The following is a 144,179-nucleotide window of genomic DNA, read 5'->3' as shown; positions in this document are numbered from 1 at the left end:
AATTATTTAATGTTCCTTAGGTAGGTTGCAAGTTATGACTCGCTCTGATTTGCCAACAATTGGGGGGATTATGACGTTCAAGGTTCGGCGGACCACCATTCCTATGACTGCTTTTAAATAAAACTTTTGAAAAAGCAACCCAATTTACTTAAAGGTAACAGGACTGCTTTTAAAAATTGTTTTCAGTTTTTTAAAAGTGTAGGTGATAGTTGGCAGAGGTTCCCTGGGTCACTGCCTACTTGCCCTAATTCTCTTTCTCGGATTCACATAGGGAAGGTGTACAAAAGAGACCCTATTCATTTTGTTGATCAGTTATGATCCCAACCTGGGAATCTGTAACGTTTCAATAATTTGCAACCACTCTTACAGTCAAAAATCCTTGATACATCTAGATAGGAACTCCTAAAATGGGTTTGGTTCACACTACTAAATATTTTGCTTTTGCAAACCCACAAATGTACCGCATCAGAGGGTTTAGTACAACTGGCCCTTAAGTTTCTTGGAGAATGTTAAATATTTCTTAGGGGCATATCAACAACAACAGGCGATAATTATCGCTAAGCGCACTTAGCGCTAGGATAATTATCGCCGGCTAGCGTGGATTTTATCGCTGAGATAGCGTGCTATTAGCAACGCTTATCTCAATAGCGATAAAAATCCTCACACTAAGTGGCTAACGTGAGATTATCGCTGGAAACCCAGCGATAATCTCACGTTAGATTGTTGATAGGGACAGACAAATTTAGCCATGATATCCACCTTCCATAGGATATCATGGCTAAGTCAGAAAAATACCAGACGTAAAAAAGCAGTGTTAACCGAGGTTAGCGCTGCTTTCTTTGTCTCTAACAGGGTTAGCGATATTCTTGATAATAGGAGAAATGTCGCTTAGCGACATTTCTCCTATTATTTTACTCTGGAACGCCTCCTTTGCATCTCATTAGAGATGCAAGCGGAAGCGTAGAGTAAAAGGGTGCTAACATGCCAATTTGCATGTTAGCACCCTGTTGTTGATAGGGTGCTAGTATTATCTCTGCTTTTTTGGCTTTAAAAGCCAAAAAAGCAGAGATAAAGCCCTTGTTGATATGCCCCTTAGGGGCATATCAACAACAACCGGCGATAATTATCGCTGAGCGCACTTAGCGCTCGGATAATTATCGCCGGCTAGCGCCGATTTGTATCGCTGAGATAGCGTGCTATTAGCAACGCTTATCTCAATAGCGATAAAAATCCTGGTGCTAAGTGGCTAACGTGAGATTATCACTGGAAACCCAGCGATAATCTCACGTTAGCTTGTTGATAGGGACAGACAAACTTAGCCATCATATCCTCCTTCCATAGGATATCATGGCTAAGTCAGAAAAATACCAGACGTAAAAAAGCAGCGTTAACCGTGGTTAGCGCTGCTTTTTTTGTCTTTAACAGGGTTAGCGATATTCTTGATAATAGGAGAAATGTCGCTTAGCGACATTTCTCCTATTATTTTACTCTGGAACGCCCCCTTTGCATCTCATTAGAGATGCAAGGGTAAGCGTAGAGTAAAAGGGTGCTAACATGCGAATTTGCATTTTAGCACCCTGTTGTTGATAGGGTGCTAGTTTTATCTCTGCTTTTTTTGGCTTTTAAAGCCAAAAAAGCAGAGATAAAGCCCTTGTTGATATGCCCCTTAGTCTCTTCCGATCCTTAAATAACTGGATTATTTTCACTTCATCCATTGTTCATCCGTTCTTAATTTTGTGGTATTTTATAATGTATATGTTGTATAAATATCCCTTATCCCTGTGTATTTTCAGTACGCGCTCTTTTCAGTAACTATTAATGCTGTCTGTCAGATCGCTTAATGCGCTTATGTTAAGGTTTGGACATGGGGTGAGGTGAGATGACCTCCCATGGTTAAGCTGACAGCAGTGCATATATACAACTCTTTATTGCTCGATTAATAAAAAATCATTGCAATCACAACACCATCACATCACACAATATTTAAAAAACTGTACCACATATACTATTTAAGAATTTATAATACATTCATAGTAATATCAAAAAAACAGACAGCAATGGTTTTTGAGGGACTTAGCGCCATGATCAGGCTACGGAAGACGGTAGGGAAAAAACATATATTTGGGTAAGCACCATTTTTTAAAAAGAATACGTGCAATATGCAATAAAATAAAAGCTATGAGCGAAAGATAAGTGTTTTACTTGGATGGCCTGCTTTTAAACACAGGAAAAATGAAAAAGCCAATATGGTCCATTTAAACTAACCTTTGGAACCCACCGTTTGATGACCAGCCCCCTGGACTTGAAATGAAACTAACTCTGTGAAAAGGACCGCGCACGTTCGTTCACCCTCAGATAAAGCCAACGGAAACACATTTATATGTGTACCACATACGTGTAGCTGCTGACTGAAGGAAAGCTTCGTGCTGAAAAGAAACATTTTTGGAGGGAAATATTTCTCCTTATAATTGTTGCAATCCTTGCTTGTGACTTCCTCGAAGGTTGGTCGGATCAGATTAAAACCTGCTATTTACTATCTGGCTGAAGGTGTCGCCTACATCCCCTTTCACACCTTTAACTAGGCAGCTAATTGTTAAAAGGCGCGGGCTAGACTGGTTAAAACTGTTTCAGACACTTCCAAACCAATTTTTAGCTCCTTTACATCAAGGTGTGAAAAGTACGTCTGACAGCACCGGCGTGCGGGCTTTGAACTCTCCATTTAGCAGCGCCTGCAAAGCACAGGGATGTTTCCGAGGTGTCACGAGGGGGGTTTCAGCGCTGGCGAGACGTCCATTTTAAGCATAATTGAAAGAAGGCGAGATCAACAGCAAAACAATGTTTCGCTCTGTGACCTTTTTACCAACTTCTCTCCATTTATAAATTCAGCAGAAAGCAGCTTCCCGTTGCCCCTTCTCTTGCATCACGAAAGCCATCTCCGTTTTCACTCGGTCTGCTCGAGGCCTGGTTGCCACTCTACAGAGATCCCAATCGCACAATGCGTTTCTCTTTTCCAGGTGCTGATCTCTGTGAAGTTCAAGTGCGCCTTCGCCAGTTTCAAGTTTTGATTGTGAGATAACTTAGCGCCGCCTTTAATGAATTCCCAGTAGCCCATTTCCCCCTTTTTTACAGGCAGAAACCTCCGTTTTGTGTGACTCCTGTGTTCGCTGGAATGTCTGCTCTGATCCAGCTGTTTGTAGAATTAATGTCCATTGCTGCAGGGAAGCGTGGCTCTTTTAACAGCGCAACACACTGTGCGGAACAGCAAGGCACTTTCTAATATAACGCCGAGTACATTATTACCATGTTCACTACTAATGACATTAACTTTCATTGTCCTCTGCCAGGGAAGTTTTCCGCCCTTCGTGTGCTTGTATACTTCTCCAATCAAGGCAACGATAATGCTTACATGCTGTTGTTACACAGAAGGACATGTGCCCCAGGGCACGCTCGGGTCACGTTATGCTGGTTTTCGTTTTTTTGCAGTTTATAGAGCTCGAACTTGGCCCAAAGGCTTTAGAGCGTTTTACATGAAAACCATACGCTTTTACACTAGAGCAGTTCTGCAGGAAGAAATGCTTCCAGTGTGTATCCAGCGGAATTTGCATTCGGATTTTCAGGGACTTTTTGGTACTTCTTACAATAAGTATGAAAATCCGTGAACGCGTTGGACGTTCATGGTGAAATCGGGACCCTTTCAGTTGTTTAACATCTCCTAGTATCTTTTTTTGTAAGCAAGCAGATTCGATATACCTTTAACTCTTCAGGCAGTCATCCACAAGGAAAATTAAATTAAGGTATAAGTATGGACTCATGTACAACACTTGCATGTAAGTATGCAACACAGTTTCACAATACTTGCAAGAAATAGAGAACATAGTTTCACAGTACTAGACAACTCAGTTTCACAATCCTTGCAAGAAAGAGACAACACAGTTTCACAATACTAGACAACACAGTTTCACAATACTTGCAAGAAAGAAAGCACTAAGTAAGTAAGTAAATATTTAGTATAGCGCTCGAATGCCGAGGCATCTTTGCGTTAGGGGAGTGTAAGGTGAGCTGCTCAGGTCAGTCGTAAAGCTTATTTGGGGAGAAACAACCAGGTTTTAATCATTTTCCTGAAACACAGCCTATTTGGCTGCAGCCTAATGGTGGCAAGCAGCTTATTCCACAATTTAGCAGCACAGTGGGATAGACTCCTGCCTCCCCATCTTGCCCTGCGAATTTTGGGAATCTGAACCAGACCATTCTTAGTTGATCTAAGATTCCATGTGGGAGAGTACTAGAGAAACAGTTTCTGCATATCCAGGGCACCCCATCCATAGAATGCCACGTGAACCAGACAGAGTGCCTTGATTTCCACCCGTTGTTGTGTTGGAAGCCAATGAAGTAGCCTAATACTGGCAGAGGAGGAATGACATTTAGGAATGCTAAGGAGTAGTCGCGCAGTGGCGTTTTGTAGGGATTGTAGTTTGGCCATCTGTGCCTTGTCAATGCCCAGGAATAGAGCATTGCAATAATCTATCGCTGAGAGGGTCAGTGCTACTACAACTGTTTTCCTAAGTTCCTGTGGAATGAAAGGCATGATCTTACATAGAGACTTTAGTAAGAAAAAACTGAATATAAAGAACAGCACCACTAAAATACAAAAAGAGGCAAAGAGAGAATATACTGATGGGCCACACACTGCATCTTTAGACAAAGATCACCCAGTGTACACAAAACGACCAAGCTACATCTCAGAAACACTTTCAACAATGCGGTAGTAGGGTGACACACAGAGAACCTCACAAGCACCATATATAACATAGGTAAAGTACAATGCACTTTTTGGAAAGCCGGGATGGGAAACCCAAAATCCTGCACCACATAAGCATTATACACATTCTCCAGTTGAGCCGAAATGCCCAGTAACCACTATCCTCAGCCAGGGCACAAGTGATAGGTGCCATGCTCTACCTTTCACAAAACAGGCCAGATGAAGCACAATGTCAAAGGATGTTGGTAGCCCTGGCCAAACGTAATTTGGGGGGCCCTGTTTGGAACAGATTTAAATGTTTGATCCAATTTCAGCTATTTCATGTCCTCTTTGGCCAGGTCACAGACAGCCCACAGGCACACTAGTCCAAATTCTAAATGTGTTTACATCTAATATTCACGGATAATAACCTGCATTTTCAATATTGTACCAGAGCAGCAGCTAATTAGTATTACTGCAAATATTCTCTGTGACACTCATTTTGCATTTGTGAGGTCCTGTTTTGATCCAAAAGAAACTATTATGGATGTTGCATGAAACCTAAAGACAACATTTCCCTGCAAAAATGCCTGTGAGAGACTCTCACACATCACGCACATTAAGAATAAATTCAAGTAAAACGGTGTTTAAAACTATCTATTTAAGAATTATTTATGGTCATCATGATGGCAAGACTCTGTGACTCTGCAGAACAGCACTGGCTCTACCAGTGGGCCCCCGGAAGCCTGGGGCCTTGGTCTGGATACAACTGTGCCCACGCCTTAAAACATCTCTGAATGTCTTCCGTACAACCTATAAGCCGTTATGCCCCTGAAAGGAAGACTCGCCCTCTCCCTGCAGCATTTCTGCCCTGTGGCCAGTAACTGGGCCTTGCACAGGAAAAGCAGCCTGTACCGCTATGTTTTTATGATAATGGGGGAGGGGCGGGGAAGCAGGCATCAAGAATACCACCGGTACACTCCCAGATAACCTGCAACAGTCATTGGTTCTACTGATAGTGACAAGAGTGGAAATATACTGCACATTGGTGAGTGTAGTAGCACTCACTAATTGCAGACTGCTCCTCTACCGCGGCACTGACGGCAATGGCAGAGGCAGACCCCTGGTTCCATCACATGTGCAGTTTACACTGCGTGGTGCGCGCATGACCAACCCTCCTGTGCCCCACCCTGAAAACCACAGTGTGTGCATTAAGACACATCCAAATTGACAGAAAATGAGGAAGCTTGCCTCTTTTTTGCCTGGCTGCCTCCATGATATTCTATGAATTTCAGATCTCTGCTTTGCGGCTTCATTTTAACGAGGTTATCATCATGCCTTTATTTAATTTATGACGATAGCAAGAGCCAGTCTCCTGTTTAATCTAGATCTATATTTAATCCATCTATTTTGTATGAATTTGGATTTGCAAGGATTTTCTATTTGTCTTTTGTGGTAACGTTGTGACTGTTTTACTTCACCATAAAAGATTTTTAAAAAGAATAGAATTAATGGCCCACTGTTAACAAGGGATGAAGGGCCAGATGATCGAACTTTCAGGTCGTAAAAAGTGGTTTCAATTTGCAACTCTACTTTCTGTGAGTTGAAGCTTGTTCTGAAAACTGACCTTAGAAGGAATAGATCAATTCACAAAATAAGGAATTGTAATGGGTCGCAGCCCAACCTACTTGGGGGCATATCAACAACAACTGGCGATAATTATCGCTAAGCGCACTTAGCGCTAGGATAATTATCGGCGGCTAGCGTGGATTTTTTTCGCTGCGATTGCGTGCTATTAGCAACGCTTATCTAAAAAGCGATAAAAATCCTCATGCTAACTGCCCAACGTGAGATTATCGATGGAATCCCAGCGATAATCTCACATTAGCTTGTTGATAGGGACTCACAAACTTAGCCATGATATCCACCTTCCATAGGCTATCATGGCTAAGTCAGTCCTGAAGCAGGCGTAAGGAAAGTAGCGATAACAGGGGTTATCGCTACTTTTCCTGCCGCTATGCTTCATAGCGTGGGGCTTGATGATAGGATAAATGTCGCTTAGCGACATTTCTCCTATCATGTCAGGTCAGGAACGCCCACTTTACATCTCATTAGAGATGCAAAGCTGGGCATTAGGAATCCCTACGCTAAAGCAAGGTTTCACACGTTAGCGTGACCTTGCTAATTTGGCGATAAAATTATCGCTGCTTTTCGGCCGAAAACGGCCGCTAAAGCGGTGATAATTTATTATCGCCTCCTTGTAAATATGCCCCCTAATTATTTAATGTTCCTTAGGTAGGTTGCAAGTTATGACTCGCTCTGATTTGCCAACAATTGGGGGGATTATGACGTTCAAGGTTCGGCGGACCACCATTCCTATGACTGCTTTTAAATAAAACTTTTGAAAAAGCAACCCAATTTACTTAAAGGTAACAGGACTGCTTTTAAAAATTGTTTTCAGTTTTTTAAAAGTGTAGGTGATAGTTGGCAGAGGTTCCCTGGGTCACTGCCTACTTGCCCTAATTCTCTTTCTCGGATTCACATAGGGAAGGTGTACAAAAGAGACCCTATTCATTTTGTTGATCAGTTATGATCCCAACCTGGGAATCTGTAACGTTTCAATAATTTGCAACCACTCTTACAGTCAAAAATCCTTGATACATCTAGATAGGAACTCCTAAAATGGGTTTGGTTCACACTACTAAATATTTTGCTTTTGCAAACCCACAAATGTACCGCATCAGAGGGTTTAGTACAACTGGCCCTTAAGTTTCTTGGAGAATGTTAAATATTTCTTAGGGGCATATCAACAACAACAGGCGATAATTATCGCTAAGCGCACTTAGCGCTAGGATAATTATCGCCGGCTAGCGTGGATTTTATCGCTGAGATAGCGTGCTATTAGCAACGCTTATCTCAATAGCGATAAAAATCCTCACACTAAGTGGCTAACGTGAGATTATCGCTGGAAACCCAGCGATAATCTCACGTTAGATTGTTGATAGGGACAGACAAATTTAGCCATGATATCCACCTTCCATAGGATATCATGGCTAAGTCAGAAAAATACCAGACGTAAAAAAGCAGTGTTAACCGAGGTTAGCGCTGCTTTCTTTGTCTCTAACAGGGTTAGCGATATTCTTGATAATAGGAGAAATGTCGCTTAGCGACATTTCTCCTATTATTTTACTCTGGAACGCCTCCTTTGCATCTCATTAGAGATGCAAGCGGAAGCGTAGAGTAAAAGGGTGCTAACATGCCAATTTGCATGTTAGCACCCTGTTGTTGATAGGGTGCTAGTATTATCTCTGCTTTTTTGGCTTTAAAAGCCAAAAAAGCAGAGATAAAGCCCTTGTTGATATGCCCCTTAGGGGCATATCAACAACAACCGGCGATAATTATCGCTGAGCGCACTTAGCGCTCGGATAATTATCGCCGGCTAGCGCCGATTTGTATCGCTGAGATAGCGTGCTATTAGCAACGCTTATCTCAATAGCGATAAAAATCCTGGTGCTAAGTGGCTAACGTGAGATTATCACTGGAAACCCAGCGATAATCTCACGTTAGCTTGTTGATAGGGACAGACAAACTTAGCCATCATATCCTCCTTCCATAGGATATCATGGCTAAGTCAGAAAAATACCAGACGTAAAAAAGCAGCGTTAACCGTGGTTAGCGCTGCTTTTTTTGTCTTTAACAGGGTTAGCGATATTCTTGATAATAGGAGAAATGTCGCTTAGCGACATTTCTCCTATTATTTTACTCTGGAACGCCCCCTTTGCATCTCATTAGAGATGCAAGGGTAAGCGTAGAGTAAAAGGGTGCTAACATGCGAATTTGCATTTTAGCACCCTGTTGTTGATAGGGTGCTAGTTTTATCTCTGCTTTTTTTGGCTTTTAAAGCCAAAAAAGCAGAGATAAAGCCCTTGTTGATATGCCCCTTAGTCTCTTCCGATCCTTAAATAACTGGATTATTTTCACTTCATCCATTGTTCATCCGTTCTTAATTTTGTGGTATTTTATAATGTATATGTTGTATAAATATCCCTTATCCCTGTGTATTTTCAGTACGCGCTCTTTTCAGTAACTATTAATGCTGTCTGTCAGATCGCTTAATGCGCTTATGTTAAGGTTTGGACATGGGGTGAGGTGAGATGACCTCCCATGGTTAAGCTGACAGCAGTGCATATATACAACTCTTTATTGCTCGATTAATAAAAAATCATTGCAATCACAACACCATCACATCACACAATATTTAAAAAACTGTACCACATATACTATTTAAGAATTTATAATACATTCATAGTAATATCAAAAAAACAGACAGCAATGGTTTTTGAGGGACTTAGCGCCATGATCAGGCTACGGAAGACGGTAGGGAAAAAACATATATTTGGGTAAGCACCATTTTTTAAAAAGAATACGTGCAATATGCAATAAAATAAAAGCTATGAGCGAAAGATAAGTGTTTTACTTGGATGGCCTGCTTTTAAACACAGGAAAAATGAAAAAGCCAATATGGTCCATTTAAACTAACCTTTGGAACCCACCGTTTGATGACCAGCCCCCTGGACTTGAAATGAAACTAACTCTGTGAAAAGGACCGCGCACGTTCGTTCACCCTCAGATAAAGCCAACGGAAACACATTTATATGTGTACCACATACGTGTAGCTGCTGACTGAAGGAAAGCTTCGTGCTGAAAAGAAACATTTTTGGAGGGAAATATTTCTCCTTATAATTGTTGCAATCCTTGCTTGTGACTTCCTCGAAGGTTGGTCGGATCAGATTAAAACCTGCTATTTACTATCTGGCTGAAGGTGTCGCCTACATCCCCTTTCACACCTTTAACTAGGCAGCTAATTGTTAAAAGGCGCGGGCTAGACTGGTTAAAACTGTTTCAGACACTTCCAAACCAATTTTTAGCTCCTTTACATCAAGGTGTGAAAAGTACGTCTGACAGCACCGGCGTGCGGGCTTTGAACTCTCCATTTAGCAGCGCCTGCAAAGCACAGGGATGTTTCCGAGGTGTCACGAGGGGGGTTTCAGCGCTGGCGAGACGTCCATTTTAAGCATAATTGAAAGAAGGCGAGATCAACAGCAAAACAATGTTTCGCTCTGTGACCTTTTTACCAACTTCTCTCCATTTATAAATTCAGCAGAAAGCAGCTTCCCGTTGCCCCTTCTCTTGCATCACGAAAGCCATCTCCGTTTTCACTCGGTCTGCTCGAGGCCTGGTTGCCACTCTACAGAGATCCCAATCGCACAATGCGTTTCTCTTTTCCAGGTGCTGATCTCTGTGAAGTTCAAGTGCGCCTTCGCCAGTTTCAAGTTTTGATTGTGAGATAACTTAGCGCCGCCTTTAATGAATTCCCAGTAGCCCATTTCCCCCTTTTTTACAGGCAGAAACCTCCGTTTTGTGTGACTCCTGTGTTCGCTGGAATGTCTGCTCTGATCCAGCTGTTTGTAGAATTAATGTCCATTGCTGCAGGGAAGCGTGGCTCTTTTAACAGCGCAACACACTGTGCGGAACAGCAAGGCACTTTCTAATATAACGCCGAGTACATTATTACCATGTTCACTACTAATGACATTAACTTTCATTGTCCTCTGCCAGGGAAGTTTTCCGCCCTTCGTGTGCTTGTATACTTCTCCAATCAAGGCAACGATAATGCTTACATGCTGTTGTTACACAGAAGGACATGTGCCCCAGGGCACGCTCGGGTCACGTTATGCTGGTTTTCGTTTTTTTGCAGTTTATAGAGCTCGAACTTGGCCCAAAGGCTTTAGAGCGTTTTACATGAAAACCATACGCTTTTACACTAGAGCAGTTCTGCAGGAAGAAATGCTTCCAGTGTGTATCCAGCGGAATTTGCATTCGGATTTTCAGGGACTTTTTGGTACTTCTTACAATAAGTATGAAAATCCGTGAACGCGTTGGACGTTCATGGTGAAATCGGGACCCTTTCAGTTGTTTAACATCTCCTAGTATCTTTTTTTGTAAGCAAGCAGATTCGATATACCTTTAACTCTTCAGGCAGTCATCCACAAGGAAAATTAAATTAAGGTATAAGTATGGACTCATGTACAACACTTGCATGTAAGTATGCAACACAGTTTCACAATACTTGCAAGAAATAGAGAACATAGTTTCACAGTACTAGACAACTCAGTTTCACAATCCTTGCAAGAAAGAGACAACACAGTTTCACAATACTAGACAACACAGTTTCACAATACTTGCAAGAAAGAAAGCACTAAGTAAGTAAGTAAATATTTAGTATAGCGCTCGAATGCCGAGGCATCTTTGCGTTAGGGGAGTGTAAGGTGAGCTGCTCAGGTCAGTCGTAAAGCTTATTTGGGGAGAAACAACCAGGTTTTAATCATTTTCCTGAAACACAGCCTATTTGGCTGCAGCCTAATGGTGGCAAGCAGCTTATTCCACAATTTAGCAGCACAGTGGGATAGACTCCTGCCTCCCCATCTTGCCCTGCGAATTTTGGGAATCTGAACCAGACCATTCTTAGTTGATCTAAGATTCCATGTGGGAGAGTACTAGAGAAACAGTTTCTGCATATCCAGGGCACCCCATCCATAGAATGCCACGTGAACCAGACAGAGTGCCTTGATTTCCACCCGTTGTTGTGTTGGAAGCCAATGAAGTAGCCTAATACTGGCAGAGGAGGAATGACATTTAGGAATGCTAAGGAGTAGTCGCGCAGTGGCGTTTTGTAGGGATTGTAGTTTGGCCATCTGTGCCTTGTCAATGCCCAGGAATAGAGCATTGCAATAATCTATCGCTGAGAGGGTCAGTGCTACTACAACTGTTTTCCTAAGTTCCTGTGGAATGAAAGGCATGATCTTACATAGAGACTTTAGTAAGAAAAAAGAGGAGGACGTCAAGCGATTAATCTGACCTGCGAAGTTTAACTGATTATCGAAAATCGCTCCTAGGATCCTTGCCTTGGTTGTCAGAGGTGGACAATCGCCTGCCTGGGTTGGCCACCATGCTTGGTTCCAGAGGGTTGAGCCCTTTCCAAACTCCATAACCTCAGTTTTATCAGTATTGAGCTTAAGAACATTTTGGTTCATCCAGCTCATGATGTTTGTCAAGCAATTATGAAAACTGACAGCTGTGAGCTCCGATTTTTGTGATACTGATATGACTAACAGTAGGAAGCCATGCTCTCTGATTAATCTGGCCAGTGGGGTGACATAGATGTTAAATAGGGTTGGTGATAGAGCCGAGCCCTGTGGCACCCACACTGAAGATGGAAGATGTCCAATTTGAGATTATCCCAGTGTATCCTCTGCTTTCTAGATGCTAGAAAGGAGGAGAGAAGGGTTAGAGCTGGCTCTTTAATCCCTTTTTGCCTCCAGCCGCCGCACTAACACCGCATGATTTACGGTGATTTACAGTGTCAAATGCTGCTGATAGGTCAAGTAGGCTAAGGACGGCTCTGCCCCCCACCCCCATCCAGCTGCCTGTGAATCTCCTCTGTACCCATAAGTAGGGCAGACCTGGTGGAATATGGTGGTCTGAAGCCATGTTTCCTGGGATCTAAAAGATTATTGGAGTCCAGATATTGAATTAGCTTGCTGTTTAGCGATTTTTCGACTATTTTGGCCACTATTGGTAGGCACAATATTGACCCGTAGTTTTGTATCTCCGTGAGGTCCAGAGCAGGTTTTTCAGAATAGGCCTAATACATGCCTTCTTCCAGGACGGTGGAAAAATCCCTGACTAGATTACTTCATTTAGGAGTGGAGCTAAATGGACGCTAATCTTTTCTGAGACCAGATGTAGAGTGGTAGGGAGACACTGGTCATTACGAGATCCCGACTTAGTCAGTAGAAGGAGATTATTCACTTTCTCCGAGGTTAGGGCCGAGAAACTGGTTAATTTACCCTGAGTGAAATTCTCCTCGGTGGTCATAGTATTGGATTTAGCGGTGTCGGAAGCTGTTTTAAGGAGGTCTTCATAAATTGATTGCACCTTAGTTTGGAAGAAGCTGGCAATCTTCTTACAAAAGATTTGATCAGGTATAAACTGATTAGCTTGCTGACATTTAGATAGAGCCAGGACTGTCTTAAAAAGCTCCTTAGAGGAGTCCTTAGCGGCACCTATTCTAGTTGTATAATAGTTTGATTGCCTCCTTGTATTCCTCTAGGACTTGGTTTTAAGCCATTTTATGATCCCTGCTATAGTCGGCCCTCCATAGTCGTTTGACTCTTCTACATTTAAACTTAACTAATACTCGCTTGGGAGTACCTAAAGATCAAGACAGAAACTCTTCAAATTATGCAAAAGGCAATATTTACTAACCATGCAAACTTTTGTTCATTTATTTAAAACTTTGCACACCCCTACTATTTACTGCAAATGACTCACCAGACCTATACCTCTCAGCCAGTAATCAACGCCAACTCACTACTCACTAAATATTATGAATAGTGTAAGTGACGTCACATTCCTTTTGATGTTAATCACATGTCAGGATTGACTACTTGTCCCGACCAAGACATATTTGCCCATGAGGGGCTAGGAGAAGAGCATGAACTGGAGACTACAGAAAGTCAATTGGATTTGTATTCAGTTTCGGTCTCCCTGATCCTTGACGCTGTGGTTCAAATTGTTTTAATTGCATTCATATAGCGCTTACTAGTGTTAGCATGGTATGTACCACAGGTGCAAGAGAGCAACCAGAGGGTAGCAGCTGTTGCCTGTCTCTACCCTGAACTGATGTCAATTCACTCAGTAGACTCAGTAATGAGTGTGAAGTCAGAAGTGTAAAAGGATGAGTCTATAAAAGATAGTAAAGTTAAGCTAATTGTGTGGTCCCTTTAAATGAAGTTCATGGATATGCTTTGCTTCTTAAGAGGCTAGACAAGAATCCAAGAGAGTGAAGCCCTCCAAAATGAGAAATAATTGAGATCCAGGCCTCACCAAACAATTGTTGGAAGCCAGCTATCTGAAGAGGACATTCTCGCCCTTCATTTGTCTTACACTGACTCGAGGACGGTCTCCTCCTCCAACTCTACTCTCAACATCCCCTCCATCATTGCAGACCCTGACAGGGAACCGAGTCTTAAGTTCAGAAAGGTGAACAAAGAAAACCTACTTCACATAACCACCTCTCTTCAAGAAGTGGTCACTTCCAATCTGCACGTGAATTTGATGCTACTCAACTGTAGATCAGCTGTGAAACATGCAGCTGATCTTTCAGAACGCATCATTGCACAAAACCTAGACCTTCTCATTAACACTAAAACATGGCTCAATGATACTTCTTCCCCAGTTCTTGACATCCTAATCCCCCCTGAATACTCCATTCTCAGAAGTGATCGACTTGGTAAAACAGAGGGAGGCATTGCTTGCATTCATTGATCCAATCTGACAGTAAAGCATTCTCCATGTGCAGTGCTATCCTCCTGTGAACAATTAGTCACTGAAATCTGGAACAGAGGAAAGAAGATGTGTGTGCTGCACTCGATCTATCACCCTCCTGGTGACAGTCTAGTCTTCATAGAGCAAATCATGGAGGTCATCAGTTCGAGCTCGGATCAACTCTGCCACATATTCCTCGGAGACTTTAACATTTATTGGATTGACACAAATGATCCTATTGTCTGTTCCTTTAAGACTTTTCTCTCTGACCTTAACCTCTCACAGCTCTGTAAAGGTCCTACACACAATCAAGGCGCAACTCTCGACCTTATCATTGCCAAAGACAACATCATACAAATAGGCGACATCTTACCTTGTGACTGGTATGAGAGACCTCAACATCAATATGCTAACTTCAATCACCAAAAATAGACTGCAGCCCCCCCTAATATGACCAACCTTGATGATCTTTCTGATCATTACATTAACACGTTGTCTAACATTCTTGACTCTATCGCACCAAAGCAGCTCAAAAGGATTCCAGTCAAACTCTCCAAAGCGTGGTTTAATGGTTCCCTAAATGATGAACGGCACAATTTTAGATTCTCTGAGAGACCCTAGAGAAACACGCCACACATCACTAATCTCACTCAACTTAGAAAAGTGAGAAGCTCTTACAACAAACACATCCGCCTGGCAAAAACAGACCACGTCAGAACTCAATTGGATGGAGCCAAAAATAGAGCCAAAAATACTTTGAAATCATTAAGGAACAATCTAACCAGTCTTCCAACCAGATCTCCACTCCGACATCCCTGCTCGCTAGTGGTGATGATTTCACAACTCACTTCTCTAAAAAGCAAGTAAAATAGAGCTGGAGCTATTACCGGTCACCCCAACTTTGTTACCTAAGAAACCGCCCGCAGGATCGGTGGAGCGGGCAGATTCCTCGACAATATCCTCGCCTTTGGGCTGCTCTCTCAAAAACAACGCCTATTGGAACAGATTTCTCCTACCAGAAAGCACTGAGCTCCTGCACAACATGGCATCCCTTAAACCCACCAACCATTTTGGTGATCCTTTACCCGCTAAGCTCTATAAAGATTTAAACTCAGCCATTCTCCCTCTTTGGTCCAGGATCATTCAAGAATCCCTCTTACAGGGAAAGATTCCAGACTGCCTAAAGGTTGGGCAAGTTACTCCCATTCCTAAGAAGCCCAATGCGGACCTATCAGACCAAAACAACTTCCGACCTTTAACCAGCAGTGTAACTCTAGCTAAATTGCTTGAAAAATGCATCCATTCCCAGCTCTGCAACCACATTGAGAAATATGAACTCCTTGACCCTCATCAGTCAGGTTTCAGATCAGGGCACAGTACTGAAACGGCACTAACGCACATTGTTGATGATGCCTTGAGAGCACTTGACAAAATGTCCCTTATCTCCTGATCCTTCTGGACTTGTCCTCAGCCTTCGATACCATCAAACATGAAAACCTAATTGATCTTCTTCAACATAGCATGGGTTTCTCGAGCCCGGTCCTAAATTGGTTTGACTCCTTCCCGCACAACCGCACACAAAGGATCAAAGTTAAACATTCCCTTGCTTCCAGTACCCCTGTCATGATTGGAGTCCCCCAAGGATCCGCGCTCTCGCCCAGCCTCTTCAACCTCTTTATGGAGCCACTTGCTGTCATTCTGAACATTCAATACCACATGTATGCGGATGACACGCAACTGTACCTGAAGATCTCCTCACAAGAGGACATAAAAACATTAAATGCTACACTTGCACAAACCCAACAATGGTTAGCTCAGAGCCATCTCCTACTAAATACTCTCAAAAGTGAGTTTCTTATGATCTCCCCACCCAATAACTCTGCTCCTACCATTGACTGGATTAAACACCTCACTGTGCTGAACTGCACCCCACACGTTGTAGACTCTGCCAAATCTCTAGGTATCATCTTGGATAAACACCTAAACATGCAAGCGCACATCAGTGCCACTACTAGGGTACCAATTTCCAACTTAACACACTTAAGAAAATAAAACCTTTCCTCCCCCCCAAAGATGTAAGGCCTGCAGTTCAATCCCTGATTATATATAGATTGGAATATGGTCTGGTGACACTTGCTGGACTTCCCAAAGCTAGCATGGCCCCACTCAGTGCTACCCTGAGCGCATCGGCTAGACTTATAACGGGCTCAAGAGAATATGACCATATTTCACCCGACCTTCTGCAGCTAAATTGGCTATCTATCGAAGCCAGAATTCAACTCAAGATAGCTTGCCTGACTCATAAAGCCTTACACTACAACACCCTGTACTACCTAGCAAATAAGCTTGAACTATCGGGCGCCAGATGAATCCTCAGAAGTACGTCCACCCATCTCTTGAAACCCCCAAGATTCAAAAAGAAAAGATCATACAACTGTGCTTTCACTGGTCTGGCTCAGGGACTCTGGAACTCCTTGCCTTCCGAGATCAGATCTAATCCTTCCACTACTTGCTTTAAAAATCTGGTCAAACGACTACTCCTGAATGAAAGTTAACACCCTCATTTAGGATCATGCTCTTGTCTTTATTAATACCCTTATTCTTGTTGTACTACACAGATGCGTTATTGTATGCTTTTACCTAATTCTGATCTAGTCCTCGATGGCTCATCAATTGCATTTAACTGTTGATCTCACTCTTATTCTTGCTAAAATTCCCTGATTCATATTGCACCTCTTTGGTGCATTTTATTTTGTGATTTTTTTACTCTTCATTTTCTAGGGCACCGTTGATACCCACTACTCTTAACCTGAATGTCTTCCCCTATGATGTAACTTCACCGACTTTCACATTGTGTCTGTACCCCTTCCTGCGCCAACTCTGTCCAGCGCTCTGATACCCCTGTGGGTCATGTTTGCGCTTTATAAAACTATTCAAATAAATAAATAAACCATTACTATTGTACAACATAGTAATCTCCGGGTGGGTTCAAGGTTTTTGGGGCACCAATCAGGATGCAGGGTTGGCCCTAATTTATGGTCCTTAATCGACGGGTATCACTGCACCCATTCCGTTTTGAGATTCCCTAACAGTCCCAAACAAGTGTCACAAATACAAATTTGCTCCACTTTTTAGAAGTACTAGTAGTGAGAATCGGATAAGAATCCTCAACGGGTGCCGGGTACTTGTCAAAGAGAATAAACATAATCTGTTTTAGATCTATAATGGATTTAGTTCTTGAAGGAAGGCTCTGCACTTGGAATGTGAATTAGAAAATGCCAATGTAATAAAAACAATATGACTTCAGAGAGTGTTATTTTTCTTGCCATGGACTTCAATCATAACAATTTCTACATTTGTCTCAAACCGATGAGCTGTCATCTCCTATGTGAGAGTCACATGTGATATGGGTTGTGTTAGCTTGGTGTTCAGAAAAGCAGCACGTTTGTTAGGGGCAAAACGTTCATTTCTAACACTACATACTGAACTGCTCTATTGCCCATTGTAAACTAAAACTTGAACATTTAAATGTCAAAGATCCTGCCAAAACAGTTCTGGTTCCTGAAGCCTACTTCACAGTGTCAACTAATATCTATCAGGTCTGTTGTCTATTAAATGAAGGCCATCTTTTTTACATGATCAAGAATTGTTTCATACGGCCCTGCGGAACTGAATCATTAACCAAAATGAGCCACAAGAAAAATGTTTAAATATACCCACACTGCAGAATATAAGAATAGGGCGATAGGGCATGGTTAGGTCATGATAGCCCACATTTCTGTGAAAACAGCCCCCCAGCCCTAAGGGAAATTTGCATAGTAGCACAATGGCTTGCCTAGCCCTGCTGTCCAACTGTGCAGTGCTCTGTTGCTTCCTAGCTCAGGCAGTACTATAAAGTTAACAAAGTAAATATGTACAGTTGCAAATTAGTTGCCTTTTATGTTCAATATGCCATTAGGTCTCAAAAGGTTTTGTTTGTGAAGTGGGAACCTTCTCATTTCATTTTGGGCAAGTCTGGATATAGATAAATACAATGGGGAAATTTTGCGTCAGCTCAATAACACTACACACTACCGTGCCCTGACCTCAGACCCACTCACAGACATCCGGAATAAAATACAAACTGTTACCAACCAGGCCCTACTTTCTGATATCATTTTCAAAAAAGAACACGCATTCCTCAACAATCCTCACTCCAGAACACCAGTAATCAACATACTGCCCAAGGTCCACAAAAATACTTCTGCACCACCTGGCCGCCCTATAGTATCAGAGTGCGGTTCCATCCTGGAACCTCTTGGCAAGTACATTGATGACATTCTTAAAGAGTTTGTTCCACTTACCGACACCTTTGTCAGAGACAGTACCCATTTGATCAACATCATTGAAGACCTCCCGTTCAATATTGACACTGACTTGATGGCAGGCCTCGACATTGAATCCTTGTATACCAATATTCCCCACACTGAAGGCCTCGCAGCCATAAAACAGTTGTTGGATACACGACCCAGACCAGCCCACATCCCCACTGAGTTTGTCATGGATCTTCTTCACATTACCCTTACCAATAATTATTTTCTTTACAAAGACACCTTTTATCTCCAGATCAAAGGTTCTCAATGGTTGCTTGTTTCGCCCCCAACTTCGCTGTCCTCTATGTTTACTACCTAGCGACTACACATATCTTGTCCAGCCAAACCCCATTTCTGAGTAAGATCGCATTATGGCATCGGTACATTGACGATATTCTTCTATTGTGGCATGGCACACAAGATGACTTATCCTTGCTCGTCTCCTGGCTCAATAACTACCAGTCCCACCTCACCTTTACATCTGGCGTGAGAACCAATGATCTGCCATTTCTCAATCTCACACTCCATGCAGAGGACGGCACCATAGGCACCATACTTTACCGCAAACCCACAGAGAGCAATACCTTACTCTACTACCATCTCTATATTCTAGCTACCATCACCGCGGTTTACGAGATGGTTTATCCTATGGACAGTTCCTCTGCATCAGGAGGAATTGCAAATGGCAGAAAGACTACTTCCGAGAGGCTGCCATCCTTTCTGAGAAATTGTCCAACAGAGGCTACCCTAAATGCCTGGTGAGTAGGGCTTCAAAACATGTGTGGTATAGCCATGGGGAAATACTCCTGTCACCATCGATCAGACGCACCAAGTCACACATCCCTTTTGTATCTACTTATAGCCCCTCCAGCAATAGGGTGAGCAAGGTAATAAAAAAAAACTGGCCTATACTCCGCACTCATGCTCCTTTCAGAGAACCTCCCTTGTTCTCGTATAAATGAGGCAACAACCTCTCTGGCAAACTGGTCCGCGCGATCACCTGACCTCAGGAAGAAAAGACAAATCCAACTGTTACCTCGATGTGGGGGCTTCCTTCCATCTTAGGCCAATACAAATGTCAAACATGCAGCAACACCAAACACCAAAGTGTTTGTCACGCCAGATCATACTTACCAAGTAAAACAGTTTTCCAATTGTCGCACTACCAATGTTATCTTTCCGTGATACGTTGCCCCTGCCACTTGCTATACATTAGTCAAACAACCTAGATGGTGAAGCAACGCATCGCCCAACATAAAAGCCGCATCAGATGCAATGTCGAGACAACACCATTAGTTGCACATTTCAAAGAACACAACCATTCGGAAACAGACCTGACATGGCAAGTCATTGACCGCCCTGTGCTACCCATTCGCGGCGGGAACTTACGACTCCTGTTAAATAAATGTGAATGTAGGTGGATCGCTCGTTGTAATTCTGTAACAAACGGACTCAATTCCCTGGATGAATGGAACACTGTCATCATGACATCTTAATACCAATGATCTATCTCATCTCTTTGTTTCTGGTTACATGTATTGAATATGATCTTCTCTGGATGTTGATGACCTTCCTTGTACTTTATTGTATATTTTATGTACGAGCCTATTTACAAAGCCCTAGTATTCCTCTTAAGCACTGGGTTAAAGAAATGTTTATGAATGCCTCTCATGTCCTTCATGTAATTCACCTATGGACACTCCTCCTGTGTATTTAGTTACTAAGCAGCAATTTAGGACAATGCTAGCAAGAGTCCTTTTAAAAAAATGTGTTTATCCGTATCAGTATTTATGCATTTTGACTAAGGATATATATCCACATTTAACTGTATCTTTCCATCATCCTCTTATATTAATTTACATTTACTTGTGTTTCTTCCCTCTGCTGCATTGAGTATGGTACCTATCATAACTGCGACATTTCAAACTTAACTTTATTGTTTTTACTGTTGAGTTACATTTGGTGTCTTTACTTCGACGCGCCATCTTCTATCTGGTGTCTGTCCCTGACACATCCCCCTGGGGCACTGGCCTCGGCATCTTCTACCGCTCTAGTGCACCCGCACCACATGATCATCAGGCCTCCTGTCTCTGACACTTAATGGGTGCACGTCTGGCAGAGCTTGCAGACGCTTCACTCATCCTGCATGAATTGATTTCCTCCACACGTTTCATTGCCGGAGCGTATCCCCGTGCCCTCCGACGATCCGCTCGCCCAGCCCCTCGGGCTGTGATTTACCAGCGGATTATGGATTTAATTCGTTTTTCCTCCCCCCACGGGGCAGCACACTCTCATAGCACCCAGGTAAGACCACATTTCTGATTTCATTGCCTATCATGATTCCTTGGCTCCCGGGCACACTCTCATCGACTTCTCCCGTTCCAGGTCAAGCTGTCTTTCTGGACTGAGCCAACTCGAACTGGGACCGACCCCCTGACTTCCCAAGTCTGAACAACGCCCAGGTACTTCTAATTACATGCCCCAGTCACCTTACTGCTACAGTTAGGTCACTGCGACCCACTGACTACCATTATTGACTCCCTCCTCTTCTTAATTTCCCCCAGTCGCTCCCCGCGCCTGATCTCTTCATCCTGCAACCATATAGTCTTGATTACTGCAAGATTGTGCCACCAGGTACCTCTGATTCACTCTCCTGATATCTTCACATTACTTTCACCTTAAATATTTGTACCCAGGGCCTGCTCACTCTCAAACTTTCTTATTCTCCTTTTCCCTTAATACAACACTATTTCAGAAATTAGTAACTATCGTCCTGATGATGACCTTAATTTGAACAGGTCGAAACGCCGTCGACTACACAGCGGGTCCTATGGGGTCAAACAAACCTGCCTAAAATATAATACCTACTTGTATTGACCTAATTTGTATCATTGACCCCTGAATTATTTGGTTTTACTTGTTATTTGCTGTTCACGCTGCTTTATCACCTCTGTGTCACTGCGCAGCTCACTTACACCAGCACATTCAGTGCACACGTGGTTGTTATGTTACTCTAAATTTAAATGTATTGTAGTGCTGTTCTAACTACCTACAAATAACAACTCTTCCAAAACAACTCTTGGTCTTCCTTCCCTTTTTGTCCCGCCCTTAAGTGATTTTCACACTTACTGTAACTGTCTATATTAATGGGTACCGGTTGAGACATTGTTGTTTTTGCTATACACTTTACTCGGTCTCAACTGCATTAACGGGTTTACTCCTATATTTACTATCCCTCTTTCATATGCTGGCGTTGCATGCATGTCTGACAGAAAGAGTGCCCAGCAATGTTCCACAGGTCCTAATGAATCCCAGGAATCTGAATGTGAGCTGTTAGGTGTGGATGGTATTGAGTATGGGGGGAGCGGAGAATGTAGAAATTCCCTAGTATCCAGGGATCTCTAAATGCACCATGGTAATTGCAAGGTTTGCCTTTCCAGGGTTCACAAGCAGTGACAAACAGGAGAATCCTGGGAATTCTATGTTGGTACTGCACATGTATTTGGAAAGAAAATTCCCGGGATTCCTCTTTTGTTGGAGGTGTTTGTACAACACTCACATGGTAATCCTATGGATTGCCATTGTGTTTTGGGTGCAGGTGGTGATGAGAATTGTCTTCCCATCCCTGGAGCTCCAGCAATTGCCGGGAAGGAGGAGAATGGAGCTTGCCACTAGCTATTGCTTAATGAATCTTACCACCCACCATGTCATTGTTCTGTCCTACCTGGCTATGCAACTATGGGTAGTGAATCCCATCACCCAATCCTTACATCAGGGGTTTTGCAGGCTTCTGAAAGTAGTGAAGAAAGAGATAACACTATGTGGTTGATGCTATCCCCTTCCTCCAAAATCTTTTATTAGGTGGCTGGGTGGTGCTCTCCTTGGTCAACAGTAGGAACTACCTACTTCTGCCAAGGCCTCTAATGAGATATTAGTGCATCAGTATTGAGGAGTTCAAACAAACAAAACATTTGTTGGCTACATAAACTAATACGTAAGGGTGAGAAAGGATGTCAGGAAAATGAATAGTGACAATAGAAAGTTCAAGATATATGGTTTCTTTGCATATAAGGCTGTCTGTAATGGATTGTGCACCAAATGTGGACTTAGTGACACAAGGTTCAAATTTATTACCTGTTGTAGCAAATACGCCTTTTCTGCATGGTTCCCCAAGAAAGTTTAGTTTTTTCTATTTTTGCTGGACCTAGAAACTGTGAACCTTACCTCTGCTAAACAGGTGTACAGTTCCTGTGCTTCCCTTTAAAATGGTTATATTGGCTTACCCCTGACTGACTTATTTAAATTGCCTACATATCCATAGAAATTGGTGCAGCAAATGCACCCAGAATCTGGCAGTTTAGTGTCACACAAGGACTGGAATAACTATTGTTCCATCCACACAGTAAGCATGGAAAACATAGTGTCAGCCCTTCCTGTGTAGACTTACTGCAGCAGCCTAAAACCTACTTTCAGAACCTGCCAAATTAACCATTTTTGACAGGTGGGGAATCATTGCTTTTAGGTATTAATAAGTTAACCCTACATTAATCTTGTTGCCCACAAGGTAGGGTGCTGATATGTAACAGTGGAACATGTGCCAAGCTAAAGTAGGCATGTTGTTCCAGTGACTAAGGTACCAAAGGAGAGGGATCGGGGGGGCTTTTTCCGCTCACAAAGAGTGAGTGGGAGGTCCAAACTGGTAAGGTGCCCCGGCAATGAAGTTATAAGAACGAAGACTACCAGTAGTTCCTCAAGGAGAGGAAAGAAGTGGAGATGAATCAGTGAATTAAGCCTGGAAGGACTACATGTATACTATGTGTAAAGTGGGTAATCCTTTTGTTGGATTGTGATGCCCTCACACACCCTTTCAGGTGTCATGCTTCATCATCTGGGCTGCTCCTCGTCGGGCCGGCGGTGCAATGCCTAACGGGCTCCCTAAAAAGGGGCACTTTATCGGAGTTCTTTTAATCCAACAGCCGTCAGGTGAAGTGCGGGTGTGTGGGCCTAAGTGTTGTAGATATAAAAGTGAATTAAAACAGGGTCGAAAGTACCAGTGTGAACAAACTATTTATTTTAATGGTCTCCTTCCCTGGTTAAAAAGGTGTGTGTAGCACTGAGTAGAGTATAATGTCTCTAATTGTAGTGCATGGAATTGGTGGTCAACATGTTTCTCGCAGTGAGCACGTGCGCTCGCGATTCGTCAGGACCTATCAAAAATCTTATATATATATCTACGATGGTAATAGGGGACTATCTAAAGTAGGTCTAAAATCTGCCCCGCATACGCTCTGCGCTATGACCTACCCGGTCCACCGAGTCCCAGACTCGGTGGACCGGGTAGGTCATAGCGCAGAGCGTATGCGGGGCAGATTTTAGACCTACTTTTAGAGGTCCTTCGCCGCACGCTGAGTCCACCCAGAACTGTTGTGGCATGCAGTCCTACTGATTAGGGTAGCACCAGACCTCAACAGGTATTTTAGGATTAAGTTTGTTGTTCACTTGACCAACTATGATTAGGAGACCACTATACTTTAGATAGTCCCCTATTACCATCGTAGATATATATATAAGATTTTTGATAGGTCCTGACGAATCGCGAGCGCACGTGCTCACTGCGAGAAACATGTTGACCACCAATTCCATGCACTACAATTAGAGACATTATACTCTACTCAGTGCTACACACACCTTTTTAACCAGGGAAGGAGACCATTAAAATAAATAGTTTGTTCACACTGGTACTTTCGACCCTGTTTTAATTCACTTTTATATCTACAACACTTAGGCCCACACACCCGCACTTCACCTGACGGCTGTTGGATTAAAAGAACTCCGATAAAGTGCCCCTTTTTAGGGAGCCCGTTAGGCATTGCACCGCCGGCCCGACGAGGAGCAGCCCAGATGATGAAGCATGACACCTGAAAGGGTGTGTGAGGGCATCACAATCCAACAAAAGGATTACCCACTTTACACATAGTATACATGTAGTCCTTCCAGGCTTAATTCACTGATTCATCTCCACTTCTTTCCTCTCCTTGAGGAACTACTGATAGTCTTCGTTCCAGTGACTAACCCGCAAAATCTATTTTCACTGACAGAGCTGCAACTGAATCATAGAAAATGTTAAAGTACAGATTATAAATGTTAGAAATTGCACTTCTAATTGGCAGAGGTATGCACCCTATCTAAGTAGGGACCACAATTCTAGTCAGGGTAAGTCAGATACACAACCTAAATTAACCTGTGCTCACCCTCTGGTAGCTTGGCACAGAGCATTCAGGCTTAACTTAAGAGTCAATGTGTAAAGTTTTGTGCAACACTTTAGTTACAGTAACACAGTGAAAACACCACAAAATACTTCACACCAATTCAAAAAAAAATATTTACCTGAGTACAAAAAGACCAAAACAATAAAAATCCAATAACTAGAACTTGAGATATGATTTTTAAAAAAAATAAACGGTTATATAGTACTTAAAAAACAATAATACGTATGAGTTACTTGAGGTCGTGCTTGCTCGGGGTACATCCAAAATTCAGGTTGTCCACGATGGAGGGCAGGCCAACTACAGGACCCACACAGGACCCGGTGAAAAAGTAACTTGGTTGGAGCAAGCGTCGACGTCGAAGACTTGATGAGTCAGTTCCAATCCAAGTAGTCGGGTAGATGTTCCGGTGTTCAGCCTTGCAGTCGGGTCCCGCTTTGTCATCAAATGCAGGTGATGTATCATTGTCGAACCTCTCAGTCAGGTCTCCCGTCGAAACGATTACAATGCAGGCCTTGCGCCATTGTCGAGACTAGCAGTCAGATCCTGAGATGTCATCGAGCCACGTAGGGATCTCCTCGAACCGGCGCTGAATCGGAGTCGGAGTGCACTGCGTCGGTTTCGATCAGCACAAAGTCTTTGCTGCATCTAAATTGTGGAAAAACAGCTGCAGAACCCACTTTCATGGCCCAGGACTGGATTTGCACAACTTGGCAGGGCAGGACTCACAGTTGGCAGACTAGCAGATGAAGCAGGGTGGACCGAAGTCTTTGATAGCCGAGACTTCAAGATAGGAGACAAGCCAGCAAGCCCTTGGAGAAACATAGGTTCAAGGATGTAGAGAGCAGACCCAGTCCTTCTCACTCCCAGGCAAGGGGCAGCAGGCTAACACAGCAAGAAGGTAGCAAAGCGGCCACCTCTCCTATAGCAAAGCAATCAGCAGACCAACACATCAAAGCTGTTAGCAAAGTGGCAGTCCCTTCTGCAGCACAGCAGCTTTTCTTCCTGGCAGAATGTCTTTTAGATCCAGAAGTGTTCTGATTTCATGGGGTCAGAGGTCCAATACTTATACTCTATTTGGCTCTTGAAGTAGGGAGACCTCAAAAAGATGCTTTGAAGTGCACAGGGCTATTCCTCTCCTGCACTGGCCCCAGACTCATTACAGGGGTATGCAATACTTTGTGTGGGGACAGGCACAGCCCCATTCAGGTAAACGTGTCTGCTCCTCCCTCTCTTCCTGACTCAGGATGATCCATCAACATGCAGCTGGCTGGTCAGTCACACCTAATCCGCCTTTGCATGTGGCTGTCTAAAGGGAATGCAGAAAGCCAGCTGTCACCCACTTCAGGTGTGTATTTCAGGGACTGGAAGAAGGCACCAAACGGCTTAAGTAAGAAAATGGCAACTTCTGAAAGTGGCATTTTGAGAACTGCAATTTTAATCTTGACCCAATGGGAAACTACACTTATAAAATTCTACAAGGCAGTCCCCATGTTAACCTATGGGAGAAAGAGGCCTTGCAGAAGTGAAAAACAAATTAAGGGGTGTTTCACTACCATAACATGCAAAATGTAAAAGTGTATGTCCAACTGTTTTACTACACTGTACTCTGCCCTTGGGGCTGCCTAGGGCCTATCTTAGGGGTGACTTATATGTGTTCAGAAGGAAGGGCTGGGTCTGACAAGAGGGATAACTTGCCAGGTCAAAATAGCAGTTGAAACTGTACACACAGACTCTGCAGTGGCAGACCTGAGCCAAGTTTGAAGCCCTACTTAAATGGGTATATTAAAAGTGGAAACATGTAAGCGCAAGCTTATATGTACCTATGGTGGCCTTAATCATTAAAGGACACTATAAGTGATAGACGGTCCATAGGATAACATGGGCTGCCAGTTGGGCAAACACTAGGTTGAGAGCACCATTATGAGACTGCCTAAATATGTTGTGTTTGGTATCAAACAATGTGCCTTCTCACCCCTGGCACACATCTTGTGTTAAGGCTGATGTGGCATGCACCCAGGTGGTTGCCTTAGAGGTTACCCACCTGGTTCCCCCAGCTTCTCTGTGCTCTGGCTGGCAGCCCGCACTTGCTGCAGCCAGGACAGGATTGGAATCTCCTGCCAGGTAGTGTGAACACTCATTGGAGTCAGGAACAAACACCTGAGCAGGAAGGAGGTCACACCTCCACCCTCTCAAGCTGTCCAGTGAAGTGGCAAATCAAGGTAGTGAGCTTTAAAGGTTACACTGCTTCTGATGCATCAGGGCTGCCTGCCAAAGGAAAACACTGCCCTCCCCTGCCCCAGACACATTTCTTTCCCAGACAGACAAGAAATTAGGTATGCAAGCGGTATACACCTCCAGAAGGCTAGCCACACCCCTAGGGTGGGCTGCCTGGTCTGTACTGCTAAGCAAGACCTCAGCCATTTTTAAAAGTGCTAGAAATAGGGGGTTCTGGGTAGAAAATGTGACCTGCACGCCCGAATGTGGTCCCCTCAGGGGCGAACAAGCTGTAGGGACTAGCAGCTCATTAGCTACTTGCTCCCACACCCCTAACTCCCCTAAATATAGGATTTAAGGGACCCCCCAACACCAGAACCTCAGCTCTGAAACAACCTGCATTGAAGATAACAGAGAAGAGACCCGTCTGTGACAACACGACTTGAACATACCAAAAGAGGAATACTATGAAACTTCGGCAACGCTCCTGGAACTGCCTGATTGAGGCTCATCCTAGGCTAACTCTTGGTTCTCCCAGAAGGAGGGACTCCTGTGACAGCCTGGAGCGCCCTCAGCCTCGCCTTGACTAGTGGCACTAGTACCTTGCAAACTGCAGGTAAAACAACACTCTGGATCTGAAGAATCGGTGGCCATCAGGCCCTCCAAGGGATTGCCCAAATCTCGATGATCTAGTGCATTGTGGGAATTGTTGTCCAGCCTTCCACAAAGTTACAGGTAGATTCCCTGGGACCGCCGGACCTCGAAGTACCTTTCTACAAAGTTTACCGCTGCCAAGGCTTGTTGGTCATCAGTCCGGCAAACCGAACCCTGCACTCGATGCTGCACCTAGTGGAAACTCCATTTGACCTTCAAATGATGTCAACAACCAACCTGGTTCTGTGTTTTTGTATCTTGTTCCCTGCAGCACTGTGTGGGCAGTAAAAAGCATCTCTCCTGTGGCTCCCATTCAGCACCAGTGACAGCCAGGACAATTCTACACCTGGGATCCACAGGACAGGTAAAACTGAACTGGCTTTTGTGGCTTGGTCCTGGGATCTTCATCACTTTAATCCTCCTTGGGTTCCAGGCAACTCGACCTGCAAGTGACTAATTGTCATTACCACTTTTTCCCATTGACCATAATGCAAAAGTTCTACAGTATAGATTTTCTGTGATTTATGTTTTCATCTAAAATCCATAACTCTGGTTATATGTATTTGATCACGTTCATTTTAGTGTCTAAATTAAGAAAAAAATTCCCTTTCTTTTTATAAATTGGTGTCAGAATTCTAGTCTGTCATTTCAATTCCTTATCGTCCATGTTGGCACTCTGAAATGCTTAACGCTTGTCCCTCTAGTAAAACCTGAATGCTCTTTGCCACACTACTAGAGTTAAGCTACGGATTGATTATTGGGAATCCAAGGACCATCTTTAGGGTCTGTAATAGTATTGCATGGTGAAGCCTAACCAGCATCACCACAGAACACTCCCCTTTTTTCCACCTAACAATTGCCTTATCTTTCCCAGACTTCTTCCTGATGTCACTGTCATCAAAATGAAAACCTTGAGGGTCATTAGCCATAATGAAATGGCAGCCAGGGCCTCAAATGGGAGTTTTGTGCATCATCTTTAAGACTAGTGGAAGATCTCAAGAAGCGATAGGGGTGTAAACCACCGGAATTTTCAAAGAGAAACTCTTGAGTAATTGAAAGACTAAGGGATGGAAATAGAGCGCAATTTCCGGTCAGTAGGAAACCTTCCGATGTGATTTTCTAACGATATCCTTCAGAGGGCTGCTTCTTAAGATTTTCTACTTAAGCTGCAGGCAAATCAACTTGATGGCCGAGCACTCTTGCACACTGTATGTTGCCATCAGTGCGAAACGCGCGTACCTTTTCTCCACCCATTGGCTGAACTCTGCAAAATCTCTGTAGAGTGAAATTCTGCAAGTTCCATGCACCCCTAGTTACCAGTTATCAAACCTGTTGCTATGTTTTGCACAAAGGATTGCAGGCAGCGCAGAAGATATGAAATTCTCAATTACCATATTGAACATATCATAAGACTGACTTCAGTGTGCAGCTCAGTCCTTTTGGAGAAAGCATTTTCATTAAACAACAGAGCGAACCATGAATGTTCAAGTAAGAGAAAATAAATATAAGTTCCTAGATCGAGTTCTTTTCTCCAATTATTCCAGGTCATTTTCTTGATAAGCCCAAATTAACTAAATGCTGTTGATAATGCTAAATCAGCTAAATACAAATCAGCCTGTGTTTTTTTCAGGCGTTGAGCAGTAATGACTGGAAGGGCAAACGTAAGTGATTCAGATGCTAGACAATTAGATGTTTAGGTAGACATGTATCGCCAATGCATTTTGGTGACACTAATATGAAGATAGATTCAAACAATAAGAAAATTAGCTAATGTCAATGATAACAGTGTGCTGTTTGCAGCAATCTAAATGAATGGAAATGTTGTCAGATATGAGACTTTAAACAGTTACCCCATCTACCCATGCATTTTGTCAATTATGTTATTCATTGATTTTTTGTACTTGGTGTAAGGACTAATTTTACTAAGGTCCTTTCTTTCAGCACACCATATACACAAAAATGGCACATTTGTGATTCACCACGGTAAACCAGAAAACAACTTTACTGGTATTTTAAGTTATGAGTCACAGTTTTCTGCACTGAATCATAGTTAAGTTCCTGAATGTAGACTTCCCTTGTGCTATGATTGATTTTATAGAGTTTCTTTTCTGAATAAATATAAACATTAAACAGATCAAGACAACGTTTTCCTCCTAAAGCTAGAGTTTAAGGTTATGCATTTAATCACATTCTTTACTCAGGTCAAGAGCCAAGGAAGTCCAAAACAGTGGAGTGAAACTAACTCAACTCTTAACCACAGCCTCCTTAAGTGCATCTTGTATCCAATGCGATATGTAATTAACCCGTTCGACGCGCATGACGGAACGGTTCCGTCATGCACGTCGGTTGCGCTGTGCGCATGACGGAACCGTTCCGTCAGTGCCCCGCCCGCGCACGGAACCTTCAGCGTGGCGCGGAAATCCGCGCCGTGCTGAAGGGGTTAACTTACCTCTACATTAATTAGCGTTACAGTTATGAACTTAGATTTTCTGTACTTGATATATCGACACCTTTTTATTTTAATGTAAACCATCTTTAACCCCTATTCTTTTCATTTTTATTTTCTTTTATGGCTCAGATGCACTTCAAATCAATTTGAAACTTTTATATGAAAGTGAGATATGTTCTATTAGCTTATTAGCGGCATGACCGTTCACACCCCGCCGACTCTCAGTGAAAATCGAAACACAGCATGCTGCATACAAGTGGAAATACTAATGTACACGTCATGTCTCACTCACTGGGCTGAGGAGATAGGCAAGGTTACTGATTCATTCCTTCTTATTCGTAAGCCCCTGCAAATCTTTTAAAAAGTAACTGGGCGGGCACACTGAGCAGATGTGGGTGAGTTTACAGGCTTAATCCACAAATGGAAGAGAGTTTTTTTGGAGAAAGTACGACAGACGTCCTCCTTTCATTTCATGGTAATTATCTTTTAGGGATACCGTACATTGGTGCACTATTTATTGATTTAAATCTTTTTCTAAAGCAAGATGTGAGAAATATCTTATTTTTTTGAAAATAATATTTTGTCATCTGTTTTTATTCTATTCAAACAAAGTTTGTTTTGTAGTTAGTTTTTTGTTTGGGGAGGTAAACTAGCTTTGGCATGTCTTTGTTTTTACTTTTTAGGTTTTGCCTGTAGACAGCGTCGAAAGACTTATTTTGTACAATAGCAACTCTTAGAGTGGGCTTTTGGACACATTATTGGTAATTGTAGCGATCTGTGCACTGCGCAGACCGGGCTCGGATGATAGCCCAGAAGATCTTGCACACTTTGTATCACTCTCTGGCCAGACATGGCCAGAGAGCCTAAATAAACGTGCAGAGGTCGCACGGGACTTGCGGCCCACATCATTATATTGAGTGGCTGGTTATTACATTAAGCTCCGCAAGCTAGGCCCTGCGAGCAGAAGGAGACTCATTACACTGGTGACGAGGTTGGGCACTTATCGTAACCCTATCCCTTCCACCACGTCCCTCTCGTCTTCGGTTGCCGATGCCCCAGCCCAGAAGCAGACCGTGGCAGAGGCGCTGCCCCGCCATGCTCAAGGATGCTCACCTGCAAGCCAGTGCCAGCAGTCCCCCGATGCCGCCATATCCCAGGTGGACAATCTGGATCAGCCGCCTAGACAATTATTTTACAGCAACATGAGAAACGGACGGCGCAGTCAAAAGATCCCTACTGCTGCACTTTGCGGGAGAGGAGATATACAAATGATTCGCTCATCTGCCTAACACAGGAGCACCCAACAATTACAATGCCGCGGTCAGGGCCCTGACTGCACACTTTGATCCTCAGCTGAACCCTGATTATGAAAGATTCAAGCTGCGCCAGGCACGTCAGAGGGAAGGAGAGTCAATGAATGCATCCCACGCACGGCTAAGAGAACTGGCCAGCACGTGCACGACCAATGACCAAAACAAGGAAGTTAGAGCACAAGTCATCCAGGAATGCCAAAACAAAAATCTCCGCACCTTCATCCTGCGAGAACCAGGAATCACTCTTGAAAAAATATTCATCTTTGCACGGTCACACAACCTGTCAGACACAAGAAAAACGGCGATGGACATAGCCATCACACAACAATCAGAGAAACTGGCAACCATCAAAATGGAATGGGCAGATGCTGTGCGCACACAGAACAGAGGAACCCGTGGCCAGTGGCCAAGCAAGAGCACAAAAGGATCACGCTGCGGATACTGTGGGAGAGAGAAACACCCTCAAGAAGAATGTCCCAGGCAAGAACGAACGTGCTCAAAGTGTTGAACTCCCAAACACTTTGCCGTTGCATATGAGGGGGCCCAAGGAAAAGAGGAGCTAGTGGAAGAAGATCACCATCAAAAGCAGTGAAGCACCTGTCTCTCAGAGAACCCGAAAGCTTGAAGACATCCAGAACACCAACCCGGCAGAGACAGTACATAGAAGACCCCTCCACAGACGATGAAGGAGAGTGCTACCTCATCTCATTCGCCAGTGACCTAAAATGGAAGAGGTGCCCACAGCCCACCTGTGCCCTCACGGTCAAGAACCTGCAGACCGAAGACGTCCTGGAACTATTCCCACAGCTCTTTAAAGGTCTCAGCACAGGTACATACCTTTCCACCCACGGCCACTAGTCGAGCAGGAACTACACAACTTAGAACAACAAGTGATGATTGAAAAAGTCACTGGATGGACGCCCTGGGTTTCACCAATGGTGATAGCTGAGAAGCAAAAGCAGACTGGGAAAATTAGGCTGTGCATAGATATGCGCCTGCCCAACCAGGCCATCAAGCGTGAAAGACACTTGACACCAGCCGTCGACGACATCATAGCAGACTTGAATGGGTACCACTGGTTCTCCAAGCTCGACCTCAACGCGGATATCATCAGTTGAGGCTAGCGGAAGAACGCCAGTACATTACGACTTTCTCAACCCATGTAGGCCTGCTCCGCTACTAAAGACTAAACTTTAGGATTTTATCAGAGAATCAGATATTCCAGAATGCCGTCTGAGAGATCCTCTCGGGGCTCCAAGAGGTGTTGAATGTCAGTGATGACATTTTTATACATTCAGCAAACATAGAAGAACACCACCACCATCATCGAGCGACCCTACAATGCCTCGTCGAGCATGGAGTGACCCTCCACCGAGAGAAATGCTTGTTCTTCCAGAAGTCAATCGAATTCTTCGGCAATGTGTTTAGCCATGAAAAGGTTTGTCTCAAGCCATACAGCACGTCCCCGCACCAACCACAGCTTCAGAGACTTGAAGTTTTATAGGAATGGCCACATACTGTGGGCGGTTCATACCGAACCTAGCCACCATGTGGAACCCCTGTAAGCTCTGACAAAGAAAGACGCTACCTGGAGGTGTGGCAAAACTGAAGAAGAAGCATTTCAAAAGATCAAAGCAGAGCTTTTAGAGAAAATGACCATGGTGTACTTCAACGCCACTCGCATGACCGAGCTCCTGGTGGATGCCAGCCCCGTCGGCCTGGGAGTTCTTCTAACTCAAGAATTCGAACCAGGAACATTGGCACCTATCACGTTCACGAACAAAGCTCCCACACCCATGGAACCGCGCAACTCCCAGATCGAAAGGGAGGCATTGGAGTTCAAGTGGGCCTGCAACCATTTTCACCTGTACGTCAGCGGACACACCTTCAGGGTTGTAACAGATCACCTGCCACTAGTTACATTGTTCAAAGGCACAGCACAACACCCCCCACCAAGAATCGAACTCTGGGCCATACAGGTGCAGCATTATCAGATGGAGCTGGTCCATCGACCAGGGGCGGAGAGTCCTGCAGACTTGTTATGGCACCCTCCAAATCTCGCAGTGGAAAATCATGACCATAAACTTAAAACATATGAGTACATCGACATTGTATCTCAGTAGGCGTGCCCCCGAGCCCTCACCATTGAAGAGATCAAGGAGGAAACAAACAATGACCCAGTGCTAATGAGGGCAATGGACTCACCACTGAAAGGCTTGTGGGAGGATTTCCTGCATGGCGCGAATGGCTGGAATGGGTCTGACAAAGAGCGACTTGTGTAATCCTGAAAAGTGCGAGATGAATTAAGCACAGCAGCAGATGGGGTGATACTGCGGGGATCCCGGATTGTCATTCCAGCAAACCTCCAAGAAAGAGCCACAACCCATCACACGAAGGGCACCAAAAAAACGTATGGATGAAGTTGCGAATGAGGGAAAAAGTATGGTTCACTGTGCTAGAAGCAGCCGTGGATACCCTTGTGGAGAACTGCAGACCCTGCCAACTCACAAGTATTCTCAAGTCACCAGCCCCGGTGTTAACAGAAGATCCAGTGACTTCTCCATGGTCAAGGGTGAGCCTCAACTTTAGAAGTTTTCCAGACGGCCGGGTTACGGCTGTAATGATAGACAGTTTTCCAAAATACCCGATAGTTGAAGTGGTTCTGTCCACTTCGTTCGCACACCTACAGCCAGTTCTCGAGAGGACATTTTCAGTCTTTGGGTTACTCCATGAAATCAAGACAAATAATGGACCCCCATTTCAAGGGGGAGAATTCAAAAATCTACTTACTCTACTCAGAGCCCGCCATCATCAGATCACCCCACAGTGGTCGCAGGCCAACGGCAAAGCCGAACGCTTCATGCGGACACTCAACAAGATCCTCCGAATTGCAATGGCGGAACAATCTGACCCTGAACTCACATTCCAGCGGTTCCTGCATGAGTACCGTAGCACCCCGCATTGCACAACACAGAGTTCACCTTGGTCCCTGATATTAGCCAGACACCCTCAAAACAACCTCCCTGCAACCGATAGCTGGGTCCCAGCACCATATGACCCTACCTATACTCAAGCGTGATGAACAGCGACTAATGAGTGGGCGAGCTGGCAGAGGAGAGCTAAGACCTGAGTCATTATCTCAGGGAGCACTGTTTTGAACAAAACCGCACCAGCGGAGGAAAATTAAGAACAGCATATGAACCTGGGCCGTGGACCGTTCCCAAAGTTAATGGTAAAGCCCTCACAGCGCAGTGAGGAGAAGAGACTTTCACAAGGAACATATCCTGGTTCAAAAGAATCCGGCACCCAGGTATAGAAAGAGACTATCCCAGACCTGCAGAAGAAGGAGAGGCACCGATTGAAGACACCCCACCACACCATTTCAAAGAGCAAACCGTGGAAAGCTATTAACAACCTCCAACCGAAAAGCCTAATGTAAGCACTACCGAAGACACCTCGCCACCTCACACCCAAACAGAAAGCCAGAGGTCCCACCAAAAGAAGTACAACTTGAGACCCTACCCCAAGCCCAGTCAGAGACTTAAAGACTTTGGGCCATATGTAGGTAGCCCAATACCAGTCGGTAACGGCCGATTTTCGGTAAAAATCACGTTACCGACCGGTATTCAGGCTTTCTGTATGTAGGGGGACATTTCAGGATTCGGTAATTTACCGAATCGGTAAAATTACCGAATCAGTAATTTTACCGATTCTGTAAATACCGAATCCTGAAATGGGATGTAGGGGGAGTGTGTGGGTGTAGTGTGGATTCGTTATTTACCACCAACTGAAAGTTGGTGGTAAATGACGAATGTCTTAGTTAATGCATTATTTGGCCCTTAGATGTGTGCAATGTGGCAGACACACATGCCCTTAGGGCATGTATGTGTGCCACATGTGCACACATGCAGGAATCAGGGGTGCAACAGGGTGTCACTGTGACACCCTGCCACCCTTGATTGTGCACCCCCCATTACCGAATCGGTATTTACCGATTCGGTAATGGTAACCGGCTTCCAATTGATTCCTATGGGCCTCCTGGCCCATAGGAATCAATGGGATACAAGTTACCATTACCGAATCGGTAAATACCGATTCTAAAATACCGACACTTACCGAATCAGTATATTTTTTACCTACATTACATTTACCGATTCATAAATACCGAATCGGTAAAATTTGGTCTTTAAGAATCGGTAAATGTAATTTACCTACATATGGCCCTTTGTGTATTAAGTTACTTTCATTTGTTTGAACACTAACTTAGGAAGGGATGTGGCGATCTGTGCACCGCGCAGGCAGGGCCAGGACGATTGCCCGGAAGGGCTTGCACACTTTGTATCACTCTCTGGCCAGGCATGGCCAGAGAGCTTAAACAAATGGGCGGAGGTCGCACGGGTCTTCCGGCCCACATCATTATATTGAGTGGCTGTGTATTACATTACGCTCCGCAAGCTAGGCACTGCAAGCAGAAGGAGACTCATTACACTGATGACTGGTTGGCATTCATGTCTATCTTATTTGCTTCTCATTCCATGATTTTGCTTCTATTTGAGTTTGCCCTTCCTCTAGACTAGTTTTACAGTGTTTCATTCAATTAGATGAATCCACCTACTGCTTACAATCAGAAAACAGTTTATGCCAGCACTCCATGAGAGTATCTGTGTCGTCTAGTTCTCTCTCCCACTGTTGCTTCCTCCTCACAGCCCTTAGTTCCATTTTGTCTGTTGCTTTCCATTATCCTCCCAATTGCACTTGGCATTTATGCACGTTTTTCCAGCTTGCTGCTCTGATGTGCCATATCACCTCCCTGATCACGGTTGCTTCCCATCACTCACCTGTATTTGAGCTCAGTCCTTCCTACCCCTACTCTTAGTTTTCTTTTTCCTCCCTCTCTGTCCTGTTGTTTGTATTTCTAATTTTCTTTCTTTTTTCTTTGTAGATTATGGAGAATCTGGCAGCTACAATTTGCTGCTAAGTGGCTCTCTTCTCTAGAACCCACTTAAAGACCCTTTTTATTTTTTTTCATGAATTGTTCCTAGACTGCCCTCAACCAACTTGAAAAGTGAACTAAAATTAAAGAAAACAATGGCCGCCACAGCATCAGATGAATATGTGGCATACATGGTGATGTATGCATACCTATACATCATCACATTAGGTCTGGTCATTTCCACCTTTTTTTTTGCTGAGGCTGTTAAGCATCAACAACAAACATTACTTTCTTTTTTGCAGATACTTTTCAGGAAGACAACAACCATTGGTAAAGCAAACGTTTGACTAACGCCTTTCAGAAGTGGGACTTATTGCCTTTGCCATAGCTTGCTTTTTAGTTAGTGAAAGTTTATTTACTTTAATTAGTAGTTTTTGTAACTAACGCTTTATTTTTGTCCAGGCTTGTATGACTTCTTTCACCATGTTTTTTTTTTAAACTGCTTTTTTTGGCTGGTTTGACATATTTTCTGTTAGAGGTGATTCGTGCCAGAATGTGAGTGTCATTTTTAGTTTTGTTTTTCTTTCTGTGGCCCCATTTGTTTTTCTTTTGTTGTTTTTAGGAGTAGCAGGGTTTACTTTGCCACTTTTGCGATGTGCATTCATTTTAGTTTTTGGGAATGAAGACACATAACACCCATCATGAGCAGGAGTGTGGGGATGTGTTGGACCGGACATGCTTGGCATGGTTTTCCACAATTTCTTTTCCTTCATCCTCCTCTTTTTACTGACTCCATTTTTGTTGGCCTTAGGATGTAGCACACTTTAACACTGATAACCAATGCTAAAGTGCTTGTGCTTGCTCCTTTAGACATGGTAACATTGGCTTACACCCAATTGGCAGATTTAATTTACTTCTAGGGTCGTGTAGTTCTTACCAGTCAATAGTATCTGCGCATTATTGTTTGGACAACATAAACTAAGGGCTTGATGTCAAGACTGATTCTGGACACCTCCATGGGATATGTTGGCCTATAGATCAGCTATCTCACAGTGCCACCGTAAGCCCCTCTAACCTATCAGGGAGCGAATGGTTTTTTGGCAACCACTGAATAGGACAACCCTGACCGCTCATGCATTGTGGAAAAAGTACAGAACCTTTCGCTCAGTCACTCGTGCTCACTTTTTCTCAGAGAAATATGCCGAAAATACACAGTGGGACGTTTTCAAAAATAAGTATTGAACCAACGTGATTCTTGCATAAAATACGTGTGCTGCAATGATTAGTAGACAGAAGTAGATAAACGTGATTACAAACACCAAAAGCATAAATAGAAGATATAGCTCGACCATGGTTCTAAAACAATGTATGTATGCAGGCATATAAAACCAGGCAGTAATCGAGCGTACTCCTAATGTTCAAACCCTACTCTAAGTTTACCTAGAGTGTGTGTAGGAGTAGACCCAAGAATTCCACCAAGGGGCGATCCAACCCTTTGATGTGATGGGATAGAGTGGAGGACCCCGTCTTCGTCACTAACTGGATCCCCATCACAAGATGTCAGACTGCTGCATGGAGATTTCTCAGCTGCAAGGACCCTCTGTGTCAGCGGAAGTAACTCCTCTGCTAATCTATCGGGATGCTCATCTTTTATAATATAAAGCAGCCTTGCAATGTACACATAGATTATTGATGTCATGGATATATAGATAGCCCTGTCACCTCGTGGATGAAGATAGTAATGACATTTATAAGTAGTGCGAAACAAGACCTTTTACTTGATGTTCAAGGTGTTGTGATAATGTTGTATGAAGCTAGATGTAAAAACAAGTTTAGTTTTAGAAAAACGAATCCAACATTGTCATGCGTGCAAATGTGTGCAAAAGGTCACAGCTGTAAATGTTATTTCTGCGGGCAATGTAAGAAATAAGCTCCTTTGCTACATGGGCCTAGCTCTGGAACATAACACCCACTCATACTAAGGGTCAATATCTAAAAAGCTATCTAAAAAAGCCAGCTGACAATTTAAAGAAATGTTAAAAACTACTCTTAAAAATATCTAAGAGCTAGCTTCCCAAATAAATATGTATTAAAAGGTATCATAGTCATTACATTATTTGAGATCCCAAGCACCCAGAAAACCATGGTGCCTAGAAAAGAAAAAGCTGTTTTGGTAGATTTTGTTTTAAAAAGTGGCCAAATTGTTCCCACATGGGAAAGGGCGATTTTATTATGTGTTCTGAGCGGTAGACGCAACATTGCCGTTGCCCACATCCCCAGACGTTCCCAGAGTAGCATGTTTATGGAGCAAAGGTGATTCTATCCAGTTCCCACAGTAGCCGCTGAGGGAGCCGTTGTATACCACAAGTTGTCTGTAGAGCCGTTGTTCAGATCACTAGGTGCTGAATCATCTCAGGGTGGCTCTAAGAATGCTTTAATCATCAATGGAATAGCAACACGCATGGGCCTTTTAAATGGTCCATCAGTACTTCAATGTCCAATGGCGCAACCAATTCTGATCTGAGACATGTATCCAGGATGCATCGGGAGCTGCAAAGAAGGCAGCAAAAGACACGTTGTATGCTCATGTCATTCACAAACTGAGTCACCAATGTGTTAGGGTTCACGTTGCAGGAAATTCACTGGCTAATGAAGCCACAAAGGCGACAGTTCACACTGCCACAGTTGCTGCAATAACTTGTTCAAGTATGAGAATAGACAAATAAATCATGATGGTCGTCAATGTTGCGTGCAATGACACTCACCTCCGGAAAGGCTTTCCACTCAAGTACTTCTAAAAGCTAGAAGCACAAAACACACGCATGCTCAGATTCCAGGAGAAGGAGATACAGTAATATCAAACAGTGATCGCAGACTGGGATTAATTCTAGCTGCACATGAGGGTATGGCTTCTGCACACGCTGGGGTGGCTGCTATGATTTCCCTTTTGCAGCAACAGTCTTGGTGGCCGGTCTTTACAAACAGACCAAGGACTTTGTCCTGAGATGTGACATATGTCAGATGAAGGGTTCTACCGTGGCGCGTCCACCTCAGACACCTCTTTTGATTTCAAGCAAGCCTTTGGCTGGTTTATTTGGAGCATTGCAGCCCTCTATAAACAGACAGGGCTTACAATTACATCTTGGTGGCAGTAGATTCCTGCTCTCTATTCCAGTGGGTTTGGCCGCAGTAATCGCTGACACCTGAACTGTTATAAAGGATCTGTAAGTATTTATCGGAACATACACCATTGTTACACTACGTTCTGATCAGGGTCCTGCATTGAGCTCTCGGGCTAACAATGAGGCTATGGGAAATTTGGGTGTGACCCTCCTTTTCTTGTCTCCATACCATCCTGAAGAAAACGTGGTTTCTGAGAGGAAAAATCGGGACTTAAAACAGTCTTTAACAGCAAGGGTATTAGGCTTTGGTCACAGTTTGGTCCATCACATTTATGGGGTCCAGAAGGCTTTGGACAATATGCTAAGTAAGTACCTGGGTGGTAGGACTCCTTATGAGATCCTGTTTGAGGTTAAGCTATGTGTCCGAGACCTCGATAATGCCAAAACAGTGGTGGCAGAAACACTGTTTGACATTATCAATTAACTTTTGTCTGTTTTACAGGAATTGAATGATATCCGAGATGAACAAGCAATGTTCAAGTAAAAAGCATCACTACTAAAGAAGTGAAGCTTATTATGGCAAGAACCTGCTTGATCCCAAAGATCAGGGATCTGGTCCAAGAAAAGATGGTGGGCAAGAAAGAGTTTGGGCCATCTTACAGAGAACCAATGCCTGTCCTGCATGTTGAAGGTACACAAACTGTACTTCTCCTGCCCCTTGCCAGACATTGAGACAAAATGTTTTCTCTATTGATCTGATCAAACCACATTACTTGGCCGATTCTCAACAGTAAGCCGTAGGGACTCCTTGATAGCTACCAATCTCCTCTCGCTGCCTTACAGGAGGTTCAGATAGAATCTTTAATTACAAATGAGGCCTGCTTTCTTCAGCAATAGTCAGCAATGAACAGCAATGAAGTATGCATTTTCTCTGTGTCAAAAAAGTTACAACTGCAGTCTACATATATAGAAACACAGATTTAAATTTCGAATCCGAATCTGAGAAGAGCAAGGTCTACATCAATATACCACAGATCGAGTCTTCATCTACTTTGAATCAGTCTGCTGAGCTGCCCAAGATAGACCGGACAACGTCTGGATACTTCATCGACTTTGATGACCTCCTCTGATGCATCGGAGGTTCCACCGCCCCCACCACCCAAGCCTTTTGAACTAAAGGTACGTGTTTTCCATCTTTGGCTGAAAAGAACATACTTTGTTTCTCCATGATTATACATTTGGATTACAATTGCATTACTTTTCCTAGTCCTTAAGATTGGGGTTGTGACTGGGATCTTTCTTCTCCTGAATGGACACTTTGGCCCAGAATGCTCTGCAGTACACACTGTAAATTTGGTTCTGAAACCCTACACATCATCATACTGCGGGAAAGACACTTGTCCTTGATAAACATTTCAGCTGTTCCAGTTCCATGTGGGATTGTATGGGACAGGGTGTTGTTTGATGTGTATGGTCCCACTGAACTCTTACAAATTCTGCATTTATTTAAAATTTCTTTGAATGCCATTGTCACCTCCAGTACTATGTCTGATAATTGGGACACTGATACTGTTTATGCAATGTTGGACAATCTTGAATATTCCACTGTGTTTTCTGCTGATGAGTTGTATGATGATACAGCTAAATTTGATGAGATGTTCTGTTTTCAACATTAAGGTCATCATATGAAGAGTTAGGTGAAAGGTACATACATGAACAATGGGAGCGTTCTTTCACATTCCAGTGACGAAATAAGGATACTGAGGTCTTTCTCAATGGCTCAGACTGCGAGAATACTTTAAGTGGGTCACTAGTATGCGAGGACATTTCATTGCATGTGGCATGTAATGCATCTGTGGTGAACCTGTCTTTCCACTTGAAAGGGTCTATGGCGGCCATGATGTGTCCGACTTTCAGATTACTCTTAAATGGGAGTTACCTGATGTCGAACAGTCAAGGTTGTTGTGGGATGAAGCCAGGGGTTGCCTATGTGGTGACAGTATCTTCTATTAAAACATGCTGCACACAAGTCCTGTACCTGCCTACCCATGTAGTTAGGTAGGATCTGTTGTGGCCTTCAATGAATCCTACTAACATGCGCTTTGACTCCTGAGCAAACTGAAAGCCTTATTATTTAAAAAAGATGTGGCCTTAACTTCGGCAGAGGAGACGTTTGATCTGCAGGTGTTGCTTTCCTCTTCGGAGATACAAACACATCTTCGTACCAACTTCCCACGACATTTTCGGGAGCTGGTCTATCATATTTTTAATATGTCTTGTATGACTGGGATTGTTTTTCCAGAAGCATTGGCTCTGGGTTGGTCAGCACCCTCCAGACATGGTTTGGAGTTATTCCATCATCACCCACTCCATCCTCAGAAGTATCTTTGGAGATCTTCCACTGGTCCTGATCCTAGTTGCAGGGATATTGCATTTATTATTTTTGCTCCGCAATGAATGTACCAGTTTTTGATTAAATGGAGCTGGCACTGCCCCACGTCCTGTTGTGCTGTGAACACATGGTGCATTTCTTTGGTGCACCGTTGCTTCAAAAAGTGGATGTGCATTGGTTCCTGTCTTTCCTGTATATATGGCTTAATTGCGTACAGCCTGTGTGCCGCTGTCTCTTGTGCACTTACGAGTATGCCCTGGACTTGTGTTTGGGGTCACAATTAGTTGACTCTTCAGACATGCAAGTACTCGCAGACCCGCTGAAGACCCATCTGTGCGGCTGTCCTCTGCAGATACCTCTGCTCCTTACTGCGTTCTATGAGCTTCCCTGGGTTGCCTCCACACCTAGTGGTTTGGATCTAGGCTCTGTTTCACCAGAATTTTGATTGGCTGTATTTGCTCCCTCAGCGGCTGGGGTAGGGGATGGATGACATATTTGTGCCATCAATTTGCTCTGAGATATGCCTCTAGAAACACCATCTGAGGACACTGGGAACAGCAATGTTTTGACTAGCACTCTGAATATGTAAACATCTGGCTCTCCATGTGATGGGAACTTTTTATTCGGCCTGCATTTTAATGACTGCATTTCTTTTAAATTGATTTGCCTTTTATTGCTTTTATCTTTTTAACAGCTATTGGCTTTTTTATGCTTGCGGCAACCAAATATTAGGAGTGATCTAATTTAAAGGCAATTTTTATCATACTTTTATCATATATGCTTTTAGATGCTGATGTATTTTAGAGGTGGGATTAGTTGCTTTAGATAGCTTTTCACTGACCTCTGTACAAGGAGTGGGTGGCATGTGCCCGAGTTAGGCCTAGTAGGAAATAATGCCAATTTACATGTAAACACTTACGTCCTAAAGTTGCCTTCCCTTTGTCACATTGACTTATCAATCATATTTACATTTGCGACACTTGGGTTAGTTCCGATGAAACACCGACCATGCTGACATAAAGAACTTCGTGAGTACACTATCAAACTACCTTGACATTATATGCAAGGCCCTCACTTGATGCAAATGTGTTTCTTATTACATCCATATGGTGGCACAGCTATCTGTGGAATACAAACAATGGCAGCCTGATCACCATCTCGGCCCGAGTCAAGCATGCCCTTTTCAATATATATTCTTTTATTTCCAAATACAAATCAGAGGAGATGCTTCTGCTGACTTTGAGGGACCCCTGAATGCTGAATCTTTCACCTAACAACTAAGTGACGTCTCCCTGAGGATTGTCCAGTTTGTAACCAAGTGCGGGTCCTACATTCTTACCCACCAGGTAAAGGGGTAGATCATCCAGAAGAGGGCTTCTTGGCAGACCATACATTCACATCCTAGACATGTAGGTTAGGGTTTGCATCATGGGAGTATGCTAGATTCTTGTAACACTGTATATGTATGCACATATAAGTTGTCTCAACAAGATGATGGAACACTTCATTTTATTCACTGTTTTGACACTCATTATAACCTTTGTCTGCTTCTGTCTATGAATCCTTGCAGCACATTTTTTTTATACAAGAATCACTATGGTTCAGTAAATATTGAAAAATGTCCCTTTTTATGTATTCTTTGTATGATTTCTCTGAGCGAAAGAGAACACGAGTGAATGAGCTAAAGGTTTTAGGTCTCTCACCGCAGTTCACGAGGGAACAGGGTTGTCATGCTCCGTAGTTGTCAGAACTGTTTGCTCCCTTTCTCAGTTTAGGGGCTCTAATGGTGGCACTGTGAGCTAGATGGTCCAAGGGACAACATATCCTGCGGGGTGCATTGAACCAGTCTGACACCATCCTTAGTTTATGTCATCCACAAATGCGCAGTTTCTACCGATTAGTAGAAACTACATGACATGGGGCGGACCTGGCTCACTATGCCCTTCTTCACATCCCCAGCCCTGCCACACCAGCACCAGACTGTCTTAGCAGCTATAAGAAGTATGACCAGGAGCTACAGTCCCATGCACTACACTGATGAGCCGTGTAACCACAGCCCAAATTGGTGCAAACATCCTTTATCAGACTCCAGATTGCTGTCCTCACCCTCGGTGCTGCTCTAAGAAGTATTTGATGGAGTGTCTTCTCGCTGTTGAGAACCAATTTTGGAGGAGCAATAAATACCCTCTGCATATAAGAAGGGGATGGGTAACCCCTGTACCAAGGATCCAATCCTGCCGTCTCGATGGTCTCCTCTGAAACCAGCGACAGGAAGCTCATCACGACTGGAAAAGAATCCTTTGGCCCCTCGGGCAGTGGCCATAGAATCACTTGTGCAAGAGGGGGCATGGCCTTCATCGCCCCAGGTCCTAACACCATGCCCCATTGAGGTGTGACATTCTATTGATAGGACTCGAAGACCCCAGTCTTGACTGCACCCACTCAAACCCAAACAAGTGAATGACAAGTTTTTGAGTGAAAGGGCAAAACAAAACACTACAAGAATTGGTTAGCTTCCCTGATCCCGCCTCTCCAGCACCAAACTGTCTCAAGTGCTACAAGAGGTGTGACCAGGAGCTCTTTTTTAGAAACCGTGCCCAGTGGGGAGCAGAAAAAACCTTCTATTCGGACTGTGACAAAAGGTCCCACATACCTACGCAATGAGCTCTCATTTGCCAGTTTTTTTGATATCACCGCTTGGTCTGCCTGAGATGAAGTTAGATTTTTACTGTGTAGAATGGAGAGAACTCCCTGAGCAGGAATGCAGAAGTCAGTACAAAAACCCAAAACAGTAATTGTTCTGCCTTCCTATTAGGATGTGAAATGATCCAGCGAAACAACTTGCTGATCTTTACCAGTGTGAGTAAGAGGTTACTAGTTTGATGGATTTGAAATGTTTTTCCCTTTCTCCTTAGATCTTTTGATGTATTCAATCTTGGGGTGAGAGGGGTGGCCAAGGAGGAACACACATGCTTGAATTTATAAATACCGCATGGCAGGCGCACAGCTTGAGCATTTCATTCGCATACAATATCATGGATGTTGCTACCTCAGGTTTTCTTTCCAACATCACTGTCATGTACACATTCAAATTGAATAACCAGTTAGCAATAGACTCCTTGACCTTCGGTTTCTTCTTTTTTGAGGAAGTACCCTTCCCATCCTTCTACATTGTCTCACAAACCATTCTTCTGGCCTAATAAGTGAAAAAATAAACAAAATCACCTTTATTTATTTTCCCCTTATTCTTCTATGGTACGTGCAATGCCAGCATACCTGGATTGTAAAGTATAGTGTCCTGCCCCTGATCCCCTTATCTGCGGAGTTATCCTCTTTCTCAACCAACTCATCAGTTCTTTCACATGGTGCCGCGGCTGGGGGTTCCCTGGTTGCCACTGTGTTACTACTGTTGTCTTTTCTGACTTGCATTACATTTTCTGCCCCACTGCGGACCATAGCAATGGCGTTAGACCTGCCATCCTTGGCATGGTTCCATCTGACGTTTTGGATTCTGACCTCCTGTGTCACAGGCTTTAGGAATCTCTGCACTTTACCACTTCTAACCAGTGCTAAAGTGCATATGTTCTATGCTTAAAACATGGTAACATTGGTTTCTCTACAATTGGCATATTTAATGTTACTAGTGGGCCTGCAGCACTGATTGTGCGACCCACATAAGAAGCCCTTTAAACATGTCTCAAGCCTGCCATTGAAGAGCCTGTGTGTGAAGTTCTAAACTGCTATGTCGACCTGGCAAGTTAACCCTCTTGCCAGGCCCAAACTTTCCTTTTTAATTAACATAAGTCACCCCTAAGTTAGGCCCTGGATAGTCCAAGGGCAGGGTGCAGTGTACTTAAAAATGAGGATAGTTACTTTTCAGTTTTGCATGTCCTGGTAGTGAAAAACACCTACATTAGTTTTTTTACCTCTGTCAAGGCCTATCTCTCACAAAGATTAGCATTGGGGTTCCCTTATTATAGCTTATAAGTGTAATTTTGAATTGGGAAGAGATGGGACTCCCACATTTTGTGTCTCTGGAATCACAATTTAAAACGCAACTTATGCTGAAGTTGAATTTTAGATTGCATTTCCAAAAATGCCACTTTTAGAAAGTTGCCATTTTCTTAATGTAACCGTTTGGTGCAATCTGTCTGTCTCTGAATACATGTCTGGGGTGGTTGACAGCTGGCTTTGTGCATTCCCACTAGACAGTCTCACACAGAAAGGGAGTGTAGATGTGACTGTTGGGCCATCCAAATCCTGATCAGCCATTTGGGGCAGGACGGAGGGAGGGACTGACATTTACACCTGAAAAGGCTGTGCCCTGTCCCCACACAAAGGGTTGCTTAGCTTCCTGTAGTGAGTCTGGAGCCAGGGCAGGAAATAAAAGTACTTGTGCATTTCAAAGGCATCTCTATGAAGTCTCCTCCACTGCAAAGGCCCTAATGGGTATAAGTACTGGACCTCTGACACCACCAACTTTGGAACTGAGGACAGTCTACCAGAAAGAAGAACTGTTGTGCTACTAGAGGGAGTCCCACTTTGCTGGACTGCTTTGTTGTGTTGGCCTGCTGCCTCTTGCCTGGGAGTGAGCGGGACTGGACCTACATCCCTTTATCACAGAACCCAAGTATCTCCAATGGCTTGTTGGCTTGACTCACATTTTCTGAAGTCTCAGGAACATTAAAGGCTTCTTTCTCCAACCTGCAAACAGCACCTGGACTCTGTCTGCTGTGAGTTCTGGTCTGGTGGTGCCAATCTAGTCCTGGGCACTTGGAAGTGAGTTGAAAGTGCTGCAACTGTGAAAAATCTATGCATCGACGATTTTACACCAATTGAAACCAGCACGTCTCCTCTGACGATGATGCATCGCTGCTGCAGCATGGCTCGCAGACACCGTATTACTGACTGCATGGCGCACTGTCCCCATTCTGATGCATCTGCAACTTTGTGTGGCTCAGCACTGGTGCATCGCTTTGTGCTGCTTGCATCACCTACAGCCCAGCGGATTGATGATAACTTATCACTCCAGTGTTCTTTGCTTTATGACTATTTAAGCATCCACGGTACAGTGTGCAGCTCAGAACCAATGCATCCCCTTCATCTGCATGGTGGAAAAAGACGCATTGTCTCCTCTGCTTCTCACATTGCCCTCGACTTCAAAGCATCCAAGGTACTGTTCAGCGGGCTAAGTCTAGTCCCTGTATCTGACCCGTGCTCCATCGAGATCTACTTGAACTTTTGAATTTGAACCGGTCAAGTTCGACCAGATAGCCTCGGTTGGTGCTATTTGTTTCTAAGCACTACAAAACAGTTTAGTCTTTAAAAATACATATCTTCACTTCTATTTATTGAATTTTTGTTATTTTGGTCTTGTCTCTATGCTATTTTACTAAACTGCTGTGGAGTCTTTTTGTGGTGTTTTCACTGTGTTACTGCTTGAAGTTTTCCAAAAATATTTTACACATTGCCTTTTAATTTAGGCCTGACTCCTCTCTGCCAAGCTACCAGAGGATGAGCACAGGTTCATTGAAAGTGTGTTACTGACTTACCCTGACTAGGATAGTAGTTCCTGCTTTGAAAGGGTACATACCTCTGCCAACCAGAAATCCAGTTTCTAATAAATGGCATTGACCTGTTTCTGTAAATTCGCAATATCAGACAGAATCGTGGCAGAAGAGGCCATGGGAAGGCCAATGAAGAGCCCTCCGGGAACTTTGTCTCCGGGGGTTTCCATTTGAGACAGCAAGCGAGCAATAGAAGAAAGCACAGAAGTCCTAGAGTCAGAGGGGTATTTTCCAGATGCCTGAACCATGACGGCCTGCTCAGGAGGCAAGGTAGAGGTTGTGTGTTGAGCTGCTGCCGTGAGCAGGGGTTGCTGGCTAGGGGTGGGAAAGACTGAGACTGATCCATGGGAGTCAGAAAGCACCCTCAAGGACTGTATAATCTCTGCCAAGGTGGCAAGAATCGCGTTGGATTGAGAAGAACTAGAAATGGGTATAGAGGCTCTTTCGATGTCAGTGTGAGGGCTACCACAGTAGGCAAAAAGGAGACAACAGGATGCTGAAGAGGAGGCCTAGGTGTTCCTCCCACGCCAGGGTCCGTTGGGGTACTTAAACTGTGAACCGTAAACCCAGCTGGATAAATTGATGGTGGGACCCCTTCGCCAGAAGGACTGGGTTCATCTACCATAGAAGAGCTTGACACCTGGTTTTTTAACCGTCTTTTACAAGAATGTAGGCTACGTATGAAGAAACATTGGATTGTCGTGAGTGGCCGGCTATTGAGGGATCCTAATCTGGCTATGAGTCAGAAGCTGAGTTGCTAGAAACCCCCCGTCATCACCCAACTTGGCAAAGACCAGTTTTATGAGTTGATCCAACTCAGGATCATGCCCTTCCTTTTACCCACCTGACCTATCTTGGCTGCTATCATACACCAAGAGACAAAGCACAAACAAAATAATCCAGTCAGCAACAACAAAGCAGCGTAACCTACATAGCAGTCCACACAAGAGCTCAATACTCACTTTTGTTGTCCCGGTCTGTGCCCCTCGCCCTGCACAGCTGCCATTCCTCCAAGGGAGGGCTGCTCACGCTGAGGAGAATGTATAGGCCAAAACAACGGGTCAGCTTATTCCTGTGGTATAATTACAACCGGTAATGAGGCTTGCTAATTCTAAAAAAAAGGAGCAGTGCAGCTGCTCTAATGTGGTGCTCACCCGCGTAGAAAAATACCCAAAGCTAACTGGTGAGGCTACTCTGTCGGGCCCTTGAGGCAGTAGGAGTGTAGAATCATGGGGGAATCTCTAGTGGGGTCCAGTTGGGATGGCCTAAGTTGCATGCTGCTCAAATTTGTGCTGCTTCTCTAACTTGCACTGCACCTGCACCAAAGTTCAGCTCCTGCTGCTGCAATGGCCACTTGTTGCGGGCTTGTGTATGTATCATCATGAGCTCATGCATTAGTCTCCTGTTTAGAGATTGTTTATATGGGGTTCTATATTCTTGGAATGTCGGTTGGATTCTTGCCAGGGCAGTTTAAGGCTGGCATCATACTGTGATGATTGTTGTTACCCTGGACGTGCACGTTAGGTAATAAAGAGCCTTGGAAGAAATACCTTGTATGACCATTACTACAATTGGCAACAGAGAGCTAACGTGCTTCCAATATTGGGGAGAGGAGTTAGCCTAACGGCTAGGGCGGTTGACCTCAAATCTGGGGAACTTGGTTTGAGTATCGGCAATGACGCTGAACATCCTGTGATTCTGGGCAAAGCACTTAATCTCCCCGTGCCTAAAAAAAATTAATGTGTTCTCGTAATGCAACTGGTGCTATGTAAAGTGCTCTGGTACCTGATACTTTCGGGTCAAGTTCGCACAATATAAAAATCCGTAAAATAAAAATAGATAAACAAATGCCTTTCTGGCTTGCATTAGCGGCAGCAGTTTTTCAGTGATTAATGTTCAATTTGTTTGGTGAGGAAAGAGGGCTCATTGTTTTTCAGGATGACATTTTAGTATTTGGGAAAACCAAGACAGAGCATGATGCTAGATTGACTACAACACTTTCTATCCTTGCTAACAAAGGGTTGACAGTAGAATTCACCACATGCAAGTTTGCTAAAAGGATCATTACATATTTCGGTCACTTGATTGATGAATCAGAAGTGAAATCCAAACTAGATTTAGTTCAAGCTTTTAAGGATGCTGCCACACCAAATTCGAAAGATGATGTGTGATTCTTATTTGGGTTGGAGGAGTACGGTGCTAAATTTGCAGAGAAATGCTATAATATTAGACAGCTTTTGAAACAAGGTAGAAAGTTTGTATGGTCACTGGAATGCAAGCATGATTTTACAACTATATAAAAGATGCAATTTCTAATATGACTAGATTGAACAGTTTTGACCCTACTGCAGATTGTATTATTTCAACTGAGGGCAATGTTGTCACAAGTGAAAAAAGGAATTTTTAAAAGTTTGATTGCTTTTGTATCAAGTTTGTTGTCGCTTACAGAGGAAAAACATCGTCTGATAGAGAGAGAGAGGCATTGCTGGGGCGCTAGAACAATTTTGAGCATGTGCATGGGGAAGACCTATCACTATTCTCTGTGACCGCAAACCCTTGGTAAAGATATTGACCACGAAAGGTACAGCAATCGCTTCAGCCAGGATTGCTCGTATTTCTATGTGAATGCAAGATTTTGTCTATTAGATTGTTCACATGCCCGGCAAAGATAACACAGTGGCAGATTGCTTATCCCATATGCCAACACAACTTGATGAATATGAGGTTGAGAAGTGGAAAGATTATCGGGTTGCATTAATATATGATGATGGGTTTCCTGCAGTTCAAAAAGAGGATTGGGAAAAGACTATGTATTATTGTATGAGGTTTCTACATTAATAAGAGGTCAATTGCCTATTAAAAATAATTTGACGGAAAATCTTTTTGGGAGGTATGATCTGTATTGCCAATTGATGGGTGACATGATTTTGAGAGGTCAAATAATTGTTCCTCCTTTGAGACTGTGTAATGTCATTTTGCAATTGTGTCATGAAGGCCATTTTGGCATTGAACATACCAAATCAGTAATTAAAAGTTATTCTGGTGGTCAGGGGTATATCCAGCTATTGAACTCATGGTTAGGGATTACATGGAGTTCTCCAGAGCTAACAAGTCTCTACAAATGCTTGCTTTCCTAGGAACCTGTGGGAATCTATAGCCATAGAAATCATGAGACCAGTGGAGAAATTGCAAGAGTATGTCATAGTGGTCATGGATCTTTTCTCAATGTGGCCAGTTGTCAAAGTGGTGCAGAAAGTTGATACCAATGCTGTTTTGTTGTTTTTGGATCATGTGCTTAGCTTGGAATTGATTCCCACTACCATTTTGAATACAATGGAGTGCAGTGTCAGTCTAGTGCATTTAGGCAATATTGTAACAGGATTGGAGTTCCACTAAAAACCACCTCCCTTTACAACCAAGGTGGAAATGGCATCGTTGAGCAGTTTAACCATGCCATTAAATCGCGTGTGCCAGAAACAAAGATTGGGTGGTCCATTTGTTTAAAGCTGTGTGGGCTGATAGAGTTACCAGGAATGAGGCGGCTGGATTATCTCCATTTTTGATAATGAAAGGGAGGAATCCTAGGACAAAGTACAACCCTGGGTGGTTATTCAGTTCATGTGTGGAACCATGGTCCTTGGAAAATGTTAGAAACACCTTGGTCGAGGGACATCAAAAAAGAAAGCATTTTACGATCTCAAGCATGGTACAAGTTAAAATAACTATTGGAGATTGGGTTTCCCATAAAGAAATCTGGATTTATGTTGAAGGGTGAAAGCAAATGTTTTGATCCTAAAGAAGTGGTAGAGGTTTTGCATATTGTGGGTCATATTAGTAATGACAAGGTGTGGAATCTCAAGCATGTGGCTGTGTGTAATAAGGATGGATAGACTGACATAAGGGTGACATATACAAATTTGGATTTGCTGGATATGGATGATGCTGGAAGTGAGTCTGAAATCCAGGAGAATGTGGTAGAAGTTTATGAGGGTCCTAGAGCGGAGGGGCCACGTAATTCTGGGAGGCCCGTAACTAATACATCTTGTCAGAAATCAAGTCCTAAAAAGAGAAGTTGGGAGACTCAACAATTTTGGCAGAATGGGTGTGACATCACAGAAAGTGGCATCACAACCCATGACCTCACAGGAAGTGACATCAGATCTTGAGACCTCGCATATGTTTAGCAGTTCTATCATGAGTACATTTGAGGGCATTACAATATTTAACCAATTATGGGACATATCAACAAGGCGGTGCTATAAAATTATCGCCGCTTTTGCGACTGTTTTCGGCCGAAAAGCGGCGATAATTTTATTGCTTTATCAGGAAGGTCACGCTATTGCGTGAATCCTTGCCTTAGCGCCCTTTCCCTTAACACCCAGCTTTGCATCTCTAATGAGATAAAAAGTGAGCGTTCCTTCCCAAAATAACTGACGAAATGTCGCTAACTGACATTTCTCCAATTATCAATGGGCACGCTAACAAGCATAGCGATAAGAAAAGTAGCGCTAACCACGTTTATCACTACTTTCCTTATGCCTGCCTTCAGGTTGACTTAGCCAGTATATACAATGGAAGGTGGACATAATGGCTAAGTCCACCCTGCCCTATCAACAAGCTATCGCCAAATGTGCGATTATCGCTGGATTTCCAGCGATAATCACACATTTGGCAGCTGGAGCCTGGAATTTTATCGCTGTTGAAATAAGCTCTGCTGATAGCACGCTATCTCAGAGATAAAATTCGGCGTTAGCCGGCAATAATTATCCTAGCGCTAAGTGCGCTTAGCGATAAATATCGCCGGTTGTTGATGATATGCCCCTATGTTTTGCATTGGGGTTGTGCGAAAATATTGAAGCAATCTAAACGCAAAATATGGGCCTCAATTTATTAAAAAGAAAATTAAACCGTGCCACAAATAAATTGTCAACAAGCAGAAATGTGGCAGTGAATCTTGCTAATTGGTTGCAATGGCTGTATTTTAAAATGTTTTACGCGGTTAAGGCACCTGCTGCAGAGATCTTTGTGTGCCAGCTAAATCTCAGGAAATTATAATAATGGTAAAATAACTCTTGAGGATAATGTATTTGCTGGAGAGGTCTGTGTTTTGCCTAGTCCTAATTTTGAATCAAAAATAGCATAGAGAGTTAATATGTCTCCTGCAAAGCACATTATGCAACACACAGATGACAGATTTTTTTCTTATGCAAACTGGAATGTGGGTTACTGCTTTTAAGAAAGAAATCCTTTTGTTACTTGCAGTTCATACAATGTAATCCTTCTAATACAGAACAATGAGCTATGAAGTACATGTGGCTCCTCCACCTTGTAACCCTCATTTTCTTATGTAACACATCCTGTACATTGATTTACACACATATGATTTATTGTCAATGTATAATCTGTATGTGTGATGTAAAGTGCTCTGACATCCTGTATTGGGAAGAGTAGCACTACAGCACTATAAAAGACATGAAACAAAGTACTGGTATTTAAATTGTTAGTAGTGTAAATACTAAGGAGGGGAAACACATCTGACATTCTTACAGTGTTTGCATATCTCTTACATACAGGAGCTGAACAAAGTCAAAAGCAGTTCTCTGTTAAGTGCTTGTGAAGTGATAAAATGTGAGCCTTTGTTTTCCCTCCATTACATCTAGGTATGAGGGTCTCAATATCTCCCAGCACAAAAAAGAGGCCTGATTGCCCCTTAACTTCAGTTTTTGCAATGGGCAAAGCTGCAGTCTGATAAGCCCCTTCCCCACCTGCACATTTGCAGCTCAGAACAAAAGCAGACCACGTGCAGGTGCTGCCGAAAGTGTCCCAGTGTCAGAAAATGACACCGGGACAAGTTCAGCATATTTCTGTTGGGCCCAACCTCTTGGCACATTAGGCACGTTTAGCATATTAGATGTCATCTTCCCTCTGAAAATAGTGGCTAGATGGCATCTACCCACATCTGCCCTTGTGTTCCCTCCTCAAGTGATCATATGGATGTATGAAATACTCTAACTGCTGAAACCATGGATGCTCTGTAGTGTGAGTCTGGCAATTCACTGGATAACATGGGATGTCCCCCCAGTGTTGAAAAGAGTACAGCAGAAAAGAAAAATGGTTAGGAAACCACCTCAATGGCCGAAGAACATTATAGTAGATGGGTGTAAATAAGAATGCCTTTTTGTTGTAAATTTAGGGAGTGGCGTTATATAATTGTTATTTATGTTCCAAAGGAGGGGGATGTGTTGTGTGCTCGTGTAGGCATGACCTCGTGGTTTGGTCTCCTGTTAAGTGATTGTTTGTATGAGGTTCCATATTCTTGGTATTTGGGGGGGGGATTCTTGCCAGAGAATTGTATGGCTGGCATGGCACTGAGAAGATCCTTCTTACTCTGGATGTGGACTTTAGATTACAAAGAGCCTTGGAAGAAATACCTTGGATGACCATTACTACACCTCTGCTGAAAAGGAGGTGGCCAGGGCCAGCTAGGGCTAAATAGGCCCCAGCCATTGCGTTAGCGGAAGTGGAATTGACACACAGATCATGCAAGTCACTTCCTGTTCCTGTCAGTGATTCCACAACTCACTGGACCGGTGACAGGAACTCCATCATGACTCAGTAGGAATCCTGCCCCCCCCACCCACGGCCATAGAGTTGTGTGTGCAGGAGGGGACATAGCCCTCAGGGCCCCAGTGACGTCAACTGGATTGATGGACTATTGTAATGTGCCCATAGCCCCAGGGTTTTACACACGTATTTACCCATGTTTTCCCCCTCAGTGGTATAGTCCTTTTACCACGTGGGCTAGCTAATAAATGCATGGGAAGGCCAGGCGGGGATAGGGAGAGACCACCTGTACCAGAACTGTGATTGAAGCACACTCTCTTGCTCCGTGTGATTATTGCACAAGCCGCGCATTGCCACTAGCTTCAATCACCCCCCAGTTAGAGCCCCTCTACCATCTAAAGGTGCCGATACAACACTGGTGACGATGGGGCCCAGTGCTGCTCACCCTATCATGCGGCGGCTGTGCAATCTGTCTGGGTACATGGTGCTTGTGCCACAAGGGGTGTGGCGGCTTAGCTCTGCCCCCTCAGCTCCATGGTGCAGGGTTTGTACCGGTCTACGGACTGCTGTGTGCGGCCCTGGCCATCCTGTCACAGTGGCTCCTGTCAGTGAGACTCCTCACAGGGTTTCTCTTTACCTGCTTGAAGCCTGCTGCTGGAGGCCTCATTTAGAGCGGAAAAACACTACTACTCATCCGGCGCCCCTGAGCCCATTGCACCACCCCCAGCTGTCAATCTCCAGGTAGGTCCCACATTGGCTCTATCTCAGGCCTTGCATGGGGGAACAACTCTGAGCACATGCGCTCGGACTCCTCATGCACATAGCCATAAACTAGCCCAGCAGCACACAGGCCCAGCACCACAGCAGGACTGCTCCGCCTATTATACCTAGCTGCCCAGGGACCCCAACGTATTGACCTCAGTATCTTCCATACAATAATAAATATATCAGGAAACTAGAGCACATTTGCTCACAGTGCCCACAAGAGCCATCTAGTGCCACTACAGTGCCAGACCATTACCTTCACAACACCCTTGCCTTGGCCACCATTCCATCCATCAAACCTTTTGACATGAAATGTGCCCCGCCAGTGTAAGCACCCAGATGGAGGAACTGGGATGTTCAGTTATTCCTGTTTTTTTAGGCTACCAAAGTGGAGGATCAGCAGAAGAGAGCCATGATTCTTCATCTTGGAGGCAAGGATGTGCATAAAATCTACAAAACGATCATGGAAGCCACGCCCAAAACACATGCTACTTGCATTGTGATACTTAATCCCTACTTTGAGCTGACGGAGAACCAGGGCTACTAAAGGTTCCTGTTCCACCAGGCAAGGTAACAGGTGGAAGAGTCGATCAACACTTTTTTTACCAGGCTAATGGAGCTTGTCAGCAGGTGTGGGTGGGCAGGTGAAAATGAGGAAGTAAGGGGCCAGATAATCCAAGGGTGCACATTGCCGAAGCTTCGCGAGCGCATTCTCGAAGAATCTGGAAAGACCCTAACTTACATTCAGACCATGGGCAGGACAAAAGAACTTTCAAGAGCTTGTGCTTCCCAAATGGAAACCGTGCTTAACAAACCAAACAAAATGGAACTGGTAAAAACTGTTACCTTGACGCCTAGCCCAGGATGGTCAAAGAGAAGTGGAGCACAATCCAAATTCTGTGGCTACTGTGGAGGCCTGACGCACAGCCCGGTAGGTTGCCCTGTGAGAAGAAAGAAATGCACAGGCTACTGTAAATTCAGCCATTTTATGAAGGTATGCCGCTCAAACTAAGGGAGAGTCCCTTGTGCGGCAGTCAATACTGTTCAGAAGGTACAATAGTGTAACAGCGGCATGGATGACAATGATAGCGAAGAATAATACCATTCATTCCATCTCCACCTTCGGCACTACATCCCAGACACAACATCATCTACCTCAGTGCCAAGTAAATGTGGGTACTCACTCAACATTAGCTGATGTAGACACTAGCGCATCCATAAATATGCCAGTTGGAACATATCGAACCATGCATCCACCAACACGTCTGCACCAATCAAAGTTCAAGGTAATTACGTATGGTAAGGACCAGCCTCTGGCAATGTGAGGAAAATTCAGGGTGACCATTAGCTATGGATCACGATCCATAGAGGGGCTAATATACAGTGCAGAAGAAGGCCACGGCATGCTATTGGGGTGCTGAGCTCCAGAGGCCCTCAGTGTCATAACTTTTGCTTTTGGAGTCTATTAGGAGGCAATCACTCACCTCTTAGAAGAACTCCGTAAGGTATTCGCTGGTGTAGGATGTCTGCAAAGCAAAGAGGTAAAACTGCATATAAATCAATTGGTGCAACCCATAGCCCTCCGGCAGAGATGCATCGCCTTCAAATTAAACCCCGAATGGAAAAGGAGCTTAACAAGCTTGAAGCACTGGACTCATTGAAAAGGTAACAGGTCCTAAGCTGTGGATGTCCCCAATTGTAGTGGCCAGGAAGCTCAAACATCCCGGGGAGGTGCTCATATGTGTCAACATAGCTGACCTAATGTGGCCATCAAGAGGGAGTGACACCTCACCCACATGATAGATAACCTGATCAGTGAACCTGCTGTTTCTCAAAATTGAACTTACATTCTGTTGCAGGGATTCTGTGCACACACAGAACTATGCATAGTATTATGAGACCTTAGTGTGTAGGGACTAAGTCATCCTACCACCTTGGTACCCATAAGCCCAGGACCGACTAGCTTTGGTGTCTCTCTTGCTCTCCTACTCACTCACAGAGAAACAAATGATTAGACACCACAGAACACAACACTCCTGCCTCTCTCAGAAATCCCGGTTGAAAGACACACCCTTTCGCTCCCACTTGTGTACTTGTCCACAATATGATCTGACAGGGACATGAACAAGTTTAAATTATATATTTTAACTGATGTGCTTTAATATGCAGTATACGTGCCACAATAAGCAGGAAAATGCATAACACAAATATGGTAAGCATAGCAATTAGTCCGTAAATCATGAAAGGAGCTGTCATTATAAATAGTCAGTGCAGCCTAATCTCCTTCCCCTAGTGTAAAAGCAGAATTAATATATATTAGAAGATCTCTGTGCGTTATCTTCAGACCCGTACCTCAGTCTATAGATGGTAGATCTACACCATTGGTGCTGTCCTGCTCTTGTCCCTGAAAAGGTCCCTCTCCAAGAGTGTGCTACCTATTCGTATATACCCATAAGACCAAAGTATGTATTCCCAAACAACAGCTGCATTGGTATGTTTTGTCTAGGTGCTAGGGCCTGACCAGAGCAGAATAACAAGGGGCATTGTTGTTCGACCTTGCTCACAATGTTCAGACTAAATCCCAGGAACCTGCAGAGTGTGGACACAGCGATAGGTTCTCGTGTGAAAACGGCAAAAGAGGCATTTGCAAAATAAACTTGTGTAGTAACATGCGCAAGGCAGCGGACAATCTGCAGCGTGCTCATGCCAACGTAGAGAAGACGACACTGCCCCCATGGGCCATGTGACACCCTTCCCGTAGTCAGGTCAGTAGCCCTGGATTAAAAAAGAACTCAGAGGCTAAGCGTTTTGTTGGAAGGCCAAATAACAAGGAAAAAAAACATTTGATGCTCAATTAGAAATCCATTCACAGTGTATCATCTGGGCCAAAAACCTCACGGGATAAGTACAACGCCATAAGCTCCAACAAGCTGTCAGAACCTTCGATACTAAAAATGTATGCCATCCAGTTCAGCAATTCGAATCAACAGAGATGCTCCTCATATCCAGAGCCAGTCAGGAGCATTTCAGGGCAACCTGCATCAAAGCCGATGAAACTCCAAAGAGGCACTGTGCACGAGCACAGGTATTCAATTCTGACAATGGTTCAAGCGTAGGATGGTACGCAAAGCGCCTACCCACCGAACAGTCCTGGTCAGAGGCCATCAACGATCCCTTCAACAGTTCACAATCTAGGGCAGCATGTGACGTATTGGAGAGGCAGACGTCCTGTGACCATTGAAAATGGCACCGGTGGCAGTGGAACACAGGTTGCACGCAGGTGAAGTAGAAGGTCAGCCAATGATCAATGTTAAGAGCTTCTAATGGCATTAAACCAAAAAGCTGCTGCATCCGATCACCGCAACTGGTCCCGACTTGGCAGTACCACAGGTCGAGCAGTCATTATGGAGTTAGAGTAGAAGTACCAAACCTCTACAAACCAAGCGGAGCAGCAGGGAAACCTTCCGAATATGTTGGAAAAATAGAATGAATAAAAGCTGGGATTACTCCAAAAATAGTCTGAACCGAGGTGAGAAGGCTGGAGCCTACGACCTTAAAAAAGTGGGCCAGGCCCTCTGTATCAGGAGCATTAAATATTTGGTTAAAGAATTCCCCAAAATGTAGGGGGAGATTCATATTTAGCAATGACTGAATCTCACTTGATGTTCTCGCCATCTGCAATTGAAAGGTCTCATGAGCTGATGTGAGAGCTACTTCTTGTTGAAACAATAGCGCTTTGAGTCTGCTTAGCTTATTGAAATCTGTTTTCAAAGTTGGGATGGAAGGCCACAGTGAACTACCTACAAACCTGTGTGGGGGAGGAAACAGAACGGTGCTGCAACATGTAACACGTTGGGAAAATGTTACTATATACAAGATGCCGGCCCGTAAGTCACAGCAGTTTTGGTTATTTAGGATAAGATAACTGCTGTTAGGAAGCAGAGTGAGTGTGGGAATAACAGCAGGGACCGGGGTCCCCTTTAAAAAACATGCCAAATAAGGTGCCGAAGCATTGCAGAGACTGTGAAGTTTTACTTGTTTAGAGACAAGGGATGTCCTACTGTAGAATCACAATCCTCCCCAGTAAGGAAAACATCCTTGTCTACACACCGAAAACGAAATGTGAACGGTAATGACCATAATTCATGACTGTAACTGCTCCCAAGCGGTTCATATCTACCTACAGGATAGTGTTTCATGCAAGCTGAAAACTGGAAAAGTGAGATGGGCAAGAAAATAACCCCATGTATTAACCACACCACTGAATCAGTTTCTGCCACAGAAAATAGTAACTGTTCTAGTTTCTCAATGTGTAACATAGTGTATATTGCATTTGTCATTGGCATAAGTTTTTGTTTATCTGTCAAATTAAATGGTAAAAACAATGCAGAAGCGTTCAGATAATCCCATGGTACTCTCCCATTTATCTGTGTTTGCTAGGTCCAACTAAATTGCATAACAGAACGCAGCTGATTCTGACCATGATACAAAGTAAACACTTCATTTTGGACAATGTCAATAACAGATGATACAATATGATCTAACATATCTATTCCAGAAGACAGAGTATTTATACTGTTGTCAACAACGGCAAGAACTTTTTCAAAATTATCTTGATCAATCTGATGTAAGCGTACTGCTGCCTCCATTTGGGAAAGTTTCCAAAATCCATTATATGCTGCATATAAAAAATGTTTAGTGTGAGGGGATTTAGGACCTAAAAGAAAATCAGCAAGCTTAATGTCACCCGACAAAAGGGAAAGATGTTGTTTCACAGATGACAGGGTGGAATATTCCAACCGTTGTTGACACAATTTACCAACAGAGTATGTGGGAACTGTATGAGAATGTGGTAAACGAGGGTCAGGTCTGCTTTGGGTGAACCCTGTTGTGGCATTAGTAAAACACAAATGGGAGGCATTGGTGTTCATGTGCCACAGCAACCAACCCAAGATGTCAAAAGTAGATGAATTAAGAGTACTGTTTAGAAACATAGCAGTCAAATCCTCAATCATGTAGTTGGTATGTGTATATGTCATGTGTCATAAGCAGCCTAGGACGGAATTGATGGAGTATTTAAATTCATAGCAGTGGCCAAACCAAAGCAGGTAGTCTGCTGAACTGTCTGATTTAAAAATATTAGCTGAGATGATATTAGATATGCACAATGCATCGACTCAATACCCTGGGCCTTCCAACTTTTTGTTCCCCAAATAGACTTTAAATCAACCGTGTTCTTCTAATAATCATAACCTTTCAGGGACAACTCAGTTGTGAAGGATGATGAATAAAGCAATTTAGTGTTGGTAAACATGTATTTGTTGTGGGTGGTCATATTTATGTTGTAAAAATAGGACCTCGGGTTTGATAAATTATAACCAGTAAAAAATGTAAACTACCTTTTCTGTGTAATTGAAAATGGTGTTGGGCAATGCTCCCATTGTGTGTAGCTAAACTGCGGTCTCTTTGTATTGATCTTGTGTAAAAAGTGATGGCCATAATGTTGGTAGCAAAATAAATCGGCCTAATTTGCGGAATTTAAATACAAGTCTTCAGCATCACCTACAAATCAGCCCTTAAAGAATATCGGAGAATGATTGAAAGACACAAACGTGATTTTCTGGCATCCCGAATCCAACTTGCCAGTAATGGCCCTAGGGAAATTTTCAACATAGTGAGATCCTTCACAAACCCCATTGCGCTGACTCGTACTCAGCCTGCCTCCCAGTCGCTTTGCGACAAACTCTCTAAATTCTTTGAGGATAAGATTGAGGACATCTACTCCTCTTTCCCCCTCCCCAAAACCGCAGGGCAAAAAAAGAAACTTTCTACCCCCTCGCCCCAGCTACCTACCCTATTCGAATTTGACACCATATCAGAAGTAGACTCTCTGGCCGAACTAACCAAATGCAAATCAGGCTCACCCAAAGACCCCTGGCCGGCCAAGCTCTATAAAAAACATGCACCCCTTCTCAACCCCTACCTCAATCTCATCTGGAATGATTCATTCAGAACGGGCTGTTTCCCTGCCAAATGGAAACATGCCTCCTTAGTTCCCATCCTAAAGAAACCTAACCTAGATCCAGACAATCCTAGTAACTACAGGCCTATTTCTCTTCTGCCTGCCCCAGCCAAGATATTGGAAAGACTGGCACATTCCCAGCTGTCGAAATACATTGAAACCCATGGTCTTCTCCACGACTCCCAGCACGGCTTTAGGTCGGGCCACAGCACCGAGTCGGCCCTTATTGAAATGGCCGACTCGGTGAGGTGGACGCTTGACCAAGGATCGAGGGCGGTGTTGGTGCTGCTGGATTTATCGGCAACATTCGACACCGTCTCTCACAAAATCCTGCTGGGAAGACTGGAGGACCTTGGGCTGGGTGGAGCTGTCCTGAAATGGTTTTCATCCTACCTTTCGGACCGCACACAGCAGGTTTTCACACCCCCTTTTTCTTCTCTGGCCAGACCACTCAAATGGGGAGTCCCACAAGGCTCTTCCCTGAGCCCGCTCCTTTTTAACGTGTATTTCACCCCTCTGGCCAAGTTGATTGCACAGACGGGGATCAAATCTACCTCCTATGCTGATGACATCCAGCTTCTTTTCACTTTCGATTCTCACTCTGCCTCTGCTTTTGATCCTTTGAAATCCTGTCTCAGGGACATCTCGAGCTGGATGGATACCAATTCCCTCCGGCTTAACGCCGGTAAAACAGAGATCCTTTTTTTCAACACATCATCCCCCTTGGATTCCAGTATATGGTGGCCAGAAGACTTAAGCTTAGCTCCCATCCCTAAAGACTCGGTGAGAAATCTCGGAGTCCGCTGGGACACTCAACTTAGCTTCAAAAATCAGGTGCAAACAGTAGCAACCTCCTGTTTCGCCAAGATTAGAATCATAAAACGCCTCATCAATTATCTGCCGGCAGACTGCCGTAAGACTGTGATCCAGGCCTTGATCATATCCCATCTTGATTATGCTAATGCTCTCTACCTTGGTATCACAGCGGGCCTCTGCCACAAGCTCCAGACGGTCCAAAACGCCGCCGCACGGCTGGTTGAGAGAATCCCGGCCAGACACCATATTACTCCTCATCTCCGTAAGTTACATTGGCTGCCCATAGCAAAAAGATGTGTATTCAAGGCCATGACTCTGGCCTTTCGAGCTTCAAAAGGCAAGGGATCGGCATACCTCAAAAACATTCTTCGACCTTATGCCAACTCCAGGACTCTACGGTCCAATACCCTCCATTTCCTGGAAACCCCCCGATGTAAACGATCTCGGGCCGGTGGCAAAACCTTTGAGGTCTGTACCTCTCAGTGCTGGAACAAACTTCCATTAGCCTTACGCACCTGTCAGACTGAATTAGTTTTCCGTAAATCCCTGAAAACACATCTGTTCTCCTCATAAATTTGGATATCTGCCCCTACGACCTCCCTTTGTTTCTCATTGTTTCAGCGCCGGGACGCCCCGTTGGGGCCGCTGTGCGCTTTATAAATTTCCCAAATAAATAATAATAATCAAACACAGTGTAATATTGTAAATCAGAAAACAGTGAGTAAACAGTTTTGATATCCCAATCTTCAGAGTGCATTCCAGGTAACACTACATCCCTCAAAGAAACTCAGAACACGTATGGAATTTGAAACATTTCCATAGGACCATACACATCAAATGGCACTTTATCCCAAGCTATGCCATCAGTGACTGGGAAAACTGAAATGTTAACTAGGGCTTGATCTTGTTTTATTTTATGAGACGAAGTATGTGGGGCTAGAACTCCATCAACCAAGTCAGCAGCAGAGCGTTCAGGTAAGTAATGGGCATTAATCAAAAGGAAAAAGACAGTCACAAAGCCTACCCACATGAAGAGGAATAACATCGACAACACAATCCAGATGTATGTGCATGGCGGGACCAAGTAAGTTCTTTTTAATCAGGAGCTGAAAACACAAATCCGCGTAGTTAGCTGTGCCTCAAAGGAGGACAATGAAGACATTTCTGGAGAAAACATATCCCAGTCCTAGTAACCACTGGAACCTAGTTGAAACAATTGGGGATGTTCTTCATTGGAAGGTGAAGGAATAGTACTTTCAGGAATATCAACTTTAATTTAAACTGGTGTGAAAGCATACTTGTTTTCCACAGTTGTGGATGTAGAAGGCAAAACAGGCAATAAATCCATTGTAGTCTCCATATCCCCTTACAGGACATGGGGAGAATTCGAGGAAACAGTCTGCATTGTATGAAGGGAAACATCCTTCCGCGGAATGCTGTAGGCATACTATTGAGTATCGGTCATATGGTGTAATTTGACATGTTCAATGAAAACAAACAAATTCTCCTTGCGACCAGGTAGCGAATGTAAGATCACAATATGGGTGCATTTTAAACCAAGGACTGGAACTGGTGCACGGTACGATGGACCAAATTCTTGCTTGTTTTCTACCTTCTCTCATACCAGGTCACCAACTTTAAGAAGCCAGCCTGAAACCAGAATCAGCACTGCAACTTCCGTGGATAAGGGCAAATGAGCTTTTGCAAGAGCGTCTCAATTATTTTGTAGATCCTGTAACACAGCAGAATGGTTATCTACGTCAAACATTGTGGCAGCCGACACAACTTCTGGACCTTCAAGGTCTGGCACAAACATTTTAATGCCAAAGAATGTTTTGTACAGCGCCTTCCCACCCAGAGATCTTCTAGGGAGATTTTTAAGTACACGTTGAACTCCATATAAATGAGTCAACCAGCCCCGACCAGTACCTAATTGCCAAGATGTTAAAGATCGCATTAAGTCAGGATTCATCCTCTCCACAACAGAATTGCCCTCAGGCTGATTTGGAGACGAGAATTACACCTGCACCCCCAGCGACTTCATCACATCCGAGTAAGCCTTAGAGGCAAAAGCCAGACCTTGGTCTGAAAGGAAGGTGCCACAGGCAAATGTCCCTACAAAGACACACAAATCTTTTATGAAATTTTGAGCATCAGCACTGCGTTGCACCAAACCCATAGGAATCGAGTGCACGAATCCACCGCAATCAAAATATATTTGAAATTATTGTCTGATGTTAAAGGACCGCAGTGATAAAGATAAATACAACCAAACAGTTACTTTGAAATGAAAAGCTGAGTATGAGGTGGTCGTGAAACTGTAGAAGGTTTAATCTGTTGACAGATGTCACAGGAAAAAACATACTACACGTCTGTTGGTATAAGCCACCACACCTAAAACTTTGTTGCTAAAGCAAAATAGTCGCTGTCACTCCAGCATGTGCAGAAGCTATGCCTTCATGAGCAGCTACAATCAAAGAAAGTCTGTGATCCTTGTTGGGAATCAAACGATCACCAACTGATAGAATGTTTACAAATGGAATTTGATCAGGCATTAAGTGATAATTAACACAAAGGAAATCCTTAGGGAAACTGCATTCCCTCCTTGGTTGCGGTAATAGCTGCCAAAATGTAATCATCAATTTTAGTCGGAGACCTAGTAACGGCTGCTACCAAGCATGTGGCTACTGCGGCTTTGTCTGCCTCATCAGACATGGAATTACCAATGGCGTGTGCTCCCACACGCTGATGGCCCAATGTATGGATAACATGTGTGAGTGGCAAACGTTCCTTAAGAGCGGCCACTCGGACCCAAAGCATTTTATTATTTATTGCGCTACCTTATGAATCATGAAAATCATTTTCTTGCCAAAGGAACAAATTGTCTTTAAAGGATTTGGCACAGTAAAAGGAATCGCACACTACAAGCATAGAGATTTCAGGATCAGCAAACTCAAGAGCTAAAACCAAAGCACGTAACTTGGTCAATCGGGCCCTGCAATCCTCAAGTGATTGTGTGTGAACCAAGGAAGATTTTAAATCAGTGTCCACTACAGTGCCTGCCATGATTGCGCAGGCTGTGGAATAAGGATGTTTTGAACCAATGGCTGGCTGTGCAGATCCATCAGTGTAAATTGCGATTCTCCTATTAGCATGACCAGAGAATCTGGACTTCATTAAAGACACGGAGGCTAACATTATGCATTATCTTTTATGCAGTCACAAGCAGCCGCACTACATCATAAAGAAAACAGTTCTAGAATGGAGTGAACAGATGATATAAAAGGCATGAGAGCCAAACAGACTGCCTCTTTTAAATGAGTAGAAACAACGAAAGTTCCAAAAGGGTGAGATCCAACTTGATCATGAGAGTGTAGAATTCAAGAGTCCAGAGGGGAGAAACGAAGTGACGAGGAATCAAGGACGATGAGAATAATCCTTCATGCGGAATTGTGTGAAAAGAAGGAGGAAAATGTTAGGCAGATCATGAACTCGATCGATTAAAGCAGTATGATCAAATAAACAGGACGAGACAATCATCAGCAAGAAGTGTACAATAATAAACAAAGCAATAAATACTCCGTCCAAGGGAGGGACGGGTGGGATAATGTTAGCCTCCATGTCTTTAATGAAATCCAGATTCACTGGTCATGCTAATAGGAGAATCGCAATTTCATTACAAGACCGGAGGCTACATTATGCATGTTGGTAGCCGTGAAGGACAACATCAGACCTAATCTCGATAGGTTTACAATAATGATGAGCAAATGTGGATGCATTGGACCAGTCAGCCACTTTCAGGATATCATCCAACTTACCACCAGACCAGAATGATTTACTGGCCATAGCACCTCTAAGAGTGTGGGCTTGGAATTTAGATGAGTCAACACCAGCAAGGCTCATTGCGGGCTTGACCCATCTTGCTATGGAGGAAGCAGTAACTGGTTTAAAGGGTTTAACAAACGAAATAAGGAGTTGATTAGCACCCTGAGGGCGAAGATATTTTATTCTAGAGTCATACTCTTTCTTACAATCTACAACACAGAGTTTTTTGCACGAATCAAAACAAGAGTAAAAAATGTAGTCTGACATAGTTATGGTTCTTCTAAGGATTTCAAAGTTAAAGCCATACATATCATATGATCTATTAGAAATATCAAGACATTTGATATCAGAAACTCTACGACATGAGATTAAACATAAGAGAGTTGCAAGTTTAATGGAAAGACATTTTCTATTAAGTAAAGCGTCATCAGGCCAAGATGAAAAAAGTTCTAAAATAGCCTTAACATCCCACAAGGATTGGTATTTAGGTCTAGGAGGTCTTTTCAGTCTAATACTTTTCAAAACTCTACAAACTATAAAGTTTTTACCTACCGTCTTACCATTGATAAGGGAGTGACCGGCAGAGATTGCTGACCTATAACAATTAATAGACAAATAGGAAAGTCCCGTGTCAAATTGTTCAACAAGAAAACTAACTATTTGGACGATAGGAGCCTCCACGGAATCCAAGTTTCTCTCCATGCACCAATGAAACCATTTTCTCCAAATGTTATTGTACCTATAGTGTGTTCCAGGTGCCCAGGATTCTCCGAGGAGAGTGACAGCTGATGACGAAAGGCCAGACAATTCGTTAGATTGCCTGACACTTTCCAGGCAAGAAGGTTCAAATTCCCTGAAAGAATTAGGTGGTGATCCTCTCCGTCTGCGTTTGTAACCATACCCTTGGCCGCTGGAATTAGGAAGGGGATGTCGCAAGTCAATTCCAGGGTGGTCAGGAACCATGCCTGAGAAGGCCAAAAGGGATTCATCAGGATCAATGAGCACTGGTCTTGTCTCACCATCTGCAGAACTCTTTGAATCATGGCAAAGGGAGGGAACGCGTAAGCCTGAAGGTCTGACCAGCACTGGAGAAAGGCGTTCACCGCAAGAGCTCCCGGGTCCAGCATCCAGCTGAAATATTTTGGTAGCTGGAAAGTCAATCTGCTCGCAAATAAGTCCACATCCAGAGGACCCCAAAAGCGATTCAGAGCGTTGAAAATGTTGACATCGAGTTTCCAATCTCTGAAGTCTGAGAAGAATCTCAAGTTCCAATCTGCGGAAATATTCGACTTTCCTGGGAGATATTCTGCCTTCAGATAGATCTTGTGTTCTAAGCAAAACATCCAGAGCCTCTTGGCTAAGTCGGAGAGGTCTGCTGATCTGGTCCCGCCAAAGGCGGTTGATCTAGGAGACTGCGGAGATGTTGTCCATCTTGAGGATAACGGATCTGCCCTGAAGCGAGTGTTTGAAGCTCATTAGGGCGTATAAGCCTGCCGTAATTTCTAAGAAGTTTATATGATTGGAGGACTCCGTAAGAGACCTTACACCACCAGTGATTTAGTTTAGGAAGCGAGCACCCCAACTATGAAGGCTCGCGTCTGATTCCAGAACAAATTCCGGAGTCGAACTGAAGATAGCTTTGCCATTCCAGGCATCCAAATTCTCCAGCCACCAAGACAGCTCCGACCTGGCTTCCTGATCTAAGGTTACGAGATCTCCATACCACAGGCCAGACCTGAGAGCTTTCCCTTTTATTCTCTGAAGAGCTCGGTAGTTGAGAGGCCCCGGAAAGTTAGCTTGAATGGAAGAAGAAAGGAGACCCAGAAGTCTGGCTAACTCCCACATGGTTAGAGAGTCTTGTTTTAGGACAGACCTGATCTCTTTCCGAATTAGGGCATTTTCTTGGTGGGAGGAAAGAGGAGGCATCTTGAGGCATCTACGGTGAAACCGAGGAACTCCAAGGATTTGGCACATGATGAAAATGTCGTCCAGATGGATAATTAAGCGAATACCCCTTTCCCTCAAAAGAGAGGCAATAGTTCTCATGATCTTGGTGAAGCACCAAGGGGCAGAGGAAAGGCCAAAGGTGAGAGCTTGAAATTGGAAGAGACTATTGTTCCAAATGAACTGAAGGAAGGGTTGGTGTTCTTTGGCCATAGGGATGGTAAAGTAAGCGTCTTTTAAGTCGAGCTTGACCAACCAGTCACCTTCTAGGAGGAGGTCCCTCAGGAGGTGAATACCCTCCATTTTGAAGTGCCTGTAAACTAGGTACTTGTTTACTTCTCAAAGGTTTATGACGGGTCTCCAACCCTTTTCCTTTTTTTGAACAAGAAAAAGAGTGCTGACAAACCTCTTTAGAGACCACGGGACTTCTAGAAGTGCGCCCTTTTGAAGCATGGAAGCGATCTCTTATTCTACAATTTTTTGATGGTCCTTTGAAAGAATGAGTGGTTTGGGGGTAGGCATTTGAAAAGGGAGAACGAGAAAATCTATTCTGAAACCTCGAACGGTCTCCAGAACCCAGGGGTCTTGAGTTATGGATTCCCATATATGGTAAAAGTATTGAAGTCTGCCCCCTACCTTTGGAGGGGAAGAAGAAGGAGGAAGAGGAGGACTTACTTTGGAAGTTGGTGTTGTTGGGTGTTCCACGGGATCTGTAACCTCTGTTCCATGAGCCTCTCCCTCTTTGAGGATAGAATTGGGGGTTGGATGGGTAGAAGCCTCTTCCTGTGCCTCTGAACGATGAGAAAGGCCCCTTCTTCCAGCCTGTCCAAAAAGGTTGCGATTAAAGACACGTTTCATATTGGCTTGGGCCTTGTCAAGGGCTGTAACGGTGGAGACATATTTCCCAATTGATTTAATCATGTCTTCACCAAAGAGGAGGCCCTTGGGGTTTTGAGAGGGCTCTTTTTCAGCCAAGTCATCCAACTTTGGGTTGATTTTGGTGAGGATGGTTCTCCTCCTCTCGATGTTAAGACTGGCATTGGCATTTCCGAGGAGGACAAAGGCCCTTTGGCTCCAACCTCTAATAAGGTTGCTATCAAGAGGGGAGTGAGAGATATGACACTCTTCAGCCAAATCTAAAATCCTGTTGAGGGGACCCAGGATGTTGAGGAGGCGAACCTGGCAGCCCTTAAGGGATCTCTCTAGACCTTTCCTTGGGTCTTTGCCCAGTTTAAATAGAAATGTAATTAAGTCGGGGTCAAGGTTGGGGGTTTGATAGACTTTATCTTGGATGGAAGGTCTAGGGCACTCGGATCAAAGGGTGCCCCGAGTCTCTCTTTCGAGTGAATTCCTGAGCCATCTTTTAATGAATTGGGCAACATGCTCTTGAGGAAACCATTTTGAGCTATTGGGGTGGGAGATGTTGAGTTGGGAGAACATTTCCTCGTCCAAGGGGTTGAGGATAGAAATTTTAGAGGAGGGGGAGTCAACGTCAAGTTGGTTGTTGAAATCAAGGTCCTCATCATCCAAATCGAGGACAAATTCATCGTAGGGGTTCTGGAAGGTTTCCTTCTCCTGAGAGTCAGTGTCTGCGTCGTTCTGAGCACTATTGTAGTTTGTGCCGCTAGGGACACCCATTGAAGTTGTGCCGCGAGGGACACCCATCAAAGTTGTGCCACGAGGGACACCCATGAAAGTTGTGGCACGAGGGACACCAGTAATATTCTAGGTGCGTGGACCTCCCACAAAATCCGAGGTGCTAAGACCCCCCAAATCAGTTGAGGTGCTAGGACCTCCCATAGTGCTTCTAGAATGAGGTTCAGAATGTTTAGATTTTTTAGTCCTCTTGCCTTGGGTAACATTTCGAGGGTCACGAGTAAGGGGGTCATCAGGGAGCTCGTCGTGGTCAAAGACAAGGGGTCTCTTTGAGGACATCACTTCTTTAAGAGTGTCTAGCATGCAAGACCTTATTTCTTTTTGAAAGAAGTTCTTAAAAGACTCATGGTTATAATTAGGGGAGCTAGCTGTGGCATCATCAGAGTCAATATCAGACATATTGATAAATTAGTGGGATAATGTGGAGGTCTTGGGAATGAAACAGTTAAGAAGTTAGGCAAAACTGTTTATATAGGAATATTCTCCCTTTTCCATTTTTTTTAATGTAAGTAGTACAATAAGATTTGGGCAGAACGCATTGGTTTTGAGGGAAAAAAACAGTCTCTGGCAATCTCCGGCAGCAGCTGATGAGAGCGATGTAACTGACAGAGTCGCTCGAGCCAGCTGCTGCCGCCGGAGACGAAAATTAGTGGGAGGGCCATAGGCAACAGGGGCACGGAGCGCCACCGTTGCCAAGGCGCATTCCTCGGGGGACACGCTCGTGAAGCCGGAGCAAGTGCATATAAGAAATTTAAATAAAGTGGGCGAAGACGTTTTGAAATTGAAACAACACCCGAAGGTAATTAGGGCCGGAGAGTGGAGAACACGCAACGCGCTGGAAATATGAGTGCGGGCCCGCCCGAGGCAGGAGAACACTTCAGTGAGAAGGGGTGGGAAGGGCGAGGAGGAGCTTGAAAACCAAAAATTGCAAATCAAGGGGGAGGTGGGTTGGGAAGAAATTCGAGTCCCAGAAGGGGAGTGAAAGCTGCAAGAGAGGTAAACTTCATTGGCAATACAATTAAGCCTGGGCAAAGCACTACGCTAGTTTGCGAAGTTCGCGCTACTTCGCACTACGCGAACTGCACGTAGCACAGTGCGAACATGCGTAGCGTAGTGTTGTGTAGTGCTGCGGTCATTTTTTGCTTGCTCGCGGTCCTCAACGTCAAGTTGGCGACTGCGAACAAGCAAAATGACATCCCGGCGAGACTTTTTCCTTGTTCGCGATCAGCAACATCAAGTTGGCGATCACGAGCATGGAAAATAAACCTCCCGGCGAGATTCCCAATGCGAGGAGGTCAGGTTTCTCATTGCGAGTGGTCGCATATGCTCGCGACCACTCGCGATGAGAAACTACCAGTTCGCATTGAGAAAGCTGCCGCTCGAGTAAAAATCTACTCGAGCAGCAGAAAATTACAGCTCGCACTGTGCAAGATGCCATTTTCAATGATTGCACAGTGCCGGTTGCTTGTCCGCACTGTGCAATCATTGAAAACGACATCTGGCACAGTGCGAACAAGGTACTACGCAGTTCGGGAAGTGCTACGCGTAGCTCGCGTATTGCGAACTGCACTTTGCGTAGCTTCGCGAAGTGCTACTTCGCGAACAACGCCCAGGGTTAAATACAATACAAAGGAGATAAGCTGAAAGATCTGGTAGTACAGTCTAGTAGCTTATAAAGTAAGATCAGAATATTTTAAAATCAAAGACAAAAGGCAGTAGATACAATACAATTAATGAAATGTAAGGAACGTATCTGCTTGAGAGCTGATTTAAAAGAGGCAGTCTGTTTGGCTCTCATGCCTTTTATATCATCTGTTCACTCCATTCTAGAACTGTTTTCTTTATGATGTAGTGCGGCTGCTTGTGACTGCATAAAAGATAAATGCATAATGTAGCCTCCGGTCTTGTAATGAAATTATTCATTTGTACTGATCAAGAGGGAGTAGTGATAAAGGAGGTGGAGGAACATGTTCATATTGTAAAAACTCCTATGTTTGCAAAGAAGGAACAAAGATACAATTGACATCACCCAACGTCAATGAACTAGCCCATTGTATCCAATGTGGATGCAGAGCTTTAGAATTCGGCACACTCGCCTTCGTGACAGCTTCAAAAGCAAGCACCGGTGAGACCATAAAAATGCACCTACCTTGAGCCAGAGAGTGTTCCTTAAGAATCGCCATCTGCACTGCTGTCAAAAAAAATTCTGTAGAAGAAAAACGCATCTCAGCTTGAGTATATAAATGCGATTTATAAGCTATGGGAACCTGTATGTATTTGAATTTAGCGTTACGGGAGACTTTCTTGGGAAATTCTAAAATGGAGGCCAATTCTTTATCCGTGACTTCCCTCCCCAAGTCCAGTGACCATTTAGCACGGAGTGGAGTTGGCAATGTTCCTGAGTGTGCTTGGATACCCCGATAGAGCCACCGGGTAAGATGGCGTCCTTCTCCCATCAGGTGTGTTGCATATACTAGTTCATGCTTTGGGAGTTCAGTCCCATCAGAGGACCAGTGGAGTTTGATATAATGAGAGATAGTGGCATGAAGTAGAAACAGTGTTGAGGGGACCCCTTGAGTACAAATAAAATTATCATGGTCTGCTAGTGTACCCTCTATGAACAGTGCCCCAACAGTTGACACCCCTTCTTGTTCCCATAGGGATACAGTCCTTTCCGACATTAATCCATGTGCAACAGGGAACCCAATCAATGGAATTTTGGGGGAATATGGGAGGGTCCTTTTTGTGTATTGAAGAGTCTTCTTCTAGTACACTAGTGCTGTATTAAGCAAAGGGGGAGCTGTGTGGGTGGAATCGTAGCATGCAGCAGAAGTAAAGTGTGAAGAATGCCCTGACTGAGAAGTCCAATCTCCTGGATGCGTCGTCCCACTAGCCAATAGGATCACCACTGTAATTGACTGGCCATACAATATGCTCGGAAATCTGGTGCACCAAGCCCACCCTCTTCTGGTTTAAGCTGTATTTTCGCCAGGCCCAATCTCCTACGACCCTTTCCCCAAATAAGTTCCAACAGTAAGGTATGTAGTGTACGAAAGAATTGAGATGCAATAATGACCGTAATATCCCTAGTTAACAAGAATTGAGTCGTGAGCAGATCAGACTACAAATACCTAAGTACAGCGGCATGCTCCGGAAGCCAACTGAAAGAGGAAAAAGAAGGTTGTATCAATGCATATAGCGGTTTGATACGCTGGGAAGAATCAGGAATGTAAGTCCTGCCGGAATTTTAAAAAACCTGCATCGATTGCAATTTTTTTAGGGTAGATGGAGGTTTCAATTGAGCACATTTTTACGAAAAGTGGGGGGCCAACACCCTACCTTCATTATTGAGTTCATAACCAAGGAAAAGGACTGTGAAAAAGTCAATATGCGACAACGCAAAATTAAATTTGTAACCTAACATCACTAAATGTTTGATAATGCGATCCATGCGCATAAGATGAGGATTCATTTCATTGTCCGTCAAGTATATGTCATCTACGTACCAAAATGCATCAGGGTCAATTTCCTGCAAGATCGACACAACGTGTGCTGCAAACACTCCTGGGCTATTCTTATATCCCATAGGCAATCACGTATATCCTCTTTGATTGCTGATAGCGCTTAATGCAGTCAAGTCTTGGCTTTCAGGAGCCAATGTGTGACTGAAAAAAACATTGGAAAAGTCCAACGTGGTGTAGTGTAGTTCCTATATCCCTGATAGGCTCTGCGCATTGGAATAACATACACTATAGATTTGACATAGGACTAAGGTCAGTATGTCTCTATCGAGTATATTAAACTGAATTACTTGTGTGTGCCAGCTAACTCAGATGTCACTAGAAGCTTCTCAAATATACAAGAAGGGATCAGTCTCTGACAACCGCATAAACATGACAATTTTGTTTCCCTTTAGAATCGGGACAGTCTCAGAATCTTGGAAACAATAGATAACAGTCAATCGTGCATGCTTCGTTTCTACAGCGTTGAACAGAAATAGAGAGACGGGCGTTTCAATAAAAGGGTTTATTGAACAGTCTTGTTTCTCATGCAAGAGATATGAATTGCTACAATCGTAAGACAGACTGCGAAGTACAATATGTACGAGGTGAGTAGTAAGATGAAGTAATACTGCAATAGCATGGTTTGTAGCTATGACATATATTAATCAAAATACATACATAAATAACATAAAGCTAAAATGTGATACTCATCTGATGCTTCTAAATTGTTCTACCCCAGTGTACCTAACCTAAGTGCAGTACGAGGTTTGAAGTAGGTGCTGTTTCTATATAGTATTGCTAGCTATATTTTAGTTTAGCCAAGAGTTGCCAAACGTTTCTCTAAGTTCTAGTCAGCTCCAAACCTTAGAATGAGAGAGGTTGGAATCTCTTTTCTGGACTCGATAGTCTAACCCCCCTCAAGGGAAGTCAGAGAGCCCTGGAGCTGGATTCTCTGCGAGGAGGATGGCAGCGTCAGGTCAGGGCATCAGGCTGGAACTCGATCTCCTTCCGAACTTGCCGTGACGAACTGCGTAGTCTGGTTTGGATCTAATCCTCCGGGAGCCACAATTTGCCAGGGCAAGTGCTGGTATATTTATACCTTGAAGGTGTCTAGGAATGCCAGTATTGACGTAAAAGTCGGGCAGAGGAACGTCATGAATGAACCCCTAAGGAATATATGTTCATGCATACTTAATGAGTTCATGGAGAAATCAATATTCAAGCTGAGGGAAATTCCTAAAGTCTGAAGGGTCTGGTTTTCCAAGAATTCGTTGTGACGTGGATGGACGGATGTAGGTTGCCATGCCTGTATTTGGTTTGTACGAACAATGTCTAAATAAGGGCCGGATTTCTATGTCCAAATAAGGGCATTGTGAAGTGTACCTATATAAGGGCATAAATCGGGAAACCTATATACGCAATCTAAATCTGCACACAACACCCACTCTAGTTTCGTATGAACGACGTTACTAAATCCTAAACTTTCTAAACATATCTTAAAACAGAGTATCGCATGGGTTTGCTAAAATAATCTGAAAACATATCTAAAACATATGTTCTAAAAAATACATCACAAAACCATTGCTATGCATAAAGTGTTGTACATATTAAAGGTAATGTTCCATTCTAAGTGTAGGATTACATTGGAATGCTAAATGAATGAACCAAAATATATACATGTGATGAAATGGCTCGTAAATACAGAAGAAAAAAAGTGCCGAAACCATTTCATATCAGGTTACATAAGTCAAATTGTTATTCATGACAAGATGGCATACTGTCCCTGGAAGTGTTATCAAAGAATTCTGTTCACTATGAATAGTTCTATAAGCAGATTACTGTGCCAAAAAATAAAAAATACAATTTTGGGACGAGGATAAAAAATAAATATATAATCATAGAAAAAGTTCCAAAGTCAGTATTACGTTTGAAAAACAATGAAGGCCAAATTCAGAGTCTCTCCTGAACACTGTGTGCTTGAATCAAAAGTCAGTGTGTGGGGATGGAGAAAACATAACGTTTTCTAATCCTGTAGCCAACAAGTCGTCTACCATTGTGGGTGAGAGTTGGAATACCTCGTGTACAAGATCAACAGCACATAGATGCGAACTATCGCCTTCAGCATGGGAAGCATCAGCAATGTCCCAATTGGATGTTATCTGTGCGCCTGGTGTTTCCTCTCGTACCTCAGCAGTAGCATGTTGCGTCAGTGAGGTCTCAATGAATGCCGCCATCAGGATTGGTAGCCGCTGGGGACAACAAATAGCATGGGCCGTTATCGGGTCCAGCAGAGTATCGATATCCGTAGGCATGACTGATGGGAGTGTCAGACAAATGTCCAGCACGCATTCTTCGCCACATAGCAGGCAGCATAGAACAGGTAAGATGCAATCTTGCCAGATTGGTCTGAATGACAAAAACAAAGTGGTGTTTAATTCTGGTAGACGGGGTTAACCCAGAATTTGAAAAATTGCGCTCACGACACTTCATCTCCAATAGAGTTCTTTCCATGGTGAACTGGATGTCACTGGGGATTTGGCTTGCCATATCGTAGCAGTAGGAGCACAAATAGTGTCCCTGCAATGAGTGCTAAAAGGAGTGGTAGTCCGCCAAACACAGAGTGCACGAAGTTTGGAAAAATTCAGAGGACCGCATGAAAAGGTGCTAACAGTCCTGCACACACGTTCTTAAATACATGTACAATACCGCTCGTATCAGACATGTTTAAGATACGACCTAACATTTCTGAGAAATGCACAGGGCAGTTTGTATACAAAAGGGTATGTATCTCCGCCGAAGTCCTTGCGACTTGAAGCTCATAGGTTTCTTTGGCGGAGGTCAAAGGCACAGTTTTTTAAAAAGAATGGCTTTCATTCTGCTTAAAGTACCAATTCGCATAGAAGAGATATTCAGTGAAGGCCATAAAGGCGACTCCCTGACTATGTCTATTTGTGGAAACAAGACTTGCATACAGCAAGTGACCCTGGATGTAACCGTTACTAGATATGGGATACCTGGCAGTATGCCACAGCAGCTGTGATCATTCAACATAATGTAACTCCCATTTGAAAGTTGACCAAAGATTGGATTAATCACTGCTGCTGGTGAACCGTGCAGGTGGCAGAATAAGTTTGTAGAGGAACCGTCACAGGCCCCGTGTAAGTTAATACCCTGACAAAGGAGAGAACCGCTTAGTGCGTGTTCAGTTTTCACCGCTAAGAAACACTTCACGTCCCCCACTCCAATATCTGTGTGTGTAAGGTAAATCCCAGGATGTTTTGATGTATTCTTTACCCAACCTTTCATATTTGCCTGCTGGTATATTTTATAGGCTATACTGAAAATTGGAAAGTCGTAACAGGCAGAGTAATCTTACCATGTATGATCCACTCAGTAGCTGTTTTTTCTGCCACTGTGAATGTTAATTTCTCCAGTATTTCAATGCTCAGCACCGTATAGTCTGCTCCCCTTTGTGCCAGTTTGATCTGTCTATCAGTGATATTGAATTCTGCAAACAGTGACGTAGTATTGATTAAACGCCAAGGCACATAGCCAGAATGCAGGTTTTGAAGCGTCCAGCCTAATAGCATGATAGAACGTAGCTGTGGCTGACCATGTTGCAACATGACCAAGTCTTGTTCCATGATGTCTATGACAGAGGATACAACGCTGTCCAAAGAATATATCCTGGACGACAGAGTTGGTAACCCATTGTCTACTACAGAGAGAGATTTCTCTAAATTAATACGATCAATTTCTCGTATTCGTTCTGCAATCTCTGCTTGGGTGACCTTCCAAGCTTCATTATAAGCAGAGTAGATACCGGCATATATGAAACGTTTTTGACGCGGTTTTCTTGGTCCCAGCAAGAATTCCCTAAGGCCTGCGCCTTCATGAAGTAATGTTAAGTGTTGTTTTACATCCTCTAGTGTAGCTTTCTGTAGCCAATCAAGGCAAAGTTTCCCTACACTGTAAGTTGTTACTACCCCCCGGATGCTGTCTTTGGACATAACATGGGTCTGGCCTATGAAAGGTAAAACCTTGTGTTTTGTTCAGGAATCTACCTTGACAGTTATTTGTGTCTAAGGGCCAGAGCAACTATTTTTTCCATTCAGGATCTGATCTGTTGTGATGCAAAATATTATGTACGTCGATCTTCCCCTGTGTAGTGCTTTCACTTGTAGGTGCAGATATAGACGGAGTGTTCATGTCTTTTATCTTGGCTATTCCAAGGCATGCCTGGACAGTGTCGTTCAAAAACATAATTTGCTCAGGGTTGATACAGGCTCTAAACAAAGCTTCTATTCCCTGTACTTGTCAATCTTTAGTACCCCAGACAGTTTTTGTCTCAATGTTGTCTTTCCAAGAGTCATAACCCTGTCTAAACAGTTGGGCAATAAAGGCTGCAGAATAAATCTGTTTGGTATTCGTTAACATAGTTTCCATTCCTCTTATTGACATTCTTAAAGTAAAATGTCTCTGCATTCGAGATATTAAACCCTGAAAAATATGGAAATTTCATTGCAAATGTTTTCGAGCTACCCTTTGGTTGCATAGGACAATGTTCCCATTGGTTATGCATAAATACATTTCTAGGTGTTGCAGATTTATGCAAGAAATGATGACCATAGTGGTTATAACAATACAGTTGTTCATAGTCTGATGAACCTTGTAAATATTCATTATTAGCAAATGCAGTTGACATCTCTAGATCAGACATCATATTATTAACAGTCTCGAAGTCCCAATCATCAGAAAAGGTACTGGAGGTAATAAAGTCACTTAATGAAATTTTAAATAAATGTGGAATCTTCAAAAACTCAGACGGACCAAAAATGTCATATTCGGTTTTGTCCCAAACTATACCATCAGGTATAGGAATCGCTGTGATGTTCACTACTGACAAGTCTCTTGCTTCCCGATGGGATGATTTGTGTGGCTGGAGAAGTGAGTTCACTCTTTTACTTGCTGTGTCCATTTGAATATATCTTCCATTAATCAGCATACCCAGAGTTATTACGAGAGCTAACCAAAGTAGAAAGAAAAATATTCCCAAAACATTCCATACTTCAATCCATGGTGTAACCAGATACGTTTTTTCCAGTAGATGAAAAAAGTCTGTTGCTTGTTCTTTGAAAGTTCTTTGTACTGGCGTCATTTCAGGCTCGCTGGGATCCTCAGAAAACTTATCAAAGTTCATGAAATAGCCAGAAGCAGTTATGCCAATGGTTGGAATCGCATTCGTATTAGATTAAATTGCTGGAACCAGTTGATCACTTGTCACTTCGTTGCAAACAGGTGTGTCTGTACGAACTGTTATTTGGGTCTCAAGAGGTACAAGGTCCATAGCATTGTTGCTTAGTCCTCTATTTCTTACTGTTGATTCTTCAAAGGTGATGAGTCTCTCAGTTTGAACCTCTTGGATTGTAGCTAGAGGACTGCGTCTGCTACATTGGCCTACTGTTCAGTATCGGCCACATAGTGTGGTTTGATCAGGTCGATGGAAACAAATCTTTTCTCCTTTTTACCAGCAAGGGGTGGCAAAAGTACTGTTCTTGATCTGTGGATTGCTAGGGCAGGTACTGGTTGTCTGTAAGAAGGCCCAAATTCCTTCTTGTCCGCGATCATTTCTCTGACTAGATTCCCAAGCTTTGGGATCCAGACAGGCCTTGCTGGGACGGCCGGATTTTTCTCAGCGGTGGTTGGCTTCAGAACCACGTTGCTTTGTTGTGTTCTTAAATCCTTTAAGTCCGTAAAACAGCCAAACGTTCTTTGATATCAAATTGTTTGTTTTCCACCACTGTGCCTTTCATATCTAAGTCCGGAGCCAACATTCTAGTCCCAAACAGAACCTCATATGGAGTGACACCCCCTAGAGAACTTCTTGGCAAGTTGTTTATTGCACGCTGGACCCCATATAAATGTTTGACCTACCCATCACCCGAACCTAATACCCTAGCTGTTATAGACTGCTTTATGTCCTGGTTTTTTCTTTCCACAAAAGAATTTCCGTCAGGATGGAATGGAGAAGAATACCCCAATGCTACACCCAGACTGGCCATGGCTTCTTTTTAAGCCCTAGAGATAAACGCAGGACCCTGGTCAGAATGTTGTGTGCCTATTGCGTATGTGCCGATAAAGACTCGCAAATCTTTTATAACAGTTCGAGCGTCAGCCGAGCGCTGAGGCCACATCCATAGGAACCTAGACTTAGGTGCCGATTACGATCCGGTAAAAAAATAGCCCGTACGACTCGTATCCGGTATTTTTACCGTACGAATCGTACAAGTGCCGTACAAACTGCCAATTACGATTTGCATGGTAAAAAGTCCATACAAATCGCATTGGGAAGTATTCCCCACACATCCTCGGGTCGGAAAATGTGTCCGACACGTCCACGGACGATTTACCGTACAAATGTGAAAAGTCAAGTCCGACCGCGGAATCACGATCCATCCTGTGCGTCCGATGTTACAACCGTATGGAAAAAACACCGTCCGCACCGAACTCCCATAGCAACCATGGAGACATGTGCCCGCATACGCGCCCAACACTCCCCCCAGCCCCCGTACGTTCGAATCGTACCCCCGTGTATGTACACCCCCACCCGTGTATGTACACCCGTGTACGTGTCGTACCCTCCCCCGTGTACATTCGTGTCATACCCCCCCGTATTTACACCCGTGTACGTTCGTGTCGTACCCCCCGTGTATGTACACCCGTGTACGTGTCGTACCCCCCGTGTATGTACACCCGTGTACGTGTCGTACCCCCGTGTATGTACACCCCTGTACGTGTCGTACCCCCCGTGTATGTACACCCGTGTACGTGTCGTACCCCCCGTGTATGTATACCCGTGTACGTGTCGTACCCCCCCTGTATGTACACCCATGTACGTGTCGTACCCCGTGTATGTACACCCGTGTACGTGTCGTACCCCCCGTGTATGTACACCCCTGTACGTGTCGTACCCCCGTGTATGTACACCCGTGTACGTGTCGTACCCCCGTGTATGTACACCCGTGTACGTGTCGTACCCCCCTGTATGTACACCTGTGTACGTGTCGTACCCCCCGTGTATGTACACCCGTGTATGTGTCGTACCCCCTGTGTATGTACACCCGTGTACGTGTCGTACCCCCCCTGTATGTACACCCGTGTTCATGTCGTACCCCCGGTGTATGTACACCCATGTACGTGTCATACCCCCCCTGTATGTACACCTGTGTACGTGTCGTACCCCCGTGTATGTACACCCGTGTATGTGTCGTACCCCCCGTGTATGTACACCCGTGTACGTGTCGTACCCCCCCTGTATGTACACCCGTGTATGTGTCGTACCCCCCCGTGTATGTACACCTGTGTATGCGTCGTACCCCCGTGTATGTACACCCGTGTACGTGTCATACCCCCCGTGTATGTACACCCGTGTACGTGTCGTACCCCCCCTGTATGTACACCCGTGTACGTGTAGTACCCCCGTGTATGTACACCCGTGTACATGTCGTACCCCCCGTGTATGTACACCCGTGTACGTGTCCTACCCCCGTATGTACACCTGTGTACGTGTCGTACCCCCCGTGTATGTACACCCGTGTACGTGTCGTACCCCCCTGTGTATGTACACCCGAGTACGTGTCGTACCCCCCGTGTATGTACACCCGTGTACGTGTCGTACCCCCCCCGTGTATCTACACCCGTGTACGTTAGAGTCGTACCCCCACCCGCATATGCATGGAGCGTACCCCCACCACAACATTCTAAGTACGGAGCGCACCCCAGGCCCCAACATCACAACCGCATGTACGAGTCGTACCAAGCCACACACAAAGACAGCACTGTACAACAAAATGGCCCATGTACACACCGTACACACGCAAAAAACGCACGTACACAACCAGGACAAACCAAAACAACACAAGAATACACCATTCGAATGGCACAAAGCCACAAAACATGTCCAACAACCACTAAAACAACACATTCACTGACCTGCAACTGCCAAAAACAAACAGAGGCCCAAAACACAACCACTCCTTATAACACACCCGCCCAAAGTTCAAACACAGCCACATCCACCAATGGACCAATAAAAAGGGCCGACACACACAAACCATGAGCCTTTGCAACAGACTCACTGCTGCCAGACCCCACAGACAACCTACAGCACCATACTAGAAGCTTTACCACACCTTACACTTGCACGCCTTCACACACACACCTTCACAAACACCCCCTCATCACATTCACACACACACCTGCACAACCACACCCACACACCCACAACCATCCACACACACACCCCCTCACCATCCACACCCACACCCCTCACCATGCCCACTAACAAGAATCCAAAGTTCACTAGCCGAGAGTTGGAGGTCCTTGTCAATGAAATCCTCAGAGTCGAGCCACACCTCTTTGGAACATTGGTCAGACAGACCAGCCCTTCAGCAAAAACAGCCATGTGGCAGACCATCGTCGATGCTGTGAATGCTGTTGCGGACACCAGAAGGAACAAGCAGGAATGCCAAGCCAGGTGGTACGATCTGCGGAGGAGGGTCCGAGCCAGGATGACGGATGAACACAACCAGGCCAACGTCACTGGAGGAGGGCCGTCCCGCAGACCCGTACACTACCATCCCTGGGAGGAGAGGGTGATGGCCATACTGCCGGTGGAGGCAGTGGACGGATTAGAAGGACTCCGAGACCCGGGTGAGTACATAAACAACTCACCTCACATGGGGGGAACGTCATCCACAACCAAACTCACAAACAGGCACGCAACCACCCCAAGCTATCGCATGACTCAACCACACTCCATGAACACGCACATGCCACTAGCGCCACCATGCCCCATGCACCCAGCTGGACAATGTCAAGTCACAGGCCACAGAAGACACCAACACATGACACGGTAAGCCGGATGGCGGGAGGGTGGGCCCCAAAAATCACATAGTGCAACTCAGAAGCAGACAACAATGCCCCCTGCCCATATGGCCTAGGTCACAGCCAGACAAACAGTGTGTCCCAACACAGGAATGACTTGCCAGCAAATGGCGGACGCCTTGCATCAACACATGGGGGTGACGGCACGTTCTTGCACATGACAGCAGCTAATGAACAGCCAACACTGTGAAAGAGTGGCAGCACACACCACCACAGCAGCAGTGCAGACACAGACACTACACCCAATGGGTGCCTGGAGATCAGTAACAAACTCACATCAACAATCCAAGGGCCATTCAAAGATCTGCTAACAGTCTGTGCACAGTAAGCTGGGCTGAGGTGACAGAGGGTGACACACAGAGGGAGGGAGAGGGGGACAGAGAGGGAGGGAGACACAGGGAGACGGACAGAGGGAGAAGGCTGACACACAGAGGGAGGGAGAGGGGGACAGAGAGGGCAGGAGACACAGGAAGACGGACAGAGGGAGGAGGCCGACACACAGAGGGAGGGAGAGGGGGACAGAGAGGGAGGGAGACACAGGGAGACGGACAGAGGGAGGAGGCCGACACACAGAGGGAGGGAGAGGGGGACAGAGAGGGAGGGAGACACAGGGAGAGCAAATCAGCCTTGTGGTGTGTGGGAATGTCTGCTCGTCAGCAGGTGGACTGCGTGCATGTAGACAAGGGTGGCCAGTGCCAGCACCCCCCCTCTCCTCCATGGCAAAACACAGGGCCATGTCACAACCTGTGCACGAGCACAACGACAGCTACCTGCATCATATAAGTGTGTGGAACAACTTCATGTGCCCACGTACAGTGCTACACGGAAGGCGCCAATGCACGGCTCGCCACACCTGCCCACTCCACTGCTGACTGCAGTCACACTTGACGCAGCAAGTAAGACTGTGCCACACATAGGTAAAGTCGCCAAAGCTGTGCCCAAGGGACATACCCATGCACAAGTGCACTGTGATTGGAATGCAAGACATATCCAAATTCCCAGAGGAAATGTTCCAACTTTGAAACTAATGAAACATGGATGTTGCATGGAACAAAATTAACATTGTCTCTCTCACACACAGGTCAACGTCGTGGATCACCCCCCAACACTGGGGGGGAAGACTCACAGGACCCAGCTCGGCGGGATGAAGGAGCCACCGGCAGCGACGACTCTCACCACTCTGTGAACCAACCCGACCCCGACCAACCTGGCCCCTCTGGTGTCCAACGACCTGCAGCACCTGCGTCAGGTACAACGGGGCCAACCACCACCCCCACTCCTGCCACATCCCAGGAGACACCCAGGATCCCTGTCCCACCACCACAAAGCAGCCAGGCTGGCCAGGAGGGACACGGTGTCCCGGGCACCCAGGAGGAGGCAGGCGACAACGCCAATGCCACCCCTCAGGGGTCCCGGAGACCCGATGTGCCCACAAGGGCAGGCCAGGTGCAAGTGGGCAGGGGTGGTGGGAGTGGAGGACGGCGGAGGTGCCAGCCTGACCAGTTGGCTGGGGAACTGGTATATTCCCATGTCCGAAACATCCTGGACACATACCGGCAGGACACCACAGGCATGGCCCAGGTTGTGTCCATCCTCGAGGGGATCAAGACCCAGCAGGCCCAGCAACATGCGGAGCAACATGCCTGTCTACTGCAACACCAACGGAGGATGGAGGACAGACAGGCTGAGCTCGTGACGGTGTTCACGGGAATTCACACTACACTCCGTCGGATGGCCGACAACATGGGCAACCCTCCCTGTGCCAGAAGGCGTAGAACATCACCACCCACAGGGAGGGATCAGGAGGAGGAGGAGGAAACATCCGATGGAGCATCCCAAACATCGTCACGGCCTGCTTCTGAGGGTCCCCGCAGGAGGGCGGGTCGTCCACGTAAAAGACCGTGAGGGTCGGCGCAACAGCACCATCTCCCAGGACACCTGGCCTGGCACCTGGCCCACTGGAGCAACAGCAGCACAGCATCAAAAGACATTCTCTGCCACATGGCCTTGCTGGTCACTGTCTGACCAATGTTGACAAAGACTGTGGCATGGACTCTGAGGATTTCTAATGGCAAGGACACCAACTCCCCTAGTGAACTTTGGATTCCACACACCCGGAAAGCCCCTCATGTCAAACCCCCCCCCCACTAAAATAAAAAGTCACACCATGAAGAGAAGATGCCTGCTGGTTGCATTATTACCTTACATGTGTCTTGTAAAGTCTAACCATGCCTGAGTTCTCATTTGACTTCAACCATCCACACCCTGGGGCCTTAGTCTGGCACAGGACACACGGGTCACAGTGTATTAGGCAAGACAGACATGGAGCACCATACACACCCGTGATGGGCCCAACCAGCTGAAGGGGTGGCCGCACAACCGTGCCGACAGACATATTGAGTACAGCAACAGTCATGCGCAGAGGTCAGGGATCATGTCGAGTGTCCTGGGGGGCACCCAGGTATGTGTAGACAGGTGGCAGAACCATGTCCTGCAAGCTTGAGTCAGGTGGATGCAGAGAATGGTGGCCTGGCCAACGTTGGATGCATGGGGATGGCACATGTCACAATACCCACACAGTCATGGACATCATGCACAATACACGGTCTAATCCCACACAAACAGCTTGCATCTTGCTACTCTACACATAGACACATAGCCACTATCACGGAAAACCATGCCAGACATGCCGGATGCACCGTGGCAACACACCAGCATTGACAGAGAAGAGGTACCTTAGAGGCATAGGGACACCTTTATTAGTCATGTCTTTGGGATTGCAGAGGCAAGTCGGAGTACACATGAACGGGTCATGTGGAGTAACATGTGGGTCAAACACTGGCACCCCCCTTCTGCAACACAAATGCGTGATATCCATGGAACTGGCACACAAGTGTTGGCTAACAGCTAAACACCCCCTGCTGCTCACGGAGAGCCTGCCATACACCATTGATCCGCTGATGTGGAAGTCCCACACCATGTCAAGCCAATGCAAACCGTATGTGTCCGAGGGCAGTGTTACACACATTGATGCCATCATCACATTCCACAATCCCATCACTGATGACTGTCAACAAGTCTGACCATCTATTCAGGTGTACCCATCTGCATGTCATGTGTACCATGGTGATGCAACATGTCTGCAGAGGAAACAAACATCGACAGGGGCAGTGTGCATACATCGTGAACTACTGCCACACCCAATATACCCCTGATGCATCCCTTACCCTAAGGAGACTTCCAAACTTGTCCGTGCGTGTAACGCTGAGTCAGCACAAGATGACGTGTCCATGAGGAATAGCAGTGCCACAACAATGCAACCAGCAGACGGCATGCGCAAGTACCTGGGGATGAGAGACACACAAGAAGTCAGCCACAAAAAGCACAGCCACTTGCATGTGCATGTACTCGACACACGTATGGATGACAACATGCTAGGTCACAATTATGACTGGGGAAATACACTCATCACTGGCACCATCACTCCAGTGACACATCCACACACACCTCTGACTCACGTGCCATACATGCAGATGGAGACACACATTGCAACACATGCCACACGGGGACCAATGCGTGCACACTCAGACACTGGTACTCACCACTAAGCAAAGAAGTCGCGTATGAGCCGAGTCCGGATGTCCTCTTGCGGCTCCACATCCTCCACATCACTAGCCCCATTGCCAAGCCCTTTGTCCTCCACGGGTGGATGGTCCTGGTCATCTTGATCCAGGATGAGTGGCACAGCTTTCTCAACTGCCATGTTGTGCAGCATGCAGCAGACCATGAAGATTTTGCAGACCTTCGCCGGGGCATATGGGAGGGCGCCGCCGGTCTTGTGGAGGAATCGGAATCGGCTCTTCAGGAGGCCAAACGTCCTCTCTATCACTCGCCTTGTCTGGCCATGGGCGGTGTTGTAGCGGAGCTGGGCCGGCGTGATGGGGTTGCGGAGAGGTGTGATCAGCCATGGCATGTTGGGATAGCCAGCGTCCCCTACATGGAAAGCACATGGACATAAGTAGGACAGGAGAAGCGGTCGTGCTGGAAGTCTACGCAAAATACAGGACAGACAGACTGTACCCACCAACAACACATGCTCATTCGTTGCGCAGCTGCGTCATCATTTCAGGCACCCTGCTACGCCTCATGATGTAGGCATCGTGTGCTGATCCTGGAAAACGAGCACAGACATGTGAAATCACCATGTTGGACAGACACACCACAAGGGCATTGATGGAGTGGTAGTGTTTGCGATTCCTGTACGCTACCTCCTGTGCCTGTGGTGGTACCAAAGCCACATGTGTCCCATCTATGGACCCAATGACATGGGGCATCCCTCCCAGGGCATAGAATCCACGCTTGACCCCAGTCAACATTTCAGGGGTTGGGAAATGGATGAAGTCATCCAGGTGAATCAACATGGCCTCTAAGAAATCATGCAGCACACAGCAGAACATGCTCTGGGACATGCCACCAACATGAGCTATGGTATTTTGAAAGGTACCCTTGGCAAGAAAATGTAGGGCTGCCATTACCTTCAGCTTGGGTGTCAGTGCCGTAGGATACCTGTGCAGCGGTTGCAGGTGTGGTGCCAGTTTCGCCGTCAACTCCAGAATTAACCGTTGGGGGAAGCGGTAGCACCGGACACAGTCATTCTCCCGCATGGCAGCCAAGTCCGGAATTGGTCGGGGAAGAGGCCGCGCTCTGCAGTAATTTGGAAGTGACAAGGAAGAGTGAGTGCACCACAACAACAATTTATTTGTACTGAGCACATGTTAATCTGTCTATACACATATGCTACATACAGAGTCAGGTATGTGCCACATGCCCTGGATATGTATGGCTGCCAGGTGACACTCCTACCAAGACCCAGCTACACACGGAGATTGTGAACCTCCACATGCCATGGCATGGGATTAGCTGTGTCCCAGTGTAAGTGAACAGCCAGACGCAAGACAGAAGTGACATACATCCACACATCAGCAGAAGTAGGATGTCGATTTCAGAGACTGGTAGCGGAACACTAGAGCCACAGGTCACATGACATTACACTAGGACAGCCCACACACCTTGCCATTAAGGTGTACATGTGATGACTCACCACACATTCATAGAGAGGATGCAGACATGTCCTTGTTATGCTACTCCGTGTCCCATGCATACATACGCACCTCACATCCGATACCACATGTGGCATGGTGTGCGGAACAGTGTGCTATGTCAATCTACACACAGACACATGTTGGTTGCTGCAACAGCTGCAGCTTTTGAGGGAGCTCCAACATCAAGCTAATGCGAATCCCCCACACATACATGACATAGTCACATCGTGCACCGTGGGTAGTGACATGTCAGGTGTGGTAACCCCTGTACCAGGCCTCAGGGGACACTTCCGTGTGTTGGTGTCCGTGCCATGCCAGTGACGCTCATCCCAAGTGTGCAGTACGACATGCACACATGTCAAAGGAGTCAAGGGCATGCCTGGCACACATTGCACCGTCACACATTACATGTGTACACATCTCATCATACATCTGGTGCCTTCTCGACTCAGGAGTAATGTGCCACATCACAGCCTTTCACACCTGTGCCCCACACATGTAGTACTGGCCAGACAATACCTTGATGTCCATCCATGGACAAGTATGTCAGCCCTATTCCTTCCTGTGTGCTGCCTGTCACCACTGTGATGTGTGAAAACCACCGTACTTTTGCTAAGAGGGCCTGTGTACGTACCCGTATCACTATGGGAGTGCTGCCGTATGTGTACCCATAGGTGAGCGTACAGGCGTGTGTACGGTCCATACCACCATGAGTACGCATACGCGAGAACACCCATAGTGGTACGGCCAGTACACGCGTGCGTACGTTCACTATCACTATGGGTGTCCTCGCGTATGCGTACTCGTAGTGGTACGGCCCGTACACACGCCTGTACGTTCACTATCACTATGGGTGTTCTCGCGTATGCGTACTCGTAGTAATAGTGAGCGTACAGGCATGTGTACGGGCCGTACCACTACGAGTACGCATACGCGAGGACACCCATAGTGATAGTGAACGTACAGGCGTGTGTACGGGCCGTACCACTACGAGTACGCATACGCGAGGACACCCATAGTGATAGTGAACGTACAGGCATGTGTACGGGCCGTACCACTACGAGTACGCATGCGCGAGGACACCCATAGTGATAGTGAACGTACGCACGCGTGTACGGTCCGTACCACTATGGGTGTTCTTGCGTATGCGTACTCATAGTGGTACGGCCCATACACACGCCTCTACGGGCCGTTGCTATGCATTTGGGGTGCCCTAGGGCCCTGGAACGCACCGTACCTGTGTGTGAAGCTCAAAATTACATAGGGGACACATGAGGGACAAGTATTAAGGCCTACATGCATGCTGGTTGTCATGGAGACCAAGTTTAAAGTTTGAATTTGTTCTGGAAGGTGCACAGCAGAAGTCAGTTGGAATTAATCTACTTTGTTGCAATGTGTTTGTGGGGTTGACATCATGCTGAAGAAAAAAACACAATAAGAACCCACTGACTGTGCTAGGTTTGAAGGGATTGGAGGAAACATAGGATGCAAATGTGAGTGACCAATCACTCTGTACTCCTGTGCATGAAACAGGCCAGCAAGGCAGATATAAGGCAGCCAGGTCCCATGAGGGAGCACTTGCCTGCACATCTCTGGATTCCACGACCCAGCTGCTGCTACTGATTCCCTGGAACCATGTCAAGGTCTGTGGAGAGGTCACAGCCCTTCACCCTGGAGGAGAACATGGCTTTGCTGGATGTGATCCTCACACAGTACCCCATGCTGTATGGGCGATCAGGGTATCAGGTGAGTGCAGAGTCCACTAGCATAGACTGTGTCCCTTTTTTGTGACTGTGACTTCTGGCATTGTGTCCAGGTGTCTCACACATGCTATGCACTGTAGGGGGGGTCCCAGGGGGGGAATGCCTGATGTCTCCCAGCCAGAGCATGCAGTGATGCATGTCTGCCATCCTCACTTGCATCGTGTTTACTGTGACAATCACTGCATGGTGCATGCCACATTCTGCCTGTCTTATCCTCCTGGGAATGTTGCCTCTACAGTCCTCATGTGATTATGTGGTCAGCCCAGTGTGACAGGTGACTGTACCCACAGATGTGTGTTAGTTCTGTGTACCTGTGCTGAGAGTGTCCACATGATGTGTTCGTACCCTGGACATGGGTGTGTGTGTAAGTCCTCTGTCATGTGGGTGGGTGCATATGTGGAGTGTAGCACCCCAGCTGTATGAGGGATGGATATACCCTGGCCATGTGATGTGAGCAGGGAGCAGTGCTGTGTGTCTGGCGTGCAGAGACAGCCCCACACCTGTGAGCCCCCCCCAGTCTAGTGGCACATGTGCAGAGTGAGGTTTGTCGCTGCATTTGGCAATGGCAGGTGAATGTCCTGTGCCTGTGTGTGTCTGTGTACTCTGCTGCGGTAGCGTCAGTGGCCTGTGGCATGTGACTGCTTAGAGGTGCTGCACATTATCCTGGTGTAGCTTGTGATGCACAGTGTGAGCCTGGATCATTGATTGTGTAGTTGCCCTCATTCCACCTGTGTCCTTTCAATGGCACGTACTGCTTTTGCCCTTCCCCAGAGGATCATGTCCTTATGACAAAGGTGCAATGCGTTGGATGCATACTATGCCTTGTTGTAAACAGCAAATGTGTTCTAATATGTGTCTCTGTGACATGTGCCAGGTGTATTGATGTAGTGTCACTTGTTCATCCTCACAGGTAGGCGCCTCTGCCAAGGAACAGATATGGCTGACCGCCGTCAGCGCCGTGAGGAGTGCGGATGGTCGGAAGCGGCGCCTGTCCCAGGTGAGGAAACGCTGGCAGGATATCCGGTGCTGGACGCCGAGGATCACACGGGTCCTGCTGGGGGACTCACCTGAGAGCCATAAGAACCGCGGGCGCCGCCGACTGAGCCACATCCACAAGCGTGTGCTGCCGGTGGTCTTTCCAGACTTGGAGAGGCGCTTACAGGAGATGCAGCAGCAGGAAGGGGGTAGGTACATGTGTGCTTGTTGTGTTTCACCAGCATTTGTAAGTGCACAGTTGCATGGATACACTGCCAGGGTGTAAAGGTGCTGTGCAGATCCAGTTACCCACTGTAGAGCTGTGCTCTCCTGCCTCCCTTCCCCTCCTTGCAATGTGTTCCCTGGTCTGTGTGTAGTCACTCCTTCACAAGGTTATCTAGGCTGGCACTTTCTCCACGTGAACTATGCCTGTGGCATCATGTGTGGGGGTGGTGTGTAACGGGTTTTGGGACCTTGCCTGTGCCCTGTTCAGTTCAGTACATGTGGGTTCCATGTCAGTTGGCACTGATGCAGTCCAGACATGGGAGTTAGTCTCACAAGTGTCATGTCCTATGTTGTGGCCTGTGACATGATGTGCATGAGTGTGCAATACGCATAGTGCAGGGATGGTGGCGTGTGTTGCAGTCATTCCCTTTCAGGACCATGGAGCTGTGTTGCCACTACTGTCCCCTGGGTCATATTTTCCTAGGTGTTATGTGTGTCATCACAAAACGTGGACACTCTCAGTGTCTACAGCATAGGTTGTGCTCTGTGCCATTGTCCCCTGTATATTGACGTGAAATGTAGTACAAGTGTCCACTGTACAGCCTGACCTGATTTTCCTTGTTCATAGTCACAGTGGCCAGTGCCTGTGTGTCTTGTTACAATCATCTGATGCTGGCCATTTGTATATGATTATTTGGACAGGCGCACCTCGGGTATTTGGCATCCAATCTTGCATTTATGCATCCCCTGTGTATTTCACCCAGACTAAGAGGTGTACGTGCCACCTGTGTCTCAACAAATTGTCTCATGTAGGGGGTGGTTGGTGCGGGGCAAGCCTACATGTCAAAACCTGAAATCTCCTTGCTAGTTCTGGCCAGTGTGTGATGTTTGGCTGGACATACACTCAAGGTGCAGTGAGCCAGTCATGTTGGACATGTTTTCAGTATTACCTATGCAGCATGTGCCTCAAGCTCATGGATTTTGCCCCTCCTCATCCCTATTGTCGGCAACGCTGTGTGGTGCAGATGCAGTGCTGGATTGTCCCCAGGGCCTGGCTCCTATGTCAAACTCCATTTCATGTCATTTGCTATTGTGTCATGCTCTCCATGGATTTTCATTGGCATGGTGGGTCAACCAACTGTGTGTTGCATGCCCTACATCTGTACCTTGTTTTGTAGATGTTACTGATCTTTCTTTTCAGGCTATGCACTGTAACCTACGTAGATTGGACTCATGTGACATATGTATACAGGTGTGTGATTAATTGCTGTCTCTTCACCTTGCCCACAGCATCGTCGGGGGACACGGAGGGAGACATGAGCACAGACGGAGCGGAGGGACCGAGCACCAGTGCCAGCATTGACATTGTGGCTGGCACATTGAGTGGTACAGAGGCGGAGGAGAGTGAGGCCGAGGACCTGTCCACTGGCACCACCGAATATGCAGCCGACGGGTCCGAGGATGATCTCTCCGAGTGGGCGGAGGCTGCACCAGCAGCTGACAGCGGCACAACATCGCACCCCGCCCCCTCCATTGCCATCAGCCGCCTCCCACTTGCTCGTGTCCCTTCCCAACGTGCCCGGTCACCACATGTCTCCTTCCTGCCAGGCACCGCACCCCCTGCCCCTGTCTCCACTGCTGCCGCCAATGGCGAGTCTGTGGACATCCAGCGGCAGTTGCAGATTGGTCAGGCTGCGATCCTTAATGTCCTCCATGGCCACAGCCAGGTCCTCAACAACACGGAGGCATACTTGGAGGGCATTCACTCATCGCAGGCTGACCAACGCAGCTTGCTGAGGTCGATAGACTCGACACTGACTGCAGCAGTGGGTCTCCTCTAGCGCTACGTCCAACCCCCTACCCCTGCCCCATCCACACCTCCCACTCCCATGCCTGTCCCACGTACACCCAGACGTCAGCATGCACCCACCACGACGGACACAGGCACCACACCAGCAGGGAAGGTCACCCGCACACCTCCTGGCACGCACACACAGGGTGAAGTAGGCACACCCACTGGGTCGGGGTGCAAACGTAAGACACGCAGCCAGAGTGGGAGTCCGCATTCCACCAAATCCACTCCCTCCAAAACCCCTCCCCTCAGCTCTCCTGGCCACATATCACACAAAGACTCCTTCATGGCCGCTCTGTCCCTGAGCCCCACAGTGACACCACCCCGCAAGCGGTCAAGGGAGTCCTCGGTCAGGGTGGTTGATTCCCCCCCCTGTCTACACCCTCCCCCAGTGGCGCTGCGACCCATCCCTCTGACCCCCCCCCTCCTTGGGGCCTGTGGTTCCTTCGGGTGCAGGGGATTCCCTGGAGGACCTTGCTAAGGTGTGCAGCGAGATCCTGGCCTCCGCCTTTGGCCCTGCCCCACCCCCTGTGGTGGAGTCCTCCATCCCTGCACCCACGACGCCTACCCTTCACCCTCCTGTCCCTGCGGTGCCTGGTTCTTCCCCCCCACATGATGCCCTCACCCCTGTGGAAGACGACGGAATCTAACTGTGCAGGCAAGCTAGGGGACACGCATCCCACTGTGTCCCCCATCCAGCTGTGACTTCTGGACTGCCCTATGGGCTTTGTAAATATTGAACTTCCTACAAACAAGACTTTTTTGGTTCATGCTGAATAAAGCAATTTATTTTTTTCCCCTTGGAACACTACTGCTTTGCTGGTATTGCTGTTGGTGGGGCTGCTACATGGTTTTGGGTGGTGTTCATGTGTTGGGTGTGTGGGAAATGTAGTAGTGTGCTGGTCATAGGGGGGACCCTGGGATCTGTGTGCCATCACACGGTGTTACCTAGGTTTCTCTGTTCATGTAAGCAGTTGCTGCATGGTGAAATTGTCCAAAGGTGTATTCCTTGCTCTGTGTACCCAGACATCTTCCCTGCAGGGTGTTCCCAATATTTAGCGCTGAGCTGTGTGTACATTAGCTGGGTGTGTGACGGACTCCTTCAACTTTGCACATGCATGCTGAGCAATGTCTCCACCTCCATCATTCGTGGCATCCTTGGTAGTCATTGTACTTGTGTATGTGGACTATTGACATGACTTCATGTGGACATGTTTTCTTTTCTGCGCTATGCATGCGTATACTCCCAGCCTCGCACACATGTGGTACATGTACTGCAGGGTCTTTGTGCACCTGACTGAAATTTGTGGGCATGGTATCTGTGGCTACTCCACCCTTTGCATTCCATGGGCACTGTTGTGAGTGTTAGGCACACACCCCTCCTGTGTCTGGGCACTGCTGGGAGGACTCTGCACACACCCCTCCTGTCTCTGGGCACTGCTGGGAGGAATCTGCACCCACCCCTCCTGTGTCTGGGCACTGCTGGGAGTGATAGGCACTCACCCGTCCTGTGTCTGGGCACTGCTGGGAGGACTCTGCACCCACCCCTCCTGTCTCTGGGCACTGCTGGAAGGACTCTGCACCCACCCCTCCTGTCTCTGGGCACTGCTGGGAGGACTCTGCACACACCCCTCCTCTGTCTGGGCACTGCTGGGAGTGATAGGCAAACACCCCTCCTGTGTCTGGGCACTGCTGGGAAGACTGTGCACCCGCCCCTCCTGTGTCTGGGCACTGCTGGGAGGACTCTGCACCCACCCCTCCTGTCTCTGGGCACTGCTGGGAGGACTCTGCACCCACCCCTCCTGTCTCTGGGCACTGCTGGGAGGACTCTGCACACACCCCTCCTGTGTCTGGGCACTGCTGGGAGTGATAGGCACACACCCCTCCTGTGTCTGGGCACTGCTGGGAGGACTCTGCACCCACCCCTCCTGTCTCTGGGCACTGCTGGGAGGACTCTGCACACACCCCTCCTGTCTCTGGGCACTGCTGGAAGGACTCTGCACACACCCCTCCTGTGTCTGGGCACTGTTGGGAGTGATAGGCACACACCCCTCCTGTGTCTGGGCACTGCTGGGAGGACTCTGCACCCACCCCTCCTGTCTCTGGGCACTGCTGGGAGGACTCTGCACCCACCCCTCCTCTGTCTGGGCACTGCTGGGAGTGATAGGCACACACCCCTCCTGTGTCTGGGCACTGCTGGGAGGACTCTGCACACCCCCCTCCTGTCTCTGGGCACTGCTGGGAGTGATAGGCATACACCCCTCCTGCGTCTGGGCACTGCTGGGAGGACTCTGTGCCCACCCCTCCTGTCTCTGGGCACTGCTGGGAGGACTCTGCACCCACCCCTCCTGTCTCTGGGCACTGCTGGGAGGACTCTGCACCCACCCCTCCTGTGTCTGGGCACTGCTGGGAGGACTCTGCACACACCCCTCCTGTGTCTGGGCACTGCTGGGAGTGATAGGCACACACCCCTCCTGTGTCTGGGCACTGCTGGGAGGACTCTGCACCCACCCCTCCTGTCTCTGGGCACTGCTGGGAGGACTCTGCACCCACCCCTCCTCTGTCTGGGCACTGCTGGGAGGACTCTGCACCCACCCCTCCTGTCTCTGGGCACTGCTGGGAGGACTCTGCACCCACCCCTCCTCTGTCTGGGCACTGCTGGGAGGACTCTGCACCCACCCCTCCTGTGTCTGGGCACTGCTGGGAGGACTTTGCACCGACCCGTCCTGTGTCTGGGCACTGCTGGGAGGACTCTGCACCCACCCCTCCTGTCTCTGGGCACTGCTGGGAAGACTCTGCACCCGCACCTCCTGTCTCTGGGCACTGCTGGGAGGACTCTGCACACACCCCTCCTGTGTCTGGGCACTGCTGGGAGTGATAGGCACACACTCCTCCTGTGTCTGGGCACTGCTGGGAGGACTCTGCACCCACCCCTCCTGTCTCTGGGCACTGCTGGGAGGACTCTGCACCCACCCCTCCTGTCTCCGGGCACTGCTGGGAGGACTCTGCACCCACCCCTCCTCTGTCTGGGCACTGCTGGGAGTGATAGGCACACACCCCTCCTGTGTCTGGGCACTGCTGGGAGGACTCTGCACACACCCCTCCTGTCTCTGGGCACTGCTGGGAGTGATAGGCACACACCCCTCCTGCGTCTGGGCACTGCTGGGAGGACTCTGCACCCACCCCTCCTGTCTCTGGGCACTGCTGGGAGGACTCTGCACCCACCCCTCCTGTCTCTGGGCACTGCTGGGAGAACTCTGCACACACCCCTCCTATTTAACAATATGTATGCTTAGAACATACACGTGTGTGGGTTCGCTCCATGGGGGTACGGGTCGTACTTACACTGTTGGGGTTGGGGTACGCTCCATGCATACGAGGTGGGGGTACGGATCGTACTTACACTGTTGGGGTGGGGGTACGCTCCATACATATGCGGGTGAGGGTACTGGTCGTACATACACGGTTGGGGTGGGGGTACGGGTCGTACTTACACTGTTGGGGTGGGAGTACGCTCCATACGTACGCGGGTGGGGTACGGGTCATACTTACACTGTTGGGGTGGTGGTACGGTACGTACATACACGGTTGGGGTGGGGGTACGCTCCATGCATACGGGGGGTGGGGGTACGGGTCGTACATACACGGTTGGGGTGGGGGGTATGCTCCATGCATACGCGGGTGGGGGTACGGGTCGTACTTACACTGTTGGGGTGGGGGGTACGCTCCATACGTCAGCGGGTGAGGGTACGGGTCGTACTTACACTGTTGGGGTGGGGGTACGCTCCATACGTACGCGGGTGAGGGTACGGGTCGTATTTACACTGTTGGGGTGGGGGTACGCTCCATGCATACGCGGGTGGGGGTACGGGTCGTACTTACACTGTTGGGGTGGGGGGTATGCTCCATACGTCCGCGGGTGAGGGTACGGGTCGTACTTACACTGTTGGGGTGGGGGTATGCTCCATACGTACGCAGGTGAGGGTACAGGTCGTATTTACACTGTTGGGGTGGGGGTACGCTCCATACATACGCGGGTGAGGGTACGGGTCGTACATACACGGTTGGGGTGGGGGTACGGGTCGTACTTACACTGTTGGGGTGGGAGTACGCTCCATACGTACGCGGGTGGGGTACGGGTCGTACTTACACTGTTGGGGTGGTGGTACGGTACGTACATACACGGTTGGGGTGGGGGTACGCTCCATGCATACGGGGGGTGGGGGTACGGGTCGTACATACACGGTTGGGGTGGGGGGTACGCTCCAAGCGTTTGCGGGTGGGGGTACGGGTCGTACTTACACTGTTGGGGGGGGGTACGCTCCATACGTACGCGGGTGAGGGTACGGGTTGTACATACACGGTTGGGGTGGGGGTACGCTCCATGCATACGCGGGTGGGGGTACGGTCCGTACATATCCGTACCCACGCTGTGGAATGCTTGTGCGGGTCGTACCCAGGCCTTTGCCACGTGGGTACATCCGTCCCGCCATTGTTGGGGTGACGTATGTGTGGGCGTGGTACGACTCGTACCCACGCTCTAAAGGTGTGGGTACGGGACATACCTGTATTGTTGTGTTGCCGGTTCGCGTCGTCAGGCACTTCCGTTGTGGCGGACGCTGGCTTTGCTGGACACGCCCCCACCCCCTCATAGTGACCAGGGCCTGGGGGTCAGGTATGTCCAGGGCATGTGTGCTGTGTGACTTTGGTGGGGGTTTTGTGGCCTGCCCCTGGTCCTGCCCCCCCCCTTTCCTCCCTCCCTTAGTTGTTCTGACCTTCTGCGGCGTCTGCGTCCGAACCTGTAGAGGAGGTCGACTGCTATGAGGGCCGGGATGACACGTAGGTTCGGGTCCATGTCTGTCCGTCGCGTACAGGTACTCCTTGTTCGCGTCGTCCTGATTTCCCGGCAGTTTTTGGCAGCCGGAAAATATTGTCCGTGCGGGATGACGTCGGTGCGAATCGTAATTCCTGGTTCGTGAATGGCAGGCTGCGCGCGTCCTGACGTCACGTCGGCGCTTTCCCGTATCGCATTTGTATGTTTATTTTCGTCGGTCGGGGTTTTGTACGATTCGTACGGAAATGGTGTTTCCGTGCGAATCGTAATTCCATGTTTGTATATTGTTACGACCGGGTACGCGTCGGACGGAGAATATGCTCCGTCCGACGGTTTGTACCCGGTTTTTACAGGATCGTAATCGGCACCTTAGTGTTTCTGGGATTGCATTCGTCCATGAGGACGCATGTATATCGTTAGTCTGATGCTATCTAACAATGGTGTCTGAACTGGCCTGACTACATTGTAGTCAGGTGTCTGGTGGCGTTATGTACTGCGATCTCTATTGCATGCTATACAGTTATTAATGAATATGTAAATGTGAGTATTCATCCCTGGCCACCAGTACATCTCTTTTAACTCTAAAATTGTCTTTGAGATCCCCTGATGTATCAGACTCTCTCCCAGATGCGATTCATAAATCAAAGCTGCTCTACGTTCCCTGTTTGGAATTACTCTATCCCCCACTCCAGGGATTCGAGCAAACGGAACGCCATTCGCATCAATTATATATGAGTATTTGAGTGGAAACTTTATTGGTAATGCTAAACTGCTGCCTTTGCTTGATGCATTGACAGCCAACATTATTTCGCTGTCTATTTTCGTTTTTGAACGAGTGATTGCAGCTATGGAAGCCGTTTGCACAGCCCCTTTCGCAGCCTCATCAGCCAATGAATTCCCTTCAACGTGAACGCCATCACGTTGGTGACTCAGCGTGTGTATCACGTGAGTGTTCTGTAGTCCGTTTCGTAACTGAACTACTTGTTCCCAAAGCAATTTGTGCTTGATTGTGCCACCTTTTGCATCTTTGAAACCATTTTGAATCCAATTCTGTAAATAGTCATTGTAAGATTGAACACAGTAAAAAGAATCGCACACTATGAGTGTTGGGAATTCACAATCTGTATTTTCAAGTGCCATCTTAAATGCTTGTAGTTCAGCTCGCTGAGCTGTACAATCTCCTAGAGATTGGGTTTTTGTGACCATTGGGCAGAATTTGCCATCTCTCATGCGACCTTTAACGATAGCACACGCTGCACTGTAAGCTTGTTTACTCTCCGTAGCGGGCTGTGCACATCCGTCAGTATAAATTATAAATTCGTACTGGTCAAGAGGGAGAATTTCAGTAGGCAAAGGACATTCGTGTTCATATTGCAGGAATGCTTGTGTTTTTAAATATGTATCAAAAACGTATTCAACATCAGTTGCAGCAAGAGAATTAACCCAATGTATCCATCTCAGAAGTAAAGCTTTTGCATTTGGAATGCTAGCCTTTGTAACTGCCTCTAAGGCTGGTACAGGAGTTACGACCATAATGCGTTTCCCCTGTACTGGGGCTCTTTCTTTTGCTACAGCGGTTTGAACTGCTGTCAGAATTTTTTCTGTAGAAGTGAATTTCATTTCTGCTTGTGTATACAAGTGGGACTTGTACGCAATTGGTACTTTTTCACCTTCGTTAAAAGTTAAGTAGGTGAATCCGCATTGACCCAGAATTATTTGGATCACTAAGTTGCGTACGTTTACGCGTGTTTGCAAGTATTTCGTTGCTAACATGTCTTTTTGAAGTGAACGCAAAATTTCTGTGTGTTTTTGTGTCCAATGTGTGATTTTAAAATCAGGTTTGATTAATTCGTAGAGAGGTTTAACCCTTTCTGCGTAGTTTAAAATGTAAGTTCTTCCAAAATTCAGGAAACCTAGAATCGTCTGTAAATTTTTCTGCGTTTTTGGAGGTTGGAGCAGCGCACACTTTTCTAAAAAGTTGGCTGCCAGGCTTTTGCCTTCACTCGATAGTTCATATCCTAGGAAAAGGATGTTGAGGTGGGCAATTCTTGACTTTTTAAAGTTTGAATTTGTAACCCTCTGAGGCGAAGCCCAATATTATGGTGCTCACCCTGTGCAAGTGCCTATCCAGGTCATCGTCTGTCAGATATATATCATCGACATATGACAATGCCTCGTCATCATAAGTTTGTAGTAACTCTGTTACCCTTGCTGAGAATAACCCGGGCTGTTTTTGAATCCCTGGGGCAGTCAACAAAATTGACGCTGGGTCCCCATTATTGAGAAATCGGTCAAATATCAGCTTTCTGGTGCAATATTTTGACAAAAGAAACCATTTGAAATGTCTAATGTGGTTTTATATTTTTTACGCACAATGTTATTTATTAATGCTGTACTATGTGCATTTTGCACTGCAAATGTTTTGCAACAAGAATTTAAGTGTCTGTAATCCAAAACTAGACGATATGTATTGACTGGTTTGGAGACAGGAAACAAAGGATTGTTCATTGATGAGGTGCATGTTTCAATCACCCCCGATATTCAAGTTGATCTAAAATCTCCCTGACCTGTTGTTTAGCTTCTTGCTTAAATGGGTACTGCCTATGTGCAGTCGGTTGATTTTTTAACTGGATTTTATGGTGAGGTGAGTCCTCATCCCATCCTACATGATTTTTATACTGTGCTGGGGCTTGGGCTACTGACCATTTCCTGGCTAATGTATATTTTAAATGAACTGGAACATGGTTGGAGAAGGCAGGCATAATGATGGCCTCGCCATGTGGGCACTCCCTGACAAATTCTGGTGGCCAGTCCTGTTCTGTTAAAAGTATATCATAACCCTTTGAAAGATGCTCCCACAAGAGTCCTTTCACTTTTCTTGGTATGTCTCCCTCCATCCAGAGTGTTATTTCATATAACCTATGTGGAGAACTAACCCTGGTGTCTACAGTCTCAACTTGTATGTCTTCATTCAAGTCCACTGTCTCCAGAAGTCCCTTCAGGTTCTGGCGAGCTATTGTAACTTCTGCTGCACTGTCCAGCATGGTCTGGGCCCATTCTCTGTTCCTGAGTTGGGTTCTCAGTATTCTCGCCATGTCTGATCTTCAGACCTGCTATCTTTTCCTTGGAGAATTTAGGTTTTGCTTTATTTTTCTGAACGTGTTGATCGTCTTTGGACTTCACGCGTTCTTCCTTTCTGACCGTCCTCTTCTTTTGGATGTCTGTGACGATATCTGAAAAGGTACGAGAGGAACGTGTATCATTATCTTGATATCTGTCAGGTTTTCTCAAATTATCCCTATTCCTGAGGTTGTACCTCCTTTCAGAGGGCTCCTTCTGTGGAGGAGACCTGCCTCGGGAATGAGAACGCTTCTCTTTGAAATTCTGTTTGCTATTTTCCCACTTCTTTTTAGAAGAGGTAGGAGTGTTTTTAGGAAAGACCTTATCAGGACTTACAGACAGTTGTGGTTTTACTGGTTTCCCCCCCAAACTGTCTCTGCCTAATTCTTCATAGGATTTTTCAATTATTCCGGCTAGTTCTTGTGGTTGTTCTGGTACATCAAATTCCCTTAATTTCTGGTGGATTGCCACTGATGCTGCTTCACCTTTAATATTAGATAATATTATTGTTGAGACCTGGTCGAAATTTTGAGTAACTTCATACCTAAATTTAGAGCATGATCTGCCCCGTATTAGTTTTGAATCTGTTTCAGGACTTCAGGTATTACCGCCATAGACGGAACACCATGTGTTTTTGTGTAGATAGCAGCAAAGACTGTGCCCCAAGAGGTGCAGTCTTCCAGATTTGGTGTGATCCCCATTAGTAAACAAATTGTTAGAATTCTGGGTTTCTTATAAGGGCTAGTATTGGGAAATACCGCCTCAATTTGAGTCGTTTTTTGAGCTATCCAGAATGGAATTTGTTCACGTTTTGTGGGCATTTTACCCATGACTGCCTGTAAAGTCTGTGGAGTGATTTTTAGTGTATTCCCCTGATGAGGGGCTGGATTTTGAATGGTTAATGGTGGTTGGACTGTGAAAGTCTGCATGACATATTGAACCAATTGTCTATAAATTTTGATTAGCTGCTTGAGTTGAGCTATTTCTTCAATGTCAGGATGAGGAGTGTAGCCGGCTAAAATCTGCCATGTTACTCCTGGTCTACCTAGTGGACCGAGCCTGGTGATGTGATTGTAATGTTTTAGGGCACCTTTAAACCAGAGCTCATGCTCCTGGTATGTGAGTGGTGGTTCATCTTCTTTGTAGAATTGAAACATATGTGTTACTGGATTTGATTCTGGGAATACTATCCATGAATAGAATACCTCTGTCTGGTGAGATTCATGTGCCTCTATCACAAAAACTGCTCTGCCACCTCTTGGTGTTAGACCGTGTTTTATAAGTTTTAGAGTGATGGCTCTCCTTAAATTTGGTGGTATGATTATAGCATCCTCGTCGGTTTCTTGAAAACCTGCATGATTAAAAGCTGCTGCAACTTGGTCAACTACAGCCCCACCGGTCACGGTGTTTGTGCCACTTTTGGACATGTTGAAATGAAAAATGCAGAGCAAGTTTCAAGGGAACAAAGATAAGGTGCACAAAATTTTGGAACACTGTATCCTTCAACGTTGAACAAAACCAAACAGCTAATACATAGGACTTTTTTTCCTACTCAGCTATGGGGGATATTATCCCTACCCACGCCAGACGTCTTATGGAGTTTAAGGAGTAGAGGGTCTCTTAGAAAAGCATGACTGAGTTACTTCAGTATCTAGCATTAAATTATTGCCTTACCAAACCATTGGGCGCCATGTAGTGTAGGTCCTATATCCCTGATAGGCTCTGCGCATTGGAATAACATACACTATAGATTTGACGTAGGACTAAGGTCAGTGTGTCTCTATCGAGTATATTAAACTTAATTACTTGTGTGTACCAGCTAACTCAGAGGTCACTAGAATCTTCTAGAATATACAAGAAGGGATTAGTCTCTGACAACCGCATAAACATGACAACTTTGTTTCCCTTTAGAATCGGAACACTCTCAGAATCGTGAAAACAATAGATAACAGTTTCACTCAGTCAATCGTGCATGCTTGTTTTCCACAGAGTTGCACAGAAATAGAGAGACGGCATTTCAATAAAAGGGTTTATTGAACAGTCTTATTTCTCATGCAAGAGATATGAATTGCTACAATCGTAAGACAGAATGCGAAGTACAATATGTACAAGGTTAGCAGTAAGATGAAATAATACTGCAATAGCATTGTTTGTAGCTATGAAATATATTAATCAAAATACATACATAAATAACATAGTGCTAAAATGTGATACTCATCTGATGCTTATAAATTGTTCTACCCCAGTGTACCTAACCTAAGTGCAGTACGAGGTTTGAAGTAGGTGCTGTTTCTATATAGTATAGCTAGCTATATTTTAGTTTAGCCAAGAGTTGCCAAAAGTTTCTCTAAGTTCTAGTCAGCTCCAAACCTTAGAATGAGAGAGGTTGGAATCTCTTTTCTGGACTCAATAGTCTAACCCCCCTCAAGAGAAGTCAGAGAGCACTGGAGCTGGATTCTCTGCGAGGAGGATGGCAGCGTCAGGTCAGTGCATCAGGCTGGAACTCGATCTCCTTCCGAACTTGTCGTGGTGAACCGCGTAGTCTGGGTTGGATCGAATCCTTCTGGAATCACAATTTGCCAGGGCAAGTGCTGGTATATTTATACCTTGAAGGTGTCTAGGAATGCCAGTATTGACGTAAAAGTCGGGCAGAGGAACGTCATGAATGAACCCTAAGGAATAGATGTTCATGCATACTTAATGAGTTCTTGGAGAAATCAATATTCAAGCTGAGGGAAATTCCTAAAGGCTTAAGGGTCTGGTTTTCGAAGAACTCATTGTGACGTGGATGGACGGATGTAGTTGGTCATACCTGTATTTGGTTTGTACAGACAATGTCTAAATAAGGGCCGGATTTCAATGTCCAAATAAGGGCAATGTGAATTGTACCTATATAAGGGCATAAATTGGGAAACCTATATACGGAATCTAAATCTGCACACAACAGTGGGAGCAACAATGGTCGATTATTATTGCGGATGTGTATACATCCTTGGGCCACAACAGCTTAGATATTCGACCATTTACACAGGCACAGATTAAACTCTCTCCTGAAAAGGAGGGTCATCCAGTCTTTCCTAAAAAGGCTTGGAATAAAAATGTGAGGCAGCAACAACAGAAGCCTGGCTCGTGTGCTGGTTTGCCTCCTCCTGACGCTTCTGAACAGAGGTATGATTTGCGCAACTTCTCCAAAATTAAGACACCCGAGAGGTTTCAGGTTCCTGATCCTCGTTCTCCTCGTTTCTTTCAGGAATCATCGGATCAAAAATTCAGCAGAGGAGGGGGGCAGGATCGCAGACAAGTTGAGTCTATGCAGGTGAGACGTGACCTAAAGGGCCAGTTTGGTATAAAGGTCAAGCAGGAGAAACCACCTCAATATCGAGCCCCCCTTCAGAAGAAAAAAGTTGCCGCTTTGACTGCAAAGTGTGCCTCAGATGGTAAGAACCCTCCTCCTCGACAAGAGTTGGGCAGTAACCATCTACGACAGCGCAGCAGTGGTTACCATAGTGCAAAAGACACTCCACCAGCGTTTGGAGGCGAAAGCAGCTGACACTTTTATAACCGTTGAAATAGCTGACACTCATGTTGCTCATTAATAGGCTTTATGAAGTGAGCCTCCAAATTGAAGGTGATATTAAGCGCACTGTTAAAGCTGTCTTTTGGGACAATTTAACGTCTTCTTATGATGTTTTGCTAGCGGAGGTTGATTGGCCTTCACCATTTGTCCTCACTTCCTTTAGGGGTAAGGATGTTATTCTACTATGTTTTTCACAATATGTCCCAGAAGAGACTAAAAATGCTTATGTTTCGGAGTAGGCCCTAGCCTTAGCTCCTGCATTATATAGCAATCAGGCGGGTTGGGACAACGATTCGCCAGTGCATGTAATTCCTTTGCGTTCTACACCACGCCTAGACGTAGGCAAACTTGTAAGCAAACTGCTTCACCTTTAATGTAGGCCACAATCATATCGCAGAAAACAGGGAACATGCCCACTAACTTCATCTCGAAATCCAGGGCTGGACCAGCCCCGTGTTCATTCTGTACCTTCTTCAGAGCACTCTGCAGAACACTCATGGAGCGGGTACCAAAGCACAGTGTATACACTGAAGCAAACACCGTCCCCCAGGTGGTGTAGTCCGCTAAAGAAGGAATTAGACCACTCGGCAAACTCATTGTAAGGATTTTGTGTTTATCAACAGGAGACATATATGGAAATACAGCCTCAAGCTGCTCAATTCTTTGTGCGATCCAAACTGGTAAGTCCTCACGATTCTTAGGATGTTTTCCCATCAAAGAGTTAATCATGACGGGACTAATCACAAGTCCTCCGTCCTGACGTGGTGCCAGAGGAGCAGCTTCAGCCACAGCTGCTTGAAGTGTATGAGTCATAAACTGTATGACTTGTCTATGAAGATGAACCGATTGTGAATATAGTAGATGTAGCTCCATGATAGTAACATTGAGATAATTGCGATGTGGTGTAAAACCATCCAAAACAGGCCAAGTTGCCCCATCGATAAACAAGTGGCCCATTTGAACAAAAGAGACAGGATGAGGTAAGGCACCATTAAACCAAATGGTATGTTCGTAGGACGTCAACTGAACTTCAATTAATGCATAACGACAATACGCTGCTGGAGGAACAGCGGCCGTGTAATCGTGAAACAAATTGTCATTTGCATATACCGCTGGAAATGTCACCCAAGAATAAAATACTTCAAAGCGGTATGCCGGATCCGCCTCCATCACGAAAATAAAGGTAGCCCCCGCATTGGGGGCTAAGTGCTAAGTCAGGTAGGCAGTAACCGCCGCCAGGCTATGTGCCGAAATAGCGACTGGTTGTGCCATGAAAAGGAGAAAAGAGTCAATGTAACAGTAGAGCAAAATCGGGTCTATAAACCTTTTAAACTCCAAGCTTGAAAAACCTACACAAACAGCTGTACCCTACAAATATTAGAGGCAAAGCCCTCCCACCAAGGATGTCTCTGGGAACCAGTGAGAGGGTATCGTGAACAAGCACAAGCGCTACTCAGGGGTCTCATAAATAAGTACCAGGCCAAACGTTGGCAGCGCCATGTTGCAGGGATTCTGAGCACACACACAACTATGCATAGGATTATGGGACCTTAGTGTGTAGGGACTGAGTCATCCTACCACCTTAATACCCGTGAGCCCAGGACCGACTAGCCATAGTTCTCACTTGCTCTCCTACTTACTCACAGACAAACAAGTGATTATACACCCCAGAACACAACACTCCAGACTCTCTCATGAACTGCGGTTGCAAGACACACCCTTTCGCTCACGCTCTTGTACTTGTCCGTAATAAGTTCTGACAGAGACATGAAAAAGTTTAAAATATTTATTTTAACTAATGTGCTCTAATATGCAGTATACATGCCACAATAAGCAGGAAAATGCATAACACAAGTATGGTAAGCATAGTAATTAGCCCGTAAATAATGAAAGGAGCTGTCATTATAAATAGACAGTGTAGCCTAATCTCCCTCCTTTTGTATAGAAGCAGAATGATTATATATTAGAAGATCTCTGAGGGTTATCTGCAGACCCCATCCCTCAGTCAATAGATGGTAGATCTACATCATAGGTGCTGTCCTGCTCTTTTCCCTGGAAATGTCCCTCTCCAAGTGTGTGCTACCTATTTGTGAATCCCCATAAGACCAAAGTACATATTGCCAAGCAACAGCTGCATCAGTATGTTTTGTCTAGGTGCTAGGGCCTGACCAGAATAGAATAAGAAGGGGCATTGTTGTTCGACCTTGCTCAAGGTGTTCAGATCAAATCCCAGGAGCCTGCAGAGTGTGAACACAGCGATAGGTTCTCATGTGAAAACAGCAAAAGAGGCAATTGCAAAATAAACTTGTGTAATAATGTGCGCAAAGCAGCAAACAATCTGCAGTGTGCTCATGCCAACTTAGAGAAGATGACAATGCCCCTATGGGCCATGTGACAATTCTGGCTATCATCAGTTGATTCTAGCAGAAGAGTCCTGCTACATAACAACCTTTTCAACCCATGTGGGCCTACGGCGCAATAAGCAACTGAATTTTGGCATCTCCCAGGAGTTGTCAATGTCGGTGACAACACCATGATCCATGCCAAGTCCATACCTGAAAACAACATACAACTCAAAAAGGTCCTCCAACTGATCCAGGACTCTGGCCTGACACTGCATTGTAGCAAATGCGAATACCTCAAACCAAAACTCAGTTTTTTGGGTTATGAGTTCTCTTCTGAAGGGGTGGCACCTGGTCCTGGTAAAGTGTGAGATATCAAAAATCAACCCCCACCAACATCTGTATCAGAGATCCGCAGTTTTTTGGGCACAGTAAATTACTGCAAGAGATTCATCAAGGATGTGACGATGCTGGCTCAACCACTAAGGTACATCACCCAGTCCACGGTGCCCTGGCAGTGGGGCCCGGAACAAGAGCAAGCTTTAGTATTAACAAAGATGCTCTTTCAGCAGACATGGCGCAGGTGAATTTTGACCCCAGAGAGGACACCACCATAGCTATTGAAGCCGGCCCCAGAGGCCTCGGAGCACTGCTGATGCAGTGACACGCAGAAGAAGAGTGGACCCTGGCATCCTTCTCAAGCCGATCTCTCACAGAGACTTAGCAAAGGCATTCTCAAATTGAGAAGGAGGCAATTGCAATACACTGGGGTGTTGCCACTTCCATTTGAATGTATAAGGACATACCTTTATGTTCACTACCGACCACAAACCTCTAATACCCCTGTTTCGAGGAACAGTATCTAAACCACCCCTGCAGATTGAGAATGGATGCTCCAATTTCAGGAGTACACCTGCCAGGTGAAATACAGGCCTGGGTCCCAAAATACCACAGATTATCTCTCTTAACACCCTCAAGCTGTCACATCGGAGGAGGAAGATGAAGCTGACGAAACAGAGGCCTATGGGCCAACAAACAGGACGATTGACTGCAGAAGGCTCTGGAAGCTGTCAAAACCAACAAGTGGCAGGCACTCAAGGCTCATTGGAGCCAATGCACTCCAGAAGTGCGCCAAATCTTAAAGAGCCTGAACAATGTTCGACATGACCTAAGCATTGATCCTGATGGGTGCCTCCTCCGAGGACTTTAAATCATAAAACCATCTAGTCTAACAGTGACGGCTACCACAAAAAAAAGGGTGGGGAGGCGGGTGGAGGGAACGCGGGAGGGGTTGCGTTGAGCAGCGAGAGGGTTAGAAATAAAATACTAATAAAAAGAAAGAACTTACCTGAAACCGAAGGCAGCCTCATCTTCCGCGTCGTGTTGCACTTCCTCTTCTCTTCCTGGCAGCGTCTGTGACAGACTCCCATCCAATTCCCGTGCTGATCTCCTAGGAGAGCAGCACGGGGATTGACGTGAGCGCGCTGAAAAGACATTCCGCTCAGGTCAGGCAGTCTGTGGGGTTTCTCCAGCCCAGCTTCTCAATGCAGCCGGGCTGGAGAAACCTAAGTGCGGATGTGTGTTTTGGTCGGCCTGATACGGCCGCCAAAAACATGTATGCACACCCAGCATTCCTCTTCCCCCTCCCATGCTTCTGCCCTGCCCCTCCCTACAGCACTGCTCACAGCTGGCAATGAAATATAAAATGTTGCTACAACATTATTTTATTTTTCATTTGCTCGCTCTGAGCCAAACAGTGGGGCAACGCCATTGCGGAGGAGCCACCTCTGTAGTCTAACCAACTAAGTGGTCCAGCTCGCCCATGCCAGTCACAAAGGGATGGTTAAAACAAAAAACTGACTATGTCGCAAAGTATGGTTCCCTTTGATGGACAAAAAGGTCAAGACATTGGTATGGTCTTGCACCAGGTGTCAGGCTTTGGGTGAGGCCAGTCCACCAGCCCCAGTGGAGACTGAAATGGGACCACAACAACCATGGGTATGTGTAAGCCTGGACTTAGGGAGCCTGCTTGATGGGAAGCACACCATGATAGTAATCGATGACTGTTCGAAAGACCCAGAGGTGGAGATCCTCTTTGAGCGCTCAAAATGTGATACCCAAACTGGAGAAAGTTATGGCCACTCTGGTCTTATCAAAGAATTGTGGACTAGGTCCACTCGAAGGTCAAGGATAAGAGGTTGAGTCCCACCTTACCTCTCTTGGCATCATACATAAAAGGATCACCCCTTGGTGGCCTCAAGCCAACAGAGAGGTGGAACGATTTATGCAGACTCTGAATAAAGTCATTCAGAACCAGTAGTCACCTGAGCTGGCCATATACTCTTTCTGGCGTGACTATCAACAGACCCTGTATCCTACAACTGGACAAGCCCCGTTACACCTCTCAATGGGCAGGGTAGTTGTTGACTCTAACCGACACATATATGAAAATAGGGCAGCTTCTAATGCTGGTATCGGTGGACCAAAGTATCCACTCTCAAAGTGGGAGACCTGGAATTGATCAAGATTGATCCCGGGAAGCAAATTCCATTTGCCCTTCAAACCCATTCCCTTGACTGACACATGTCTGCATGGCACCAAGATGACTGCCCGGCGGGGCTCAGAAGAAGTCACAAGGAAAATTTCAATGTTTAAGTGATTCGAAACTAGCACCATTGCTCACCCAAAATTAGGACAACACAGACCCTACCACAGATGGCCAGGACCCCCTTTGTGAGGGAGGGGAGAGTGTTCACCCTTTGCCAGGACCTGTTAACTGCGAGCCGGAGGACTCCAACTCCCCTATGAGTAGCAGTGGTGTTCGCAGTCACTCACAATCCGACTTACTGACACAGTAACCCCACGCCATTGAGTAGACTTTGAGACCATCTGGTGTGTGACGGCGTTTCATTTAATCAGGTAACCCACATGTCAGGTATGCTGGTGTTTAGCCTACATGATTAGTAACATGAAAGAGCCACTAAACGACACTTTTGGTTTTGTTATGTTTTGCATTGTTGTGCACCCACCACACCTCTGCCTCTGGTGTCCAGCCACTTTATGTTTATTTATTTTAAAGTTTTGTATAGCGCGAACAAGACCCCGAGGGGTAACAGAGCGCTTCACAATAATGGAAGTGGGGAACAAGGTAAAATGGGAACACTGTCGAGGAGGTAAGAGAGGATAACATAATGAGCTAATAAAAATGCACAAGGATGCGCACAATGTTTATGATTGTTGATTTCTATATTTGGGGTGGAATGTAGTATCTGTCCAGTGACGTCAACTACACCGATGGACCGTTGGAATGTGCTCCTAACCCCGGGGGTTTACACATGTATTTACACGTTTCCCCCTCAGTGGTGGTATCGCCCTCCGAGCCGCGGCCCTCGACCTTCTAAGAGCGCAGATGCGACATCGCTCTGTTGAAGATACGACGCCGGTGAAGAAAACTCCTGGAATAAACACCTCCGACTTGTGCACCTTTCCTGAAACAAAAGACTCATTGACTGCAGTTAGACTCACACAGGTTAGGTGGAGGACACAGAGCTCGACAATTTCCGGGGCAGATTTATGTTCCCTGGCGCATCCCTGCAAATCAGCATGGATGCGCCAGGGAAGATGCGTCACGAAAGTTTACCCTTGCGCCACAATAGATGCGCCGCATTTACAATGCAGCGCATCGTGGCGCAAGGATAAACAGATGCGTGACGCATCTGATGGCGGAAGGTTGGCGCATTGCTGGAGTTGCGTCGCAAGCGTGACGCAGCTCCAGCAAGGCTCGGGGTGCCCTATCGTTACAATGCTGCGTCAATCCTTACGCCTGCTTCAAGCAGGCGCAGGGTTTTGACGCAGCATGGCCGGAAAAGTGACTGAGTGAAATCTTGTAGATTTCACTCTTTCACTTTTCGCAGGCGTTCCTGCGCCGGAACGCCCCCCCCCTATGCAGGTACGCCCACATGTGGCGCAAGCTTTACAACGTGACGCATCTCCCTAGATGCGTCACGTTGTAAATGGGGCGCAACATGGCGCAGGGTTTACGCCGCCGCTGCGTCACAAAAGTGACGCAACGGCGACGTAATAGTGGCGCAAGTCCGTTATAAATCTGCCCCTCCGTCTCTTGGGATAATCTCTGACTGTAAAGAACAGTCTCGGGTCAGGTCGCCAGTCTGCACACTGAAAGTGTCAACATTGACAATGCTGGCTGGAAAGCAGTCATGTGTCTTAACAGAACACAACATGCAATGCTTACATTGTTGTGAATGTCTTTGTGCTCCAAATGTATTTGGAAAAAATGGCTACAGAGAAGTGCTTCCGAAGCTGTGATGTTTTCAAAGGCCTGAATAAAACATAATAGTAAGTTGTAGGAAAAAATGAATATTCCTTATAAAAAGCCAGCTTGAAATTCTTTTAGTTCACAGCTGGTGGTTAACAATTCAACTTTTTCCGAATTCTGTTTTGAACCGGTATGTCTATTTCTAGGGTTTAGACAGGTGGTTGCTGTCCACCCTCCATGGTCAGTTAAAGCTTTCCTAGATTTCTTGGAATTAAGGGGCATATTATCAAGCAAGGCGATAAAATTATCGCCGCTTTAGCGGCAGAAAACTGCCGCTAAAACGGCGATAATGGGCTTGATATTATGCTCTGTGGAATTCCAATTGAAGCCCATGTTAGACGTCTTTCACATTTAACATGGGCTTCAATTGGAATTCCACAGAGCATATTATCAAGCCCATTATCGCCGTTTTAGCGGCAGTTTTCTGCCGCTAAAGCGGCGATAGTTTTATCGCCTGTCTTGTTAATATGCCCCAATGTACTTTATTTAGCGCCGGAAACCTCTTGTTCCCCGCACGCTGACAGCAGTTGCAGCCTGTTTTCCAGGACCCTCGAATCAATTTGAGTATAATGCCGCCCGTGTTCACACAAGGTAAATAGATAGTCAGTCCCTACTCCTTAGAAGTCGCGTAAAACTGCTTTTCATAGGGATGCATTAGAATTTAAAGAACGAAATAGTGCATTGCACGTGCACGAGTGCGCTTTCACCCACCGTCACTTTTGGGCATATATGTGCACCTAGTTGGATATAAATCGAACTCTACGGGCCCTTTCAGTTCAGCTACTTGTGATCCGGTCCGCGTTGCTGCTTTCTTCTTAAGGAGGGATAGACTTGTATATTTCTGTGACAGCTGTAATTAAGAGAGATTTCCATTCAGTGCTTTGTTTTGCCTTTCTTTTGGTGGCGACTTTTCACCCTTGTCTCTTGAAGAAACTTTTTTGTAAAAGGACTTGATGTCGGCTCACAAAACCTGACTTCGGATTTGCATTCTTTTACAGCAGGCAGAAATGAGCAAAGTTTGCAACTGAAAGCCAGTTCACACCTTTTGTTGTTTAGGCCCATAGAAATCCTATTATGCACCACGCATAGCCCCGGGGAATGTGCAAACAAGCCTCAGATCAATCGACGTCTGCAGAGCCTTTTATGTGGAGAGCTTTCAACTGCATACTCAAACATTCATTCATATTTCAGACATTTGCTCCAAGTCGTCCACGTGTTTTAAGGATGGTTGATCTGCCAAAGATTTATATTTAGACATTTTTTTTTAACTTACAGATGGACAGCAGTGTAATGATGAACAAGCGCCTACCATTTCTAAATCACCTGAAGGGGCACATTTTCTTACACTATATATTTCCATTTTCATTTTTTTCCACCGCACAAAAAACCTTTACAAACATTTCAGGATATTAGGGCAAATGCCACTGTAATCAAAATGTAAGAAAATCATTTATGCATTTGTTACTTTTATTTTTTTATTTAAGTATTCATGCAGACCGTGCTAGTCCATTTGAGATAATTGGGCCTTACATATTGGCAAGAAATGGCGATGATTGATTCTGTCCGGTATTCGAAGCTTTGAAAATGGAGACTTTCACTTTCTATGCCACATCCCGTTAATCTTGTTCCCTTAAATATCATTAATATTCACCCAACATTCATTTATGTCACATACTTATGAAGTGTAAATAAAGTCAAGTCAACAAACAAACAGCGAACGATGTTCCATGTGTGCTTTACTGTTGTTTCTAAAAATGATCATCCGGTCTTTTGATGTAGGTGTGATACAGGCGAACCGAGATCACGTGTTCATTCATCAGCGGGCATCATTGTAAAACGCTTCCGGTATTCTTTTCCTTCTGCTCCGATCTAACCTACCATGTTTTAGTTTAAGTTTTGAGTTAGGCCATTAACATCCTTATTAGCCAGCCTTGTCAGATTCGTAGCATTCATTTGCATACGTACCGACCAGTTTGGAATTTCCTATTCACCCTTATGAATATGCCCAGTTCATCTTGATGGGTGAAACGAGCTGTCCAGCAAATGCATTGACCCTGTAAGAGTGCTCCCACACCTACTCCACCCACGCTGTCTATGTTAGGAACCGGAGTTAGTCCTTTGCTTTGCATGTTGGTGACGAAATGGGTCGTGCAAGTGCTGAATGGAAAAGAAACCGAGATATCATTCCAAAGGTCAGTGTGTATGTGATTTTGAGAGTAACCCATCAGTCCCATTTGCCCAGGAGTCCCGCTACATTGCCAGAGGCGTAGCTAGAGCTTGTGGCGCCCGGGGCTATCCCTCAGATTGCCGCCCCTTGGGGAGGGGTGGGGTTGCTGGGGAAAAAGGACGGCAAGCACTTGGAAGAGGACCGAGAGACACGTAGTATCACCGCTAATAGTTACCTCGATCATGCAAGTTACATGCACATACATGACACGGTCCAAGGCTACACAGTTGAATACACCGGTGACTGGCAGTGACTGGCAGTACAAAAGAGAACACACAGACTGCATGATCAATCTGGGGACTCAGAAAAACCGCATGTGACATCCATCAGAGAGCTGCGTGAACAATTACCTGGTAATCCCCTCCGCACAATGCAAACATGCACATACATGACACTGTTCAGGGATCCATCATCTACAGCTGACATTAAATGACCATTCATCATTGTCCCCCTATTAAAGCAGTGCACTTTGTGATCTGCATGGTACATGTTCTTTGCAGCAGGCATATTAACCCTCTGTGCTACCTTTCCAGGAGTCAACCCTTCCACTAGACAAAACTCGGATCTCTCTAGGAAGAACATTAATCACCGAAGTTATCATGACATTTTTATTGTTTCTGAAAATTGCTGGAGGCCAGGAAGGTGGCAGCAAGTTTTTTTTAAACCATAATATACTTGCAAACACTACACACCCACCCGAAATAGGTACCCAGTGCGGTCACACCGTTTGCACCGCCCTAACCTGCTCAAGGTTCATGTGACCTCAGTGACAGAGTCACAGTGACTGGATCACTGTTGCTCTAGGGTGTGCTGCTTCGTAGGCCTGCCCGCAAGACTGGAGATGAACTTAAGTATGGATTGTGGTGGACAGGCCTTCAAGGTTAACTCACAATTGACACCACTAGGGTACACCTGCTTGTGCTAAGAAATCAAGCCTTCTAATGTCTAGTGGGGCCTTGTAAGGTCTAGCATGGGAATATGCTCCCTCAGTAGAGTGGTCTGGTGGACTGGTCATGAAGGCTGAACCCAGTTCCCCAGTTCCAAATTCGACAGCTCTGGCCATAGTGTCACATCCTCTCCCCCACTGAACACCATACTGCCCCACTGAGAGAAACTCGCACTGCCTTCAGCTACAACATAATTGTGCCCGCTATAAACACTTGGATGTGGCTCAATTCAAATTATGCACTTGAAAAGAGTAATATGCTGCCTAAAAAAAAAAAAGTAAAAGCAAACACTCATAGGTAATGCAAGATTAAGTAAAGCATGTGAAATTTAAGCAGACACAACATGGTTACCTTAACGATCTCTCACTCACTATTCAGAAATCAGCGAGTGGTTTTACCTGAAAAGTTAAGGACATTACTACAGGACCCTGAAGGGAACCGTTTCAATGTCCATTGCTTATATCCTTAATAAACGTAAGCAGTATGGTTTAAAAGACCACATCCATAAACAGAGCCATGGTACACATTTTGTTTTCCAATCCATCCATCAACCAGGTATTGCAGTACCTCCTGAAATGGTGCACTTCCCCACCTGGGGACAACAATGCTGTTCAAAGAAAGACGAGAAAACAAAAGTAGCGCTTCACTGCAAAGTCTGTAAAGTGAGGCTGATGTGTTTGGATGTGAATACAACCAATCTGGCCACTTTGCAACCACTCTGTCTTGCTTTATTTAGTTATGTTTTTTCATATTTAAAACCTATTTCTCTCCATCCCGCTGCACCTTGGAATAGAAAAATGTCAGAAAAAGGGCATTTCACAGGGAAGCAACTAAATGAAAGAAGGAAAGAGGTTGTGAACCGTTTCTTCAAGTTACGGTTTTCAGTAAGTGAGGAGCAAGACAGGAATAATAGGAAGATGGGGGGGGGGACAGCTGCCAGCACAAAAAAGGAGAAGACATTGCACGAGTCCTATTCCTTCTCTGCCCGTCCCCTAACGTCCATGAAAGCAAGCCGAGCCTTATCTGAATGCCTTTGTCCGCCCCCAAAATAGACGCCGCCTGGGGCAGACCGCCCCCACCGCCTCCCCCTAGCTACACCACTGTACATTGCCCTTATGAGATTAAGGAAGCCTGTCAGGTAAGTGAACTATTCAACATGTTATCTACTTGAAAAAAACATCTTTGCTTACTACCTTACTGCGTGGACCTCCTCACTACAATAAGACATTTAGTCATTTATAGGGTAGCACTTATTTACTTTTAAATTTTTGATTTGAAGTCCAAAACACATATATTCATTTCTTCTTTCTTCAAATAAATATATAAAAAGGGTGATTTGAAGATTCCCTGTAGTATTGCCTTTTGTGAAGTCAAATTACAGCTGGAGCTGTCATCTATTAGTGATCAGGCATTACCAGAAGGAATGTAGACAATATTTTAATTGCTATATCAAATAATAACAAGCATTTTCAATGCAATAGGTCTCACATTATTAAAGTTTGAGCTGTTGGCATTGCAAATAATAATGCAACACCGATAGCAGCTCAAAGATTTAGTAATGTGAGACCTATTGCATTGCAATTTTTTTTTTTTTTTTTTTTTTACATAGCACGAACTTGAGTGAAAGGTGTGTATTTATGTTGCATTGAGTACAGTGTAATTATGTGTTGTGTTATTATGTGGCACAGAGTGGTATTGTGTGGAGTGTATTTATCTTACATTAAGTAGAGAGTAATTATGTGACGTGCAATTATGTAGTACTGAGTGGTATGTGGAGTGTATTTATGTTGTATTGAATACAGTGTAATTATGTGATGTGTAATCACACAACCACACCCACACACACAACCACACACACACAACCACACCCACAACCACACACACAAACACAACTACACACACACAACCACACACACACAACCACACACACCCCAAACCACACACACACACACAACCACACACACAACCACAAACACAACACACACACACCCACAACCACACAAACAACCACAACCACACACACCAAACCACACACACACACAACCACACACACAACCACAAACACAACACACACACACACAACCACACACACAACCACAACCACACACACAACCACAACCACACACACAACCACACACACAACCACCAGAACCACACACATAACCACCGCAACCACACCCACAACCACAACCACACACACAAACACACACAAAACCACACCCACAATCACACACACAACCACACACACAACTACAACCACACACACAACCACACATACAACCACACACACACACACAACCACACACACACACAACCACACACACAACCACACACACACAATCACACACAACCACACACACAAAACCATACACACAACCACACAACCACACAACCACACACACAACCACAAGCAAACACACACAACCACACACACAACCACAACCACACACACACAACCACACACAGCCACACACACACCAAACCATGCACAACCACAACCACACACACAACCACACACAACCACACACACACAACCACACACACAACCACACATACAACCACACACACGCACAACTACACAAACACACAACCACACACACAAACACACACACACAACCACACACACACAACCACACATACACACAACCACACACAACCACACACACACATCCACAAACACAATACACACACAACCACACACACAACCACACACAACCACCCAACCACACTCACACACAACCACACCCACAACCACAAGCACACACACACAACCACACACACAACCACAACCACACACACAACCACACACACAACCACACACACACCAAACCTCACACACACAACCACAAACACAACACACACACCCACAACCACACACACAACCACAACCACACACACAACCACAACCACACACAACCACACACACAACCACACACACAACCACCACAACCACACACATAACCACCACAACCACACCCACAACCACACACAGAACCAAACACGAAACCACACACACAACCACACACACAACCACACACACAACTACAACCACACACACAACCACACATACAACCACACACACACACAACCACACACACACAACCACACACACAACCACACACACACACAATCACACACAACCACACACACAACCACACACAACCACAAACACAACACACACGCAACCACACCCACGCACAACCACACACACACACCCACACACAAACACACACACAACCACAACCACACAGACAACCACACACAACCACACAACCACACACACACAAACACACTCATGACCACACATACAACCACACACACACAACCACAGAACCACAAAACCACACACACAAACACACAACCACACACACACACAACCACACACACACACAAAACCACACACAACCACACACCCTCACACACACAACCACACACACAACCACAAACACAACACACACACAACCACACACACAACCACATCCAACCACCCAACCACACTCACACACAACCACACACACAACCACACACACAACGACAAGCACACACACACAACCACACACACAACCACACACACAACCACACACACAACCACACACACAACCACTCACACACAGCCACCCACACACCCATACACACACACACACATACACACACACACACACAACCACACACAACTTAAGGGAATCAGGTAACAGAAAGAGAAAGAACTCTATCCAAAATCACACGTTTTCAGTCCAGTCAGAAAGTATGACTTAGCCCCAACGAGTCCTTGTTTTGAAGCTAAGCAGAGACAGTCAATTATTTCAGTAAGCCTGACGCAACATTAGAAAAAGAGAAGTATAGTGCCATTACTAGGCACGCATTGTTTACCTTGTAACGAAGTAAATATTTGCAGCGCATTTTCATTTACTTTGCCTTGTAACCGCTATTTTACCTTATAACCGCGTAAAGATTAGCCACGCATTCCTCCCAATTAAGAAACAAACTGTATTGCAGCCGCAAAACCACAAGTAAAGTGATCGCAAAACTGAAAGCAAAGCCACAAGATGTATTTTGTTTTCAATGCAATAGGTCTCACATTATTAAAGTTTGAGCTGTTGGCATTGCAAATAATAATGCAACACCGATAGCAGCTCAAAGATTTAGTAATGTGAGACCTATTGCATTGCAATTGTTTTTTAAATTTTTTTTTACATAGCACGAACTTGAGTGAAAGGTGTGTATTTATGTTGCATTGAGTACAGTGTAATTATGTGTTGTGTTATTATGTGGCACAGAGTGGTATTGTGTGGAGTGTATTTATCTTACATTAAGTAGAGAGTAATTATGTGACGTGCAATTATGTAGTACTGAGTGGTATGTGGAGTGTATTTATGTTGTATTGAATACAGTGTAATTATGTGATGTGTAATCACACAACCACACCCACACACACAACCACACACACACAACCACACCCACAACCACACACACAAACACAACTACACACACACAACCACACACACACAACCACACACACCCCAAACCACACACACACACACAACCACAAACACAACACACACACACCCACAACCACACAAACAACCACAACCACACACACCAAACCACACACACACACAACCACACACACAACCACAAACACAACACACACACACACAACCACACACACAACCACAACCACACACACAACCACAACCACACACACAACCACACACACAACCACCAGAACCATACACATAACCACCGCAACCACACCCACAACCACAACCACACACACAAACACACACAAAACCACACCCACAATCACACACACAACCACACACACAACTAAAACCACACACACAACCACACATACAACCACACACACACACACAACCACACACACACACAACCACACACACAACCACACACACACAATCACACACAACCACACACACAAAACCATACACACAACCACACAACCACACAACCACACACACAACCACAAGCAAACACACACAACCACACACACAACCACAACCACACACACACAACCACACACAACCACACACACACCAAACCATGCACAACCACAACCACACACACAACCACACACAACCACACACACACAACCACACACACAACCACACATACAACCACACACACGCACAACTACACAAACACACAACCACACACACAAACACACACACACAACCACACACACACAACCACACATACACACAACCACACACAACCACACACACACATCCACAAACACAATACACACACAACCACACACACAACCACACACAACCACCCAACCACACTCACACACAACCACACCCACAACCACAAGCACACACACACAACCACACACACAACCACAACCACACACACAACCACACACACAACCACACACACGCCAAACCTCACACACACAACCACAAACACAACACACACACACCCACAACCACACACACAACCACAACCACACACACAACCACAACCACACACAACCACACACACAACCACACACACAACCACCACAACCACACACATAACCACCACAACCACACCCACAACCACACACAGAACCAAACACGAAACCACACACACAACCACACACACAACCACACACACAACTACAACCACACACACAACCACACATACAACCACACACACACACAACCACACACACACAACCACACACACAACCACACACACACACAATCACACACAACCACACACACAACCACACACAACCACAAACACAACACACACGCAACCACACCCACGCACAACCACACACACACACCCACACACAAACACACACACAACCACAACCACACAGACAACCACACACAACCACACAACCACACACACACAAACACACTCATGACCACACATACAACCACACACACACAACCACAGAACCACAAAACCACACACACAAACACACAACCACACACACACACAACCACACATACACACAACCACACACACACACAAAACCACACACAACCACACACCCACACACACACAACCACACACACAACCACAAACACAACACACACACAACCACACACACAACCACATCCAACCACCCAACCACACTCACACACAACCACACACACAACCACACACACAACGACAAGCACACACACACAACCACACACACAACCACACACACAACCACACACACAACCACACACACAACCACTCACACACAACCACTCACACACAGCCACCCACACACCCATACACACACACACACATACACACACACACACACAACCACACACAACTTAAGGGAATCAGGTAACAGAAAGAGAAAGAACTCTATCCAAAATCACACGTTTTCAGTCCAGTCAGAAAGTATGACTTAGCCCCAACGAGTCCTTGTTTTGTAGCTAAGCAGAGACAGTCAATTATTTCAGTAAGCCTGACGCAACATTAGAAAAAGAGAAGTATAGTGCCATTACTAGGCACGCATTGTTTACCTTGTAACGAAGTAAATATTTGCAGCGCATTTTCATTTACTTTGCCTTGTAACCGCTATTTTACCTTATAACCGCGTAAAGATTAGCCACGCATTCCTCCCAATTAAGAAACAAACTGTGTTGCAGCCGCAAAACCACAAGTAAAGTGATCGCAAAACTGAAAGCAAAGCCACAAGATGTATTTGTTTTACTGTCTGTTTCTTCTCTCATAGTGTATTCATCTTTCTCTTAGTTTGAGCGTTTCTATCTCTCTCTCAGTCTATCTGTGTGTATCTGTCTTTGCATATGCTCCTCTGTGCCCCTCATGCTTCGCTATATGTGTCTACCTATGTGTACACTGTATTTGCGTATATGTATCAAACTCTATATGTGCCTTTTAGTGTTTATAAGTTTCTGTCTTTATTTCTTTGCTTGTTAATCTCCTTTTCTATATGTGTGTACGTCTGTTTTCCTGTACCTAGGTCTAGCTCTGTGTATTTCTGTCTATATGTCTATAACTATTTGTAAGCAAGCGCCATTTTAGATTAAGGCAATCGGGTAACGGAAAGAGAAAGAACTCTATCCAAAATCACACGTTTTCAGTCCAGTCAGAAAGTATGACTTAGCCCCAACGAGTCCTTGTTTTTTAGCTAAGCAGATACAGTCAATTATTTCAGTAAGCCTGACGTGACATTAGAAAAAGAGAAGTATAGTGCAATTATTAGGCACGCATTGTTTACCTTGTAACCGCGTAAATATTTGCTGCGTATTTTTTATTTTTTTTACCTAGTAACCGCCTTCATTTATTTTACCTTGTAACAAAGTAAATATTTGCCGCGCATTTTCATTTACCTTGCCTTGTAACCGACTTCATTTATTTTACCTTGTAACCGCGTAGATTAGCCATGCATTCATCCCAATTAAGCAACAAACTGTATTGAAGCCACAAAGCTCCAAGTAAAGTGATCGCAAAACTGAAAGCAAAGCCACAAGTAAAGCGATCGCGAAACCGAAAGCAATCGCTTTTGGAAGCAGAGACAGCTGCCAATGGTGCGGGCGCACATGCCACAGACAGCCATGGGGCATATGCATCAACCAAACTAATACCGATTCCTTAATAGCGAAAAATAAGGAATCGCCATTAAGGAATCGGTAATTGGCATGCATCAACAGATTCGGTTAAATTTAGCGATTCCTTAAAAATCGCTAAATTTACCGATTCCTTAATAGCGGGGCACGCAAACGGCCCCACTAGCAAATAGCGAGTTCGGTAATACCGATTTGGCTAATAGCGAGTTCGGTAATACCGAATTAGCAATTACCGAATCGGTAATAGCGAAATCGCAAATTGCCGCGTCGCTCCGGGAACAGGCTGATGACATCACCAACCAGGAAATACTGCTGCCCCACCCACATAGCCTCGACAGAGGAGCAGACAGGAGCTGGAAAGAAGGACAGGCTGTGCAGAGTGAGGCCACACAGATTCTGCCATTCACAGCACACATCCATCATGTCGCAGGAAGTGCCATCCAGCGCTGAATCTGCACGCAAGCGCAAGAAGAAGTTTTCAGACAGGGAGCTGGAGTACCTCATCGAGGGAGTGTCCAGCAAACACGACCGCCTCTTTGGCAAGCTGTCCCTCAAGGTGCCTGAGACCGAGAAGCGGCGCATCTGGCAGCGCATCCGTGAGAGGGTCAATGCGGTTGGCGTCACTAGCCGCAGCATCGACGACCTTAAAAAAAGGTGGTATGACCTCCGGAAGCGCGCAAAAGAGAGGATTGCTGAGAGGCTCCGGGAGGCAAGAAGGACTGGAGGCGGAACAAGCACTGCACCATCCAACACAGCCCTGGAGGACCTTGTGGAAGGGACGATAGAGCGGGAAGCCGTCGTGGGGGTGATCCAGATGGACACGTCCGGCGCAGCCACAAGTGCCCAAGGTAAGATGCATGCCTGTGCCACACCCAGCATAGCGTAAATCCATACCCATGCCCCCAGCCCAATCTCACTGTGTCTGCAGCTCTGGCACAGACAGTTCCACACATGACACTACTGCATCTTGGGAGTTGTAGTCTAGTCAGCCCAGAGTGCAGGTACAGGCGTAAATCCTCACACAACACATATTTTGTACATGGCTGTAGACTGTTCATTTGTTGGACCACAGAGGGACATTGATGGGTACAACACTATGTAGGTGTAATCATCCCACTAATCATGCACTGTTTCACACACAGATGCATCACCTGGGGACTCTGACGACAGCGACCAGCTGATCATATCTGAGACACCCGTGGAGTCAGACCAGGAGACTGCGCAGGATGCGCACGCACCGCCAACACCTGCCACCCCACCAGCACCACCTCCACCAGCGCCACAATCAACGGCACCAGCACCAGTGCCACAAGCCAAGGCACCTGCGCCACAAGCCAAGGCACCACCACCTGCGCCACAAGCAACGGCACCAGCAAGCCAGCCTGCAGCCAGTACAGCCACAATACCGCAGAGGCACAGGCACCAAGTTGCGCCCTTGCAGGAGATGGCAACCCCCCCCCCCGCAATTGGCACCCACGCAGCGCACATCCACACCACCTGCTGCACCACATGGAGGCTCAAGACACGCACGGCGTCACAGGGCCCGTCGCAGTTCCGTCTCCTCAGCTGACCAGGATGTCCCAACAACCTCTGCAATTGAGGAGAGGATGCTGCGCACACAGAACCTGCAGGGAAGACATGTGGCTAGCATCAGCTGCAACATCGTGCGCCTAGCGAGGGAGATGCGCGCCATGATTGCAGCAGTCACCGACATGGGCTCCGCGGTCAGGGACATGGGCACGGCGGTCAGGGACCAGACCACTGCGGTTGCTGATGGCAATGCTCAGCTCAGGGAGGAGGTACGTGAGCTCACCCGTGCCATCAGGGAGGGCCATGAGTCCCAGAGGAGGAGTAACCGGCAGCTAATGTTGCGTTCTGCCGCCGCTACCAAGGCCATACAACGGCACAGCAGCTGCACCGCTGTGTTGGCACGCCGCACAGTCTCCCTGCAGGTGGACCTTGGGCACTTCTGCGGTGATGTTGCCAAGTCACTGGGACACATCACCACTGCTGTGGAACAACTTCAGAGCAGCACATGCAGTGCTGCAGCATTGGGAGGGGATGACACCAGTGAGGCTGCCTCCAGTGTCAGCAGCGTGTCACTGGCAGAGGCCAGCACCAGGCGCCGAAGTTCGCGTGCCTCCACGGGGACAGGCCGTGGTGAGGGTTTGGATGCACCTGAGCGGAGGCTTGGTGTACGTGGCAAGCGCCACTAGAAATTTGGACATGCTGCAGGTCCATGGTGGAGCAACCATGGCCATCCAATTATTCTGTTTGCACAGGCCTGACTTTAAGGAACCTTTTATTTACATTTATGCAATCGGAGCATGATTCACAATGCTAGTTCTGTTGCACAATCCTCAGTGCTACTGTGCATTAAACAGTTGCACCCAACACCAACTTGTAATGTCTCATTTTACCCAGGGTCAAAAATGATTTTGCGTTATGTCTGTCCGCCTCCTATGGCCCTCTGCTGTGTTTGGGATGTGTGCCGGTCGTCGTTGGGCGGGTGGTTGGTCAGCCTGTGGGTCGTCATCCCTGTCCACCTCCATGGGTATCCCCCTTCTGGTGGCAATGTTGTGCAGCATTGCACATACAGCAATTATTCGACAGCATGTGTCTGGTTGGTATAGCATTGCGCCGCCAGTCTTGTGGAGGATACGGAAGCGGCTCTTGAGAATCCCAAAAGTCCGCTCTATCACATTCCTCGTGCTGATGTGTGCAGCGTTGTAGCGATGTTCCTGCGGGGTTGCTGGATTTAGGTATGGGGTTAGTATGTATTCCCGCAGGGCGTAAGCACTGTCACCTAGAAGATAGAAGCATAGACTTAGCATTGGTGATGTACATACATGTGTGGTGTTGGTGTCGGGAAGCGTAGTTCTACTCTCCTTAACAGGAGTCCCTCTCCAAATTCGCCATTGAGTAGTCGCCTGTGCATTCCACTGTTGCGGAAGATGTATGAGTCGTGTGTGCTCCCTGGGAATTGTGCCACTAGGTCCGTTATGATGTTGTTGGCATCGCACACAACCTGCACGTTGATCGAGTGGTATGACTTGCGGTTCCTGAAAAGGTACTCATTTGCTGACGGAGGGCATATGGGGATATGCGTGCAGTCGATGCATCCAATCACATGTGGAAATTGTGCCACCTGGTAGAATGCCTGTTTGGTGCGGTCCAACTGCTGTGGGGTTGTGGGGAAGCTGATGTGTCTGTGGAGCATTGTCAGCATGGCATCTAGGAATTTTTGGAAGAAGCGTGACAGTGCGCTTTGCGAAACACCTCCGGCAACCGCAATTACCCCCTGGAAACTCCCTGAGGCCAGTAGGTGCAGGCTGCATAGTACCTGAACGTGCGCAGGGATTGCATTTGTCCGGTGGGTCTGGTGCTGCAGTGATGGTTCCAGGTCTGCAATCAGGCGCATGATCATAGCGCGATTGAGGCGATATTTCTGGTACACCTCGTCCTCATTCTGGCCGAGCAGGGTTATGCGCAGTCTGAACACTCGCTCCTGGACCCTTCTCCTGCGCTGTCCTGCTGCATTGATCCGCATCCTCCTTGCAAGCACGTAGAGGGCAGCCATTTTGTGGGAGCCAACAGGGTCTCCTGGGCCAAATTTAAGGGTTTAGTGATTGCCTCAATCATTTGCACATGTAGGGTTTTTTTTTTTATTTATTTATTTTTTTTTGTGTGACTTTACCTCCAGGTTTTGATTCCCCTTATTTAGCTCTGGCAAAATAGCGATTTTTGGGATTTTCGTTATTAGCGAGTTTTCACCCCTATGCATCAAGCCAAAATCCAGTCGGTAAAATACCGAATCGGTAATAGCTCCCGGTATTGTGTGAAAAATACCCAATCCCAATGCATCAACCCAAAACCCGAGCAAATAACGAATCGCTAAATAAATAACCTCGAACATACCTAATCGCTAATACCCAAAATGCTAATTTACCGAATCGCTAAATACCGAATTCGCAATTACCGAAATCACTATTAGCTCCCGGAAATTGCCAATAGCAAATAACGATTCGCACCCCAATGCAACAAAACTCGCTAATAACGAAAATCCCAAAAATCGCTATTTTGCCAGAGCTAAATAAGGGGAATCAAAACCTGGAGGTAAAGTCACAAAAAAAAAAAAAAAAAAATAAAAAAAAAAACCCTACATGTGCAAATGATTGAGGCAATCACTAAACCCTTAAATTTGGCCCAGGAGACCCTGTTGGCTCCCCCAAAATGGCTGCCCTCTACGTGCTTGCAAGGAGGATGCGGATCAATGCAGCAGGACAGCGCAGGAGAAGGGTCCAGGAGCGAGTGTTCAGACTGCGCATAACCCTGCTCGGCCAGAATGAGGACGAGGTGTACCAGAAATATCGCCTCAATCGCGCTATGATCATGCGCCTGATTGCAGACCTGGAACCATCACTGCAGCACCAGACCCACCGGACAAATGCAATCCCTGCGCACGTTCAGGTACTATGCAGCCTGCACCTACTGGCCTCAGGGAGTTTCCAGGGGGTAATTGCGGTTGCCGGAGGTGTTTCGCAAAGCGCACTGTCACGCTTCTTCCAAAAATTCCTAGATGCCATGCTGACAATGCTCCACAGACACATCAGCTTCCCCACAACCCCACAGCAGTTGGACCGCACCAAACAGGCATTCTACCAGGTGGCACAATTTCCACATGTGATTGGATGCATCGACTGCACGCATATCCCCATATGCCCTCCGTCAGCAAATGAGTACCTTTTCAGGAACCGCAAGTCATACCACTCGATCAACGTGCAGGTTGTGTGCGATGCCAACAACATCATAACGGACCTAGTGGCACAATTCCCAGGGAGCACACACGACTCATACATCTTCCGCAACAGTGGAATGCACAGGCGACTACTCAATGGCGAATTTGGAGAGGGACTCCTGTTAGGTAAGTAGAACTACGCTTCCCCACACCAACACCACACATGTATGTACATCACCAATGCTAAGTCTATGCTTCTATCTTCTAGGTGACAGTGCTTACGCCCTGCGGGAATACATACTAACCCCATACCTAAATCCAGCAACCCCGCAGGAACATCGCTACAACGCTGCACACATCAGCACGAGGAATGTGATAGAGCGGACTTTTGGGATTCTCAAGAGCCGCTTCCGTATCCTCCACAAGACTGGCGGCGCAATGCTATACCAACCAGACACATGCTGTCGAATAATTGCTGTATGTGCAATGCTGCACAACATTGCCACCAGAAGGGGGATACCCATGGAGGTGGACAGGGATGACGACCCCCAGGCTGACCAACCACCCGCCCAACGACGACCGGCACACATCCCAAACACAGCAGAGGGCCATAGGAGGCGGACAGACATAACGCAAAATCATTTTTGACCCTGGGTAAAATGAGACATTACAAGTTGGTGTTGGGTGCAACTGTTTAATGCACAGTAGCACTGAGGATTGTGCAACAGAACTAGCATTGTGAATCATGCTCCGATTGCATAAATGTAAATAAAAGGTTCCTTAAAGTCAGGCTTGTGCAAACAGAATAATTGGATGGCCATGGTTGCTCCACCATGGACCTGCAGCATGTCCAAATTTCTAGTGGCGCTTGCCACGTACACCAAGCCTCCGCTCAGGTGCATCCAAACCCTCACCACGGCCTGTCCCCGTGGAGGCACGCGAACTTCGGCGCCTGGTGCTGGCCTCTGCCAGTGACACGCTGCTGACACTGGAGGCAGCCTCACTGGTGTCATCCCCTCCCAATGCTGCAGCACTGCATGTGCTGCTCTGAAGTTGTTCCACAGCAGTGGTGATGTGTCCCAGTGACTTGGCAACATCACCGCAGAAGTGCCCAAGGTCCACCTGCAGGGAGACTGTGCGGCGTGCCAACACAGCGGTGCAGTTGCTGTGCCGTTGTATGGCCTTGGTAGCGGCGGCAGAACGCAACATTAGCTGCCGGTTACTCCTCCTCTGGGACTCATGGCCCTCCCTGATGGCACGGGGGAGCTCACGTACCTCCTCCCTGAGCTGAGCATTGCCATCAGCAACCGCAGTGGTCTGGTCCCTGACCGCCGTGCCCATGTCCCTGACCGCGGAGCCCATGTCGGTGACTGCTGCAGTCATGGCGCGCATCTCCCTCGCTAGGCGCACGATGTTGCAGCTGATGCTAGCCACATGTCTTCCCTGCAGGTTCTGTGTGCGCAGCATCCTCTCCTCAATTGCAGAGGTTGTTGGGACATCCTGGTCAGCTGAGGAGACGGAACTGCGACGGGCCCTGTGACGCCGTGCGTGTCTTGAGCCTCCATGTGGTGCAGCTGGTGGTGTGGATGTGCGCTGCGTGGGTGCCAATTGCGGGGGGGGGTTGCCATCTCCTGCAAGGGCGCAACTTGGTGCCTGTGCCTCTGCGGTATTGTGGCTGTACTGGCTGCAGGCTGGCTTGCTGGTGCCGTTGCTTGTGGCGCAGGTGGTGGTGCCTTGGCTTGTGGCGCAGGTGCCTTGGCTTGTGGCACTGGTGCTGGTGCCGTTGATTGTGGCGCTGGTGGAGGTGGTGCTGGTGGGGTGGCAGGTGTTGGCGGTGCGTGCGCATCCTGCGCAGTCTCCTGGTCTGACTCCACGGGTGTCTCAGATATGATCAGCTGGTCGCTGTCGTCAGAGTCCCCAGGTGATGCATCTGTGTGTGAAACTGTGCATGATTAGTGGGATGATTACACCTACATAGTGTTGTACCCATCAATGTCCCTCTGTGGTCCAACAAATGAACAGTCTACAGCCATGTACAAAATATGTGTTGTGTGAGGATTTACGCCTGTACCTGCACTCTGGGCTGACTAGACTACAACTCCCAAGATGCAGTAGTGTCATGTGTGGAACTGTCTGTGCCAGAGCTGCAGACACAGTGAGATTGGGCTGGGGGCATGGGTATGGATTTACGCTATGCTGGGTGTGGCACAGGCATGCATCTTACCTTGGGCACTTGTGGCTGCGCCGGACGTGTCCATCTGGATCACCCCCACGACGGCTTCCCGCTCTATCGTCCCTTCCACAAGGTCCTCCAGGGCTGTGTTGGATGGTGCAGTGCTTGTTCCGCCTCCAGTCCTTCTTGCCTCCCGGAGCCTCTCAGCAATCCTCTCTTTTGCGCGCTTCCGGAGGTCATACCACCTTTTTTTAAGGTCGTCGATGCTGCGGCTAGTGACGCCAACCGCATTGACCCTCTCACGGATGCGCTGCCAGATGCGCCGCTTCTCGGTCTCAGGCACCTTGAGGGACAGCTTGCCAAAGAGGCGGTCGTGTTTGCTGGACACTCCCTCGATGAGGTACTCCAGCTCCCTGTCTGAAAACTTCTTCTTGCGCTTGCGTGCAGATTCAGCGCTGGATGGCACTTCCTGCGACATGATGGATGTGTGCTGTGAATGGCAGAATCTGTGTGGCCTCACTCTGCACAGCCTGTCCTTCTTTCCAGCTCCTGTCTGCTCCTCTGTCGAGGCTATGTGGGTGGGGCAGCAGTATTTCCTGGTTGGTGATGTCATCAGCCTGTTCCCGGAGCGACGCGGCAATTTGCGATTTCGCTATTACCGATTCGGTAATTGCTAATTCGGTATTACCGAACTCGCTATTAGCCAAATCGGTATTACCGAACTCGCTATTTGCTAGTGGGGCCGTTTGCGTGCCCCGCTATTAAGGAATCGGTAAATTTAGCGATTTTTAAGGAATCGCTAAATTTAACCGAATCTGTTGATGCATGCCAATTACCGATTCCTTAATGGCGATTCCTTATTTTTCGCTATTAAGGAATCGGTATTAGTTTGGTTGATGCATATGCCCCTTTGTTGCATTGGGGTGCGAATCGTTATTTGCTATTGGCAATTTCCGGGAGCTAATAGTGATTTCGGTAATTGCGAATTCGGTATTTAGCGATTCGGTAAATTAGCATTTTGGGTATTAGCGATTCGGTATGTTCGAGGTTATTTATTTAGCGATTCGTTATTTGCTCGGGTTTTGGGTTGATGCATTGGGATTGGGTATTTTTCACACAATACCGGGAGCTATTACCGATTCGGTATTTTACCGACTGGATTTTGGCTTGATGCATAGGGGTGCATATGCTTTCAATTATCGCGCCCATGTCTGGGCACGATAATTGAAATCAGATAGGCTTTAGTACGCGTAACAGACACCAATAGGCTGTGGGCGGAGCGATGCACCTGCATTTGGCCTATTGTATGCTCTGTCTAATAAATACAGCCACTAAAAGCCCAATAATAGAAGACAAAACAAAAAACACATGCACAAGCCTGTACGATTCCAGGGTCCATTTCTGAACCCCCGGACAAAAGGACTCACGCTGCGTGAGCACTGCTGCACAGTGCAACGCTAGGCGCGAGACCTAAAAAATGATGCCTCTGTTGATAGGAGCATAGCATAGCAGTTTGGCCTGAACTCTTACAACTGGAGGGGGATCAAGGTTGATTTGCAAAATGGTTGGCCCTGCCTCTGGTGGCATGTGAGGGAAAAATCACTGCCAATGACTAAGATTCATTCAAGCATTTCATCCATATTTTTTTGATTCTCCTATTGACACCCCCTTAGTGAGAGTGGTTTACCAGGACGGGTCCGTAGTTCCCTCCGCCAGTGACTCAATTTACTGTCCTGTGAAGAATCTACATAATTGTGAATCTGGTCTGAGGTTACCAGTGTTCACGTTCAGAGGGGAAGTGTCCTAGCAGGTCAGACTAATTTGTTTCTATTGGAACAGTTCCAAGTCTGATCTGCCTACAGATTGTCTCTGTCTATGGGGCACACTGAGAAAAACAAATGCAGACCACATGGATTCCCAGTGGCTGAGATTAATCAAAGCATTCTTCTACCCATCATTCTTTAGTTTTGTTCACTAATAATGCGTGGGTAGAAGTTTCCACATTCTGAATTTCTGAATTTTATAGTTACTTGTGTACTGCAGGCTCACTTTTCCTATAGGTATGTGTGTGAATGCATGTAGCACTGTGGCTGCTGTAGGTGTAATTACAAAAACAACAGTTGATGGACAGAATGCAGAACAATGTCATACATTCACCCCAGTACAGAGATCTGGGCCTAAATCCATCTTTTTTTTGCTCACCATGCCAGTCCAGTTTGAACCCAGCCATATGCAAATCAGTATTGACCCTGTGTCTCATGGGAACAGTGAAGCCCGAACTGCCAAGCCAGGTCCTCCCTGGACTGGAAACAAGCATCCTAGGACCGGTTTCGGGGTTTCACCCCTCTTCAGCCAGGATAGCTTGATTCCAGTGGCTCCAGCCTTGTACACTGTGCCACTGGATTCAAGCTAGCCTGGCTGAAGAAGGGTGACATACCCTGAAACTGGTCCCAGGATGTTTGTTTCCGGTCCAGGGAGGACCTGGCCTGGCAGTTCGGTCTGGACTGTTCCCATGGAGCACAGGGTCAAGACTGATTTGCATATGGCTGGGTCCAAACTGGGGTGGCGTAGTGGGCAAAGGAACGATGGATTTAACCCAGATCTTTTGACTGGGTGAGAATGTTTGCATTTTTAGCATTCCGTCCATCATTTGTTTGCTGTAACACTTTACGCCCTAAGTGGGATGGGTATGCCCAGACGTGGGTCCTTTGCTCACTGTGCCTCTGGATTCAAGCTAGCCTGGCTGAAGAAGGGTGATATACTCTGAAACCGGTCCCAGGATGCTTGTTTCCAGTCCACTGAGGACGTGGCCTGGCAGTTCGGTCTGGACTGTTCCCATGGGGCACAGGGTCAAGACTGATTTGCATATAGCTGGGTCCAAACTGGGGTGGCGTAGTGGGCAAAAGAACGATGGATTTAACCCAGATCTTTTGACTGGGGGAGAATAGTCCATCATTTGTTTGCTGTAACACTTTTCGCCCTAAGTGGGATGGGTATGCCCAGACATGGGTCCCTTGCTCAATGTACCACTGGATTCAAGCTAGCCTGGCTGAAAAGAAGGGTGACATACCCTGAAACCGGTCCCAGGATGCTTGTTTCCGGTCCAGGGAGGACCTGGCCTGGCAGTTCGGTCTGGACTGTTCCCATGGGGCACAGGGTCAAGACTGATTTGCATATAGCTGGGTCCAAACTGGGGTGGCGTAGTGGGCAAAAGAACAATGGATTTAACCCGGATCTTTTGACTGGGAGAGAATGTTTGCATTGTCATCATTCCGTCCATCATTTGTTTCCTGTAGCTGTAATTACAGCAGAGTACTTCAAGCTACAGGTTTGGATGTGTTGGGGAAAACCTACTTTTTATTTCTTGCTGAAGAACAAGCAATACAAGCTGTAATAATGCTGTGTAATTGGCAGGGTCTACTGAACATGGAGCCAACTGCTCTGCCGAGAACAAAGACAGATGAGGATAATGGATCTCCAAAGCTCCATCCTAAAGAGGAAGCTGAGCAGAAAGACAAGTTGAACTAGAAAGAAGAGGCAGAGGACAATACAGCAGTATGTAATTAAGCAGCGTATGTGCCTGAGGATATGTCACTGAGAATATGTGCATTTGGTATGTTGCTCTGAACTTGAGGGTAACCAAAGCAATAGTAACGCTGAAAAATTCAACATTTTGAGTGATTGATCTTTGATTGTGAAGAAGTGATCAGTGACCTTATAGTTTCCCAACTCTGAGGAGCGACAGAAGTATATGAGCAAGACCACACAACATCATCGTGGCTGTTTTTAGTCCATATTCAATGACAGCCTGCAAAGACGTACTATCATCTATGCCAAAAAGGACCTGAATGTCTGAGAGGAAAGAAACCTACATGGCAAGGAGCTGTTTATGAAGGAGTTAAGAACTTGCTTGGTGAATACCAAGCATGACAGGTGGGGGTTCATAGCAATATCAGTCAGATCATAAACCAGATATTGTACTCTCTTAACATAAAGTTGATTGTGCATATAAATGACCCAATACTAGTAGGCTGTCATTCTTGTGTTAGAGAATATACCGTTCTCAGGCTGTATTTAGTACACATCACACATACCACATAAAAAAAATTAGATTTCTTATTAATTTACAATCTGTACACCATTGTGGACTATAACATGATCATAACAAACACATTAAATCTTCTACTAGATTCTCAAAGGAGACATGGTTGACAACCCCTCAAGTCCCTTGTGACATCAATCTATTAAATTGACATGGGCCCTGGAAAATCAGCAGATCCATCCCTAAATTGACGTTTACAAGGCAAATGTTCCTGCTCCTTCAAGTTAGAGGGAGCTGGGGCCAGCATGAAAGCTGGTCCCCCAGAATGCATGCCAGAGCCAGACCAATAAAGGAATACCCACTGTCTACCATTCAGAGATGTGCCTGAGCAACCAGACCATACCTTGGTCCCCTGGCATAGCCACTATTACCCAGCATTCCTAGGGCAGTGTAAGGGAGTGCCCTGGAAAGTTATGGACAGTCGCTGTAACATATGTTCCCAGCCCCTCACAAGAGCTGCTACAAATTTTCCCCCAGCTTGAGGTTAAGGCTTAAAAATCAATTCCATGTTGAATTCACCTGCACTTTTACCCCTGATGCCAAGGTTGTCTATTTGTTTTGTGTCCAAGCACAACTCTTCTCCTCTACCCTCTAAACCCTGCATCTGGCCCCTGCATAATCAACAGGGACGGGAGGGTGGGTAAAAAATGTCTTCTTCGCCGGAAGTAGGATGGGGCACATTAGCAGTCATCAGGGGCTGCCTGGCATCAATGTGGCATTAGGTAAACTCACTTGTTATTTAACCTGTCCTACTGCCCCTGCTAGTCACCCAGGTGACTCTGCTGACCTCCTAACAACCAATGGTTGCTGCTGCAAGAGTCCACAAAAATTCAACAGAGGCACCCACCATTGGCCACCGACTTAGACTGGTCCAATCAAGCCTGCACTTGTTTCCAGGGCCTGCCATCTTGTGGCATGGTCCCTAATCTACTGTAGCAGAAGACGGTGGTGCTGGGGAGCAGCTGAGTGAGAGAGAGAGTTCATTGGGAATGGGGGTCATCCTTCCTTGGTTTGTTTAGAAATCTGTATGACAGCCGCTAACCACAATGAGGTGTGGATGCAATTGACTAGGGAAAATCTCCTGGCACTTGCCAGCAATTTGAAGTGTAGAACTATGGTATGAGAAATGTGATAATTCTATAAGCCATAGGCTTCTGAATGTCTTGTTGACAAAGTGGAACATAATAACGGCACAAGAAGGAAACACATTGAAACTCAGTTGTTTACCATAGACAGTGTTGTGCTTTTGGACCTCTTAGATGAGCTCATGGAAAGCTATTAGTATAAAGTATGAATTTGTCAGCAGCATGATTATCCACAAACAACATGTTCTTATGGAGGTAGTGGACAGAGTGGTGATGGAGTACAAATTTGAAATCCAGTTCCCAAAAGAAGAACTGTGATCAAGCAACACCTTAAAAGAGCATGATTAGCTTCAGCCTTCTGAAGTCTAAGGGGCATATGTATCAAATACCGTTATTGCGATTCTCAAATAGCGATTTTTAGAGAATCGCTATTTGAGAATCGCAAAACGGGATGTAATAAAAAATTTGCAAATATTTTGCGATTCCTTGGCATTTCTTAATCGCGTTTAGCAAATTGCGAATCATAATTAAGGAATACCTTCCCATTCATTTCTTTGGGCTAGGAGATACATCCCAAAAGGCCTTTTCCCGTTCGCAAATGGGCCAATTCTGAGAATTGGCCTGTTTGCGAACGGGAAATGGGCTTGATACATATGCCCCTAAGTGAGCAGTTTATATCTATTAATATGTACTTATTTGGGATTCTCTGGAGCACAGCCTTTCATTTTCTTCCACTTCACTTTTTTAACTAACATTTCTTAAAGACTGAATTACTTTGAATGTTAAAAATGACCTCTTCCCTAGCTGATATTAAACCCTTTGGGTCTGCTGAAAGGAATATTGTGGCAAAGGATTAATAGAAACCTACTTTAAAGTATCCTGGGTCTGGGGAAACAGCCCAAAAATATAAAAGGATAAAAGGAATTAGGTTATCCCTCAATTTACAATGCTTTTCAGTTGTGTTTGTCTACTGGACTTTGCTGAGTAAATGTAGTCCAAAGAAACAGATAGGGAATCAAGTTCTGAAAGTGTTTGAATGTGTGAATAGGTATCTTACATAGACATTTATAGATGCTCAAGCAGAACTGTTTGTATTGTGTGAGTATGTGAATGATATATTTATCAGATTCTGGCAGGCATTGTTCTGGGTTGCTGGGAGAACCACTACAATTGTAGTTAATAGTAACCCATTTGTGGCCACTATGTTTGAGACTGGATTGTAACTGTACTTAAATGGCGCTTACTACCCCTTATGAGGTGTTGATGTGCTTTTCGGTGAGTAGCACACTATTACAGAACTCAAAGGATTAGTTTTGGGCTAGTATAGGTAAATATAAAGTTAATCTGAGCGGTGGACATGTGAGTCTGTTAGTTTGATTGAATAGGATAAAGGAGGGATGGAGGAGGGAAGAAGGCACGAGTCTAGAAAGTGTTATTTGGGAGACCATATTATTAGATGAGGTTTGAGATGAGGGATAGAGGAGGGAAGAGTCTAGAAAGGGTTATTAGGGAGATCAAAGTAGTAAAATAAGGTTTGGGGTGAATCAAGAAGTGCTAGAGGAGTGAAGAGTCCATAAAGGGTTATATGGAAGCTCATAGTAGAAGAATGAGGTTTGGGGTGAGTTAAGGAGGGATTGAGGGGGAAAAGTCAAGAAAGGGTCTTTGGTAGATCATAGTAGTAGAACTACGTCTGGGTTTGAGTCAGAGAGTGGAAATAGAGAATATATCGAGAGAGGTATAGGATGAGACATAGAGTAGTGCATTGGAGGGAGTTGAAGGCCTTTTTTCTTTCTTCCTATAGTAGGAGTAAAGTAATAAATATATAGATACATAACTACATGGAAAGGGTATACAAGGAGAAGGAAAATAATAAAGAGATCTAAAATTGTGTTGTATAAAGTTCCATTTGTGCAAGTATGTATAGATAGTTAGAAATTCAGACTTTCAGGTGTTGCTGTATGTAATGTGAATTTATGTGTTACAAAATAATATCGACATATACATTTTATTGTTGTTTTCCTCATTGTTTCCCTAGTGAAGCACTTTTAGATACAATTGTTATGATTATATTTACATATTGTGATAGATAAATAAATTAAACTGAGACCCATAGTCAGCCAATCAAATATCTTATATTAAAACTATGCTGCGACCTATATGCATGTTAAGCCTAAAATAATGTATAAATATATATTTATATGTATATGTATTTTTAACCGTATGAAATATATAAATTTGTTAAGCAGACCTAAAGAACAACGATATACTTTTAAATCATAAGTAGTATACATATTTCTACAAAGAAATGCAAATATCTCAATAGATGCATATACTCAAATTACATTTGTTTGCATACACAGGCATATGCTGTACATTTGTGTTTGAGTGTGATGATCATGCGGGAAAGAGCAAACTCTTGAGAAGTCTTCTGAAGATGAGAGATAGCTATCCGTGGCTCTTATGTTTTAGGGTAATGAATTCCATAGTTTGGCTGCTTGAACATAGAAATATATACCACCCATGTTTTTTTCTTGCATGCTGGGGTTTTGATGGATGAAGGTGTACACACACATAGGCTTTATGAGTGGCCCGGTCCGCTCACATCTTCTGCAGAGTTAGGTTTAATGACTGACTCTGCGGGTAGTGAAGGATTTGGAGCTATACTGGCTACTGAGTGGGTGGCACAGCGGTGGCCGGCTTGGTGGGTGCAAAACGGTTTGACAGGCAACATTGGGTTTTTAGAGCTGTTCCCCATCTTGGTGGCATTGACGGTTTGACCTGAGCAATTAAGGAATCAATCAGTGGTTTTCTGGTCAGAAAACATGACAGTAGTTGAATGAATTAACCAGCAAGCAGCAAGGTGTAAGCTGATCCTTCTTCTGTTGAAAGAAATAATTTTGTTATGCTTGAAACTAAATGTGCAATTTAGGGCTAAGCATGTCCCAGGGGTGTTGACTCATGCTGCTGATGCACTCTCTCGCTTCAAGATGCAGGTATTCAGGGCACATCTCCCAGCAGCGGCAGAGAACCCGACACCCTTCCCAGAACGACTTTGGCAGATTGGTGCCTCCAACTACCGGACCTCGTGGCAGCTAGCCTAGCACCCAGGACCAGGAGGGCATACGAAGGGGCATTTTGGGTGTACTGTAACTTTTTGGGGAAGGAGTGGGGGAGAGGTGGCATGACACGGGGCTGTTCACTTTTACCTGGGGGCATTGAAAGAGGAGGGGAGCTCAGTGGCGATAGCAAGACGGCATTTAGCAGCAATCTCTTTCTTCGCACAAGCAAAGGGCTGGGGGGACCCCACTAATATTTTCACAGTTAGGAAAGCTCTGAAAGGGCAGCAGCACCTACAAGGGTGGCAACCGGATCCAAGGCGGCCTATAGGGATTAATATCCTGGCATCAATTCTTGGGGCTCTTTAACCAGGTTTGCAACACTGAGGCAGAAGTTCTCTTGTTCAGTACCGCTTTTTCACTGGCATTCTACAGCGCCTTTAGGATTGGGGAACTGGTGTCAAAAAAAAAAACAAGACGAGCAGGGTGGACTGCAGTTTAGCCATGTCTGGATCCAAGGTGACTCCTTGTTCATATCAATCCAGAGATCTACGACCGATCAGGATGCCCGCGGGGAAGGGGTGGTGCTGCACCGGGCACAGGAGAACCTTTGCTGCCCAATCACCAACCTAGAGGCCTTTCTGAAGCACAGGCCCAGGGGGACAGGGGTGCCATTGTTAATTCATGCTGATGGTACCCCACTCACGAGGTTTCAATTTAAAAGGGTCATGGAGATGGCTGTGCAGAAGGCAGGTCTGGATCCCAGCAGTTTTGGAACACATTCATTCAGGATAGAGGCTGCCACTGAAGCAGCAGCAAGAGGTTTCACCAAGAGTGAAGTGCAGAGGATTGGAAGGTGGTCCTCTAATTGCTTTAAGTGCTATGTGTGGCTGCATATGCTATAAGAATTTCACAGACAGTTTTCTGATGCTGGGTTCTTTTTCTGTTCATTTTACAGTTTCTCAAGCCTGTCACTCAGGAGGGAAAATGGCTGCGGCACAACAGCAATCTGGATTGACACAATAAAGGGTGCACGCCCGGGACCAGGGAACACACGTCGTGTGGGTTATTGGTCATTCATATGTGAGACGCTTAAGTAAATTTTTTCTTTTAGGCAAATATGAGATGAGAGCAAGGCAGGCCGGTTTTAGGTTATCATTCCATGGGCAGGGTGGACTGCGCTTTGACCATTTCAGGGGACTAGTGTTAGATCTGCAAGACAGGGAAAGGGCTCGCCCCAGGGCTATTATCCTTCACTTGGGAGGGAACGATCTGGTACATCTGGGTAGAATGGGGCTGGTGGAAACACTGATCACTGAAGGGGTTGGTTGGCACGGCTATATCCGGGGTCCATCCTAGTTTGGTCACAAATGGTCCCGAGATTCCAATGGCGGGGGGAGAGTCTGTGAGGGCTTTGAACCACTCTGTGAAAAAAATTAACAACAAAATTGAGAGGTTATTTAGGGCTCCACATTGACAGATGATCGCCCATGGGTGCATCAGGGGGCAGTAAAGCTTCTTAAGAGACGGCGTCCATCTGTCTAAACTGGGTAATGAAATCTTCATGGAGAACCTGCTGGCTTGGATAGTTGGGTTTAGAGACAGGGCATGACCTTTCATTGAGAATTGGGGGGCTGATAGTCAGGCAACTATGCAGGCCTGTGGCGGTAAGGTCATGATTGGTGAGCTTTAAATTTAAGGTCCTTAGAGGGCGGCGCCATTCTTGAATGGGGTTGCCCAAGACGGAGGGACAAGTGGTCTCTCATGGAACTCCAGGTGCAGTTACAGCCAGTTGGCTGGAAGGGTGCGGGGGAGGGGAGCTACGCTTTCCAGTAGGCTGGTTGGCCACCCCGCATGCGCACAAGGGCGCAAGCAACTGCGCATAACTCCAAGGGCCCCTTATGAAGATAATCTGCGGGGCGTAGGGGGTGCTCGGGGGGAAGTACCCTCCCTGTGAACGGGCCCCTCCTGCGCATGCGCACTCCGGTTGGAGTGCGGGCATAGTCTGATCAGGATCTGGCGCCAGTCATTGACCTTGCCATAGGCTCAAAATAGGGATACCCAGAAAAACAAACATTATTTGATTATGGAATGTTTAGATTCGGATAGGAATGTCTATGTATTAGAGATATGTTAAGGTTAGCAAACATGACATATGTACCTATCAAGGTAATCTATGTAATACAATGGATTTTCTGCGTATTCTGTATATAATGTATATTAAAATGTTTTGAATAATAATTTGTAATAAATACGGCCGGGGTTTAACGACCCCTAATCCAAAAACCCTTGTGTAGGCGGGCAATATTTTTTGGCATCAGTACCAGTAAAAGGGGCCATGTAGTAGGGGTTGTAGTCATAGGAAGAGGGGGTCTAGGTCATACCTGGCCATATTGCTGAATGCTTGTTTTAGCATTTATTCTGCAACTTTTGCCCAGAGATCTCCTGGTATTCTCCTGCCCTTCTGATAAGTTATGATCAGTTGTGTTCAGTGCTTCTTTTTAATTGAATTTCAAGCCTGCGTTTGAATCTGAATTAAAGAATATGTATCCATAGTTTGATAGGGTGTGAATGAGAAAACCTGAACTATCGTGGTATTTCATAGATGGCCTTTCCCTAAAGAAAATCCAAGTTTAAAACCTAACATGCAGCAATGAAGCAAAGATGCAATATCTAATGTCCATGTGATCTACAAATGCAGATCACAACAAAACAACACATTTTCAACAATTATTGCTAACAAAAATAAAAGAGCAATGTACATGCACACATACACAAACATTGTGCAACAAAAGTACCACTGCACTGGAAATCAGTGAACTTGATCCTGAATCAGAGTCACCCATTCACAGACCTAAACACGTTACCAAAAACCTGTAGGTAGGGACGGATAGCATACATTTCATACAAAACACGCACACTATAACACAGTCCACAAGAAACAACATCTGTTATAACAATAAGTAAATGTATGCAACCCATACCTACTGCATCCCAACACAAGTTCATAGCACAGAAAAGCACATAATACAGGATAAAAAATACCAACATCCACAGACAGGTGGGGGGCAAAACATGATGTGGAACAAGGGGGGGGATCAAACATTCTAGCACAATCTATGCACCCCAGAGTACATGTCCAGACAATACATATTAGATATGTGTTATGGATTTTAGTTCAATATGTACTAATGCTAATGTCGCCTAAGGACAAGGCATTGCACTGCACATCAAAGGGCCCAGAAGGAAGTTATGGGCCAAATTGGACCGGTCAGAGTTAGTTGCCCAACAATGGTTGCATCTATGCAGGCTTCGCACTTGCGGCATTATTGGTTGCCTGCGGGGGTCCGCGGAGTCGCCTGGCCAGTCAACAGGGGCAGCAGTACAGTTTAAAAGGGTTAAACTTCCCCTATCAGACACCTTACTGCCTGCCTGTCCCTAAGGACTACCGACCCGCACTGCCCCAACAATTGAGAGTTTCTTTTACCCACCCTCCCTTCCCTTTACTTACAATAGTCTTTGCGTGGGGGGGGGCGGGCAATTAAGGATATCACAGATTTAAGTGCAGGCTTATTCAAGATGCTATCAGTTCTTTAAGTTTTTTAGATTAACCCTTGGCAGGGGTGCCACAGTCACTAGTGATAACAGTCGAATTTTTATGTTGTGTTTATGAAGTATAATAAATATAGCTAGAGAATTTGAATACTATTTAATAAAAGAATGGTGACTGCTATCAAATCATTTGGTGGGATACAGCTTTGCTTTGTTATATGGTATGCAATCTTTGCCTTTGTTCCCTGCTGACAGGTCTCACTACGGTCCCACACCTGTCACAATCACCATTGACGTGATCAATATAAACCTTGGACTGCAATACTGTACACCGGCAAAGAACTTTAACCAGACATCACTACCACTGCAGACTTCCAGATCATGGTTGAAAGGGTATGAATGGAACTTCTTACATAATCTGATGGTCACCCACCAGTCTATCAGAAAAGAAAAATGGATACAGGCTGTCAATTAGCCAGAAATCTTTCAAGCAAGATTTTAAATTAGAGAACTAGTGGAATATCGGCTGAATGAGTGGATGAACAAGATGCCATGCATGAAGTGGACACCAGGGTCAGAAGAGATTCTGATGTCTCCAGGGGCTGAGGAGTAGTAGGGCACAGCCATCAATGACTCATCTGGGGGAATTATTGTGTTTCAGAAATCACAGTCTCCACAGCACTTCATTGCATGAAGGAGGGCACAGAAAGTCACGGCAGGTATAAAAGCCAAAGGCAAATATTTGTTAGTACCAAACAGAGATTGACTGTTATGTCACAGATAGAGAGGCTGCTGAGTCTGGTTACACATACTACATAATAGGAAAATGTCTTCAGAGAAGTGACTACTGTGGAAGGGAGGAGCATTGCTTGAGTCCCAGTGTACAAAGGAAAATTTAGACTGATATGGATGCCTTGTGAGCGGGCTATACCTGGTAGAGGTCCTTTTTGACCTGCCCATTAGTTGGGAACCGCAATAGCTATATAGTGTTAGTGAGGGCACAAGTTGTGAATTTTTTGCTCTCTTGACTCCCTCTGAAAATGTTGAAGCGAGCCTCTTTAGCAATGAGCCTGGTCACTGTATTCAGGCCCCGTTGGATGTGTTTATTCTGGTTAGTATGTGGAATGCTGTGTCACCTGCATCTACTTTGGCCCCTCTTACTTCAGAATTTAGGGTCCATGTCAGTAGGCATGGACATGGTTCTATGTCATGTGACAATAGCTGGAGACACTCAAGATGTTTACTATACTCCATCACTTCTATTAGTCATGATTTGATTCAGAGTTTGATAGATGCAATCAGTGGCGGCTGCTTGGGATCCAAAGCGGTAGGGCAGGGTGGGGGGGACAGAGTGGAAATACAAAAATAAGCACAGACATTAGAAACAAATATAAAAGCAACCTGCTGCGGCGGTCGCCACATTGATCCTCTCCCAATCCTCGACTCCAGGACTGGTGCACACTGAGCAAGCTCCCAGATATCAATCCTGATGCTGCTCTCATGCTGGGAATACTATTACCAGCCTGAGAGAAGTGCTGCGATTTGTCTGAGAGGCTTGATTTGCCATGCAGACAGTGCTTGGGAGCCTGTGGCTTTTCTCCGCATGATGGTTTGGCCATCCTAAGACGGTCGACCGAACCGTCATGCGCATTAAGTAGTACCCATCACCCCTCCTCCCCACTGCTGTTGCACATAGAGTGCGTAGCCCCGCCCAGCTCTCGCAGGCAGCCTGCAGGTAAGAAGAAAAATAAAATGGTAATAAAATTGGTTTATTACCATTTATTTTTCACATGTTTAACTCTGCTGCCACCTAGTGGGGCGAAGCTCCTCCGCCATAACGGAGGAGCCGCCCCTTTGATGCAATGCAGGAGAGACTATTTTACATCTGAATAGTACTCTCCATCATCATACTTTTTTCACATTTTTATTTTTCACACACGTGCATTGTATAAAAAAGTAATCTTTTCTCATTTTTTGCGCTTCAAGACACAAGATACATTGGTTCAACTTTTTGACAAAACAAACTAATTTCAGTGGGGGTCAATGGGTATTCCGTGTAACTGTTTTATTAAAAGAACTACTCTTTGGTGTCCCCAGCAAACATTACAGCTGCCCAGTCAGCGATATGAATCAGTGAACCTAGCAGCCAATGTTTAAGTGTATGTAGAGAACTCTAGCAGGTGCATTGTTAGTATTTTTCTTTGAGCACTGAAAATATCCATTCTTTCTGGATTTTAAATAAACATGTGAATGAAAAGTATTTAAGCACCTACTGAGGTTCAAGTACCAAGTTTAGAGTAACCATGTTAACTTATTCACCAGCAATAGGTATTTCCAAAACAGCCTTTCAGTAACGTAACCACATAATACTTTTCAGGCGGAGTTGATTCATATGCAACAGAAACATAAATAAGTAGTGCAACTTCATGTGTCTGTTCACCCGTTCTATGTTGGCCTGAAAATCTGTTTGGCTACAAATGCACAGAGAAAGGAGTACCTTCAATAGTGCCTGTATTTGATATGGGTGAAGTTGAGGTGCAGTCAGATGGTACTTTGCTGTCCATTTGATTTCTTTTTCTTGGTAGAAAGACGTCATCATCGTTTTTCTGCCATTAGTGATACCCTCTTTACGCTGTTTATTACCCATTTGATACAACATAGCTTTTCTTATTACATGTTAATTGAAGCAGGGGCGCCACATACATGAGATGCTCAACAATGTGTTTTGTGTGTCCTGGTTCTTACCTGACTACAGTAACCACGACATAGTGGACAGAGAAGAGCCTTATAATATATACGTTATGATACATATCTACAATATTAGATAAGTTGAGAAAAATTGCCCTATTTATAGATGGGCTAAAGTTGCTCAGTGCCCGGGTCTCTGTGCTCTAACCACAGCTTCTAGGCCTATAGCACACGTGTCCAACCAGCACATTTGTGAAAGAGTATATCCGCATGGCTATTGTTTGTTTCATTCAAGCAGTCCCAACCAGTCTTCTGTCGAACAGACAACTGTTATTTCATAACACAGTCAACTATTGCAACACAGCCCTGAAAGTGGAAACAATTCGGGAGTAAAATCGCAATAGCATTTATAAAGATAAATGGTTGTGCCATTTTTTTTTTTTATATGTGCACGTGTACTGGGGACCTTTTCACTAAACTATCAAATGCAAAATCCTTCATAACTACTGCAAACATCGCAGAATTTGAATTTGCCGTGCATTATATCCAGCGTGCTTTGTGCCATAAATTAAATTCCCAGCTTTTCTTTTTGTCTCCTGTAATTTAAATGAACTGCTTCCTTTGTCCCTCAAATCCCACTTGGTTCCTTCTAATTCAGCTGATGAGCACCCATTTCGCCTGCCTTATTTTATGTTAATATTTAACAAAAGAACACAGTTAGCCTCCTGCCAGCAAAGGTCCCGCCTCCTTTGTTTTAGAGGCTTTTTTTAGTCCCAACTTTACAGAAGATGTTAAAACTTCCTGCCGCCTCCTCCAGTCAAGGAAAGGGTCTTTGCATAAGCTAAAAATTCCTCGGAAAAGTCCCCGGCCCCCAAGTGTGGAAGGTGGTGCTTGCCTGTCAATGGCCTTTTGTGACTCACTCACATGGAATTATGAAATGTATGTCTCTTTGAGGGGGCCACTAAATTCATGCCAGGGGTATGCAAATCCATTAGGTGTGCCCAGGTAATTTAAAATGTCCCTGCTGGCAGCTTTTCCGCATGAGAGGGCCTGGTTAATTGACGCATTCTGTTTTTTTCTGATTAGTTAATACAAAGCTCTGATGGATAATGAAAATGTCTGCTACATGTTCCTTTATCAATACATCGGCGCGCTTCCGGTTGGTCTTCTAATGAGCGTTATTTACTGTTCGGTGCAAGGAGCGTATTAATGGACGCTTTCTACGGTCAGTGTACCTCTGAGCACTCGGAAGTGGAAAGCACACATTTAATTGGTTTCATTCAGAACTGTATAATTTATCTGAAAGGACTGGTAGCAGAAAGCTGGCCAGTCCCAATTAGCTCATTTATTTCGGAAAAACAGATTCCTGTTAATCAGCTAACCGAATAAAAAATTAGAAATGGGTCTAAGTCAGTAGGCACAGCAATATACACTAAACGTGTAGCCATCAAGTTTATGACAGAGGAGAAGTAGTTCTTATCCTTGTCGACAATATCTCCATATTTAGACGGTGTTTGATTATGAGGTATCCCGCCAAGATTTAATCTATTGGGTCAAATTCTGTAAAGTTTGCAATGGAGGGCACAATGTGAAAATCCATTACTGCACCCTTTGTGTCTTTTCTATTGTGCACAATTGAGTGACACGATCTTGGTGCCTATGTATGAAGAAGTACAGAAAATGGAGATTGCCTGAATGTTTAGCACATTAGAAAAAAAAGCTAACACATTGGCTAAATGTCATATTACATACATACAGCATTTATAGTGACACATCACTTTGCACCACTTCTTTGCCATTGTGTACAACTGTAAGTTATGTGACCTGAAACAAAGCCACAAAGGTGGAGCTGATTGGATTTACTTTATATTTTGTGCAAATGTTTACAGAATATATCCAATTCTATTAAGTCTCATTTCAGACAGAATTACAATGCATTGGTCTGAAAGTTGCATTAGCATCACATTGCAGTGGGTCTGATACTCTACTCATTACAGTGCATAAGACATTGAAGGCATGCTGTATCACCTACAAACTGGTTTCATTCTCAGTGAAAGATTTATTACCAATGTTTTATTGCAGTATTAGCTGGATAAGCGTGTTTACAAAAAAAAGAAAAAGCAATTCAGCCAGGTTTAACGTTGCCTGCAAAAAGTGCAGCATTGGTGCACATCTTGTAATTCTGACTGAGGTGCAAACTATAGTTTGGACTGAACCTGGATTACCAGCCCAGAAGACTGAAGGCCTAACATGGGGCGTATTTACAAAGAAGTTGCACAAAAAGTGCAGCAAGCAAAGTTGCTGAGGTGTTGCATCCCCTGGTGACAACAGAACTGTTCCATATCTTCAAGAAATGGCGCAGTTCTGCTCTCTTTATGCGCTGGCGCACTTTGGGCTGCACAGTGCTTGCATTGTGGTCAGGATAGTTTGTATGCAGGAAGGAGTATCATCCTGCACAAACACTATACTTTTGGGCTATTTCCTCTTTGCATGTGTGCTGAAAA

The sequence above is a fragment of the Triturus cristatus genome, chromosome 5_2 (genome assembly GCF_964204655.1).
Source record: "Triturus cristatus chromosome 5_2, aTriCri1.1, whole genome shotgun sequence".
NCBI lineage: Eukaryota > Metazoa > Chordata > Amphibia > Caudata > Salamandridae > Triturus > Triturus cristatus.
Note: the sequence above shows the minus strand (reverse complement) of the source record.